The sequence below is a fragment of the Aegilops tauschii genome, chromosome 2 (assembly GCF_002575655.3).
Source record: "Aegilops tauschii subsp. strangulata cultivar AL8/78 chromosome 2, Aet v6.0, whole genome shotgun sequence".
Lineage (NCBI taxonomy): Eukaryota > Viridiplantae > Streptophyta > Magnoliopsida > Poales > Poaceae > Aegilops > Aegilops tauschii.
The window spans coordinates 252,992,342-253,136,520 of NC_053036.3; positions in this window are offsets into that span (position 1 = coordinate 252,992,342).

The following is a 144,179-nucleotide window of genomic DNA, read 5'->3' on the forward strand; positions in this document are numbered from 1 at the left end:
ATGTAGTCTGGTGCTTCCACTGAGCCATGGTACCGGAGTCCTGTTAGGCCAGTTGCTACTGCTCCGGAACACTTAGACTGGTCGGCATGTGTCCTTCTTCGATCCTGTGTCTGTCCCTTCGGGGAAATGTCACGCGGTGTCTTTCGGAGTCCTGTTAGCCTGCTACATCCCGGATTCCCGGAGTCCTGCTAGCCTAGTTGCTACAGCCCGAATTCACTCGTTGATGACCGACACGTTCATTGCTAGGTCATGTATGCCTGTCCCTGTAAGTTAGTGCCACTTTGCATTCACGACTAGTCATGTCGGCCCTGGTTCTCTGTCATACGGATGCTAGCAACACTATCATATACGTGACCCAAAAGGCGTAAACGGTCCCAGGCCAGGTAAGGTGGCACCCGTGGGAATACCGTGCGTGAGGCCGCAAAGTGATATGAAGTGTTACTTGCTAGATCGGTGTGACTTAGGATCGGGGTCCTGATAGCACACGTCACCTCATCAGATCCTCGGTGCCTTCGTCTTCTTGTGGAACAATCGGTAGCCGGGTAACCAGCATGATCACGGGCTATGCCCTCCCTCCAACTAACTTCCAGGAACCTCCCGAGGATGACAGCGGGCGGTACCGCGGGCTTCTTCTTTTCCCACGTAATTTGCAAGCGCGTTGAAGGGGGCACCTGAGCATCGCGCCTTAGGAGCTCTTACTGGCTCTCCAGCCCTCACCCCCTGGACTTGACCACGGCATCGCGACCAGGCACACCAGCGGCGGCTAAGCTCGCTCGAGGGCCGGGACCCGAGGATGTAGAGCACACAGAAGAGTGTGGTAAAGAAGGGAAAGCTCGCGCGGGCCTAACCCGGCAACACTATGGCCATTGACGCACGAGCCTGGCGCAGCACTAGGAGTCGACTTTGGACCGCTAAGATAAGTTTCGCACTCGTGTCGGCCAAGAGTTGTTGCATAGGATTCCCATCTCTTGCAGCCTTGCTACGGCGACCCCGCTTCCCTTTCCTACGTCCAGGTAGCTGCTTGCACGCTAAAGGGGACCTCTTGATCATCGCGCCTCAGGAGCTCTTACTGGACCTCGGGTCGCTCACGTCCTGGCCTTGACCACGGCATCGCGACCTAGCATACTAGTGACGGCTGCAGCCTGCCTGGGGACCGGGACCTGTCGGCGTAGTGCACCAATCTACCGCGAGATTGGAAAGGGGGGACGGTGCCGAAGCGAGACATGCAGTCGTAAACCTTCATAATAAGGGCAATATTAACAAAAGGCACTACAGATCCTTTACACGCCCCCATGGGGTTCGTCTTGATTCCTCGCAGGGAACAAAAGAAGAAGGTTTCTAGGACCCCTATCTACAGGCATCGACGCCACCGACGCCATCATCAACAGTGGGCCACGGGAGGCCGACGCCAACCACATCCAAATCAACGACGGTGGCGAACAGACGTTGCAGCTGCGCTCGGGGCACGGCGAGAGCTCGGGGGCACGTAGCTGTTGTCGCTCGTCTCCGGAGTCTCATAGGGCTCGGGAGAGTCGCTGGACTCCCAAGCGCCATCGCTGCTGCTGGAGGAACCACTGGTGAGGCCAACAGCTGGCCCGATGATGACCCACAAGTATAGGAGATCTATCGTAGTCCTTTCGATACGTATGAGTGTCGAACCCTACAAGGAGCAGAAGGAAATGATAAGCGGTTTTCAGCAAGGTCTTCTCTACAAGCACTAAAATTATAGATAACAGATAGTTTTGTGATAAGATAATTTGTAACGAGCAACAAGTAACAAAAGTAAATAAAGTGCAGCAAGGTGGCCCAATCCTTTTTGTAGCAAAGGACAAGCCAGGACAATTTCTTATATGGAGAAAAGCACTCCCGAGGACACATGGGAATTATCGTCAAGCTAGTTTTCATCACGTTCGTATGATTCGCGTTCGGTACTTTGATGATTTGATATGTGGGTGGACCGGTGCTTGGGTGCTGTCCTTACTTGGACAAGCATCCCACTTATGATTAACTCCTATTGCAAGCATCTGCAACTACAAAAGAAGTATTAAGGTAAACCTAACCATAGCATGAAACATATGGATCCAAATCAGCCCCTTACGAAGCAACACATAAACTAGGGTTTAAGCTTCTGTCACTCAAGCAACCCATCATCTATTTTACTTCCCAGTGCCTTCCTCTAGGCCCAAGTAATGGTGAAGTGTCATGTAGTCGACGTTCACATAACACCACTAGAGGAAAGACAACATACATCTCATCAAAATATCGAACGAATACCAAATTCACATGACTACTAATAGCAAACTTCTCCCATGTCCTCAGGAAAAAACGTAACTACTCACAAAGCATATTCATGTTCATAATCAGAGGAGTATTAATATGCATATAGGATCTGAACATATGATCTTCCACGAAATAAACCAACTAGCATCAACTACAAGGAGTAATCAACACTACTAGCAACCTACAGGTACCAATCTCAGACTTAGAGACAAGAATTGGATACAAGAGATGAACTAGGGTTTGAGATGAGGTGGTGCTGGTGAAGATGTTGATGGATATTGACCCCCTCATGATGAGAGGATCGTTGGTGATGACGATGGCGATGATTTCCCCCTCCCGGAGGGAAGTGTCCCCAGCAAAACAGCTCTGCCGGAGCCCTAGATTGGTTCCCCCAAGGTTCCGCCTCGTGGCAGCGGAGTCTCGTCCCGAAAGGTTGCTTATGATGTTTTCTCGGACGAAAGACTTCATATAGCAGAAGATGGGCACCGGAGGGCCACCAGGGGGCCCACGAGGCAGGGGGCGCGCCCAGGGGGGTAGGGCGCGCCCCCACCCTCGTGGCCAGGGTGTGGGCCCCCTCTGGTATTTTCTTCGCTCAATATTTTTTATTATTTCCAGAAATAACTTCCGTGGAGTTTCAGGACTTTTGGAGTTGTGGAGAATAGGTCTCTAATATTTGCTCCTTTTCTAGCCCAGAATTCCTGCTGCTGGCATTCTCCCTCTTTATGTAAACCTTGTAAAATAAGAGAGAATAGGCATAAGTATTGTGACATAATGTGTAATAACAGCCCATAATGCAATAAATATCGATATAAAAGCTTGATGCAAAATGGACGTATAAACTCCCCCAAGCTTAGACCTCGCTTGACCTCAAGTGGAAGCCGATAACAATAAATATGTCCACATGTTTAGAGATAGAGGTGTCGATAAAATAAAATACGGACATGAGGGCATCATGATCATTCTTATAACAGCAACATATATGAATATTTCCATATGTTTTCTTATGCTCAAGTAATAATCTATTCACAATGTCAAGTATGAATCAGAAACTTCATTGAGAACCAACAAACTATAATCTTAGTCATTGAAGCAATTGCAATTTATCATAACATCAGAAAGAGTCTATGTCAGAGCTTTTCAGCAAGCCCACATACTCAACTATCATTTAGTCTTTCACAATTGCTAACACTCACGCAATACTTGTGGTTACGGAGTTTCAATCGGACACAGAGGAAGATAGGGGCTTATAGTTTCGCCTCCCAACCTTTTACCTCAAGGGTAATGTCAACAATAATAGTTCATGCTAACTTACATCCAATTAGATATATATATCAGGATCTTTCCAACATACTATGCTTGCCAAAGGATAAAATGTAAAAAGGAAAGGTGAAGATCACCATGACTCTTGCATAAGGTAGAAGATAAAAGTTAAAGATATGCCCTTCGCAGAGGGAAGCAGGTTGTCATGCGCTGTTAGGGTTGGATGCACAAAATCTTAATGCGAAAGAACGTCACTTTATATTGCCACTTGTGATGTGGACCTTTATTATGCAGTCCGTCGCTTTTATTTCTTCCACATCACAAGATCGTATAAAGCTTATTTTCTCCCACACCAATAAGTCATACATATTTAGAGAATTTTTATTGCTTGCACCGATGACAACTTACCTGAAGGATCTTACTCAATCCATAGGTAGATATGGTGGACTCTTATGACAAAACTGGGTTTAAGGGTATTTGGAAGCACAAGTAGTATCTCTACTTGGTACAAAGAATTTGGCTAGCATGAGGGAGAAAGGCAAGCTCAACATGTTGGATGATCCATGACAATATACTTTATCTCAGATATAAGAAAACATAACCCATTACGTTGTCTTCCTTGTCAAACATCAACTCTTTAGCATGTCCTATTTTAATGAGTGCTCACAATCATAAAATATGTCCAAGATAGTATATTTATATGTGAAACCTCTCTTTCTTTATTACTTCCTATTTATTGCAACGATGACAAAGGTTATGTTTGTCCACTCTCAACAACTTTTAATCATCATACTCTTTCTATGTGAAGTCATTGCTCTCCATAAGATCAATATGATCTCTTTTTATTTCTTTTTCTTTTATTCACTCAAGATCATAGCAAGATAATCAAGCCCCTGACTCAACGCTAATCTTTATTATATATAGCTCATGGACTCGATTACATAGAGGGATCATAAAGCAAAACTCAAAACTAAATCATACCAAAACTTTATTCTACTTAGGTCAAGATATTACTAAAAGGATTGAACTAAGAAAAACGGTAAAGATAGGAGTGTGATGGTGATACGATACCGGGGCATCTCGCCCAAGCTTGTCAGTTGCCAAGGGGAGTGCCCATACCCATGTGATTATATATCCTTTGCTGGTGAAGGGGTTGTTGATGATGTAGGCTTGTCGTCCATCTTCCAAGGCATAGGCTCACCATCATAGAAGGATGATCGAGTCTCCGAGATCCTTAAATCTGCAGCCAAACTCATCCTCTTGAATCTATATTCATACTCAAAGTTTTGATTTTGCAGGTCATAGATTTGGGCTTGGAGGTGCTCGATTTTCTCGTGGAGCTTGAAGATGGCCTCCCCAATGTCCTTGGCATCCAGCTTGTGGTTGTTGGTGAACTCCGTGATCATTATGTGATAGGAGTCAAGTCCATGCTCCAGCATCTCCTGGCACTTGAAAACTTGTTGCTCTATTGCCTCGAGCCTTGTCTCCATGCTTCTGGTCCTCCTTGGCCCCTCAACATCGCGGATGTGCAGCAACCCATCATGCATCTCAATGGTTTGAGGGTGTTGCAGCACCTCCGCGAGGTAAGGGTTGATGACCTTCTTGAAGAACTTGTCCTTGGGGGCGCTGGCAGACGTCATGATGATCTAGTCCTGTCAAAAAAACAGTTCGAAACAAAAACATAAGATATTTGCGTGATACAGGAGTCAAAACCTTCAGGAGATTATATAATGAATTTTTACCGACCAAAATACGTATCGTGCAAGAAAACGGAGTCCGGAGAGCGCACGAGGTGCCCACGAGGCAGGGGGGCGCGCCCTCGACCCTCGTGGAGCCCTCGTGTCCTTCCCGGGCTGCTTCTTGTTTTTCTATTTTTCTAAATATTCCAAAACGGAGAAAAATTGCCATTAGAACTTTTTTGGAGTCGGTTTACTTACCGTACCACATACCTATTCCTCTTCGGAGTCTGAAACATTCTGGAAAGTGTCCCTTATGTATTCCTCCGGGGTTACGGTTTCAATAACATTAGTTTCAACATTTATAGGATTACCTGAGATATAATGTTTGATTCTTTGACCGTTCACCACCTTCGGATTTGTGCCCTCGAAGTTGTTGATTTTTATGGCACCGGAACGATAGACCTCCTCGATAATGTAAGGGCCTTCCCATTTAGAGAGAAGTTTTCCTGCAAAAAATCTTAAACGTGAGTTGTATAAAAATACATAATCACCTACATTAAACTCACGCTTTTGTATCCTTTTGCCATGCCATCTTTTAACTTTCTCTTTAAACAGCTTGGCATTTTCACAGGCTTGGGTTCTCCATTCATCAAGTGAGCTAATGTCAAATAACCTCTTCTCACCGGCAAGTTTGAAATCATAGTTGACCTCTTTAATAGCCCAATATGCCTTATGTTCTAGTTCGAGAGGTAAATGACATGCTTTTCCATAAACCATTTTATACGGAGACATACCCATAGGATTTTTATATGCAGTTCTATAGGCCCATCATGCATCATCAAGTTTCTTGGACCAATTCTTTCTAGATCTATTAACAGTCTTTTGCAAAATTAATTTGAGCTCTCTATTACTCAATTCTACTTGACCACTAGACTGTGGGTGGTATGGAGATGCAATTCTATGATTAACGTCATACATAGCAAGCATTTTACGAAAAGCACCATGAACAAAGTGTGAACCATCATCAGTCATTAAATATCTAGGGCCTCCAAACCTCGGAAAAATAACTTCTTTAAGCATCTTAATAGAAGAGTTATGATCAACACTACTAGTTGGAATAGCTTCTACCCACTTAGTAACGTAATCAACAACAACTAAAATATGTGTATATCCATTAGAGGCAGGGAACGGTCCCATATAGTCAAAGCCCCAAACATCAAATGGTTCAATAACAAGTGAATAATTCATAGGCATTTCCTAACGTCTACTAATATTACCAATTCCTTGACATTCATCACAAGATAAGACAAACTTACGGGCATCCTTGAAGAGAGTAGGCCAATAAAAACCGGATTGAAATACCTTATGTGTAGTTCTATCTCCAGCGTGGTGTCCTCCATAAGCTTCGGAGTGACACTTGCGTAGGATCTGTTACTGTTCATTCTCAGGTACACAACGTCTAATGACACCATCTACTCCTTCTTTATAAAGATGTGGGTTGTCGGGGATATACCCCGCGGTATGAACCGACATTACTTGGCGACTCACCAGAGACCTGGCTAGAGCTTGGTGACTCACTGGTGATCCGCCCGAACATGGCGATTCACAGGTAACCCGCCTGGACATTGTGACTCACTAGAGACCCGGCGGGCGGATCAGACGGACGACAAGGCCCAAGGCCCAGCAGGCTGGCTTATACTCTGGTGGGTCGGCTTAAGGAGAAAGGGATGACGAATATTTCCTTTACGAGGGAGCAAGACCCGGACTTGTGTTCAACTTGTAAGAAAAGATAGACTAGTCCTAGTCCTACTAGGACTCCGCATGTAACCCGCCCCTCTAACTTATATAAGGAGGGGCAGGGCACCCCAAAGAGGGACAAGGAACAAGAAACAATCTCTAGGGCTAGACACCGAGAGCCGGTTCCCAGCGACTCTCTCCTGAGCATAATGAGACCTAGCCACAAACAGCATGTAGCGCTATTACCGGATGATGTTTCCCGGGGCCCAAAGCTGTCTAAATCCTTGTCGTGTGTTGCGTCTCTCGATTCCACCCAGCCCCTCTCAAGCTACCACATAGATGCGCTGGCCTCGCGACTAAGTCCTGACACTAAGGACATCTGCCATGGCAATTCCATGACAGTTGGCGCCCACCGTGGGGCCTACGCACGGTGGTGTTGAGTTCTTGGAGGGATCTTCCGCAGGGATTGAGAAGCTCGCAACTGGCTGGCTGAAGAAGAGTCGGCACAAAAATATCTATATCAACTTCAAGTTCCTTGGTCCAGATCGGAAAAAAGTTTCAACGACAGCGCGCACAGCAAACGAGGGTTGATCTATGCTCCTCTATGGCCGTTACTTGGATTCGTCTGCGCAAGGTGAAAACCAGTCGGGAAAAACATATACAAGATTGCGATCATGACATATTAGGGCTACATCGCGAGCGCCGCCGGATGTGACTCGGCGGACCATCAAATCCGAAACAAAATCAGTCTCTGTTGTTGTGCCGTTCTACGTCGCGCCCGCCGAGACCGTCTGGAGTTTCGACAAGAAGTAATCCGTGATCTGCTGATCGGCCACCCTGGCGTAAATACACAGTGTCACGAACACACCGGATGTGCTCCTGCTCCTCTACTCCCATCAAACCGTAGCTGGCAGATCAAGCCCCTAGGCAGCAACCAATAATTTTCCTGTGTGAACTAGCGCACCGCCTCAAGTGCTAATGATGTGCATCGGCTCAGGTGCTAGTACATACGTAAATCAAATCCAAAGGTACTTCCAAAAAGTACTCCAATAGCATGTGATGAAGGCACTCTACTTGAGCATTACTCCGACAACTGCTACAAGCGCTGGTCGTACGTCAGTCCCAGGATCATCAGTCAACAACGAAAAATAAAATAAAAAGCAACAGCACGGAGGAAGATGAAGACGCGGGTACGGACTCGCCTCCGCCGCTACTACTTTTCACCACTCCCCTCCGTTCACGTGCCTCAAGGCACTGCCTCTGCGCTGCCTCAGGTTCGCTTCCGCCTCCAAGTCGCCGCGATCGTCCGCACCGGCTTACAAAGGGCCTCTGTGGTCGCTCCGGGTCAAGCTGGACTCTGCTTTTCTATCCTAGTCATCATCATACCTCGTCTCCTGTCCGAGTGGCTGTCGCGCCTTGTCTCCTATCTGGATTACCGTCACCAACCTGTTTTCGTCGCCGCTTCTACAGCGCTGACCTTGACAAGCCGGCCTCGCCACGCCTCGCCGGGGGGTTGCCGCAGGCCGGCCCTGCCGCCTTAGAGCCGCTTCCGAGCCACTTGAACCCGGCCTCTGCTACCGTTGAGCTGCCGCGGCCGCCCGGTGGCTTTTTCCACTGTGAGCCGGTCCTGCTGGAGTTTGCTTCTGTCTCTACTACATGTTACTACAGACGCCATCCCTACAACAGATGCTGCCATTTTGCGTTCGCCGTCTTAGCAGCCAACAGACCGGTTGGAGCATTATAACCTGGACAAGTCCGACGACGTGCCTATTTTACGCAGTGCTAATCGCCTACGAATCATCTATTGTCTGGACAAATCATGTGATATCCCTCTAACTATATTTTATTAACACATATTGTTTTCGTCAAAGAACGATTACTGGTTCGTGATATTTTTTCGCAGGACCATTATTCCTTACAAAGATGTTGCAAAAGGACGTGCGTCAATATTATTTTTTGCACTAGCACTCGTCCATGTCATGCTGCTCAACGGAAACATGTGCACATCGCCGCCCCTGCTACACGCCACGGATGACTCGCCCATCCGCTCTCGCGGCCGGTTCACGCGTCCACGCCGAGTTACAACGCGGAGGACAACTTGCTCGTCCGCACCGGCTTACAACGCCGCGGCTAGCTCATCTGTCTGCTCCCGCGGCCGACTTGGCCGTGATTGATTTCAGCTTCACCGTGATGATCATCAACTCCACGGTGGATGATTTCTGGCCTGACATATCAGGACAATTGTTCACTACATCAACACGACGTGGTTGACTCGCCCATCCGCGTGGCTTACCACGCCGGCGATTGACTCGCCCGACCACACCGGTTTACAACTACGTGACCAACTCATCTGTCTGTACCGCCTCTGATGCAATGGTCATCTCTACCATCCGTCTCTCGCGGCTTGGTCTATATAAACACACTGGGGCGCACCTATATGCATGAGCTGTTTATTGAATATGAGCGAGTCACTGCTTGGGAAGCCCGGTTTTCTTCCAACAAATTGGAGGCGAATTATCATGTATTATCAGCCGCCGTCTGCACTAGACGGTTCAATGGGCAGGCGCACAAGTCGCCGCCACTACAGTTTGGTTAACTTCAAAACATCCAGTTGGAAGGAACCATTGGCCGAGTTGCTGACACGGCTCATACAGGATCATTTATAACCCGCCGCAGTCACCTCAACCTTCTGTGGATTCACATCGCGCTATCAACACCAATGATATACACCTTATGCTATGGTCAATATGGAGAATCTCAAAGCCAACTCGTCGAGTCGTCTTGAGACTCGGGGGCAATGATATGACTCGGCAGCATTGGTCAGTTTCAATGCATTCAAGAACTCCGGGTCATTGGAGGGAAAAATGATTCGGTCCCGGAGGCTACCGCTATATTGGTGAAAAGTTTAAAGGCCGTCAGAAAATTTCCGGCTTAAAAAGAAGGATTCCGGTTTAGATCCGGCTCAAGAGACTTGACATCTCCCACAAAGCACTAAAGCTCTTAATATCCGGTTTAAAATCCGGTTCAAGGTAAATTTATCTGCCACAAAGTTTTCAAGCTCTCAAATCCGGTTCAAAATCCGGTTCAAGGTAAATTTGTCTATTACAAAGCTTTGAAACTCTCAATATCTGGTTTTTCCGGTTCAAAAAGAATTTATCTCTCGCAAAGTTCGAGTTCTCTGGAAAAATTAAAGGGACCAAAAAGAGTCTGTTACAAAGCACAACCCAAACATAGGTACCCTGCTTTAATGACCATTGGGAGCTGATCGTATTCGAATTTAGCTTAGCCCTTTTGATGTGACCCTGATCGTATTCGAATCAGAGTCGTTAAATATTCTCATGATCACTAGGGGGCTTCCTGTTCAAACATAGGTCATATTCGAACCAAAGAGAACATAGCTGTCGGTACCCTCTTGATCGGCACACTGCCGAGCTCACTAGGGGGCTTCTTGATCGTATTCGAATCATAGCTCAACCCCTTTTGGGAACCGACGTGGATCGTATTCGAATCAGCGTCGTTAAACAACTCTCAAGGTCATTTGGGGGCTTCCTGTTCAAACATAGGTCGTATTCGAACCAAAGAGAACATAGCTGTCGGTACCCTCTTGATCGGCAACGCCAAAGCCACTAGGGGCTATATGATCGTATTCGAATCTTAGCTTAACCGCTTTGGGACGGTTTTCTGATCGTATTCGAATCAGAAGCCTCAAAATTTTTGAAGTCTCTTTTTGCAAACAATTTTTGGATTTTATTTGAAGCTCTTTTTCATATCTAAAGTGTATATGAGTGGTTGCTATTTAACCCGGCTTGATTTTCGATGATAAATCGCCAGCTTATGACAATCATCATCTATTTGGATGTCTTGATTTCTAAAGATTGGGTTATCACCCTTACTGCACAGGTCACATAAACCGGCAGTGGAAATTCAATATCACAGGTATAATATTATTATTATAGTTATGATTCATAACAGGCTTATCTGTGACTCCTTGTTACACATCAATGGTTATATGTGAGATATTATGACCCGCCCTGCGGTAAACCGCCAAGGGATCTTGTGATCTAATTATGTGCAGGATAAGACTACATTTGGGTGGTTACCCGCCCTGGTTTTTGACGTTAAGTCGCCAGGGCATATGTTGTTTAAACTCTACAGGATTTACAGAGCTATGACTTACATAAATGATTAAATTCAAGCCCATCATCAAATATTGAAATTGGTGTCTCAAAAGGGTTATCAATTCTTGATTTCCTCAAAGGCTATAAGCCGTCGGGTTGTACAAATTCCGGCTTACAATGGAGGCGTATTAAATCGCCATCGGCCAAGAGCCGCCGGGTATTTAAACTCCGGATTGACTTATCAACAGATGAGGTATTCAAAGTCGCTTTGGCGCAATGGCTATTATTTTATCAATGGATATGATTTATTCTACAATGGAAAGAATAGTCCCGAGCCGCTGCAGGCTTACGACTCGGCAATTGGGGGCTACATTATTTAAATTGAGATCACATCAAATATGCAAGTCCCATGTCACTGCCAGCAGGCACCATGGCACTTGGGGGCTAATACAAAGTCATTTTTTCTCATCTTATTGAAGACCCGACTCATCACATTATAATGAGCCGGCCCTTGGGGGCTACCAATTGCTCCTGTCAACAATTCAAGGTACACAAGCATTAATCCATTATATTGAACGATCCACTATTCAGTTGGTAGAGTACAAAGCTCTTAACCTTGTGGACGTGGGTTCAAGCCCCATGGTGGAGATTATATTATATGATGTTATTATCAAAGTCCCAGCTCAGTATTATCTTACTAAGCCGGCCCTTGGGGGCTACACGTTGCTGTTCAAGTTTACATGGTTATATCTACAAAGTCCCTACTCATTATTGCATAATGACCCGGCCCTTGGGGGCTACACTGGTTGAAGTTTTCATGAGCATAAGGCAATTACAAGTCCCAGGTTGCTGTAAGCATGACAACTCGGCACATGGGGGCTACAGGTGATATGCATATAAGGGAGAAAAAATCTTCAAATTCTCAGTTGGGAGTAGACCAGATTAACCCGGTGTCTGCAACAGTCATGACCCGGCATCATTTATTTATAACCCGACAATTTTGGCAATCATAAATCGGCAAGATCTACATCTTTAAGCCGGCTGAATATCAGTTGAATATTTCAAGACCAATATTTTTGTCAAGTCAGAGTTTTGGAAACCTACTCAAATGGATTATTTCATATAATATTTCTTTATAAAGAGCCAATGTCAGCAAATGGATTATGAAGCTGGCCTATTGACCCAGATATTCCATGAGAAAATGTCAAGGACTTAAGGATGATTAGGTGCCGGCTTACAAGAATATTTAACCCAGAGCACAACCTGTCAAATTTGTTCTTGAGTTATTTTGCAGGATCAGTTCAACATGGATAAATCCTAATTAAACTGGGGGCTTGTGTCGGGGATATACCCCGTGGTATGACCTGACATTACTTGGCGACTCACCAGAGACCTGGCTAGAGCTTGGTGACTCAGTGGTGATCCACCCGAACATGGCGATTCACAGGTAACCCGCCTGGACATTGTGACTCACTGGAGACCCGGCGGGCGGATCAGACGGACGACAAGGCCCAAGGCCCAGCAGGCTGGCTTATACTTTGGTGGGTCGGCTTAAGGAGAAAGGGATGACGAATATTTCCTTTACGAGGGAGCAAGACCCGGACTTGTATTCAACTTGTAAGAAAAGATAGACTAGTCCTAGTCCTACTAGGACTCCGCATGTAACCCGCCCCTCTAACTTATATAAGGAGGGGCAGGGCCCCCCAAAGAGGGACAAGGAACAAGAAACAATCTCTAGGGCTAGACACCGAGAGCCGGTTCCCAGCGACTCTCTCATGAGCATAATAAGACCTAGCCACAAACAGCTTGTAGGGCTATTACCGGATGATGTTTCCCAGTTCCCGAAGCTGTGTAAATCCTTGTCTTGTGTTGCGTCTCTCGATTCCGCCCAACCCCTCTCTAGCTACCACATAGATGCGCTGGCCTCGCGACTAAGTCCTGACACTAAGGACATCTGCCGTGACAATTCCACGACATGGGTCATCCCAGAAGTAATGTCTTAAATCATAGAAAAACTTTTTCTTTTGCTGGTATGTGAAACTAGGTGGTGTAAATTTAGCAACAATGTAATTAGCATAATCAGCATACCAAGGAGCAGTACGAGAAGCATTTATGACATTTAATTGTTCATCAGGAAAGCTATCATCTTTCTATTAATAATATGCAAATCAAATTCTTGTAGCATGAGAACCCATCTAATAAGTCTAGGTTTAGCATCTTTCTTTTCCATAAGATATTTAATAGCAGCATGATCCATGTGAATAGTTACTTTAGAATCAACAATATAAGGTCTGAACTTATCACAAGCAAATACAACTGCTAAGAATTATTTTTCAGTAGTAGCATAATTCCTCTGAGCATTGTCTATAGTTTTACTAGCATATTGAATGACATTTAATTTCTTATCAACTCTTTGCCCTAGAACAGCACCTACAGCATAATCACTAGCATCACACATAATTTCAAAGGGTAAATTCCAATCAGGTGGCTGAACAATAGGTGTAGAGATCAATGCGTTCTTAAGTATTTCAAATGCTTCTACACAATCATCATCAAAAACAAATGGTATATCTTTTTGTAATAAATTAGTCAGAGGCCGAGAAATTTTTGAGAAGTCCTTAATGAACCTCCTATAAAACCCGGCATGACCAAGGAAACTTCTTATACCTTTGATGTCCTTGGGACATGGCATCTTTTTGATAGCATCAACTTTAGCCTTATCCACTTCAATACCTCTCTCAGAAAGTTTATGCCCCAAGACAATACCTTCATTAACCATAAAGTGGCACTTCTCCCAATTCAAGACAATGTTTGTTTCTTCACATATCTGCAAAACGCGATCAAGGTTGCTCAAGCAATCATCAAAAGAGGATCCATAAACGGAGAAATCGTCCATGAAAACCTCACAAATATTTTCACAAAAGTAAGAGAATATAGCCATCATGCATCTTTGAAAGGTAGTAGGTGCATTACATAAACCAAAAGGCATACGTCTATAAGCAAAAGTACAGAAAGGGCAAGTAAACGTGGTCTTAGCTTGATCATCAGCTAACACAGGTATTTTAGAGAAGCCAGAATAACCATCCAGAAAGCAAAAATGTGTATGTTTGGATAATCTTTCTAGCATTTGATCAATAAAAGGTAAGGGGTAATGATCTTTTTTAGTAGCTTCATTTAATTTGCGAAAATCAATTACCATCCTATAACCTGTAATAATTCTTTGCGGGATTAATTTCTCTTTATCATTAGGAACGACAGTAATACCTCCCTTCTTAGGGACACAGTGTACAGGACTTACCCACTGACTATCAGCAACGGGATAAATTATACCTGCTTCGAGGAGGTTTAATATTTCCTTTCTTACCACTTCTTTCATCTTAGGATTCAGCTGTTGTTGGTGATCAATAACTGGTTTGGCGTCTTTCTCCAAATTTATTTTGTGTTGGCATAGAGTGGGACTAATGCCCTTAAGATCATCAAGAGTATATCCAATAGCAGCACGGTGCTTCTTCAGAGTTTTCAATAATTTTTCTTCCTCCTTCTCTGAAAGGTTAGCACTAATAATAATAGGATATATCTTTTTTTCATCAAGATAAGCATATTTAAGAGTATCAGGTAATGGTTTAAGCTCAAACACGGGATCTCCCTTGGGTGCAGGAGGATCCCCTAGCATTTCAACAGGCAAGTTGTGTTTCAAAATAGGTCCCTGTTTAAAGAACACTTCATCTATTTCCCTTCTTTCATTCATAAACATATCATTTTCATGGTCTAGCAAATATTGTTCTAAAGGATCACTAGGAGGTGTGGCAATAGAAGCAAGACCAATAATTTCATCTTTACTAGGCAATTCCTCTTCATGGTGTTGTCTACAAAATTTAGAAAAATTAAACTCATGAGACATATCACCCAAACCAATAGTAACAACATCCTTTTCGCAGTCTATCTTAGCATTAACAGTGTTTAAGAAGGGTCTACCAAATATAATGGGACAAAAGCTGTCTTGTGGGGAACCAAGAACAAGAAAATCAGCAGGATATTTTGTTTTCCAACATAAGACTTCAACATCTCTAACAATTCCAATTGGTGATGTAGTATCTCTATTGGCAAGCTTAATGGTAACATCAATTTCTTCTAACTCAGCGGGGGCAATATCATGCATAATTTCTTTTTATAAGTCAATAGGTATTGCACTAGCACCCATGTCACATAAGCCATGATAACAATGATCTCCTATTTTAACATAAATAACAGACATGCCTACCACAGGTCTATGTTTATCTTTAGCACAAGGTTTAGCAATTCTAACAGTTTCATCACAGAAATAAATAACATGCCCATAAATATAATCAGCCAAGAGATCTTTAACAATAGCAATATTAGGTTAAACTTTAACTTGCTCGGGAGGTGTATTGGTACTAATATTACTTTTACGAACCATAGTTGAAGCTTTAGCATGATCCTTTATTCTAACAGGGAAATGTGGTTTCTCAACATAAGCAGTAGGAACAATAGGATCATTATAAGTGATAGTCTTTTCTTCAACTTTAATAGGTGCAACTACTTTTACTTATATGGGAGGATGATATTTAAACCACTTCTCCTTAGGGATATCAACGTGAGCAGCAAAAGATTCACAAAAAGAAGCTACTATCTCAGAGTCAAGTCCATATTTAGTGCTAAATTTACGAAAAACATCGGTATCCATAAAAGATTTAACACAATCAAAGTTAGGTGTTATACCTGACTCCTTACCTTCATCGAGGTCCCAATCTTCAGAGTTACGTTTAATTATTTCCAATAAATTCCATTTGAATTCAACATCATAAAACCAGTACAAGAAGTATCGAGCATGGTGCGATTGTTGTCATAAAGCCGAGCATAAATTTTTTGAATAATTGTTTTCTCTCGAGAGCTCATGATTGGGGCATGAATATAACACTGACTTAAGCCTCCCCCAATCTTGAGCGATGCTTTCTCCTTCGCGATGCCAAAAATTATATATATAATTACGATCACGATGAACAAGATGCATAGGATAAAACTTCTGATGAAATTCCAATTTCAATCGCTTATAGTCCCATGATCCCATATCATCACATAGCCTGTACCATGTCAACGCATCTCCCTTCAAAAATAAAGGGAAGACCTTCTTCTTGATAACATCATCGGTCATACCTGCAAGCTTAAATAATCCACAAACTTCATCCACATAGATTAAGTGCTCATCAGGATGTAATGTTCCGTCTCCTACAAAAGGACTAGCTAGCAGTTTTTCTATCATACCCGAAGGAATTTCAAATTAGACATTTTCATTTTAAGTAGGTTCAGTAGGTTGAGGAGCAACTCTTTGCTCTATTGGTCGGGGTGAAGATACCCCGAACAAGCCCCTCAGAGGATTACTTTCCATAGCAACAAGTGACAGTAAATTTCGGCAGACTATATAAATTTTTTCCTTACCAAATTCAACCTACCAAAGGCACTTCACTCCCCGGCAACGGCGCCAGAAAAGAGTCTTGATGACCCACAAGTATAGGGGATCTATCATAGTCCTTTCGATAAGTAAGAGTGTCGAACCCAACGAGGAGCAAAAGGAAATGATAAGCGGTTTTCAGCAAGGTATTCTCTGCAAGCACTGAAATTATAGGTAACAGATAGTTTTGTGATAAGATAATTTGTAACGAGCAACAAGTAACAAAAGTAAATTAAGTGCAGCAAGGTGGCCCAATCCTTTTTGTAGCAAAGGACAAGCCTAGACAATTTCTTATATGGAGAAAAGCACTGCTGAGGACACATGGGAATTATCGTCAAGCTAGTTTTCATCACGTTCGTATGATTGGCGTTTGGTACATTGATAATTTGATATGTGGGTGGACTGGTGCTTGGGTGTTGTCCTTACATGGAAGAGCATCCCACTTATGATTAATTCCTATTTCAAGCATCCGCAACTACAAAAGAAGTATTAAGGTAAACCTAACAATAGCATGAAACATATGGATCGAAATCAGCCCCTTACGAAGCAACGCATAGACTAGGGTTTAAGCTTCTCTCACTCTAGCAACCCATCATCTACTTATTACTTCCCAATGCCTTCCTCTAGGCCCAAGTAATGGTGAAGTGTCATGTAGTCGACGTTCACATAACACCACTAGAGGAAACACAACATACATCTCATCAAAATATCGAACGAATACCGAATTCACATGACTACTAATAGCAAGACTTCTCCCATGTCCTCAGGAACAAACGTAACTACTCACAAAGCATATTCATGTTCATAATCAGAGGAGTATTAATATGCATATAGGATCTGAACATATGATCTTCCACCAAATAAACCAACTAGTATCAACTACAAGGAGTAATCAACACTACTAGCAACCTACAGGGACCAATCTCAGACTTAGAGACAAGAATTGAATACAAGATATGAACTAGGGTTTGAGAGGAGGTGGTGCTGGTGAAGATGTTGATGGAGATTGAACCCCTCCCGATGAGAGGATCGTTTGTGATGACGATGGCGATGATTTCCCCCTCCCGGAGGGAAGTGCCCCCGGGAGAATAGCTCTGCCGGAGCCCTAGATTGGTTCCGCCAAGGTTCCGCCTCGTGGCGGCGGAGTCTCGTCCCGAAAGCTTGCTTATGATTTTTTCTCGGACGAAAGACTTCATATAGCAGAAGATGGGAACCGGAGGTCCCCCAGGGGGCCCAAGAGGCAGGGGCGCACCCAGGGGGTAGGGCGCGCCCCCACCCTCGTGGCCAGGGTGTGGGCCCCCTCTTGTATTTTCTTCGCTCAGTATTTTTTATTATTTCCAAAAATAATTTCCGTGGAGTTTCAGGACTTTTGGAGTTGTGTGGAATAGGTCTCTAATATTTGCTCCTTTTCCTGCCCAGAATTCCAGCTGCTGGCATTCTCCCTCTTTATGTAAGCCTTGTAAAATAAGAGAGAATAGGCATAAGTATTGTGACTTAATGTGTAATAACAGCCCATAATGCAATAAATATCGATATAAAAGCATGATGCAAAATGGACGTATCATCCGGCTCCTGCCGCTGTGTCGTCCCAACGACCCCCTCCAGGGCAGCACTCCAGGCGGCGGCCTTCCCCGTTGAAGACCTTGAAGAACATCGTGGAGGCGCCGTCGTATTCGAAGTGGATGGCGAGGGCCTCCGAACGGCAAACTTGGGCGACCTGACCACATCCGCAAGTCACAAAGATCTTGCCCGGGGAGACGACCTCAACCTCCGCCCCCGTCGCCGGGGCATCGCACTCGACGTGCTGCAGCCGTAGCTCGAGGGGACCCCTCGGCGGCATCTCGGCAGGGAAGAACTGCGGGAAGCGGATCCAAGAGCGCGGAGGCACCGCCGCCCACACCACCAGTTCACGCGAGGAGCCCTCGGTGTGGGTTCCTAGGGTGACGCGCGCGCCACCGCGGCGCGGCGACCACGGCCGCGGTGTGGATGGCGTTAATCGCCACCTCCTCCTCCGGAGCCCTCGGCCAGGGCATACAAAGGCAGAGGATATCCGGGGGGAGGCTGCTCATACCAAGGCCTTGACACCTCCGGCCTCACGACGATGTCGCGGTGGCGGGCCAGCCTCTTCTTCGGTGGAAGTGGCCCCGGCTCGTCGCGGGGGGCTTTTCCCTTCTCAGCGGCCGAGAATCTCCATATCGGCGCCATGGGTGTTGCTGCTAGCAGTGAAGCAAGGAAGAAGAAGCAAGCGGAATGGGAAGAGATGGGCGACGGGCGCTCCGCCCCGCCTCCCCATTTATAGCAGGAGAAGGCCAACCGGCGACCCCCACGATCGCAAGTAATGATGGTTTTTTTCTGCATGCACTAGGTGCTCGTCAAGTCGGGCAGTTGTCGAGGCAGCGTGGGGAAGCGGAGACGCCCACGTCCCGTCAGTCGCCACGCGTCAATCAAGGACGTAGGCGGTTGGGGCCCGCGGCGCTCCGCACTTGCCCCTTGGCTTCGCCTCGAAGCCAAGTCCGAGCGCGCCTTGGGCCCGGGGGCTACTGTCGGCGTCCTGGGAACGGGGGTCCCCAAGTGGATATATGCTCATTGGCATGAAAGTGAGCAGTGACATAGAATTGAGCCACAATCTCTGCATCATAGTCCTTGTTGAATGTGATGATAGCAATAAGGCCCCACTAGTGACAAAGAGCAAGTGCTTCTCCGAAGTAAGCTGGGTCCTTCTCCATGAGAGTGATGTCAATAGACTTGACTACCACAAATAGGTTCTTCTTTGCCTTTAGAATGTCCACATATATTAGAGACTGCTCCTTTGTGCAGAAGGGACGACCAACAAGAGCACCACCCTAAACACCCTGATATGGATTGCGCATATGCCACACGGCAAACTCCTTCCCAATCGTCTCATCCATAGGGGTGTACTTCTCCTTCTCCTTTGGCTTACTGGCATTTTTCTTGACATGTTGTCGTGGAGGACCACTTGAACTGGTGGAGTACCATCTGTTGTACGGTATCGCTTGGACCCCCTAGGATGGTCTGGGTTCTTGCGACGAGAATGATGAATGAAGCTATCATCACCTGGAACCAACAAACATGGAGCAAGGGAAAAGCAGGTGTAAATCCATTGCATAAGCCAAGAGATACAAAATGAGAATAGAAGTAAGTGCAAAAATTCTGAAAAACTAGGTCACAACGGTAGTACCGTGCCCAGCACCGGTAGTAGTGCCGAAGGGTAAGTGGTAGTACTGCTGCAAGCGGTAGCACCGGTCGTGTCCCACTGGTAGTACCGCCCACCCGACGGGATAGCATCCGCGGCATGGATCCGGTAGTACCGGTGACGTAGATGTGCAAAATCTTGGCAAAGACCACTATACTCCATCTACCAGGCATCTCGCATCCTATGAATGCCAAGATTTAGCCAAAAATCCACGAATACCGCATGCATTGCCCTAGAACCAAGATTCAAAATATAGAATAGTAGGAGAGGAAAACAAGGGCAATACCGGTATCCATGGAAAGATGAGAAGGTAGGGATCGATCCGACCAGTCGGAAGCAAAGTAGATGGCACGGATTTGGAGGGCCGGAGTCGGCCTCCAGAGCAGTTCTTGGCCGCCTCGGAGAGAGAACATGGGAGGAGATGAAGTGAATGGGTATGGGAGAGTTAGAACTCCCCGTGCCAAGCACTTAACCCTCTCGCGGGTCCCTGAAGCGGTAGTACCGGTGGGGCCAGTGGTAGTACCGCCCCAGTGAACTGATAGGAGGCCAGTACACTGCACTCAGCGGTAGTACCCTGGAAGGACGATGTAGTACCGCCGAAGCGGTAGTACAGTGCCTATCCGTGGTAGTACCGCTTGCTGCCAGAGAAACTACTATGATCAAATTTTGAGATGAGGGGCTTATGCAAAAATATGAGAGGTTTGAGATAGGGAAGGCTTGGGACAAGAAAACACCACAAATGGAAGTTATACTCCAAGGTCAAAAACCAACTAGATCAAGAGCACACAAGGAGTGAACCAACACCCAAAAAGCATAAGACAAGAAATCACAACTCAAACAAATGGAGCCAAGCCTCTCAACAAGAGGGCGATGACTGAAGTCACCTATGTTTGAGTCAATTGGTATGACACTGCAAAGATTTTAACCTTGGGCCCATGACGAAAACTCATCGTTGAAGCACAAGTACCATCAACAATGGATAACGTGAAAGACTCGATCAATTTATTCATAATGGGGGAGGGAGAGTTCATTGAGAGAACAACACTCCCCCTATGTCCATGCTTGCATCTAGAACTAGATAATATGATGAATGCGGTGGGGCGTGCATAGATTGAAGCCACATTGCTTGAATCAATGATATTTCGCTCATGCCTTAACTCGCAAAATCTTGCTTCATCCATGGGCTTCATGAAAATATCCGCTAGTTGCTCTTGCGTGTTGATGTAGATAATCTCAATCTCCCCACACTTGATATGATCCCAGATGAAATGATGACGAACCTCAATGTGCTTCGTCTTGCTATGTAGCACCGTGTCGGCGACCCCGATTCCAAGTCACACCGATCTAGCCTGTAACATCTCATATCACTTTGTGGCCTCACGCACGGTACTCCCACGGGTGTCGCCTTACCATGGCCCAGAACCGTTTGCGCCTTTTGGCTCACGTATATGACAATGTCGCTAGCATCCATATGACCGAGAACCCAGGCCGACATGGCTAGTCGTGAACCCAAAGCGGTACTAACGTATGGGGACAGGCATACATGAATCAACATCGAACGTGTCGGTCAGCAGCGTGCGAATCCGGGCTGTAGCACTGGGCTAACAGGACTCCGGGAACCCGGGCTGTAGCAGGCTAGGCAGGACACCGGATGTCACCGCGTGACATTTCCCCGAAGGGACAGACACAGGAACGATATGAAACACATGCCGGCCAGTCAAGTGTCCAGAGCAGTAGTGCTGGGCTAGCAGGACTCCGGTGAACCGGGCTGTAGCGGACTACTATGGCTCAAGGAGGCACTAGACTACATTTCCCCATAAGAGAGGTTGCTAAGGATAGACAACTAGATTGTCGGATCCCACACATACCAAGCATTTCCATCATACACACAATATGCTCGATATGTGCAAATACAACATGGCATCACAACAAGACTCTACGACTCAGAGTATTTATTCATTAGGCTCCGCAGAGCCAGATATTACAAACATGGGTGTCATGACCCAACATTCAGAGCATACAAGTCAAAGCACATGCGGAAGCTTAACATGTATGACTACAGACATCTACAAATGAAAAGGACTGAGAAGCCTGACTATCTACCAGATCCTGCCGAGGGCACAAGATCGTAGCTGAGGTATCAAGCTAAATGTCGAAGTCCACACGGAACTACTAGCGAGACTGACGTCTCTCTGCAAAACATAAAATAGGAAAATGTGAGTACAAATGTACCCAGCAAGACTTACATCAGAACTATCTACATATGCATCGGTATCAACAAAGGGGGTGGTGGAGTTTAACTGCAGCAAGCCAGCTTTGACTCGGTGGCTATCCTGAACTACGACTGCAAGTAACTCTTTCGAGGTGGCGCACACGAGTCCACATATTCACCATATCAATACACCACTATGGATCCGCTCCCGTCTCCCTACGAGAACGCCATCCATAGCACTCACGCTTTTCTTGCGCATTTTAGAGTATCCACTTTCACTTGTCTATGAACTGTACAGGCGACCCAGAAGTCCTTTACCGCGGACACGGCTATTCGAATAGATCATATTAACCCTGCTGGGGTGTACTTCGTCACACACGCTCTCGCCACTTACCACCATGTACACGTCGTGTACCTCGGCAACCTTCAAGCGGAAGCCTGGCGAGGGAGTCGGCCACGACCTGACTAACCACACAAGTCTCTAGTCCAGGTTTATCGCCTATTCGGGTTCCATCCGCAAGGAGATCCGGCCGGGGTGTCGCTCACGGCCCAAAACGACGTGAACAGGGTTCCCAAGCCCACCTCGACGGATGGATCTACGCTTGGTACACCGTGCCACGGTGCCTAGTCTGTCCCAAGCCCACCTGTACCGGGTACCACTTGGTAGACTACTAACACATCCTACAAACACCAGAAACTAGTTGCAACTCCTGGACAGAGATCGAGGCGATTAATAAGCCGAGAGGGGTCAAGTTACCGGAACCCAATGTGTGGTAGTAACTGTTCATGGATCACCAACACAGAACTCAGTTCCTGAGGACGGTTTCAATGAGACAACCCACCATGTACTCCTACATGGCCTCTCACCGCTACCTTTACCAAATCGTGTTCACACCCTTAGCTCTCACACAGTAGGACATGTTCACCACTTTCCAATTCATTCCCGATGAATCAGACCTGACACAACTCTAAGCAATAGCAGGCATGAGAAACAAGCATGAATGAGTAGGCACATTAGGGCTCAAACAACTCCTACTCATGCTAGTGGGTTTCATCTATTTACAGTAGGACAGGTCATGCAGAGGATAAAGGGGTTCAGCTACCGCAGCAAGTAACAGATGAATCATTGTTGTCCTAATGCAGTAAAAGAGAGCAGGAGCGAGAGAGTGGGATTGTATCAGAATGAGCAAGGGGGTTTTGCTTGCCTGACACTTCCGAAGATAGTATAGCTCTTCATCGGTGTCATCGATCGCATCGTCGAAGCAACGTCTACTGAGAGGGGACAACACCGGCAAACAGAGAAGAAACACGATCAATGCAATGCACAATATGATGCATGCTATGACATGGCAATATGAATGTGTCTTGAGCTAATGCAACTAGCAACATGTTAAATGGAGTTGGTTTGAACCCTAGGTTCAATTCAAACTCCATATGTGAGGGTTTAAATGCCATTTATATGATTTGGCCTAAACAGCAGCCATAAGTTGTCTAACATGCATGAAAATGGTACAGATGGATAGATTGGATTTTTCTGATCATTTTTCATATATAAATCTTTTCAATCTGAGTTATAGATTATTTTCTATGATTTTTAGAAGTTTATAGGATTTTCTGGAATTTCCTGAATAAGAATAAATCCAGAAAATAATTAACTGCATCAGCACTGCATCACTGTGATGTCAGCAGGTCAACAGGCCGGGTCCAGGTCAAACCTGACCAGTGGGGTCCACTGGTCAGTGAGACAGACACTAATCCCGCGTTGACTCCGGCTTTGACCCGCTGGGGGGCCCGCTGTCAGTGACTCTAGGGGTTAGTTAGGCGCTAATGACGGTGCCACGTCACCAACCACCGGAGTTGGACGCCGGCGACCAAACCCCACGGCGGAGGATCGCCGGAGTTGCTCGGGACGGCACTACAGGGGTCAGCTCGACGCGCTGGAGGCACCAGAGGGATGCCCATCCTCGCGCGCATCCAGGGGATCACGCGGGAGGCTGCGGGGTGGCCGGAGACGATGGCCACGGCAACCATGGCGGTGGCCGGAGCTCGGCTAGATGCGGGCGCGGGGCTGCAGCTCGATTCCAAGCGAACGGAGAGCACAAGCAGAAGCTACGGGGCCCTAGGAGCTCGACCAGGTGCTCAGACGCGTCGTTGGCCCTTCGTGATGACGACGGCGACAAGCGCAGCGGCGGCTAGCTTTGGCCGCAGTGGCCAGGGGGCTAGAGGAGGGATTCGACGGTGGGGTGAGAGGGGTTGGGAGCAGGAGCTCACAGGGAGGCGGCCCAGTAGGTCAGTGGGCTCGGGGACGTCCTTGACGGCGCGAATCGAGGACGAAGAGCTCGGGTGCCCGAGGTTGAAGACGAGGTTGGTGAGGCCGTTGCAGGGCTTCTGGCGACGCGTGGTTCGGTGGGGACGTCGAGGACGAAGCGGCGGAGCTTCTTGTCACAGTGAGAGGGCGAGGGAGGTACGGTGCTCAGGCGGGCGGCAGCGGCGAGCTCGGTGGCTCTCAGGCGGCTGCTGGAGAAGGGGCAGAGGAGAGGGAGAGAGTGCAGCGAGTGAGGGAGAGGAGAGGGGGGCTTCGAGCCGTCACCAGGTGCGGGGTTGGGTTGACGGAGAGCGCGACACGGCGAAGCAGGAGGTGGCGCAGCGCCTGCGTGCGCGCGGCGACCACGCGTCTGTCCTTCTATCCAGGGAGGAAGACGACAGGGAGGCTGCGGTGGTGGGTTGGGCCAGGAAAAGAACTGGGCCGGCTCTGCTGCAGGTAAGCACCAGGTAAGTCTTTCTCTCCTCTGTCTTTTATTCATGTTTTCTATTTTTTGTCTTTATTTTTTGGATTTAGTAAAATACTAAACAACTTTATAAAATCCTGAAATAAATTGTGGGCAGATACTTGATTATTCCCAACAGCCCTCAACTACTTTTCAGAATTATTAGAGCATTTAAAATATTTATAGAATTTAAATGCCCCAATTCAAATACAATTTGTGTTAATTCAAAAATCCATAAATGGACAAGAAATATGCTCATCATTTTTGGCAGAGGTTTTCACCTTTATCAAAAATCATGAACATTTCCAAAGGGCATTTTGGGTTCATTCAAAACATTTGAATTTGACCCTAGTTGAGTTCATTTGGTGCTAGGGTTTGTTCATCCCCATTTCAAATTTCAATAAATTTAGACATGATGCAAGCATATCTAGCTAGCCTAAGTGCATGCCAGACTAGGGATGTGACACACCGGGTTGCGGGGATTGAACTTTCATTGTCATATAGAAGAGACACTTTGTCACAAGTGACACCGTAATACTTTAAAGTTTGCCTCATCCATAGCAATTGTGCACACAATTTGTGGCAACTACATACTCGGCCTCGGTGGATGAGAGGGACACACAATTTTGCTTCTCCGAAGACCAACTCACCAAAGAGTGACCAAGGATTGGCACCCTACGAAAGTTGAATTACTATATCCACAACATATCCCGCCCAATCCGAGTCTGAATAACCAATGAGATCGAAGCTTGCTCCCTTGGGGTACCATAGGCAAAAGTTTGGGGTATGATCCAAATATTGAAAGATTCACTTGACCCCCACATGTCGGTGTCCTGGGAATGGGGGTCCCCAGACTTGCCTGACTGCGGCCAATGGCGTGGCTCCACCAGCGGCCTGGTATGGCCCATCTTCACCAGCAAACACTCAAGACCCTCGCGAGGGGCCAAGCCTCGTGAGGCGGACGACACAAGACCTCTTCAGGGGCGGCCTCACTAGGCTGGCTTGCGAGGAGCAAAGATATCAAGGCAAGGGGCACCTCGTGTGGTTCCCATGACATGAGCCATGACGACCAAGGCTAGGCGGGCGCCAGGCGGGCACCAGCGGGCGCAGAGTACTGGTTTCCTCTTCGGTGCTCAAGGAGCAGGCACAGACCAAGACCAGCAGGACGGCAGGACGGAGGTCATCGCGGAGCCCACGATGGCGTCACCACCAGAGCGTTTGGCAGGCGAATACCACCTTTTGTCAGGATAGCTTGTACTAGTTGTCCCCCTTCAAATTGGCCGTTGTGAGATCCCTTCCCGCCTAACATGTGGGAAGAGGACCGGGGCCTCTATAAATAGGACTATCCACCACCATAGGAGGCAACTGAACTGATCAGGGACGGATCATTCAGATCATCCTCAACCTCACAAGCTCACCGAGCCCAAGAACGCCTCTGCTAAGGAGGTAGTTCTTCCCTTGTACTTGTTCATCCTCAGCCTACAAGGCAATCCACCACACCACACTGGAGTAGGTTATTACACCAGATCGATGGCCCGAAGCAGTATAAACTCTTGTGTCCCTTGTTCTTCGAGTTCGAGCTTTGAGATCGTGGTGAGTGAGTGAGCTAGGGGGAGGGAGAGATCTTTGTGTGCACCCTAGAGTTCGAACCATAAGGGTTTTGCCGGAACCCGAAATCTGACACCACATAGTGACTTTTCTTAGCTCCAGCTTGGAATCTTGCACACATTCCGACACTCAACATAATATCTGGTCTAGATGCACAAAGGTAAAGCAAGGACCCAATCATGGAGCGATATACCTTTTGATCCACCGATTTACCATTGGGAATGTAGAGCTTTCATTTGGTAGGCATAGGAAACTTGACTGGCTTAACATCATCTAGCTTGAATCTATTGAGCATGTCTTGGGTATATTTGGCTTGAGTGATGAAGGTTCCTTCTCTTATTTGTTTGACTTCGAACCCAAGAAAGAACTTCAACTCCCCCATCACATACATCACAAACTTGTTGGTCATTAGTGCGGCAAACTCGTCATTGAAATATTTGTTAGGAGAGCCAAATATAATATCATCAACATGTAGTTGGCACATGAACAAATCCCCTTTGACCCTCTTAGTAGAAAGAGTGGGATCGATTTTCCCAATTTCAAACCCAAAATCTTGCAACAACTCAGTAAGGTGCTCATACCATGCATGTGGGGCTTGTTTAAGGCCATAGAGTGCCTTGTTGAGTTTGTATACATGATTGGGGAGCTTGGGACTCGAGCCCCGGGGTTGTTTGGCATATACCAACTCATTCAAGGGACCATTAAGAAATGCACTCTTTGCATGCATTTGTTGCAATTTAAAATTACGATAAGATGCATATGCAAGCAACATGCGAATAGATTCAAGACGAGCAAAGGGGGCAAAGGTTTCACCGTAGTCTATACCCTCGACTTGGGAGTAGCCTTGTGCCACCAATTGTGTCTTGTTCCGAACAACCACACCGTTCACATCGTGATTTCTCTTGAAGATAAATTTGGTTCCAATGACATTGTGGTCCTCCATTAGCCTTGGCACTAATTCCCAAACTTTGTTGCGCTCCAAGTTGTTGAGTTCATCATGCATGGCCTCAAGTGAGGGTGTCCTGGACTAAGGGGTCCTCGGGCTGCCGTTCTATCTCTCATGGGCCGGACAGGTGGGCCTCTCTAGATCTATTGTTGGAGAGCCGAACTATAGGCGACTCCGTGTTCAGGAAGGAAACCTCCGAAGCCTTGGTGTATCCTCCAAGTCAAGACAATGAAGATGGCATCTTTATCCCCTGACGGCACTTGATCACATGTAACCCTAGGTACCCCTGGTGTCTATATAAACCAGAGGGTTTAGTCCGTAGAGGCTAGAACCATCATCCTACTCATCTAGGGCTCAGTTCATTCGATCTCGAGGTAGATCAACTCTGTAACCATCATATACTGTGGCACCCCGGCTTAGAGAGACCGGAACACCCCGTATTCTAGCCCAGAGACCAAGTCTTCTGGAATACGGCACTGCTTGGCACATGACAAATCATATCTTTATTACAATCGATATGGACACAAGGGTTCCGATATAACAAGAAATTGCGTCGGCACGACGACACTACGCCTACTCAGGTTGCTCTATGCTAGCAGTAGAACAACTCGTAGCAGCGGAACAACGAATGACAATGATGATGGACTCCACTATGCAGGGACTCTGGCTAGAACGCATATGCTAGCTCGCAAACTCGGGATCCACAAACAAGCAAGCAGACAATGCATGACCTGGAAACTGGCATGACACGCTAGGTCAATACATTGAATGTACTTGCAAGCTCACAACAACCAAAGCAATCAAGACAAACAACGACATGGCATTTAAGCAATGATGAACATGATACCACTAGAACATAATAAGTATGGCATGACATGAACATGTTGACCATCACACAACTAGAACCATATGAAATGAACATGGCATATTACTCATGATGCAAACAGGATGATACTAGGATACAGTATGCTTGAACTATCATGATTCAACTTACTCTTCTCGGGGTTACCTCGTAACCACCACATATACCACTTACCATCATGGATATCACACGATCACCTCAGGATCAAATCAAGCTGGGTATTAACAATACCGTAGTAATCATTACATGACCACAAGGAGTTTGATCCTTACCCGTGATTACTGCATAACACCACAAATATCAACCAGCTTCGGTATCCACGATATGTGACACCCCAAAATTTTTGACCTTGTTTTATTAATTAAAATTTTTGCCAGGAAATAAAACTTTTCCATTTGTCTTGATTTACCCTTTTGATATTATGGGTTTTTACCTCAAGTGGAAAACTTTCCTAAAGTATTTTTGGACTTGTATGCTCTCTCTATAAAACAATTCTTTATCAGTGGATTTAATTGCAAGGTTTACTTTTCCTTGAGCTTTACTCTTTTAAAAATGACCTTTCATAAATTTGAAGCCTGTTTTGCACTACAACCATTTGACAAATGCATTTAAAATTTCCACCAAAATTTGGGGATGTCATGTGATGTCTCCACATCACTTTTATGCAAAAAAAATCTTTTGGCCATTGGAGATTTTGAGCTCTACACCAACTTTTCCAATCTGGTCCAGTAGGCATTTTTGCACTGCAACCTATTTAAATATTTCTTTAAAAATTCTTCCAAGTGGTTGGAGATGTCAGCAGATGCATATAATTCAACTTCATGCAAAAACCCAGTGTTGATCTTTGAAAAATTTGAGTAAATCAACCTCTTTTTCATTCTGGTCCAGTTTGATGATTTGTACTGCAACCCTATTTTATGTTGCTCTAGTGACCCTGAGCTTTTTCCTGCTTGAAGCCCTCCCTGCAAAAACCTTAAGTCCAGGAGAGTGGACCCATTGGAGGGTGCATGCAATGAGACCATTTTCCTTCTGTCCAAAACTGGAGTTTTGCAAAACTTGCACTAACAAGTTTCTGGTTTTTCCCAAATAATCTTGCCATCTTCACCCACAACTAGAGAGACCCTGATCTGGAGATTTTGGCCAATCCAAGAGTTGCCTAAGTGCACTTGGCATTCTCTCGAACACTTGGTGTGCAGAGTCAGTTTTGGGCATGTTTCCTAGTTTGCACTGTGATCTTGCTCCAATGACCCAGCAACCTTGTCCACTAATCTCGTAGCTATCTCTATCCTAGTCCTGTTAATTGCCAGCCTCACCCTCGCACTCTAGGCCGCCCTGGCATTTCGTCGAGCATGTCCAGTGCATGCTCTGGGCGCGCGGAGAGCGCACGTTTTGCACGCGCGCGCACTGAGCCGCCGCGTCGCACTGCCACCCTCGTCGCGTCCCATCCCTGGCCCCTGCTCGCCCGCTGAGCCACGCACTACGCTCGCCCACTCTCCACGCCACCCCTGGCGCCCTGCAGCGCCGCTGGCAGAGCTTTTGGCGGCACGCCGGCGTCGGCAGCGAGCCTCTGCCATGGTCGGCGCCGCCGAAACCACACCAGCGCGCCAGCTGCCCCTATGAACAGCTCAAGCTTATCCCGAAGCTCGTCGGCACGCGCTCGTCGCCGCCACGTCGCCCTGTAGGTACAGAGCGCCGGTCGCCGGCGTTCTTATCCACAGCCGCCGTGGTCCAGCCTCGAGCGCCTATTTAAGGGATCCCCGAGCTCGTTCAAGACCTCAGGCGACCTCAGACCTTCCCCCTAGAGCTTCCCTAGCAGTGGATTGGCCGGGAGAGGCCATCTTCCCCAACTCCGGCCGGTTCGGCCGCCGTTGCCCTCCAGTGCCATTCGTCGCAGCCAGCCACTCCCCCGCCCATCCAGCGCCACCACTAGCTTCCTCTTGTCCTTGCAGAGCTGCCCAGCACCTCAGCCTCGATCGGAAGCCACCGGAGCCCAATACTCACTTCGCTCCCGTAGCCCCCTCCGCCGCGGAGCTCGCCGCCGACGACTCCTCCCACCACCGTCGACCCAACGACCACCAAGAGGACCGCCTCGGTCTGGCCGGTCCATCCCTGCCCTCAGGTGCCCTCGAGGAGCCGCTGTTCGTTGCCGGCGATCGCCGGAGCCCCACTCCCGTTCGGGCACAGAAGAGGAGGGAGAGGGTAGAACGGTCAAACCTCACCAGTGGGCCCTCTGGACCCACTGTCAGTGACCCGCGTGCCGTCTTCTCTGTTTAAGCGATAGCACAAAGTCCCGAGTACGTCTCCTCTGCTGCAAAAGCGTATTTCTCCCGAAACGTTTTCTTTTTTGGTTTTATTTAAAAACAGAAGTTTGGCTGATCTTTGACTGGCTATATCTTTTAAAATAAAGCTCCAAATGAGTTGATTCTTTATCCTACCTCTCTCAAATTTCATCTAGTTTATTTTAAGATTTATTTCAAAAATATTTGAGACAACTTTTTGTACTGTGTTTGAAATATTTGTTATTTGAATATTTCTCAAAATAGGATTTTGGAGAGAAGGGAAAGCTTCCAAAAAGTGCACCCTTTGCATACTCTTGAAGGCAAGCATTTCTGAACTCTGGCATAATATTTTGTGTGGTGTTTGATACGGTGACGACACAACTTTGACTTGGAGCATGCATTATTTTCTATGTATCGATTAAGTCACACACATGAGTGCATTTTGGAAATGCTTTACTTTTGGTAATGGATGTGCTGGTGTTATTGATCACCCTCGTGAGCTTCTCATGTATACCGGAAGGAAGCCGGGAGAGTCGTGGTCTTGGGTAGACACGAGCTTGTCCCTAGTCCCTCGTTGAGACGAGTGTGTCCGGTATGGCATGGTAAGACTTGATGAGTGGTGAGTTTATCTGTTGATGGAAATGTTCTGGTTATGCCAATATTTCGGAGAATACTTGGACCACTTGAGTCGGTCGTAGGTCGAGACTTGTTCAGTAACTCCCCCTACTAGTTTTGTACTACCACTTGTCCCTGCCACAGGTAGGGTGCGGTTCAGTAAGTTGTCAACCCCTTACCAAGGCACACACCGTACAGAGAGGCCATGGTGGAAGATACCGGAGGCCTCCGGTAGGCATGCCACCTGGTCCGGGGGCATGGGTGTTTCCGGTTGGAACCGAGAGGGGGGCACCCCTTAGAGCGCGCGTATATAAATTTGATCCCATGCTACGTCGAGGTTGTAGCCTCCCCACTTAGAGTTTGGCTTGACAGGTGTTGTGGGTGATTCCAGACACCGGTAAGTTAAGCTGGTGTGTGCAGGTCAGGCGTGTTTTCAATTAAAAGGCCATAGGCGGAATTAGTCCCGAAGGACTAAATAAATCCGTTACTCGTGGGTAAAGAGTACACCCTCTGCAGAGGACATATTCATTCGGATAGCCATGTTCATGAGTAAGGACTACAGTCTAAGATGGATCATAGTAACTGTATTCGGATGGAGAACGGATTAATTAGAATCATAGTAACGGTATTCGAATGGAGAACGGATTAATTAGAATCATAGTAACGGTATTCGGATGGAGAACGGATTAATTAGAATCTAGTGACGGTCTTTGGATGGAGAAACGGATATACCAGAACTTTGTTTATGACCTATGTCATGTGTGGATTACGATGTGTTATTATTGTGGACTAACCAGTTATTTTATTTGAATTATTGAGTATCCCTGGGACGGTTCTACCTCCTGGATATTCACTGTGATTATTCTTATATAAGCCCTTTATGTGGTGTCGCTCAGACGCCCGACTGCGGCATGCTTGTTGTTTATTTATCTTTTATAAGCCCTTTATGTGGTGTCGCTCAGACGCCCGACTGCGGCATTGTTAATTTATTTGCAACCTTTCGAGGAGTCCTTTCAGACACTCGGTCAGTGCAATCTATTTTTACTCCCGTATTGCATGTTCATATTTTCTCTGCATGCGAGCATCACAGACTTTCGTGGCAGACGTTGTGATCATAAATATTTTGGAGCATGATTGTCTCTTATTATATTATACCCGTGTTCTTAATGTTTGCGAGTACATTCAAACGTACTCACTGGCTTGTCCCTGGCTATTGTCTTGGCCAGATTCCATGCTTGGAGATAAGCATCGCGATGACAGCCCCGGAACCTACACAACGACGATAGCAGCCTCACGAAGATAGGAGTTATCCTGGTCAGCTGTTCTTGTGGGAAATGGAGTCCCATAGACGCAGATGAACCACAAACCGCTTCCGCCATCAACCACTAGAAACCAAGTGTTGTACTCCTAGGCCACAATGGTGTTGTACTACATATTTTGTACTTTGCTTGGAATTCTTGTATCAAGTTGGTGCCGCATCAGCTAATAGTAATCCTGGGGCTGGTGAGCACGAAGGCCGTTTTTCTGGGAAATTATTATCCCAAAAATCCGGTCATGACAGACTTGGTATCAGAGCCAGGCTGACCATTGGCTAATCCTATCTTAGCCAGGTCAATAAACCTAGGTTAACCAAACCACCAGACCTTAGCCTAACCCCGGCCAAGCTTCCCGCGTAAGATAGCCCCACAGTGACCCGACGCCCTTCGGCGGACGGTGCCCAACCTATCAGCCTAGCCCGTCGATCAAGCGCCAGTGACCGACACCCAACCCGTCTCAATCGCAAGCGTGCGGAGGAAGACTCCGTCCCCTTTCCCTATAAAAAGGGCACGCTAGCCTCAACACAGCACAACACAGCCCCTTTCCCCAAACCAAGCCACGATGCCTGGCCCCATTGTTCACAATGAGACCACAGCAACCAACCTTGGAGGTCTTGTGACCGTGCTCGCAAACCTCACCCGCCGTGCCTATGCGTTAGAAGAGCCTCCTGAATATGTTGTGTACCAAGGACCCATGTACGGTGAGAGCCGTCAGTACTGGGCCACTGTGCACATCTATGGTAGAGGTGTGTCGCCGGAACGCCCCTACAGGTTCACTGGAAGGACAACTTCCTTTGAGCCACAAGCCATCCAACTGGCAGCCCGAGAAGCTATAGTTCAACTCCGGCACTTGTCGCCCAGAGTTAACTGTCGCTCGTTCTACTACTACCCCAGTCGTGACGGGTATGGTAGGCCGCCCCAGGTTGCCAACGGAGATCACGAGACGGATCCGGCACTATTGCATCTGGTGCGCTATGTAAGCGCACTAGAGCAACTGTTCGATCAAGTCACCCTTGATCTGATCGCAGCTCGTGGAGAACTGGTTCGCCGAGCCCCGGCGAGAAGAGAAGTGGAGCCCGACGCCGACAACCCAGTCGTGTTGTTCGGACACCCGATCGATCCCTTGAGGTCTGCCCCGGCCATCAACCAGAGTGCGTTGGTGTCCCCAGAAGCGCTTCGTCGCCTTTTGGGAACCCATTCCAACGGGATTGTGGCCAGCAACCCCCGCCATGGTCATCACCACTACCCTGCAGCCCCTCAACCCCAACCAGCAGATCCCGACGGTGATACCCGTGGAGAAACCTCGGCGTCCGCATGGCCAGCCCACTTAGACATTAATGAAGTAGAATAAGTCGCTCGAGTTGTATCGAGCCTTAGTTTTCCTACACTTTGTAATGGTGTGACCTTGTACCGCTTTTATTTAATGCCTGTACGCCCCTGTTTTTGGAGTAGCAGCTATGCATATGTACGTTGGCGTACAGTTGCATTTTTAAATTTCGGGCGCAGCTACCAAGGCCAACCCCGACAGCACCCACAGTAATGCGTCACATTTATGTGATGCGTATATCTGTGGTTTTGACCCAAGTACAGGATCGATAACCAGTTACCCTTCACCCCGGTGGATAACCCAGCCCCGATGCTATATAAAGGCCACCTCGTGACCCTGCCGAGTACCCCTCGCGTTGTGCACAACACTCACAGCCATTCCTTTGCCATGCGGACCCCCAGTATTTATCTGAGAACCCCAGACGCAACCCCGGGTAGTTTTGTCAAATTATTGTGGGACTTTACCCTTTTGATATTATGGGTTTTTACCTCAAGTGGAAAACTTTCCTAAAGTATTTTTGGACTTGTATGCTCTCTCTATAAAACAATTCTTTATCAGTGGATTTAATTGCAAGGTTTACTTTTCCTTGAGCTTTACTCTTTTAAAAATGACCTTTCATAAATTTGAAGCCTGTTTTGCACTACAACCATTTGACAAATGCATTTAAAATTTCCACCAAAATTTGGGGATGTCATGTGATGTCTCCACATCACTTTTATGCAAAAATATCTTTTGGCCATTGGAGCTTTTGAGCTCGACACCAACTTTTCCAATCTGGTCCAGTAGGCATTTTTGCACTGCAACCTATTTAAATATTTCTTTAAAAATTATTCCAAGTGGTTGGAGATGTCAGTAGATGCATATAATTCAACTTCATGCAAAAACCCAGTGTTGATCTTTGAAAAATTTGAGTAAATCAACCTCTTTTTCATTTTGGTCCAGTTTGATGATTTGTACTGCAACCCTATTTTATGTTGCTCTAGTGACCCTGAGCTTTTTCCTGCTTGAAGCCCTCCCTGCAAACACCTTAAGTCCAGGAGAGTGGACCCATTGGAGGATTTTAAGTGCATGCAATGAGACCATTTTCCTTCTGTCCAAAACTGGAGTTTTGCAAAACTTGCACTAACAAGTTTCTGGTTTTGCCCAAATAATCTTGCCATCTTCACCCACAACTAGAGAGACCCTGATCTGGATATTTTGGCCACTCCAAGAGTTTCCTAAGTGCACTTCGCATTCTATCGAACACTTGGTGTGCACAGTCAGTTTTGGGCATGTTTCCTAGTTTGCACTGTGATCTTGCTCCAATGACCCAGCAACCTTGTCCACTAATCTCCGTACGGCCCATCTTCATCGACAAAGCATTCAAGACCCTCGCGAGGGGCCAAGCCTCGCGAGGCGGACGACGCAAGACCCCCTCAGGAGCGGCCAAGCCAGGCAGGCTCACGAGGAGCGGAGATATCAAGGCGGGGCAAACCTCACAAGGACCTCGTGATGTGAGCCATGACGATCAACACCAGGCGGGCGCCAGCGCGCACAACATCCTTGTTTCCTCTTTGGTGCTAAGGAAGCCAGCGCAGGCGAGGAGTACCGAGGCATCAGGCAAAGGTTGCTATATTGGTGCAACGAGACCAAGACCAGGAGGACGGCAAGACGGAGGTCATCGTGGAGCCCAAGACGGCGTCACCACTAGAGCTTTTCGCAGGCGAAGACCACTTTTGTCAGGATAGCTTGTACTAGCTGTCCCCCTTCAAATTTGCCCGCCGTTGTTGGCTCCCTTCCCGCTCATTATTTGGGAAGAGGACCAGGGCCTCTATAAATAGGTCTAGCCACCACAGTAGTAGGCATCGGATCCAAAGTCACGCGCAAGTTCGCTAGCACAAGAACACCTCAACCTCAGGAGGCTGTTCTTCCCTTTGTACTGTTCATCATCAGCCCAAGAGGCAATCCACCACCACCACACTGGAGTAGGGTATTACGCCACAACGGTGGCCCGAACCAGTATAAACCCCGTGTCTTTCTGTGTTGCGAGTTCGTGGAGTTCGTCCGCGAGATCTTAGCGAGCTAGGGCGTAGATCAGTAGGAGGGAAAGACTTCGTGTGCACCCCAGTGTTCGAACCTTAAGGGTTTGCCAGAACCCCACATCCGACATTTGGCGCGCTAGGTAGGGGTGTGCGGGAGCTCCTCTCCACCAACCTGCGCCCCGCGCCGTCGCACTTCGCCCCCATGGCAGGTGCCCCGCCATCCGCCTCTGCGGCGGACGCCAACAGTGGGGCGTCTGGGTACCGAGCCCTGGCCCCCGCCCTACGACGAGTGCGGTGGCCGACCAAGTTCAAGCCAGAGATGCCGGCACATTACGACGGCGTGGCAGACCCGACGCCATTCCTGCTTGCGTTCAAGAAGGCTGTCCTCGAGGCCGGAGGTGACGACAAGATCATGGCTAACTGGTTCCCCATGGCCCTCGCTGGCGCGCCGCGTGCCTGGCTGCTAAACCTCCCGGGATCCACGGTGGCCTCCTGGGGGGAACTCCGCGACCTCTTCACCGCTCGCTACGCGGTGCTGGCGCACCACGCAGTCGCAGCCCTGCTGGGTGGCTCACAAGCACCACCTTCAGACTGCCACGTCAGGCCGTTCCTCCGTCAGATAGGAGCCACATCCAAGCGCCCGGGGGCTCCGCCGGGTTGGGCCGCGCCAGAGGCCGCCTCACCTTCGGGTCAGAAAACCGCCCCGACTCCACCGCCGGCTCCAGAATGCTCCCGATGCTCTACACGCCCACCATCTGCAACGTGGCCATTACCAAGACCCTCATCGACGGCGGCGTGGGCCTCAACTTGCTCTCCGTAGAAGCCTTTAGCCTTCTTCACATGCCGCCTGAGCGGCTCGGCCTCAGCAAGCCCTTCTCGGGAGTGGGTGGTGGAGCCGCTCACTCTCTGGGGAAAATCCGCCTCCCTCTCACCTTCGGCGCACGCGACAACTACCGCACCGAGCTGGTGGACTTCGACATCGCCCGCATCGGTCTCCCATACAACGCCATCCTCGGGTACCCGGATCTCGCTCAGTTCATGGCGGCGACTCACCCGGCCTACAACCTCATGAAGATGCCAGGAAGCAAGGGTGTCCTCACTATCAAGGGGGACACTAAGGAGGCCGTGACGGCGCTCAGGCTCGCCTTCAAGACCGCGGCAGCAGCACAGCCCGCCGGCGCCGGTACCCCCGAGGCCAAGGAGGTCGCGCCTACCAAGAAGAAGCAGCTGTTCACCCAAGACAAGGCGGAAACCAAGCAGGTGCCGGTCAACGAGAACGGGTCTTCAGGAGCCACCTTTACCATAGGAGCCGGCCTGGACCCGGAACAAGAAGCCTTGGTGAGGTTCTTGCGCGCGAACAAGGAGATCTTCGCATGGGAGACTAACCAGCTGGTAGGGGTCCCGAGGGAGGTGATCCAGCATCATCTAAGGGTGTGCCCCAATATACGCCCCGTGGAGCAGCGAGCGAGACAGCAGTCCACTGAAAAGCAAGCCTTCATAGTCCAAGAGACTCGTAAGCTGGAGGCGGCGGGTGCCATCCGAGAAGTTCGATACCCCGAATGGCTGGCGAACCCCGTCGTAGTGCGGAAGAAAGGCGGAAAGGAACAGATGTGCGTCGACTTCACCAACCTCAACAAAGCCTGCCCCCAAGATCCAATCCCACTCCCGCGCATCGACCAGATTGTCGACTCCACCGCCGAGTGCGGCATTGGTGGCAGTTCGGGAGGAGCGCCAAGCCAAGGGTGCGTCGCGCCAAGCTGGAGCTGAAGTGCCGCAGGGTCAGGGAGGTGTAGCAAGGGCGTCAGCGGGGGAAGACCCAGCTCAGCAGGGCAACATCGCAAGAGCTCCGGAGGACAGTCAGGTCTCAGGAACCCCTCCACCTCAGGATCTGCCCCAATCTCCGCATGACCCGAGCCTCGACAGTGTGCCAGCCCTCGTCGAGCACCCGGTGTACTTCGTTAGCACCGTACTACGGGACGCGAGGGCACGTTACCCCATGCCCCAGAAACTCTTGCTCGCACTCCTGGTGGCCTCACGCAAGCTGCGACACTACTTCCAGGGCCACCCCATCAAGGTCATCTCAGCCTACCCATTGGAGAGGGTACTCAGGAGCCCTAACTCAGCCGGAAGGGTCGCCGAGTGGAACATCGAGTTGCAAGCATTCCAGTTGGAGTTCAGTACCACCAGGGTCATCAAGGGGGCTGCACTCGCCGACTTTGTGGCAGAATGGACGGATGCCCCAACACTTGAGGAAGGAGAAGACCGGTCCACCTCCCCAGGAAGCGAGGCTCCAGACGGCTGGGTCATGTATTTCGATGGCGCCTTCGCACACCAGGGCGCGGGGGCTGGAGCAGTGCTCATCTCGCCCACTCAGGACAAGCTCTATTATGCCGTGCAGCTCTGCTTTCAGCACGGCAAGAAGGTCTCCAACAACATCGTAGAATACGAAGGCCTCATAGCTGGACTGAAGGCTGCGGCAACTCTAGGGGTGAAGCGCCTTACCGTCAGAGGCGACTCGCAACTCCTCTTCAACTTCTCCAACAAGGTGTACGAGCCAAAGGACGAGCATATGGAGGCCTACCTCGCAAAGGTGCGCAAGATGGAGAAGCAATTCTCGGGCCTGGAGCTGCAGCACGTGCCCCGAGGCACCAACAAGGAAGCCGACGACATCGCCATGAGAGCATCCAAGTGGCATCCGCAGGAGCCTGGTGTCTTTGAAGAGCAGCTCTTCAGGCCATCAGCTACGCCACCTCTTTCAAGCATGACTCAGCCTCGGGAGGAGCTCCCACAGCCTCTGGCCACGGGAGCCCCAGCCTGTGGCCCGACTTCAGGAACTCGACTGCTCTTGGCGCTCGAGCCCCAGGAGGAATGCCGGACCAAGGAATTCAAGGAGTACCTGATGCACGGGGCACTACCGGAGAAGGAAGAGGATGCGGAGCGCGTGGCCCGGCAAGCCACGGCGTATTGTATCCAAGACGGCGAGTTATACAGGAAACGACCGAACGACGTCACGCCGCGCTGCATCTCCAACGATCAAGGGAGTTGCTGACTGACATACACGGCGGGGACTGCGGACACCATTCGTCATCACGAACCATTGTCGGCAAGGTGTTCCGCAGTGGATTCTACTGGCCTGCAGCACTCAACGACGCAGCTGTGCTGGTGAAGTCCTGTGAAGCTTGCCAATTCAACGCCAAGCAAATCCATCAGCCTGCTCAGGGCCTCCAAACCATCCTGCTCACATGGCCGTTCGCGGTCTGGGGGCTGGACATCCTAGGCCCGTTCCCTCGGGTGCCAGGGGGCTACCGCTATCTCTATGTCGCCATCGACAAGTTTGCCAAGTGGGCGGAAGTGGAAGCCGTCCGTAGCATCCCAGCCGGCTCTGCTGTCAAGTTCATCAAGGGCCTCATGAGCGCTTCGGGGTCCCTAACCGCATCATCACAGATAACGGCTCGCAGTTTACTAGTAACCTTTTCAAAACCTACTGTTCTAACCTTGGAACGCAGATCTGCTACGCTTCGGTAGCGCACCCCAGGAGCAATGGCCAGGCCGAACGCGCCAACGCGAAGGTCCTGAGGGGCCTCAAGACCAGGACCTTCAAGAAGAAGGTGGAGGCCTGTGGCAGGGGCTGGCTCGATGAGCTCCAGTCCATGCTGTGGTCCATCCGCACCACCGCCACCAAGCCAACGGGCGAGACTCCATTCTTCCTCGTCTATGGAGCTGAAGCAGTCCTCCCTCACGAGGTCAAGCATCGCTCCGCATGGGACCTGGCATTCGATGAAATGCAGCAGGACGCCACGCGGGGGATGGACCTCGTGCTGGGGGAGGAACGCCGTCGCGAAGCTGCATTAACGGCGGCAAGGAACCAACAAGCGCTGCGGCGATACCACTGCCGCAACGTCCGCTCCAGGACGTTCGAGGTAGGCGACCTCGTCCTGAGGCGGGTCCTCTCCATGGAAGGGCCGCATAAGCTTTCACCAATGTGGGAGGGCCCGTTCAAGGTCGTGCACATCTCCAGGCCTGGCGCCGTGCACCTAGAGATAAAAGATAGGGTACCTATCCAAAACGCCTGGAACATCCAGCACCTCCAGAAGTTCTACCCATGAAGCAAGGCCTAGAGCCTGTGAAGAAAGGCCCAGAGCCTGTGAAGAAGGCCCGATGCCTGTGAAGAATCGCCGCCCATGACACTCTCACATAATAATGAGTTGGGGCTGTACACGCCTCGGAGTCTCAGGAGCGCCGGCCTCAGGCCCTGGGGCTCCCGCCCATGCCTAGTGGCCGCTGGTGAGAAGACTTGAAGACTGGATTATGTGCCGGACGCGGCTTTTCATTTGCTTTCCGTAGTTGGCTCGCTTTTTCTTAATCAAAGTTTATTTTTTGTGTTCCCTGCTGATTTGATTCCCTCGCCTCTTACTGCATTTTCCGGCTCTGGTTTGCTCGTGTTCTCTCTCTCGCATACCTCGCGAGGGGGCTAGGCAGGTGCCCTTGCCAACATTTTTCTCCTCTCTGCCTTCTCGCGAGCCACCCTCGTTCGAGCCCAAAAGCCGGCGCACCTCTCCTAGTCCGTGCCCCACGGGTACCGCGATACAAAGCGCCAGATCAGGGCCAGGGTGGACGGCACGTCCTTTTTAACGCACTTCCTAAAGAGTTTGTGCAGTTCCTGGGCGAATGCAGGCCACCAAGGCAAGATGTTCACGAGGAAATAAGCACTTCGTAAGGAAGAGGGCATCCTGAATGCACCAGGTTAAGTTATCTTTGCGCAAAATAACAACACGGCATGGGAATAACACGCATAGTACAATAACCAAGGAACCACAGTTCGATACACGCCCCTCTGGGCCCATACTGGTTTCACTTTTTGATGCAGGAAAAAGAGCAAAACAAAGTGGCGTTGCGGCGATCCGCGGAGGCAGGCCCTTAGCGGCGCCCTGAGCCTAGCCAGATCCTTCCTCACGCTTCACGGAGGCGCGACGGCGAGATGACCCGAGGCCGCCTTCGAAGCGGGCGCGGCGGCTGGTCGTAGCCACCACTGCTTGAGCTGTCACCGGAGGAAGAGCGACCGTAGCTGGAGGAGACACGGTCGCCGCCGAGGGCAGGCTCACCCTCGTCCTCGCCGTGACCATCACCAAGGCCGAGCACCTCCTGACCGTCGTTCGTCTCGGGGCAGCACCCGACGCGGCGACCATCTTCCCCAAACACCCTCACGTAGAGGGTCAATCCACCATCGTACTTGAAGTGGAGGGTGCACCGCCTGCCCAGGCCGTGCGCGCGGGCGAACGTCTGCCAGCCGCGGGCCAGGGCTGTTGCCCGCGGCGGAAGTCTCGACCGCGACCCAAGAAGCCTTGCTGTAGCAGCCATCCGCCTCCAGCCAGAGTCCGCCTAGACCAGGGGCCGGCAGTTCTTCGATGAAGAAGCACGGAAGCTGGAGCTAGTTGCCGGCCGGGTTCTCCGACCAGACGACGAACTCCGGTGACACCTCCGCTGAATGGAAGCGCGGACGGGGAGGCCGCGCCGCCATAGCACGCCTCCCCTCGTCAACTGGATCGCCATGGCTAGGACGACCCCCTCTGCGTGCCACAGCGCCACCTCGACAGTGGGCCATGGCGGGGGACGCGGCGTGCTTGCGCGGACGGCCGCGCCGACGCTTGGGCGCCGGGGAGCCGGGCCCCTCGCGAGGAGCCTTTCCCTTCTCGGCGGCGGAGAACTTCCTTCATGGCGCCATTGGTGGCACTGCAAGCAACGGGGCAAGGAAGAAGAAACAAGCAAGCGAGGAAGAGATGGGCAACGGGGGCTCCGCCCCCTCCCCATTTGTAGCAAGATAAGGCCAACCGGCGCCTCCCACGATCGCAGGTAATGATGGTTTTCCTTGCATGTCGCAGGGACTTGTCAAGTCGTGCAGTTGCCGAGGCAGCGTGGGGAAGCGGAGACGCCCACGTCCAATCAACCGCCATGCGTCAACTGAGGCCGCAAGCTTTTGGGGCCCGCGGTGCTTCGAACTTGACCCTTGGCTTCACCGCGAAGCCAAGCCCGAGCGCACCTTGGGCCAGGGGGCTACCGTCGGCGTTCTGGGAACGGGGGTCCCCAGACTTGCCTGCCAGCGGCCCATGGCGTGGCTGAGCTAGCAGGAAGTATGACCCATATTCATCAACAAAGCATTCAAGACCCTCGCAAGGGGCCAAGCCTCGCGAGGCGGACGATGCAAGACCTCCTCAGGAGCGGCCAAGCCAGGCAGGCTCACGAGGAGCGGAGATATCAAGGCGGGGCAAACCTCACGAGGCCCTCATGACGTGAGCCATGATGATCGACACCAGGCGGGCGCCAGCGCGCACAGCGTGCTTGTTTCCTCTTTGGTGCTAAGGAAGCCAGCGCAGGCGAGCAGTACCGAGGCATCTGGCAAAGGTTGCTATATTGGTGCAACGAGACCAAGACGAGGAGGACGGCAAGATGGAGGTCATCGTGGAGCCCAAGACGGCGTCACCACCAGAGCTTTTCGCAGGCGAAGACCACTTTTGTCAAGATAGCTTATACTAGCTGTCCCCCTTCAAATTTGCCCGCCGTTGTCCGCTCCCTTCCCTCTCATTATTTGGGAAGAGTACAAGGGCCTCTATAAATAGGTCTAGCCACCACAGTAGTAGGCATCGGATCCAGAGACACGCGCAAGTTCGCTAGCACAAGAACACCTCAACCTCGGGAGGCTGCTCTTCCCCTTGTACTGTTCATCATCAGCCCAAGAGGCAATCCACCACCACCACACTGGAGTAGGGTATTACACCACAACGGTGGCCCGAACCAGTATAAACCCTGTGTCTTTCTGTGTTACGAGTTCGTGGAGTTCGTCCGCGAGATCTTAGCGAGCTAGTGCGTAGATCGGTAGGAGGGAAAGACTTCGCGCGCACCCTAGTGTTCGAACCTTAAGGGTTTGCCGGAACCCCACATCCGACACCTTCCAATATATCGATCTTTACGTCTCGAACATTTTGAGACTCCTCATCATGTCCCTGATCTCATCCGGGACTCCGAACAACCTTCGGTACATCAAAACACATAAACTCATAATACCGATCGTCACCGAACATTAAGTGTGCGGACCCTATGGGTTCGAGAACTATGTAGACATGAACGAGACTCATCTCCGGTCAATAACCAACAGCGGAACCTGGATGCTCATATTGGCTCCTACATATTCTACGAAGATCTTTATCGATCAAACTGCATAAAAACATACGTTGTTCCCTTTGTCATCGGTATGTTACTTGCCCGAGATTCGATCGTCGCTATCTCAATACCTAGTTCAATCTCGTTACTAGCAAGTCTCTTTACTCGTTCCGTAATGCATCATCCCGCACCTAACTCATTAGTTACATTTCCTGCAAGGCTTATAGTGACGTGCATTACTGAGAGGGCCCAGAGATACCTCTCCGACAATCAGAGTGACAAATCCTAATCTTGATCTATGCCAACTCAACAAGTACCATCGGAGACACTTGTAGAGCACCTTTATAATCACCCAATTACGTTGTGACATTTCGTAGCACACAAAGTGTTCCTCCGGTATTCGGGAGTTGCATAATCTCATAGTCATCGGAACATGTATAAGTCATGAAGAAAGCAATAGCAATATACTAAACGATCAATTGCTAAGCTAATGGAATGGGTCAAGTCAATCACATCATTCTCTAATGATGTGATCCCGTTAATCAAATGACAACTCATGTCTATGGCTAGGAAACTTAACCATCTTTGATTCAACGAGCTAGTCAAGTAGAGGCATAATAGTGACACTCTGTTTGTCTATGTATCCGCACATGTACTAAGTTTCCGGTTAATACAATTCTAGCATGAATAATAAACATTTATCATTATATAAGGAAATATAATAACAACTTTATTATTGCCTCTAGGGCATATTTCCTTCAAGGGGAGGTTCACGGAGCAGAGCAACACCAAGGGGAGGGGAGGAAGAGGCCGCGCCGTGCAACAGAGCCTGTCGGCCAGTGTGCACCTGTGGGTGTGCAGCGGCTAGCACCGACGAGAAAGCTAGCAGAGGGGGGAGGGGTCCAGGGCGAAGGGAGACGATGAGAGGAACCTCCTAGACATTGCTAGGTGTCGAGGGCCTGAGGGAACCAGCAGGGGAGCAGGGGCCTGAAGCAAAGTGCTGCCCATCTCGCGTCCTTGGCATGCCAGGCTACGCGGTCACCGTGGGAACTGGATGATTACCCATGCTAAGATTGGCCAAATCATGTCGGGGAGACATGGTGAGTAGAGGAGAATGGCAAGGAGGAGAGAGCCAAGCATAGTGCCCATAAATGTGATCACAAGGAGCAAGAAACCAAATAATCAGCAAGGTGTTTGTTGTTTGATGTGGCTCACATGCTTGGAGATCAAGGCTGCGCTTTGACTGAGGTTGATCACTTTTAAGGTAAACAATATGGAAAAGTTTCAGCTTAAGAGAAGGGGTTTAGCTAGTACTTGCAGTACAACATGCCATACTATCCAGAAATACAAACATTGATGGGGAACTCACATACTAGCTTGGATTGAGCTGAAAATGGTCATGGCCTGATGATTTGTACATATGATGGTGCCGTAAAAGTTTCATACCATTTGGACAAGCCAAAATGGTACTTGCCTCACAATGCAGCTCTCTGTACAGAATTTAAGAAAAATAGTTGAGGGAAAATGGATAGATGAAATGAGCCAAAACTTTGTCAAGGGTGTTTATATGGGTAGGAGCATGTCCTGATAAATTTTCAACAATAATGAAGCAATATAAAATATAGTTGCTTCACAACCAGAAAATTTGACCAAAAACCAAGATTGGATGGTGTGCTCTCATAGATTATTTGATAGAGCTGAAAATTGGTGGAGAGTCATGATATGATCACATGAAGGACCTTGCAAAATTTCAACTTGTTAGGATATCCCTAGCTGGTCATTCCTTCAACAAGGCTTCCATCTCATAGAAACTTTGGAAATTTTCGGAGGAAGGTTCACTAGAAAAATTGAGTTTAATTTTGGCATGGGGCAATGATATGGACAGGGAAAGGTTTCCAACAAGTTTGGGGTCAATCAAGCAAAGATAGATGACACTTCCTTCTCAAAAAGCCACTTAGGGCAGCATGAGAAAAGGAATATTTTTTAATTATATTTGATGATGCAAAGGAGGGGTTTTGACATATCTGTGGAAGATATGACCCAAACAATTTATGAGAATTATTTGGGAATTTCGGGAGTGACAGAAATATAGGTTGTTTCACAACCTAGGGCAAAAAGGATTATTCCTTTAATAGAAAAGGAATATTCCCAATAAAAAGAATATCGGGATTGGGCTAAGATGAAAATGCCAAGGTCTTGAGATGGTTTTGAGGATGAAAAGCCACTTGGGAGCCTGAGAAGAGATGCTCTTCCCTTGTTTCAGGACTACAGAGTCATAGACAAATCAAAATTTTAAATAAATCCAAAAGAAAAAAAGAAAGGGCCAAAAATCAGGGTGTCACAAACCTTCCCCCCTTAAAGAAATCTCGTCCTAGAGATTTGGTTGCTCACGGAACAAGCATGAGTATACCTGACTTAAGGAAACCATTTCCAACTCTGGTATCCTTTTCCTTATATGATGTTCCCATTGAATTTCATGACTAGATTCTCTTGCTCTCGGGTGGTATGCTTCACTGTATCCATATTCCGACAGGCCTTACCTCATATGTTACTTTGACTCCCATTTCTTTTATAGCTGCCAGCTTAACAGGGTGTGATAGGTTATCATGACTGGCATACGTGCCCTTGTCACAAGTTCGATAGTTGTTTCCCATGGATGTTTCTTTCTTATATCCAACACTGACAACATTCCATGGAGCTGTGCATTGATTTTTCTGGTGGACACTAAATCTTTTACTTCTTGCATCGAGTCGCTCAATAAGATGCATGTCCTCCGGTTTCAAAACAGTGGTGTGAATCATAACTATTCTTCTGACTGATTCTGATTTCTCACAGGGATTCCTGAATCATCTTGGCTAGCTCCACAGTCGTGAGTTTCCAATTTATATCAAAGATTTTGTGTCGTCTGTCGTGACCAGCATAAAGGGGTACAACCTTGTAACGAAGTATCCACTGACTTGACTGACGTGGAGGCCTTCGCCATATATATCTATATATCCTTAATTCTTCATGTGACCACATCTACTGTCAGGGGAAATATTTCGACACACGTACTTTTATCCTCATCTCCTGTCATGGTAACATCGTTTAGTTCGCAGGATCATTGCCTCTCAAGTTTTAGCCGTAGGGAAATGATCATCCGAACCCTTGCAAGAAATAGGCAAATAAATCAGTAGCTACCAGAACGGTCTTTACAACTCAGATCTGGGACATTACTGAAATAACTCAACCACGGCTCAAGACGGCCGAAAAGCAGGTCAGAGCATCAGACCATGTTGATAAGAAGAAAGTGGCAGTTCCCTAAGACGGCTGAAAAGAAGCTTAGAGCATAGGTCCATTGTCACAAAAAGAAAGTCAACAGCTATACGAGACAGCCAGAAAGCAGCTCAGAACTCATAACAGTTGTTGAATAGATAAATATAAAGTCGGCATCCACCCCGGATGGCCAAAAACAGCTCATAACACAGCCATGGTGCCATCACCAGAGAAAAGTAGACAAGGGCTAATCAGGATCATAAACCAGATTCACAAGTACAGAGCTCGCTTTTGTCGTCAATCTTCATAGTCCTTTGTCACACTGAGGTGTATAACTGGCTTCCTTCTTTTAACAATACTCATGTGGTTATCAGATTCTATTTACATCATCGTTCGAGTGCCTTGCAATACCTTGGTTGTATGCTCACAATGAAAGCATGTGTAGAGCTGGGCATTTGGTTTCCGAGGGAAACGCTTGTGTCCAGACTGGCTCGTGTTCTTAACCAAACTGTTGTGGATCTGATTTTTAAGATGCACTCCCATATGTTGTCAACTCGCTCTGTAATACTTTGTACCATAGCGATATTGAGAAAGCTTGTGCTGAAAGCCATCACGCTGAGGAAGACTGAATAGCTTATGGTTGAAGCTTTTGTCAGACAGCTTGCTGAAGAAGGTTGAGTACCGTACTTCAGAAGCTTGCCCCCCTTAGGGGCCTGCTGGGGAAGACTCGATTTCTTATGCCGGAAGCTTTTGCGGTGACTTACTGAAGAAGGCGGAGTACCTTGTGCTGGAAGTCATCCACATATCATACCGAGGAAGACTGAGGAGACTTGCATTGTAAGCTTCTGTGGTAGCTTGTGAGGGAAGACTGAGTTACTTACACCAGAAGCTTCTTACTATGGTATGCTAACTGAATGCCATATATATACCTTTTAATGTTTCTGCTGCCGATTAATCATATGAAAAAGGTTGTTCGACTATCCTTCTTGCTGAGCACTGAATTCATAGTACATTCAGGCTGGTTTCCAGTGTATAGCATGGTTCAAATCTTACTCATAGTAGAATCGACCTTGTATATATATGAACCATACCTTTGACTCGATATATACTGTTGGTCTTGCACACAATCTGTCTTTCGGTTGATTTCATCATTACGGATGTGAAGATTGCACACTGATGTAGTCCTGATGTTGATAATCAAGCCAGGATATCTTCTGCAGTCAGACCAGTTATTCCCAATACAATGCAGTCAGCTAAGAATTCCATACTATTTTGCTGACCTTCCAAATATTGGAACTCCTTACTGATTCTTCAAATCCGGTGTCGGTTGATGAGCAACTTTAATAAGGGGAAAATAAGGCAACACCGAGGGCCCAAATAAATAAGCAAAAGAAACGACAAAACAACAACACACAAGGCATACAAATAACATTATATTCACGCAACAACACATATCACAACAATAATATGCCTACATACCTAACCACACAAATCTCGCGGAAACTCCGGTATTGCGATCTAACATGTTGTGACGGCGTGCACAAAACTGAATCCTTGTGTGGAAGGAGTTGGTGGAAACAAGGCTACAACAAGTGCTGGCTTAACACCGGTTGCATCTGGACGGACAGGGGGGTGAGGACGAACTTGGTGATCATGCAGCAGAATACTGAGGTCACGACCACATCATCATCAAGCGGACGGAAGGGAGTTGTACACGTCCAAAGAATGGGTGACAGAGTAGAATAGAGTTGAAAAGCAAGGCTTGCTGGCATTGCTGTCACATCCCTAGCTTCTCGTATTGCACTAGGCTAGCTTCATGTGTGCATCATGTTTAAATTCTTTTGAACTTGAAATGGGGATGTTCAAACCCTAGCACCAAATGGAACTCAACTAGGTTCAATCCAAAATCTTTTTTCAAAGAACCCAAGATGCCTTTGAAAATGTTCATGATTTCTGATAAAGGTGAAAACCTCTGCCAAAAATGATGAATATATTTCTAGGACATTCTGGATCTTTGAATTAACTCATATCGCATTTGAATTGGAGCATTTAAATCCTATAAATATTTTTAAATGCTCTAATAATTCTGAAACTAGTTTTGGGTTGTTGGAAATAATCCAAACACCGCCCACAATTATTTTCAGGATTTTACAAAATGGATTAGTATTTTTACTAATTCAAAACAGAATAAAAGAAATAGAAAACTAAAACAAAAGGAAAAGAGAGCTTACCTGCAACTTACCTGGACCTACTACCTATGCAGCCCACCTGGCAGGCCAGCCACCTGGCCCAGCCCACCAGAAGCCCCACCGTCTTCAACCTCTGCCAGTAGGCAGAGGCGTGTCGACGCGCACGCGCCCGAGCTCCACCTCCTGCTTCCACCTCCTGCTTCCCCCTCGCGCTGTCTCCGCGTCACAGGAACGGCCTTGACCCCCTTTGCCTCTCCCCTCACTCTGGAGCACTCTCCCTCTCCTGCCCTCTCTCCCGAGCACCACCGAGCGGAGCCCGTTGCCGCCGATCGCTGTACCCATAGCCAGAGCATCCCCCTTGCCTCTCCGACGCACCCCCAAGCTCCGCCTCATTGCCATCGCCATCTCCGTCGATGCACGCGACGCCGAACGCCCCAAGCGACGACCCGAGCTCTTCTTTAACCTCTGGCCGCCGGAGATCGCCTTCGCCGCACCGCCCGCTCCGGACCGTCTCCGAGCTCGCTGACCTGCTCGTCCGACTCGCCGTGAGCCACTAACCCGAACCCCCCTCCTCTGCGCTCCATTTGCACGCTGTAACCGTCGCTCCGCCGGAGACCGAACCCCGCCGTCGCCCGCGCTCGTCGCTGGTGCTGCTCTGGTGACCATTTGGTCCCGGGCATGCGTCCATCGTACTCACCGCACCACATAGACGCCGTAGGTGCTAAACGCACATCGCCACAGCCACCGCAACCGCGTCCCCGCTCTCTACCGACTCCGGCCGCCGCAAACCTCGTCGCCGCCGCTGCTCCCGGCCACCCCATCGCCCGCAACCGCCACCGTTGGATGCGCCACTCCGCCCTCATCCCGTAGCTGTGCTCCGCGCGCCAAACGGCGCCCCGTAGGGCAAACCCGTGGCTCACCGCCGCGTCTGGCCTCGCCGGCGGCTAAACGCCGGCGAGTTGACCCCGTTTGACCAGGCTGACCCCCTCCCCTGAGGCAATAACAAGTGGGGCCCGCCTGCTAATTAACCTGGGTTAACTTTAATTAACTCTAAATTAGTTAGTTAACTAACAGTGACACTGACGTGTGGACCCCACACATCAGGTTTGACCTGGATGACCCCGCTGACCAGCTGACGTCACAGTGATGCAGTGCTGACGCAATAACTCATTTCTGGATTTATTCTTATATAGGAAATTCCAGAAAATGCACAAAACTTCTAAAAATCATAGAAAATAATCTATAACTCAGATGGAAAACATTTATATATGAAAAATGATCAGAAAAATCCAATCTATCCATCTGTACCATTTTCATGCATGTTAGAACAACTTATGGCTGCTGTTTAGGCCAAATCATATAAATGGCATTTAAACCCTCACATATGGAGTTTGAATTTGAACCTAGGGTTCAAACCAACTCCATTTAACATGTTGCTAGCTGCATTAGCTCAATTCACAGCATATTGCCATGTAACATTCATGCATCATATTGTTGCATTGCATTGATTGTGTTTCCTCTCTGTTGCCAGTATTTGTCCCCTCTCGTTAGATGATGTTCCCGTGTTGTGATCGTTGACACTAATGAAGACTCAATGCTATCTTCAGAAGTGCCAGGCAAGCAAAACCCCCTTGTTCATCCCGATACAAACCCACTCTCTCGCTCTGCTCTATTTTACTGCACTAGGACAACAATGATGCAACTGTTTCATGTTGCGGTAGTTGAACCCCTTATCCTCTGCATGACCTGTCATTGTCACAGTAAATAGATGAAACCCACTAGCATGAGTAGGAGTTGTTTGAGCCCTGATGTGCCTACTCATTCATGCTTGTTTGTCATGCCTACTATTTCTTAGAGTTGTGTCAGGTCTGATTCATCGGGAATGAATTGGAAACTTATGAACATGTCCTACTGTGTGAGAGCTAAGTGTGTGAACACGATTTGGTAAAGGTAGCGGTGAGAGGCCATGTAGGAGTACATGGTGGGTTGTCTCATTGAAGCCGTCCTCAGGAACTGAGTTCTGTGTTTGTGATCCATGAACAGTTACTACCACACATTGGGTTCTGGTAACTCGACCCCTCTCGACTTATTAATCAACTTGATCTTTGTCCAGGAGTTGCAGCTAGTTTCTGGTGTTTGTAGGTAGTGTTAGTAGTCTACCAAGTGGCACCCGGTACAGGTGGGCTTGGGACAGACTAGGCACACGTGGCCTGGTGTACCAAGTGGCACCCGGATGGTGGGCTCGGGAACCCTGCACACATCGTTTGGGGCCGTGAGCGACACCCCGGCCGGATCTCCTTGCGGATGGAACCCGAATAGGCGATAAACCTGGACGAGAGACTTGTGTGGTTAGTCAGGTAGTGGCCGACTACCTCGCCAGGCTATTCCGACAAGATTTGCGGAAAGCAACCAACATTGCATCGAATGATTTGTTGGTCATCCGCTCAGATGTCTGCACCTGAAGAAAGGTGACCATAGCAAAGAATACTGACAGCTTATTTCCTGGGGTGACAGCCATGTTGCATTGTGCAACACGCGGACCCACCATTTTTCTGCTGCAGGTGAAAGTTCACGAAAGGCACGAGCATTTCGTTGCATTGTTTCAATTTTGGTCAAACTCACTGGCTCCGCCACCACCACCTCCTCCTCCTCTTCCACCTGAGCATCAGGCAGATCAAGATGGTGATCTGGTGCTTCCACGTTGTTAGTAACATTGAAGTTCACAACTTCACCATGATGAACCCACATAGTATATGTGACTGACATCCCATACAAGTGTAGATGATTTTGCACAGTTGACTGGGGTCTTGTAACTGAATTCATACAACTGCTACACGGGCAGAGCCCATATGATTTCGGACCACCGTACTCAGCTCTGATAAATTTCATGAAGTTTTCAACCCCCTCGACATATGTAGCGAATCTTCGAGCAGAAGTTATCCAAGTCATGTCCATCTGTTAGACATACAAATTAGTTCTTCTACTAGATATTGCAGGAAAAACATATATGCTTTTTATGAAGTCCAGAAAAAATACCTAGGTCGATGTCTAAAGCTATGGCAAGATATTTGGACGAGCAGATCTAAGTACCGAGATATTTGTAAAGCTAATTCAGCAAATAGATTTGAGTGATAAATTATGGCAGGCCGTTTCAGCAGTCAATGAGGCCGAGAACACAGCCATCGAACTATCGAAGGCCATTGCAGCAACAAAGATCGAGTATAAAACGGTGTAGAGCTATTTCACCTAACAGATTGGCTACTAGACCATGGAAATCTACGTCACAATAAATATATGGAAGGATATTTTAGCAACTAATCGGGCTTGGCATGCCATCTCAGCTAAGCAAATTGAGTGCAGAACAGGGCAAGGAAGCTTCTTAAGGAGAGCATATTGACCATAAACTACTTCGGCAAACAGTGAGGTTAACAGCGTCTATCAGCTAACATTCAGCGCTACACCGACATGCACGGGGCCTCAGTCTAGAATGCGCGTACCGTGGGAGAAGCTGACTGTTGTGCGTCTCCACACGAACATCGCCAGCGGTGGCGATGCTGACTGCCGTGCGCCTCCACAAGAACGTCGCCAGCGTTGGCGGCGCGGCTAGAGGACGGCAGTCTACGAGAGCGTACTGTGGGAGCGAGAGGATCGCCGTGCGTCCCCTTGATGAACCGCCGCGCCGACGTATCGGCGCGGTAGGGAGGGCGGCTTTCGCGGAGTGAATGGAGTGGAGGGGGACAGGGGTTTGGGGAATATTATTGGCTAGTTGGCCGAAGGAAGGTTGAATTTGGGATTTGGGGGGATTTTCGCGCGGTGGGCGGGGGGAGTTTGGCACATGGTCAGTTTCTCCAAGTGTAGTCCCACGTGTCAGTGAAGAGGCAAGCCGAAGCACGTTCTCTTTGCGTGAGCCGTATGCAGGACCGAACGTGTGTGGGGTGCAATGCGACCGCGAAAGGGGTGTTGTGAGTGTACCGCCTTTTTTTCCTTTTAAACTAGGTGCTTCGCCCCCTAAAGAAAAAAACTTGGTGCTTCGCGCGATCCATCGATACTACTACTAGTAATCCGGTAATCCCGACTAAAACGGCACGGCCGGGTCTTTTCCCGCGCGATATACTGGGAGGTTGGCTTAGTTGGGTTTTTTAGGACGAGTAATGCTACACCTACGTAATCCCAGTTACGTAATTAACGTAATGTGAAACGTGTGAGCCGTTGATTGTAGATTGGGGGAGAGGGCCCACCACCATGACAACCCTAAACCCTAAACCCTAACCCTAAACCCTAAACCCTATACACCAGCCGAGATTAATGCAAACATGACAGATTTTCATTACATTTTGAACTTTTATAGGACAGAAAAATAAAAGAAACCCGACCATAAACCTATTCTACGGCGGCGACCGACGTCCTCCATCTACGATCTCCATGTCCGGGGGCGGGGTTCAAGACCCGTGAAGTGAAGGTTCGGTCTCCGGTGAGGAAGATTAGAACACGGGAAACAGACCGGCCAGTTGGCACACCATGCCCTACTCATCCTCGGAGGGGTCCCCGACCTTGGCGGTGCCGGACGTTGGATGGCGGCAAGTACGACACATGGCTGACGGTGCTCCCGTCGTCGGCCGCAAGCGTGGCCACTGCTTGTGCGGCCGCTTCCACGTCGGGCTACGCCGCTATTGCGTCGCGAGCGGCGACTTGAGCGAGGACAGCGACCTTGAGCTTCATCCTCGAAGACAAGCTCTCCCGCAGAGCGTTCGCGCTCGCGGTCATGGCGGATGTAGTGCCAGGGAGTAGGATGATGCACTATGATGTGGATGTTAGCGGGGCGTTGCCACTTTAAGTAGCGCATTCAAGTGAGGCCAAGCATCCGGGTGCGTCATTAAGTCGCCGGAGATGGTTCCTCAGGCACTGAGCATCTTAACGACGGCATACGGACGCGTCATGAATGCAGGCAGCTAGCGCCGGCTGGGAACGCACCACCCAATGGTGCGAGGGACGAGGGGTTTTGGTGTGCCAGGGTAGTCAGCTGAGGTCGTGGCAACATTGGAGATGACCTTTTCTCACATGTGACCCCACATGTCATTGAGAAAGCAAGACGACCCGGCATGGTCTCAGGTCCTGGGGATGCAGTTGGCCACGCTACACCACTCCACGGACGCGTAGCCGCGCGCGCGCACTTCGGCGCCCCGTGCAAACTCGACGAGTCGGGTGTTGATCTGCGGGTCATGCCACAGCGTTAACGCCACCCTCGGCACACTGAAACCGACCATGTAAAGCGATGATGACCGTGTCGCTCCCACATGCCTCATTTGAACATTCCGCCGAGTATAATTCGCATGTGGGCCTAGACCGTTCTCGTATTTCCAATGTTGTAATTTTTTCGACATGCATACAAACAAACAGTTCGTTTAAAGATTCACTTTGCCTCCACTACGTGTCGCTTCCCGTCTTAGTTTTGACATCCCATTCGGTTCATGCCCCGACACATCTTGACGAGATCGATTGATGTTGATAGATCAATTGCATGTCGTGCAAGGAGATAAAGGTTTGCTCCGTTTCTATGATAGACTAGTAAATTGTACGTGCTTTGCACACCATTTAAATATATATAAAAAGCATGGGAAAATACATTTGAATATGCATTATCTTTCCTAGAATCGTATCAAACAAGATCCAACTTGGTTCTTACCTCTATAGAATCCAGATTGTTCTAGTCTCTTTTTATTAGAGTATCAGATAAGCATGTGAATAGATGCTTCTAGAACACATGAGATGGTTGAGTTGGGGGTTCAATTAGAAGGCTACGTGGCAGAATCCTATGAGTTGAAAACTATATCCAACGGATGATAATGCTCGGATTTGCCTTCTCTTGACCGTTGGATAGGCATATCCAACGACCAATATTTGAAGCTATTAGCACACTATATATTGGTATAGAAATGACCGGCGGGGGGGGGGGGGGTCTGTGGGGATCAGAGGGAGTATATTGTATGTTCATAAGCGAAACGAACGTATTATACCCACCCTAGTCCTCTTTCAATCGATCTCCGGACCCGGAGATGAAATCGAGAGAGAACAAGTGGGTGCATGTGTGATACCTATGGAGGATTCAAAATTTTGAGCCGGTGATCATAGCATCCACAAATCATATATAAAGGGTATTCAATGTTTGTTTCACTCTTGAACGTACATTATACTCCCTCCGATTCTTTCTATTTTACATATAAGTTTTATGTGTAGTCAAAGTATCTCTACTTTGATCAAACTTACAGAAAAAAGTATCAACATTGAACAACGCCCAATCAATATTGTTATATTCGTACGTACTCCTAGATTTGTATTCAAACTGACATGGTTTCCAATTTGTTTTCAACCACGTGAATGTGCTTGTTCTCGCGCATGCTCTTCCTACTAGGATTTCGCCACGTATAGCCAGTCCAATAGTAACTTTTTTTAAGCTCCCTGTCCAATAGTACTAGTGGAGTACTGACAACATCTGTAGTAGAGTATGCAGTGCTCATAGTACTCCCTCCTTCCATTTACATAGGGCCTATGTGGAGGAGAGAGATGTGAAAAAGTAAGGGGAGTGAGCTCTCATGCAAGAGCCTAGCTATATACGCATTCCTAGTTAAATACAATAAATATGAAGATAGAGATAGAGAGGAGATGGAAAAAGTACTAGCCAACCTTATATTTTTTTGCGGGAAATAGCCAACCTTATAGCCCACACTATTGTATGAGTGCATATAGATGATTGCTATAGATGACATGGCAGTTCCTTATAGCCATCGGCTGGCTATATTATTAAACATGCTCTAATGCGTTTTTCAAAACCGCCATTGACTATTGACAAGATTAATAGTACATGAGATGTATAATGTGAAAATTATATCATTGGAAGCTCTTTTCATATACGAATTTGACCGTATGATTTGTGTAAGTTGCATGTCATATATTATTACTCTAACATGTGGTCAAAGTTAGCCTCGAAAAACGCATTAGGCCCTGTATATGGAAGGAGGGAGTAGTAGTGGCCGTGATCCTTATCCAGGGGATGTTTTTTATTTGCATTCATGCCTTTTAGAAAGAGCCGCTGACGTAGGTATCCCTGCCTTACCCTCCCTTTCGTTCACTTACTGGCAGACCCCATGCTTGCTAGGCCCCGCATGTCAGTTACTCAATGGGTTCGGCCACGTCAGGGGATCCTCATCTGTAGTATACTCCCTCTGTTTTTATTTACTCCGCATAAAACGGAGGGAGTGGTAGTATAAATGATGCCGGGGGGGGAAGGGGGAGGGACGTCGGTTTGCTCTCAACTAGGTCCCACAAGCGAGCGAAAACGCAAGAAAAAGCGCGTTCCATTCAGTGAGCGACGTGGAGGGTCCAGCGTGCCGGGGTGCAATGCGAACGCGACAAGAGCGATGTACAGTCAAAATGGATTGGCCGGTCTTCACCGGAACCACTAGTCACACCAGAACCTTCACTGCTCGGCCTACGCTAGCCACTGCCCCAAAACCACACCTCCTCTCCAGCCCATTCCCCCACCTTTCGATCCCCTAGCCCACATCAAGCGCCCCCTAGTTCGTCGGAAAGCCATATGCGCTGCAAGATCACGTACTACAAGATGCTAACGCCGGAGCGCCGTGCAGAAATCACGGCGGCGGTCGGCGCCACAGACCTTCGTTCCCAAGCTACGAGGAGGAGGAAGCCGATCCAATGTTCATGGCGGAGGTCGCGGCGCAGAAGGCCCCCGATGGATATGAGACGGTGGACGTCGACTTCGTGCCAGCGTTCAGGTCCCCCTGGTGCAGGCGGACCAACGGTTCAACTTGGCGATACTAAAGGAGGACTGGGAGGTAGAGGCTCAACTCAACTTGGCGGATGGCGGGGGAGATTTCTTATTTTTAGAGGACGTTGCCCTGGCGGTTTGCTAACATGCGGTCCCACGTGTCAGTGCTTTACCAAGCCTATTCGTGTCCCACATGAGGCAGAACAACGGCAGAAGCAACACGTCGTTAACTTGAAGAAGATGAGGGAGAAGCGGATACAGCAACGAGTGAAATGTTGGTTGCTTCGTCCCTCCAACTTCTTTTTTAGCATTATTACTTCATCCCTCCAACTTAACTGTGGGAAAGGTGCAACTTTGTGATTTGACGCCTCATTGCCCATTACTACGCAGGCGCCATGACTGGGGTGCTTCACCCCTGCTGCTCTGCACTGTATTTCGGTATGGCACGTGGACCGGGTAGCATGATGTCCCACATGTTGGCGAACGGGACTAGAACATTTATGAAAGCAAGCGCTCCACTCTTACGACGGAGGAGTACACGACACGACGTCCCCGTGAACTATCACTTGTACTGTAAAGGAGTACTATAGTTTTGCTGTTTCGCACGATCCATCGATACAAACCCTATTAAACAGGAAAGGGCGGGATTTTTCCTGCGCAGTAGATGATACTGGCCATACATTTCAAAGGAAATTTTAATGTATGCAAACTGAATAATTAAGTAACAATATGATATCTAGTAAAACTAAAAACACATATGATTTATTGTGTTAGAGTGTAGTAGTAGTGCTGTATTGCATAGTTGCTAGATGTAACATGCGAGAATGTGTAGAGATGTAGTTTTGGAGGGCCTATAGAGAGAAAAGCGTAATACGGTCACCGAACTTCAGAATACGCTCATTACGGTCACTATATATGTTTTGCAGTGATTATACGGTCACTTGCTCACCGTTTAGTATCGGATTGCACTCTGCTGACCGACCAAATAGTATGCGTGGCACCATGTTGACTAGTTAAATTGACCACGTTCCTTGTGGGTCCCACATGTCAGCTCACATAGGAAAAAGGTCAAATAAACACAAATTTACGTAGGCGTGACAAGACTCCAACCTGTGAGCGGGAATCACCTGGTTGTGTATGTGTCTGTCAGAGCCTGATGTGTGCGCATGCACGTGTAGGTTGAGCACTTGAGCGTGAGAGTGTGTGTTGGTCGTGTGGTGTGCGCATGCATGCGTGCGTGTGTGCATGTGAGTGTTGCATGCGTGCGTGGCTGCGGGTGTACATGTGAGTGTTGCGTGTGTGGCTGCATGTGTTCATGTGAGTGTTGCGTGCATGCAGTTCATGTGCATGCGTGCGTGTGTGTATAATCACCACACCCGCTCATGTGTGTTAAAACAGAAGGCTCAGCATACCAATACAAGGCCACCTTGTCCGCTGTGCCCGCGGTCATGACTTCGAACCACCGTCCAATATTTTTTTGACGTTTGTTTTCATTCTTACTAGCAAGATGCCCATGCGTTGCACGTAACATCAAGATGCCTTTGTATGACTAGTTTATCTTGTGAGAGAAAAGGATGAACGAGGGAAGGCCTTATTTGCAAATGTGGAGAGGTGTGTGGGTACTTTTTTGCAAAATTGCCATAGTTTCCTTCCTATCCGTCAGATATAAATCGGACGGCCTATATGGCAGGATGGCAGGCACACCATCATCACCAACTCTGTTTTTATGAGAGTGTAGAAGAGTAGATACAAGCCGACAGGTGAGCCCAATGGTAGTGAGATAATGTGATGCAACACTAGAGGTGCCACGTGGAGCGTTTAACTGGTCAACTAGTCGTGTCTTGAGCAAATGCAGAGCTGTACGGTGAGCCCGTGACTGTATAATAACCACAAAACATAAATGGTGACCGTAATGAGTGGATTCTGAAGTCCAATGTACGCATCGTGCTTTCGCCCAAATTCAATGATCGTCACTGTATATATCGCGAGAGAAATATGAAACATGCGTGAATGTGCTGGGGGCTTACTTTTAGAGGACCTAGAGATAGTTTGTGTGTATACGTGAAAGGGGCGTTGAGGGGGTGTATGCGATGGGGAGAGAGATGCTCTTTCGCTTCTCTTTATTAAGACTAACTTTATATATAGTATAAAAATATAAAAATTCATAGTGCGGAATAAATATCATTGTGGGCACCATGCAATGCAAATTAACGTTCATAGTCCTCCATATAACTTTGTAATGTTGTATATATGTAGAAATTCTAAAATAATTTGTTGGCCACACTTTATTCAAAAGGAATGTTGTATGCGGAATAAACGTGAAGAGAAGGTTTTTAGATCAATGGGGTATGTGATGTAACATGTGTGAATGTGTAGTTGATGTATTTGGCAGGGCCTAGAGAGGTATGTGTGTGTATTACGTATTCGAGAGAGGCATGGATAGAGGGGCCGGCGGGGGGAGGGGGCGCGGGAGAGATAGCACGAGAAATGAGAGAGGTCTAGAGAGAGAGACTAATATGAGGTCACGGCGAGAGATTCCCTTGAGTGTGTATATGCAAGGGGGGAGGGTATAGAGGCACGAGGAGATTTTTTTGTGTGTGGTGTCTGTGTTGGTATGTGTGGGTGTGACAAGATAACGAGACCTGGGGGCAAAGGGTGTGTCACCGCGTGAGGTCCGGTGGGTCGAGGTGAAGCCCTTGGTTCGGTTCCGTCCTGCGCCACATTGGTCGGCCGGTGACGCATTAAGCGAGACCCATGGATGACATGTCGTACAAGACAACGATAGCAGAACTGTGAAGGACTCGGTGTCCACTGACAAAGCCGGCTAGGATTTGTAACCCTAGGTTCTCAGACTAAGGTAACCCCTTATCTCTGATATTACTGTCCATCCAACCTAACTTTAAGGGGCATCCTACAGAATGCTCTGCTAGAATAATACTCGTCGATTAGGAAGAGATGTGTGAGACAATGCGTGAGAGACAGACTTAAAGATAATGTGCGTACAAGAGACACGTAGGTAGGTCTATGTATATAGAAAGGGTCGATGGGGATTGTGCGTGTGGATGCTTGTGAGAGGAAGAGTGCTTGTGATAAAGGTTAGTGAAAACAGTCGTAAATGGTTACGAGAGGGAGGGAGGGTTATATCCAGAGCATGTCTGCGAGAAAGACACCTCGAGAGAGAGAGAGTGTGTGAGCATGTGTGAGAGACCACCGATGGAGAGTGAAACTACACGTAAAAGAACGATGTACACATTGATTAAAGATATAAATTGTATTCAAATATTAGGATGGGATGATGACATTTGCAATTCGCGCAAGGAACGGTCATTGATCCATCAGACATCTAGATTCTATCGAATTTGAGCATGTCTATGTCGTTATTCGACATAATTGATCCACATAGTTAGTATTTTGAACTCCTTACAATGCATCGCTTTAGCAATCGAATATAAACGTGAGTATAGTTCATGTTGTGTGTGTAAAGCACATTATACATACGAAAGTTACACAATGAATTCAACTCAAGGTGGTTTAAAAAGATCGAATCCAACATGAAGTCCATTCAATTATTTGAATTCGATATCATGGCATTTGTAAATCATACCTAAATTATGGGGGCACCAATCTTTGCTCTGATTTTGTACATAATAGCATAGATAGTTGTGTACAAAATAGATTCAGATTTAGATCCTCCATTCCAAAATAATCGTAGTTATAAGATTTTCAACTGTCAAAATTTCAAAAAGAAGCGGATAATTTAATGAGGTTTTCAAACATACAAGGTCAAATTTAATGTTGTCTATTTAGGTTAATCCTCAAAGTTCAAGAGTACTCTAAACGTATGCTTCTGTTTCAAAATTTCGAACGAAGCGCCAAAAGAGCCTCTACTCGCCCGAAAGCGCGTGAGACCAATGTGTGGTCGTAGAAGGAAATTACTTTTCTAACTCCGACCCGTGAAACCTACCGGCCCGACGTCCAAAGGTCTAAACCGGGGAAGGTTTGTAGCTTCATCTAGATGCCACGCAACCGCCTCCGAAAAACATTCATACACAATGGCCGCCTAAGCACAGATGCGCGCGGCCGAAATCGCTCCCGCCCACTATTTGGGACACCTGGGATACCATCCTACCCCCGATCCGTAGTAGGTCCGAAATTTAAGAGGGGGGTAAAGTTTGTACTTTCTCCAAATTTCAAACAAGCGCGTCCCATCTGTTCAAAAAAGCCAAAAACAAGCGCGTCCCAGACCAAAACATGGATCTCCCTTAGCTCCCCCGCCCCCCCGTCCCAGGCCAAAACTACCTCTCCACCAGCCGCGAAACCCTGGCGTACTCCGTCCGCCACCCCATCCCACCCATCAACCGCCGCCCTCCTCCATCATGCCGGAGCCGATACCCCGACGTTGTCGTCCACCGCAACCTCAACCGCAATGCCCTCCATGGCTAGTAGTTGAAGCCGAGGCTGAGCCATCCGTACCCGAGCCAGTTCAACCACGCCGTCCTGCACCTCACAGCTGCCGCTCCAACTTAGCCACCGTCCACCACACCGGAGTTGTTCCTGCTATGCCGTCCTTCGCCGCCTCGGATCTGCTTCCCCTCTACCGACATACGGCCACGGCAACACAGTTAAAAATTTGGGCATGGGTTCGTCCAGGCCTGCACCCTCCTTCGAAACATCGGTTCCCCTAGCAAAAAGAAGAAGATCGCCGCGACATGTGGAGGAGACCACACCGGCAACCGAAAATGGTACTCCTCTTCCCTTATTCCTGCAAATCTTACGTGTCTGCACTCACGTATTCATCCCACAGAAGACACAAGTTGACCGCTTCTTCTTGATACTAGATGTTCATAGTAACTCGCGATGCACAAGGTTTCTCCTCATATACTATTTCACCTTAGCTAGAGGTCTGTCGCCCCGTGGATTTCAATTCCTGGTCAGTTGATTCCCAATTAACGGAATCATTACCCTGCGTGCCCGATCTGGAGGTCGGCCGGGATTAAAGGGATGGCCTGGGGGCACTGTCAAGCACGGCGGCGGTGTGAGGTGAGGGGAGGGCGGGGCGGCGGAGGCAGGGGTCTGGGCTGGTGGTCGCTGGCGGTTCGAGAAAGATCGTCAGAAGTGACTGGCGGGAGGTAGACGAAGGCCATCTACTCATTCCTTATAGATCGGACGGTTCATAAAAAAATCAACTGACCTATTTATTTTCTGTCGATTGTTATCTTGATAGAACCACATGTGGTGGTGTGCTGGAGGAGTACCTGCATTTCCTGTGCTCATATATTACAAAATCATACGGAGTAGAATCTAATTTTGTTTGCCATGCAATGTTGTAGAGTTATCATATGTCTCCTGTCATTTATTTTTCAGCCACCTGCTATCTGCCACTTTTACAGTGCACTAGTTTTGCACACACTTCACCCATACTCTCACTATTGTGTTTTTATGCAAGGTATTTCATACTCTTTCTTCACAGAAGCAGAAAACAAAAGAGAGAAGGCGCTCCTGCTTGCTTCGCGGGCAGGAAGAACACGTGTTTTTGCTTTAAAGATTGGATGTTTAACAAACGGAGACGGTAAACGTAGCTCTGGAGTTGATGATCTCGCTCGCCGTGAACTACCATCCCAGGTGCTTCCTTTAACTTCACGGTGTCATATGTGGTTGCATGTTGCATATGGTGTCTAGCTTGTATTTGAAAGGCCGAAGTCGGTCTTTATCAAGATAAGGAAAGATATTTTTTACATGAACCACCATCCCAGGAGCACCAGAAGACAAATAGCTAGTCAGGGCACTGGCCGAGCTAGTGACAAGCCCATCACAAACATGCATCACCTGGAAGCCAACTAAAAAGCCACGATGGTGGCGCAGCAGCCCGCCTCCCACCAGGCTCTCAGGTCCTAGATGATCATGCTCACCACTCCAGTCGGATTTCTAGCTTGTATTGCTTCCAATTTGGTTAAATTGCATCTGCTTAGCTTACACACTATACCTTTGAATATGACATGCCTTCCTGTTTTTGGGACATACTAGTACATCTGTCTATTAACCATGTTGTTACATCAAACTAATGTTCTTGTGTATCCCTCATCAATCACTTATGATGAGGCAGTCAGGCCAGTTGAGTACTGTGATAAAAGATCCTCATTTGAAGAATGCACCGTCAGCCTCCCCACATGATTCTCAAGAAACAGCAAGGCTAGATGAAGATAGTGAACGTAGCTCTATAGTTGATTACCGCATTTCCTCTACACTAGCATCGCAGGTGCTTGCTCTAACTTGGCAGCGTGATATGTGGTTGCATGTTGCATATGGTGTCTAGATTGTAATTCTGCCAATCTGGTTAAATTGCATGTGCTATTCTGCTTAGTTTATACATTATACATGTTAATGTGACATGCATTCCTGCTTTTAGTACATAGTACATCTGTCTATTAAGCATGTCCTTACATAAAACTATTGTTTTTTGTATCCCGCATAAATCAATATGACGAGACACCTTTAGTATATGCAGTGTGATATTAGTTGCATCTTTCGTATGGTTTATAGCATGTGCTGTTTCTAATTTGTTGAAATGCCATTTATGATGGGACGCTTTTAACTTGGCAGAGTCATATTGGTTGCATCTTTCATGTGGTGTCTAGCTTGCATTGCTTCTTATTTGTTGAAATGGTTTCTGCTTAGTTTACACAAACAGTTGTGAATATGCCATGCCATCCTGTTTTTCGTATTATTCCATCCTGGAATCATGTGTTTGCCTTACATGTAGTGATTGTCACTATCATGCACGAATGAGTTCTGAAGAGGGAATTTTATTGCTTTTTCTTGTCGGTTTTACTTGACAATTCAAAATCAATAAAGCGGAAGGAAGTTAGCAAGGCAGCGAATGAAGGTGCTCCTTCCAAATGGAGGGCCTCTACAGATTCTACTGCTCCATCCACCCAAGATGATTTCCAAGACAACACATGCATAGACACTCAACGTAGCTGTGTTGGTGATGAGCACGTCTCACCTAGTGCACTATCACATGTGCTCCCTCTAACTTGGCATTGTTATATGTGGTTGCATGTTATGTATGATGTCTAGCTTGTATTACTTCTAATTTTGTTGAATTTCATCTGCTTACTTTGCACATTATACTTATGACTAAGACACGTGTTCCTGTTTCTAGAACATACAATATCTGTCTATCACACCATGTTCTTACATCAAAGTACTACTGTTGTGTAACCTACAACAATCACTTATCATAAGACACGTTTGACTTGGGAGTGTGATATAGGTTACATCTCGCATTTTCTTTTCTAGCTTGTACTACTTCTAATTTGTTGAAATGGCACTTATGACGAGACTGTTTTAACTTGGTCAAGTGATATTTGTTGCATCTTTCATATGGTGTCTTGCTTTCATTGCTTCTAATTTTTTGAAATGCCTTCCCTTAGTTTACACATCATAAGTTGTGAATATGCAATGCTGTGAATATGCAATGGCACTAATGACGAGAGACCTTAAACTTGGTAGTGTGATGTTGTTTGCATCTTGCATATGATTTATTTCTTGTACTGCTTCACATTTGTTTAAACAGCATTTATGATGAGACACTGTTAACTTGGCAGAGCGATATTTGTAGCATCTTTCATATGGTGTCTACCTTCCATTGCATTGCTTCTAATTTAGTGAAATGTCTTCTGCATAGATTACACATCATAGTTCTTGTTATCTCATGCCATCCTGTTTTTCATACATATTACATCCTCCTATCATGTGGTTGTCTAACATCAAAGTTCAGTTCATCTGTATCATGCATCAATTTGGTTTGAAGAACAAAATTGTTATTCGTTTTTCTTGTCGGCTTGATTTAACACGACACAGAGAAAGAGGAAGCAACATAGAACGACAGGGAGAGGGAAGCGGAAGAACCCTGCGGATTCTGCTGGTACTGATAGTGCAATAGAATGTCAAAGTCCAGCGAAAAATTGTACAGACAGGGTATCCCGTGCTACACGAGCTGCAGAACAAGCCAAACAGAAACAAATAGCTGCCACCAAACAAGCAGAGACAGCCCTAGTTGTTGCAACACCTTCCACAGTACCACCAGCTGGACGATTTACTCGTTGGTCAACTCAGCTAGCAGCACGTTCCCAAGCTCCATTGCCACCTGACACTACTTCCGAAGCACTCTTGACACAAGATGAGTTGGCAAGATCAGATGAACTTTGTGAGCTTCAACAGCAAGAAGGTAGTTGCTGGAGTCAAGTTACAGTTGCATGCTTCTTTATATGTAGTCTCACAGTTTGATGTACACTAACACTGCCTATGTTCATTGTTGGACTAGCACCTAGGCGCAAGAGGAAACAAACATCAGGGATAATGCTCGATAGGTTAACTAAATCTAGAGGAGGAAGAATGGAGATCTGTTTAGAGGCAGGTTTAAAAAGGCCACGTGATGCTACAGAGTCAGCCAAGTTAGTATCAGAGGCAGAGGTTGCTGTTAGGTGTCATGTACGTATCCTCCCAACATGGATTCAGTACAGGAATGACAAAGACGAAACCCAGTTCAACACCTTCCTCGACCATTTATCTGTAAGTATGGTTATGTATGGAAACTAGTAATATCGTCTTGCTCTGTCCAATACTTTCTAGGTTGCTGATAATGAGACTCCCATAATTTTCAACAGATGAGGTTCAAGTTGGATAGCCAAGAGGATGCAACCAGACAAGCTTGCACCCATGTTTTCAAGTCTGCTCTGCGAGAGTATCGGTATAACTTGAGGAAAACTCACTTTGAAGGCAAGGCTAACAGTGAACTTGCCCAAACATCTCCAGTGGAAAATATATCGGATGAAGACTGGAGAGGCCTCGTTAAACACTGGTCTGATCCGAAGTATCAGGTACATTATATATAAGTGATCAGATCACATGTTCAAGTCCTATTTACGCATGTGCCACACAAATCTATCTTCTTGTAGGTGAACTGTTCAAAGAACAAGGCCAACCGTACGAAAGTGAAATTCCAACAGACGACAGGATCTCGTACCTATATTGCACACTGCGAGGCTCTTGTAGTTAGCTACTGTTTCACTCTTTTCGCTGTACCATATTATCATATCTATATTGACTTGTTCCAAATGCAGAGGAAACCCCGCAAGGACCAAAAAGTACCTGAACCAAATGTTGTGGAAAGCTTCAAGGACTGTCACACCAGCGAGATGAAGGGCATGACTACACCAGTCAAAGCCGCTGTTGTAAGTCCTTAATCGTCATGCCTTTTAACTACTACTTACTCTGACTTGTGCCTTGAACTACATGGTTTGCAGCCAATGTCTATTACTCTTTTCAATTTTATACACAATTGTGTTAGCGTATCATTGCACCTTACAAGGTTTAAAAGAGAGGAGTGATGTTCCTTTTATCTTGACCTGTAATCTAGTTCCGTGCTGGACTTGCCCACACAACGTTACAATTGCCTGTTTGTCTGTCCTCAGTTGTTTTGTGATATGAATGATGTCATACTATGCTTACCGTATTATAAACTTTGTCTCTTTATCCTTAGCTGTCAATACAATGTGAAGAAATAGACAATACATTACCCTTGGTACATGGTCATATGTTTGGAACCTGGTTTTATTATGTACTTTGCAGTAAAATACAACTAATATTTTACATGGGTTCAGAAGAATAAGTTCTGTATATAGACCAAAGCTATTTGTTTGGTTTTGCTGCCTCCTTAATATCTTCTGTTCTGGTACTACTAATGTAAAAACTCAACTTTTCAGCAAGCTGTGGAAAAAATTGTGGAACCACTGGTGGCGAGGCAACTATTACCGCAATGTCAGCTCTTGCTGCAGCGGGTCAGTACCTGTCCACTAACAGTGCCAAAAGCACGTTCCTGCGTAATACTGGGTTGGTTGTTAAGGCAATCTCGTCCAAACTACGTCATGATCAAGATATGCAAGCTCAAAACAATGTTATATTTGCGCTCCAGACACAAGTCCGTTCCCTAACAGTGACCCTTTGTGAAACAAGGATAGACATTGTTCGATGTCGTCAAGATATACATGGTTTTGAAACTAGACTATCAGACATTTGCTATGGTGTTCAGGAGCCTAGGAGAAATGAAGGCGAAGGTTATGATGCTCCATCGGACAATAAAGCATGAAAACATAAGAGTCGGGTCAAATGAACTGGGCTTCTGAACTTCTGGTGGTGCATTTATCTGCCGAACTGTTAACTTTTATGCCAACCTTCCTTTTGTTTTATAGTTGTAATTTGTTTTGTTGTGATACAAAATTTGTTCTTAACGTGCAGCCACTGGCTGAAGAAAATAGCAAGCCATTTTTGTATAGTGTAGGGTGTTCCCTATATTTGCACTGGTGGCGATCTTTGATGCCTAGTGGATGTAATCTGAGCAATCGCCTTAATAGCCTAGCATTAGTTTCGGGCTTATTTATTTCCTAGTCTTATTTTTCCCTGGTTTGCTAGTGGTTGCAACAAACATGGGCCATATACGAACCGTGGTAACCTTGACCCTGCTACTGGTCGTAGGATCCATGGGCCTCCTACGGGCCATCTTTAAATGGGCCTCCAACATGGTCGTAGAATCGGTGGGCCTCGGGCCGTCGAATAAATGGGTCTACATGGGCCGTAAACGGGCGTAATTGGTATTGGCCCAGCACGGTAACGGGCCATTAACAGGCCGGAGGTCAGCAAAGGCTTAATTCTCACAGGTATAACGGGTCGTTAATGGGCCAGAATATAGGACGGGCTGGAAACGGCGCAATGGGTTAACAGGCCAGAAATGGGCAGACTCTTGCCACGGGCCGAATTTGGCCCATTGGGGGAACATGCCAGTAACGGGCCGGAAAGGAGCCCAAGAACGTATGGGCCGTCAGTAGGCCGAAAGCTAACACAGGGTGGAAACAGCCCATGTGAATCATGGGCCGTAAACGGGTACAAAGAAATTTACTCTTCATTATGGGCTAGAATCACCGTGGGCCTCTAAAGGGCCTAAAGATACGAAGGACTCATATGAGCCGAAAGACGTCGTGGGCAATACATGGGCCGAAAGTGAAACGGGCTGGTGTTATATTCGACGGCCCACATCACGTTGTTGGGCCGATTTCGGGTAGGCCCTAATGGGTCGTGAGTTACCGGGCCGTAAAATGGGCTATTTGCGAAGAGACCGTTAGCAGGCTTTTCATGTGCCAGCCCGCTAACTTTTGACCAAGTCAAACATGCCGGCCTTTGTAAGCTAAATGGGCAGGTGGTGGGCCGTCGCACGTGTCGATATATCATAGGCGCCTATCTGACCCACTGACGAGCTGACACGTGTTTCCTCCGGCCAATTAGAATTTTACACGTGGAAATTTCCCATTGGTCCGGGCTGTTAACGGGTTATCGGATCCAAAACCGAACCTGATAGCTTAATGGCGACCCGTTACGGTGGATGCCACGGGTCGGTCACCCTTGACGAAAGAACTTCTATGACACACGATTTATCGTCATGGAAGTGGACACTTCCATGATGATAATTTTGGAAATGTCATGGAACACTTCTACGACATCACAGGTATGACTATCTTGATTCTGTCATAAAATTGTCATGGATGTACATGCATTACAGAAAACGTGACCTACTGTGACAAACACGTATCATCACGGAAGTGTCTTTTTTTGTAGTGCTAGTATCAACAATAAATACCAGAATTGAGCATGAGAATATTAGCAAGTACTCATTTAACCCAATAGATGAAAATGATTATGGCATAAAGACTCACAAAATATTAGCATGCGCAAAGTATTTTATTGTTCAAGTAGAAAACCAATACTACTGCAAGGCTCTCATGCAAGTGGCTGTCGTGGCTTGCCTGGGGTGACGGAGACTCTGGGGAGAAGTGCGCAAGAATCGCGGAAAGATTCGTCGGAAATAGTTCTCTCCCAGAGAGGCTATTTACGGGCATGGAAAAATGGTCATTTTCACTGTGTGAAAACATTATGAAAGTGGAACCAATAGAACAGGCTCGATGAGACGAAAATGTGGGCTTTGGAATCACCTCAATCGGAGTCACGATCGCGGAGTTACGAGTGTTTGAAGAACAGGGACCAATCTGTAACAATTATATTCGCAGACAAGCCCTTGGATGTGAAAATAGAAAGCGCCTTCGGCCGAAAACGTTTACTGCAAAAGAAAGCGCATTTTAAGCCGGAGTTGATTCAAAGTACGTTTTCATCAAACGGAAACGCGTTTTGAGCCGAAGGGAAAAGAAAATACGCTTTCAGTAGTGGAAAACGTATTCTGATAATACGCCTCCACTTAATGACGTGGCCTGGGCAGGGTCAGCGCCTGTGTCTCTTATAGGTGGGGTCCGCGGGGGAGGTGGGGCCCTCCTAGCCTTCATCATCTTCTTCTCTATTGATTCCGGGCGGGACAGAGGCACCGCCGGCCCCGACGAGGTTTGCCGGCGACTCCGGCCACCACTTGGGCCGTGCCACCTACCGGCGTGATCAGGGGCCCGAGCCGCACCCTCCTGGACTACTCACACTTACTGGGAAGGTCTGAAGCGATGACGACTCCAATGCCAGCGGATGGGATCAACGGGCGGCGGCGGTCTAGGTGCATTGGTGCTACGCAACGAATGGAAAGGGGTGGGGAAGGCTCGCCGGGCTCGAGGAGTTTCACTAGTGGTGGAGAGAAAGAGAGAGGGGCTCTGGCTCGAGCTGATTTAGCCAGGTATGGCCGATGGCCATGGCGGCAATGGCGAGCAAGGAGGGGCTCTGGGGACGAATGGACAGGTCGGGCTGGCTTCTGGGAGGATGGAGAAGGGGCTGGTGTGGTCGGGAGGACTCGGGGTGGGCTTGTATAGCTGAGGCGTGGGTGCTGTGGCCGAGTGCCGCCGCTCGGGTCCGGCCAGAGTTTCTGGCGAGCACAGGGTCACAGGGAAGGCTCGGAGATGACGGGCGAGCATAGGGTCACGGGAGGGGCCTGGAGACGACTGGCGAGCACAGTGGATGTTCATAGAGCAGAGCAACGCCAAGGGGAGGGGAGGAAGAGGTCGCAGCATGCAACAAAGCCTGTCGGTCACTGTGCACCCGTGGGTGTGCAGCGGCTAGCGCCGATGAGGAAGCTGCCGGAAGGGGGAGGGGTCCAGGGCGAAGGGCAACGACGAGAGGAACCTCCTAGACATAGCTAGGTGTCGAGGGCGTGAGGGAACCGGCCAGGGAGGAGGGGCCCGAAGCAAAGTGACGCCCAGCTCACGTCCATGGTATGCCAGGCTACACGGTCACCGCATGAACTGGACGATTACCCATACTAAGATCGGCCAAATTATGTTGGGGAGACAAGGTGAGCAGAGGAGAATGCCAAGGAGGAGAGAGCCAAGCATAGTTCCCATAGATATGATCACAAGGAGCAAGAAACCAAATGAACAACAAGGTGTTTGTTGTTTGTTGGCGCTCACATGCTTGGAGATCAAGGATGCGCTTTGACTGAGGTTGATCACTTACTAAGCTAAGCAATATGGAAAATTTTCAGCTTAAGAGAAGGGATTTAGCCAGTAGTTACAGTACAACGTGCCATACAGTCTAGAAATGCAAACATTGATGGGGCACTCACATAATATCTTGGATTGAGCTGAAAATGGTCATCGCCGGATGATTTGTTCATATTATGGGCCATAAAAGTTTCAGCTTAAGAGAAGGGGTTTAGCTAGTACTTACAGTACAACGTGCCATACTGTCTAGAAATGCAAACATTGATGGGGCACTCACATACTAGCTTGGATTGAGCTGAAAATGGTCATGGTCGGATGATTTGTTCATATGATGGGCCATAAAAGTTTCATATAATTTGGACAAGCCAAAATGGTACTTGCCTCACAATGCAACTCTCTGGACAGAATTTAAGAAAAAAAGTTGAGGGAAAATGGATAGATGAAATGAGCCAAAACGTTGTGAAGGGAGTTTATATGTGTAGGAGCATGTCCTCGTAAATTTTCAACAATAATGAAGCAATATAAAATATAGTTGCTTCAGAACCTGAAAACCTGACCAGAAACCAAGATTGGATGGTGTGCTCTCATACATTATTGGATACAGCTAAAAATTGGTGGAGAGTCATGATATGATCACAAGAAGGATCTTGCAAAATTTCAACTCATTAGGATATCCCTAGCTAGTACTTCCTTCAACAAGGCTTGCATCCGACAGAAACTTTGGAAATTTTCTGAGGAAGGTTCACTAGAAAAATTGAGTTGAATTTTGGCATGGGGCAATGATATGGACAGCAAAAGGTGTCCAACAAGTTTGGGGTCAATCAAGCAAAGATAAATGACACTTCCTTCTAAAAAAGCCACTTAGGGAAGAATGAGAAAAGGAATATTTGTAAATTATCTTTGATGATGCAAGGAGGGGTTTTGACATATCTGTGGAAGATATGACCCAAACAATTTATGAGAATTATTTGGGAATTTTGGGAGTGACAGAAATATAGGTTGTTTCACAACCTAGGGCAAAAAAGAGAATTCTTTTAATAGTAAAAGGAATATTCCCAATAAAATGAATATTGGGATTGGGCTAAGATGAAAATGACAAGGTCTTGTGATGGTTTTGAGGATGACAAGCCACTTGGGAGCCTGAGAAGAGATGCTCTTCCCTGGTTTCAGGACCACAAATTCACAGAAAAGTAATTCAAATAAATTCAAAATAAAAAAGAAAGGGCCAAAAATCAGGGTGTCAAATATACACACATCAATATAATCAAGCAGGAAGTAGGCTTTTACCTCTTTGAAAGGGAGCGAACCTGGGTAAATACCGTCTCTGTGTTCATTGTTACCCACTGATCCAAGATCCACATCTCGGGACCCCCTACTCGAGATCCGCCAGTTTTGACACCAACATTTGTGCTTTGATTGAGTGTTCCACTATGGGATCATCAAAGGATTCATGGCTCTCTTAGTCATCAGCGATGGCATCCGCAGCGGGACATCTTCGGCCCGGCCAGCTCGTCGCGTTCGACTGCGTCGGTCTACACGCCAATTCGACCGGTCACGTTGACTAGATCGAAAGCTTCGTCCCTGAGCAGGAAATCAGGTTCGGCAACCTCGAGTTCGTCGCTGATGCCCGAGGCGATATGATCTTTAGTGGGTTCTCAGCTTCACATGAGGAACCTGCAAATCTCAAAGCTTCAACTTTGTACTTTCTTCTCCACCCCACCTCTGGGTCGATCTTTACCTAGGATCCGACTTTGAGCTCGGGTGCGACCTCAGAGTCCAAGAACCAAGAGTCAGCGCTGGCCGAGAGCGCCCTCTGTGCGGCCGCACCGGATGTTAACTCCGAAAGATGCCGCAAGATTAATCCGGTCGACCTCTCGATGTTAAACTAGACATTAGATCGGATCCAGCCAATAAACATCACAGATGGGCCGTGTTTGGTATATGATCAGATTAGACTGGAGGCAGGCCACAGGGAATTTTACGTCGCACGCACCACCCACTTAGTAGCCACTATCAGAGACTTAACCAATATGCCGGACTACGCCTCCAAGGAGGCTGACGACATGGACGAGGATGTTGACGCCATGTCCTATACGGAAAACTCCCCAACCACTCCCAGCATGGGAAAGTGGACTACCACTACTACCTATGACGTCTACATGGTCGACAACCCCTAGGAGGGCGGTGAGGATCCCTCAAGGGAGTCATCCAAACACTAACGCCAGTGAAAGCGATCTAGGGGACGCAGAAAGGGCAGGGAAGACAACTTAAACACAGACACAAACGACACCGGGGACGACACTGCTCCAGACAATATGGAGGAGCTTGGCGATAATGCCACCCCGAGCAGCACCTAGTAGCTCCCGAAGGCCACGACGACCCCGAGGACCAGGTGATCCCGAGGAACCCAACAACTCCGAAGATAGCAAGCACCTCCCTCTTTACGAAGATGACGAGAGCCTCGGAGGCAAGGATTTCATCGTCCCTGAAGACCTGCTAAACCAAGAACGGTTCAAGCGGCAACTCATAGCCACTGCCTGAAGCCTTAAGAGGAAGCAGAAGCAATTGAAAGCTGAACGTGATACCCTCAACGGCAGATGGACGAAAGTCCTAGCAGCCAAAGAGGGCTACGGCAATGAGCGCCACCAAAACAAGAGCTCCCCACGACGACGCTTGCTCCCGTAATTCGACGATGAGGCCCTTGAGCCCACACCCCCTAGATGCAATTAGGTCAACTAGCCAGACCGCCTCCCTCGAGGACGGGACATGATTGATGGAGAACCCGAAAATACTCCCTTGCAGGAGGTGTAAGGAGCCAATGCAGCCAGAAGATCTATATGATATGCGACATGACCTAACCGCTAGAGCAGGCCAAACCAGATCCATTTATAGATCTATAGGGCACACTCCCACTGGACAGGACAGATACAAAGATTGGTGCGACCGAAATGTGAGAGCCCGGGATCAGCGCCGCGCTCGCTGAGAACCGATCTCCGGCACGACATGGCCCGGGTCAGGGGCACTGCACACCTAATGTGTTTCACAAACGAGGTGATGCAACACTAGTTTCCCGAAGGGTTTAAATTTGTAAACACCAAATAGTACGATGGGACAACAGATCCTGCCATGTGGATTGAAGACTTCCTTCTCCACATTCATATGGCCCGAGGGGACAACCTCCACGCCATCAAATATTTACCACTGGTTGTAGCCTCCCCAAAAACTCCATGGGGAGCTGGGAAGAGCTCGAGGATGCCTTCCGAGCTACCTTTCAAGGCACTTATGTTCAGCCTCTGGATAACAATGACTTGAGCTACATTGTTCAAAAACCCGGAGACTTAGCCCGACAATTTTGGAACTGGTTCTTGACCAAGAAAAACCAAATCGTCTACTATCCGGATGTTGAGGCAATAGCCACTTTCAGGCACAGCATCTAGGACGAATGGCTCGCTTGCCAGCTCAGCCAAGATAGACCAAAAACAATGTCGGTCCTCACCTCACTAGTGACCATCTTTTGCGCGGGTGAAGGTAGTTGGTTAGCTCATAGAAGCAACCACCCGGTCGAACCCGTCACGTCCGAAGTCTGGGATGAGAACAGGAAACCACGGCACAACAAGAACGAGAGCCGACACAATGGCAGTGAAGCCAGCCATACGACAATGAATGCCAGATTCAGCAACTCCAAATGAGGACCATGGAAGAAGCCTTCTAAAGGGAAACAGGACGGCCCGACCGCGTTGGACAAAATCCTGGATAGACCTTGCCAGATCCACGGCACCTTACACAAGCCCGCCAACCACACCAACTGTAACTGTTGGGTGATTGTACAGGCCGGCAAGCTCACAGCTGTGGAGCTAGGCAAGGGACCCCGCAGTGAGGACGATGATGAACCTCGCAGGCCGAACAATGGAGGCGGGAAGCAATTCCCTCCTGAGGTAAAAACTGTGAACATGATCTACGTCGCGCATATACCTAAAAAGGAGCGGAAGTGTTGCTACTTCTTGAGCTTGCGTTGGTTTTTCCCTTGAAGAGGAAAGGGTGATGCAGCAAAGTAGACATAAGTATTTCCCTCAGTTAGGAACCAAGGTATCAATCCAGTAGGAGAAACATGCAAGTCCCCAATATATGCACCTACACAAACAATCAAACACTTGCACCCAACGCGATAAAGGGGTTGTCAGTCCCTTCATGGTCACTTGCAAAGGTGAGATGTGATAGAGATAGATATAAAAGATTACTAAAACGTAAAACAAAATAAAAATAAATTGCAGCAAGGTATTTTTGGTATATAGATCTGAAAATATATGAAGGAAAATAGACCCGGGGGCCATAGGTTTCACTCTTGAAGGCAAATAATACGGTGGGTGAATAAATTACTGTCGAGTAATTGGTAGAAAAGCGCAAAGTTATGAAGATATCCAAGGCAATGATTATGAATATAGGCATCACGTCCGTGTCTAGTAGACCGACTCCTGCCTATATCTACTACTATTACTCCACACATCGACCGCTATCCAGCAAGCATCCAGAGTATTAAGTTCATAAGAACGGAGTAACGCCTTAAGCAAGATGACGTGGTGTAGAGGGATAAACTCAAGCAATATGACGAAAACTACATCTTCTACCCTTGATGGCAAAAATATTAATACGTGTCTCGTACCCCTACTTTGTCACTGGGTGAGGACACCGTAAGATTGAACCCAAAACTAAGCACCTATCCTATTGCAAGAAAAACCAATCTAGTTGGCCAAACCAAACCGGTAATTTGAAGAGAAATACAAAGATATCAATTCATGCATATAAGAATTCAGAGAAGATTCAAATAATATTCATAGATAAGCTGATCATAAATCCACAATTCATCAATCTCGACAAAGACACCGCAAAAGAAGATTACATCGGATAGATCTCCAAGAACATCGAGGAGAACATGGTATTGAGAATCAAACAGAGAGAAGAAGCCATCTAGCTACTAGCTATGGACCCGTAGGTCCATGGTAAACTACTCCCGCTTCATCGAGGGGCAATAGGGTTGACGTAGATGCACTCCGTAATCGAATCCCCCTCTGTCAGGATGCCGAAAAAGGCCCCAAGATGGGATCTCACGGGAAGAGAATGTTACGGCGGCAGAAAAGTATTTTGGTGGATGTCTCAGGTCATCTGGGAGTATTTGGGAATTTATAGGCCAATAATTAGGGTTAGAAGAGCTCTGAGGGGCCCATGAGCAAGGGGCGCCCCCACGTGTGCCTTCTGGTCCAAGAAAATCATCGCGAAAGTTTTACTCCATTTGGACTCCGTTTGATATTCCTTTTCTGTAAAACTCAAAAACAAGGAAAAAAATAGAAACTGGCACTGGGCTCTTGGTTAATAAGTTAGTCCCAGAAATAATATAAATAGCATATTAATGCATATAAAACATCCAAAACAGATAATATAATAGCATGGAACAATCAAAAATTGTAGATATGTTGGAGAAGTATCAAGCATCCCAAACTTAATTCCTACTTGTCCTCGAGTAGGTACATGATAAAGATAGAATTTTTTATGTGGAATGCATCCTAACATCTTTATCCTTGTAATTTTCTTTATTGTGGTATGAATGTTCAGGTCCATAAGATTCAAAACAAAAGTTTAATATTGAAATAAAAACAATAAAACTTCAAGCATACTAATATTGCAATCATGTCTTCTTAAAATAACATGGCCAAAGAAAGTTATCACTACAAAATCATATAGTCTGGCTATGCTCCATCTTCATCACACAAAGTATTAAATCATGCACAACCCTGATGACAAGCCAAGCAATTGTTTCATACTTTTGATGTTCTCAAACTTTTTCAACTTTCACGCAATACATGAGCGTGAGCCATGGATATAGCACTATATGTGGAATAGAATATGGTGGTTGTGTAGAAGACAAAAAGAAGGAGAGAGTCTCACATCAACTAGGCTTATCAACGGGCTATGGAGATGCCCATCAATAGATATCAAGGTGAGTGTGTAGGGATTGCCATGCAACGGATGCACTAGAGTTATAAGTTTATGAAAGCTCAAAAAGAAACTAAGTGGGTGTGCATCCAAGTCGCTTGCTCACGAAGTCCAAGGGCAATTTGAGGAAGCCCTTCATTGGAATATGCAAGCGAAGTTATAGAATGAAAAATTCCCACTATTATATGAGAGACCCGGAATGTCTATTTCAGGAAGGAGGGAGAGAGCAACAGGAACAAGTTCCATGAGATGAGGATCACTCTTCATCTTAGCTAGTTAGCGTGCGGATAACAAGTTTCGTGAGATCGATGACGTACGATACTTTTGCTTTTGTATAGAGCTAGCCACCGGATAACTTTTGCTTGTAGGTAGTAGCAAGCTAGTTAGAGAAAATTGTAGTAATAGCTGGGTATATTTTGTGGATTTGAGACTTACCACTAGAAGTTTAAATGGCTGCACACATACTAATCGCTGGGTATATATTTTTTTTACGGAAAAAAACAAATTGGTAGCGTTGCCTCACAATAAACGCCATAGATAAAATAATATATTTCCGGTGTTAGCCAGGTGGACGCCATAAGTACTATAATACTGCTGACGTGTCTGCCAACGCCACCACTAAACTGTTTTCACTGGCGCCATATTGGTGGCGTTGGGTCTCTACGCCAGCAAGGCACTTTTTGCCACGCCATAGCTAGGCTTTTTTCCACTAGTGAAATAATATGGTGGGTGAACAAATTACTGTCGAGCAATTGATAGAAAAGTGCAAAGTTATGACGATATCCAAGGCAATGATTATGAATATAGGCATCACGTCCGTGTCAAGTAGACCGACTGCTGCCTGCACCTACTACTATTACTCCACACATCGACCGCTATCTAGCATGCATCTAGAGTATTATGTTCATAAGAATGGAGTAACGCCTTAAGCAAGATGACATGATGTAGAGGCATAAAATCCAGCAATATGATGAAAACCCCATCTTTTTACCCTTGATGGCAACAATACAAATACATGCCTCGCTACCCCTACTTTGTCACTGGGTGAGGACACTGCAAGATTGAACCCAAAACTAAGCACCTCTCCCATTGCAAGAAAAACCAATCTAGTTGGCCAAACCAAACCGATAATTCGAAGAGAAATACAAAGATATCAAATCATGCATATAAGAATTCAGAGAAGATTCATAGATAAGCTGATCATAAATACACAATTCATCGATCTCGACAAACACACCGCAAAAGAAGATTACATCGGATAGATCTCCAAGAACATCGAGGAGAACATGGTATTGAGAATCAAAGAGAGAGAAGAAGCCATCTAGCTACTAGCTATGGACCAGTAGGTCCATGGTAAACTACTCCCGCTTCATCGGAGGGGCAATAGGGTTGATGTAGATGCCCTCCGTGATCGAATCCCCCTCTGTCAGGATGCCGAAAAAGGCCCCAAGATGGGATCTCACGGGAAGAGAATGTTACGGCGGCAGAAAAGTATTTTGGTGGATGTCTCAGGTCATCTAGGAGTATTTGGGAATTTATAGGCCAATAATTAGGGTTAGAAGAGCTCTGAGGGGCCCATGAGCAAGGGGCGCCCCCACGTGTGCCTTGTGGTCCAAGAAAATCATCGCGAAAGTTTTACTCCGTTTGGACTCCGTTTGATATTCCTTTTCTGTAAAACTCAAAAACAAGGAAAAAAATAGAAACTGGCACTGGGCTCTTGGTTAATAAGTTAGTCCCAGAAATAATATAAATAGCATATTAATGCATATAAAACATCCAAAACAGATAATATAATAGCATGGAACAATCAAAAATTGTAGATATGTTGGAGAAGTATCAAGCATCCCAAACTTAATTCCTACTTGTCCTCGAGTAGGTACATGATAAAGATAGAATTTTTTATGTGGAATGCATCCTAACATCTTTATCCTTGTAATTTTCTTTATTGTGGTATGAATGTTCAGGTCCATAAGATTCAAAACAAAAGTTTAATATTGAAATAAAAACAATAAAACTTCAAGCATACTAATATTGCAATCATGTCTTCTTAAAATAACATGGCCAAAGAAAGTTATCACTACAAAATCATATAGTCTGGCTATGCTCCATCTTCATCACACAAAGTATTAAATCATGCACAACCCTGATGACAAGCCAAGCAATTGTTTCATACTTTTGATGTTCTCAAACTTTTTCAACTTTCACGCAATACATGAGCGTGAGCCATGGATATAGCACTATATGTGGAATAGAATATGGTGGTTGTGTAGAAGACAAAAAGAAGGAGAGAGTCTCACATCAACTAGGCTTATCAACGGGCTATGGAGATGCCCATCAATAGATATCAAGGTGAGTGTGTAGGGATTGCCATGCAACGGATGCACTAGAGTTATAAGTTTATGAAAGCTCAAAAAGAAACTAAGTGGGTGTGCATCCAAGTCGCTTGCTCACGAAGTCCAAGGACAATTTGAGGAAGCCCTTCATTGGAATATGCAAGCGAAGTTATAGAATGAAAAATTCCCACTATTATATGAGAGACCCGGAATGTCTATTTCAGGAAGGAGGGAGAGAGCAACAGGAACAAGTTCCATGAGATGAGGATCACTCTTCATCTTAGCTAGTTAGCGTGCGGATAACAAGTTTCGTGAGATCGATGACGTACGATACTTTTGCTTTTGTATAGAGCTAGCCACCGGATAACTTTTGCTTGTAGGTAGTAGCAAGCTAGTTAGAGAAAATTGTAGTAATAGCTGGGTATATTTTGTGGATTTGAGACTTACCACTAGAAGTTTAAATGGCTGCACACATACTAATCGCTGGGTATATATTTTTTTTACGGAAAAATACAAATTGGTAGCGTTGCCTCACAATAAACGCCATAGATAAAATAATATTTTTCCGGTGTTAGCCAGGTGGACGCCATAAGTACTATAATACTGCTGACGTGTCTGCCAACGCCACCACTAAACTGTTTTCACTGGCGCCATATTGGTGGCGTTGGGTCTCTACGCCAGCAAGGCACTTTTTGCCACGCCATAGCTAGGCTTTTTTCCACTAGTGAAATAATATGGTGGGTGAACAAATTACTGTCGAGCAATTGATAGAAAAGTGCAAAGTTATGACGATATCCAAGGTAATGATTATGAATATAGGCATCACGTCCGTGTCAAGTAGACCGACTGCTGCCTGCACCTACTACTATTACTCCACACATCGACCGCTATCTAGCATGCATCTAGAGTATTAAGTTCATAAGAATGGAGTAACGCCTTAAGCAAGATGACATGATGTAGAGGCATAAAATCCAGCAATATGATGAAAACCCCATCTTTTTACCCTTGATGGCAACAATACAAATACGTGCCTCGCTACCCCTACTTTGTCACTGGGTGAGGACACTGCAAGATTGAACCCAAAACTAAGCACCTCTCCCATTGCAAGAAAAACCAATCTAGTTGGCCAAACCAAACCGATAATTCGAAGAGAAATACAAAGATATCAAATCATGCATATAAGAATTCAGAGAAGATTCATAGATAAGCTGATCATAAATACACAATTCATCGATCTCGACAAACACACCACAAAATAAGATTACATTGGATAGATCTCCAGGAACATTGACGAGAACATGGTATTGAGAATCAAAGAGAGAGAAGAAGCCATCTAGCTACTAGCTATGGACCAGTAGATCTATGATAAACTACTCACGCTTCATCGGAGGGGCAATAGGGTTGATGTAGATGCCCTCCGTGATCGAATCCCCCTCCGGCAGGATGCCGAAAAAGGCCCCAAGATGGGATCTCACGGGAACAGAAGGTTACTGCGGCGGAAAAGTATTTTAGTGGATGCCTCTGGTCGTTTTGGAATATTTGGGAATTTATAGGCCAAGAATTAGTGTTAGAAGAGCTTCGAGGGGGCCATAACCCAGGCAGCGCGCCCTGGAGGCTTGTGGCCTCCTTGGGACTCCTCTAACTTCATCTCCAAGTCCTTTTTGTGTCTTCTGGTCCAAGAAAAATCATCCCAAAAGTTTTATTCCGTTTGGACTCCGTTTGATATTCCTTTTCTGTAAAACTCAAAAACAAGGAAAAACAGAAACTAGCACTAGGCTCTGGGTTAATAAGTTAGTCCCAAAATAATATAAAATAGCATATTAATGCATATTAAACAGCCAAAAAGGTAATATAATACCATGGAACAAGCAAAAATTATAGATATGTTGGAGACGTATCAAGCGTGCACTTCGGGATGTCTACGCCATAGAGCCATTGGCCCCGAAATACAACTCATGGTTGGCTTGCCTGATCACTTTCGACCGAAGAGACCATCCCACCAGTATCCTTCATGGAGGAATGGCGGCTCTGGTACTCGACCCCATCGTGGACGGATACCACCTCACGAGAGTCCTTATGGACGGAGGCAACAGCCTCAATCGGATTTATTCAGATACGATGAGGTAGACAGGAATTGATCCGTCAAGAATAAAATCCAGTAACACCATCTTTAATGGGGAATCCCAAGTGTCAAGGAATGCTGCACGGGAACTGTTACCTTGGAAGTTGTCCCCGACTCGCCGGACAACTTCCGCAATGAAGGCTTGATCTTCGACATTGTCCCTTTCCGCAATGGATATCTCACACTCCTTAGCCAAACAGCGTTCGCTCGCTTCGACGCCGTCCCCCACTATGCATATCTGAAGCTTAAGACGCCCAAACCCAAGGGTGTCATCATCGTTAAGGGTAGCACTAAGCACTCCCTCCGAACCGAGGAGCACATAGTAGCTCTGGCAGCTGAAGTCCAGAATGGCAACAAGGCATGAAAGACCTAGTCCGCCTCGAAGACACTGGTTGCACACAAATGAGCCCGAGCTGCATCACAACTTCTGGAGTCTCTTCGTGCTCACCCCAAATAGGGACAGGCCCCCATAGCTCGTTCCGCCCAGAAGTGAAGTATGTGCTGCAGATGCACAATTTCGCACTTAAAATACCTTGGGCAACTCTGGGACAAATTATCAAAGGGCCAAGTGTTCGGCTTAATCAAGCTCTGGTCAAATATGTCTTCGGACCACAAACAGTTACCATCTAGGACCTATCCAGCATAAAGCAGAGATACCGCAGCGGATTCTCAAGACCCTCTCTCAAGGGCCCGTCCAACCGGTCTCCATTTCTCCTGTATACGGAACCCTCCCACAGAGCGTAGGCGCAGACATGCAGCAGGGCGTAGTAGGGACATCAAACCACTCATACAGGCCATTTGTAAACCTTTATATTTATACAAAGTATCTATAACAGTTGCTTCGACAGTTTGAATTGTACGGTTGGACATCACACATTCATCGGGAATAAAGACCATCATTACGGTCCCATTGCAGACGTTTATGTTTCTTATCCCTTTTCGATTTTGCACGCAAGAAACGAACTCGATCAATACATGTTTGCTTTATATGCGATCGGCTAATAAACCGGGGGCTCGACTATAAAACTTGCCACAAGGAGAGAGCAGCTACACACACAAGTTGCACCAGCGTTCGATCATCGATCGTGCGATGCGTTGTAAAGGTTGCCCTGGCCCTTCTTTTATAGCTAAAGGGGTTAGCACAGTGGCAAAACAGTAATTATATATTGATTGGATATCAAACAATGCTATCATACCTAACTCTGTCGGCTTAGGACAAAAGCAATAAATGCTCCGTTAGGTGTCATGTGGAGGAGGAATCCCGACAAGGCTTCTGCACCGCTCACCCAGCTATGTCCTACTTCATTGACACGCCTTCTAGAAGGATGTCATTAAAGGTAATTATCCTTCCATCATGACAAAACGTGCCTGACAAACCTCACCTAACTACCTGCAGGCTCAACACCTCATCGATTAGCGACTAGCTGCTCAATGAGGTGGAGCGTTGGTAGCCAGTGAGAGCTTGCGGCCACCGAGCATGTTGGGCCTTCAACTTGCCGGGCCGGTCTTGCCGGCAAGGGTAGTCTTTGGTGTTAATCTTGGTGTTTTGTTTTGGTCTTTTCTCGGTAGTCTTTTGCAACTAGGCCCTGAACCTTGGTCTTGGCAATCTCTGACAAGCTCTGGCCGGCAAGGAAGCTGCCACCATCTGTGCACAAGTCAGGGTATAAAATACCCATGTTTTATACACCAACAGGATCCCCCGGGCTGGGCTATACACGTTGCCAAAGCATCGTAGGGCTAGGCCCAAACAATGCACAGACTTGGGGTGGGAGACTGATGCTGTAATTTTTAATCATGATGATTTTTCCCTTGAGATCTTCTTTGCTTCTTCATTAATCTCTATTTGTGTTTGCCTTTGGTCATCCTTCGGCAAGCTCTGCATTCGGGTAAATAGTTACTATTCTTGAATGAATTTGGAGTATGCACGCATGCGATGCGTCATTGGGTCGGGCCCAAACTGGTGCACAGCCACGCATGGCGAAGAATAACTGCCACATTTGTCTTAATTTTGTCTTTTACCGTGCCCTCTCGCCACATGTGCTGCATGAAGAGCGCAGGGTTGATAAAAAGCTGGCGATTGTTGGAGTAGTGTGCCCGACCAAGAATGCAAGGCATCGAATTGGTGGAACTGGGCAGTCGCCGGTGTAGTGAGCCTGGCTAGGGACACAGGGCACGGGATTGGTGAGACTGTGCGGTCGCCCAAAAACAGTGAAGAGCCACCCCTCGTGCCTCCCCTATAAGAGAAGGTCGCGGAGAACGATGCTCATCCACCTCTCTCCATTCCAATATCCCAGCCGTCATCGCCTTCTTTTCTCCTTCTTTCACCCTCGAATCTTCTACCACCATGGCTAGGGGAAAGGGTCGAGCACGTGCATCTGTCATTGCGGTGAGGGCTTCTCCTCGTCATCACACCCATGCCCCGGCCACTGCTGTGGAGGCCGGCTCCAGTACTCGAGGAAGGTGTGCAGCCCGTGGTCGTGGAAAATGCGGCGCTCGGGGACAGTGCGGCCATGGTGGAGCGCTCGTCGTTTCATCACCAGCCAGTCTGCCACCGACAGAGGGCCTTATGGAGGACACAAGGCATGAGTTCGTCATGGAACTGCGCCACCGGCTGCGAAGCTGGCCGCGGCTTCCCCATCCCTATGCCAAGGTGATGGAAGACAACAACATGTGCGGTCTGTGGCTGTGCGTGGGTGGCTGATGCAACAGCCCTGTCTGGGTGACCGTCGAGACCTCCATCAATGGCATCATGTACTTCACGCGTGTATGGAAATCCTTCATCCGTGCTCGCTGCTTGGGGGCAGGGACACCTCCTTCACTTCAGGCTGGTCAGATCTGACATGCTCTTTGTGAAGTTCTTCGGGACTTCAGGAGCTAGGTTGGAGTGTTGTGGAGAAAGCTCGAGCAGCAGCGACATTGCTTCCTCCAGCGAATGCGACGAGGAGGACAAGGACGATGGCTCCCCAAGCATCAAGATCGAGGATGACAACTCTGACTGGAGCTAAACACCGGTAGCACCATCATCTACCTTACCGGGAGTAAGTCGAGCTTCGCCTAGGCACTCCTTTTTCCCTGATTTGCACTCGATGTAAACCCTGTGGGGAAGGTCCAATAAAATATTATCAAGCACTCCTTAATGAATATCCATTGTTTATTACGCTCAAATGAATGTGTGTTGTCTCCCTTATTTCTCTTCGTATTTGTATGATTTGATTTTGCACCCTACGCATACCAGACGCTTGCCGGGGTATGCACTTAAGGGACGGGCCCTTAGCAGCCTGCCGGTAATGTTGCCGCCGACAAGCTTTCGCTTGTCATTTTCAATGCAGCTACTTAAATTGTTGAGCGGGCTCGAAACAAAGTAAGAGCACAAATGATCACGGCAAGGTTCCTTCGCATGCATGTTTCTCATACAAACATAGAATCGTTCATGAGGAATTGCAAAATGAAGCAAGGAAATCATTTCAAAGTTTTTCAATTTAGCTTTTCCTTGTGTTGTTTCCCTTGTCGTACTAAATGGTCACTTGAAACGCCAATGCCATTTAAATGGTATCCTCATCGTCACTCCCCTAGGGAAACTTGTACGCGAGGGATCCTTCCGTCCTTTGAGAAAAATAAAGAAGAGAAAAGAGTGGTTTGGAAACCTCGGTGGTTCATTGGCCATCTCATACAAATCTAAGTGTAATCACAACATCACATGCATTTATACATAAATAAATATGTGCACAAAAGGTTGAGAAACACTTAGCTTTATTAACATATGCACAGGATCTGCACCTGGCTTTGTACAAAGGGTTACAAGTCTTGCCAACAAAGCTTGTACAAAAGGTGTTGCCGGGAACAAGGCCCCGCAACCGCGCCCCATGGGTAGAACTTGCGAAGATGCTCAATATTCCATGAGTTTTGCACCTTAATGACATCCTCGGTCTCCAGACGGACTGTGCCAGGTCTGGTGACTCGCACTACCCGATAAGGGCCTTCCCAATTTGGTGTCAACTTGTTTGATCTCTTGGCCGACTGAATGCACCGAAGGACAAAGTCGCCTTCCTCAAAGCTTCAGGCATGAACCTTGAGGCTATGGTAGCGGCGCAAAGCTTGCTGGAAGCGTGCAGCTCCCACAGCCGCCCAGAGAAGATCTTCCTCAAGGAGCATTGCATCATATTGCCGCAACTGCTCTTGCTTTGCCTCATCATAGGCGAGCACTTGAGGTGATTTGTATATGAGTTCCGTGGGGAGCACCGTTTCTTCCCCATAGACCAGGGAGAAGGGTGTATGGCCGGTAGCTTGATTTGGTGTCGTCCTGAGTGACCAAAGAACCATCGGCAACTCATCAATCCAGCATCTTCCACACTTATGCATCCAGTCAAAAGTTTCTATTTTGAGCCCACGCAACACTTCAACATTCATGCGCTCTGCTTGTCCATTGCTTCTCGGTGAGCAACAGAGGCAAAGCAAATCTTGCTCCTAAGGCTTTGGATGTACTGCATGAAGGTGCAGCTCGTGAACTATGTGCCCTTGTCAGTGATGATTCTATTAGGGACCCCATGGCAAACCGATCCTTGAAGAACTTGGTGGCTGACTGTGATGTCACCTTCCTCACTGGCTCTACTTCAGGCCACTTTGTGAACTTGTTGGTGGAAACGTACAGGAACTCAAAGCCCCCGGTATTACGGGGAAAAGGGCCCAAAATATCAATCCCCTATCGGATTACGGGTTCCGGCAAACCCTTGAGGTTCGAACTCTGGGGTGCGCACGAAGATCTCTCTCTCCCTAGCTCGCTCTCGCAACGATCTCAAGGCCTAGCTCGCCGAACCCAAGGAACAAGAGAACGAGAGTTTATACTGGTTCGGGCCACCGTTGTGGTGTAATAGCCTACTCCAGTGTGGTGTGGTGGATTGCCTCGTGGGCTAAGGATGAACTAGTACAATGGATGAACAACCTCCTGAGGGGAGGTGTTCTTGACCTCGTTGAGCTGGTGAGATGACCTTGGTGGAGTGGATCCAATCCAAGATGAGCCGATCCTGACTACGGTGGTGGCTAGTCCTATTTATAGAGGCCCTGGTCCTCTTCCCAATTGTTAGGCGGGAAGGGATCCCACAACAGCCAATTTTGAAGGGAGACAACTAGTACAAGTTATCCTGACAAAAGGTGGTCTTGGCCTGCCAAAGGCTCTGGTGGTGATGCTGCCGTGGGCTCCGCGGTGACCTCCGTCCTGCCGTCCTGCTGGTCTTGGTCTTGTTGCACCGATATGGAAACCTTTGCCTGACGCCTCTCCGCCCGCGTTTGCCCCTTTAGCAGCAAAGAGGAAACTGGTACTCTACGCCCGCTGGCGCCCGACTGGCCTTGGTCTTCATGGCTCACGTCATGTGAACCTCGTGAGGTGCCCTTTGCATAGATATCTCCGCTCCTCGGGAGCCAGCCTAGCGAGGCCGCCCCTGAGGAGGTCTTGGTGTCGTCCACCTCGCGAGGCTTGGCCCCTAGCGAGGGTCTTGAGTGGTTGCTGCTGAAGGTGGGCCGTACCAAGCCGTTGGTGGAGCCACGACCTGGGCCGCAGGCAGGCAAGTCTGGGTACCCCCGTTCCCAGGACGCCGACAGTAGCCCCCGGGCCCAAGGCACGCTCGGACATGGCTTCGAGGCGAAGCCAAAGGGCAAGTGCGGGGCGCCGCGGGCCCGAACCGCCTGCGGCCTTGATTGCCGCGTGGAGATTGACGGGACGTGGGCATCTCCGCTTCCCCATGCTGCCTTGATATCTGACTGGCTAGACGGCCATCGTTGTCTACACCACCCCACCTTCATTGCTGGCAGCGCACTTCACCACTCCTCCGTCTTCCCGAAACCTACGGTCTCCTCCTCCAACCCGACCAGGACCCAATCCTCTCCACAGCCATGGCGCCGAGCCAGAAGAAGAAGGAAAAGAAGAAGCCCCAGGCTTCAGCCGAAGCACCGCCGGCCTTCGAGCCCGTCGTCGAGCGGTCAGTGGTGCTCAACCAGGAGGCGATGGACAAGGTTCGCCCGGCAATCGCCGCCGACTTCAATGAGTGGGTGGAGACAGTGGCCTGGCCCGCATCCCGCGCTGTGGTCGACAGGACAGCCACCGAGATCCCCTTTCATCTTCACGCCCTCTGGGCTGGCCTGATTCCCCCTTTCTCTGCCTTCTTCAACGCCGTGCTTTCTCACTACCAAATCAATATCCTACACCTGGATTCTCAGTCCATCATCCTTCTTTCCGTCTTCGCCTTTGTCTGCGAGGCCATGGTGGGCATTGCTCCCTCCGCGGCCTTACTTCGCCACTTCTTCTAGTTGCATCTGACTGACCCCCGACAGCGCTCTGGATGCTTCAGCTTCCAAGCCGTGGCCGCGACGGCCGGCGCGGGGATTGACTTCGAGCTTTAGCCGTCTGTGAGCGGGTTCCGGAGGCGGTGGGTGTTCGTGGACGCCGGTGTGCTCAGCCCCCTGCTCTTGCTTCCGATGGCACCAGCTGCTCCCAGCTCTGGCTTGGGGCACGAGAAGTTCACTGACCCGCGTCTTGCCCGTGTCTGGCGCCGGCTGACTAGGCTAAAGGATCTCGGCGTGACGGCGCCCATGGTGGTGAAGGAGTTCATCCAGCGCCGCATTGGTCCGCTCCAGCGCCATTCTCATCCAATTTGGACCTTCTCCGGCAGCAAGGACCGCATGAGGCTTCATGAGCCCGGGCTTCCTCTTGAGGCGCAACAAACTGTGCTTGAGCTCCTGATGGGTGACCCGTCGCCAGCCAATATGCCGGAGGAGGGCTACCTCTTGTACTGCTGCTCGAACAAGGTGGAATTCGCGAGGCAGATGCCCTCCTTCGAGAAATGGGGACTATGCCTATTTAGCCTTGAAGGGCCTCGTGAGAGCCCCGTCTTCGTGGCCCCCTTGCCCGCCGCCAGCGCGGTGCTCGCCCCAGAAGTGAGTGTAGGGGCGGTCGCTGTCGAGCGCTAGTGCCGTGGCTTCTGAGGAAGCGGCGTTGCTCGGGGCTCCTGAAGTGTCGTCCCCTGGGGCTCGAGAGAGCCGTCTCGAGGAAGCGGCCGGGGGGACGACGCAGCCCGATACTCCTGAGGCTGAAGCCCCCGAGGCCCTGGCGAGTCGCCACGAGGCGGGGACCGAGGACTCCACGCAGCCCAGCATCCCTGAGGTCGCCTCCCCATCGGCCACACCAGCCGCGCCCAGCATTGGTGACCGCACCCAGGGCTTCGGTCGGCTCCGACCGAACTTCGAAGTGCTCCGCAAGAGGTAGGGGTCTCCAAGCTGCATCAGCGACGCCTTCCGTCCATTGAAGCAGAGGAAGTACATTGCCATAGACGAGTGAGTACCTTATCTTTGTAATTTCTTGAGCGCTGCTTCTCCTCCTGAACGCAGTTCCTTAGGGTCCCTTCTACTAAGGCGACCAAATCTCCCGAGAAGTGACCTCCGCCTGCTTCGGGCCCTCCGCTGACCTTGAGCGCCTCAAGTCGGCCTGCCGCGCGTGGCGCGAAGCCTGCTGGGGAGGTGGACATGCCGGCCTGGTGCCTTGACCCAGTGCTCTTGTCGTTCCTCCTTCATAGTCCTTCCTGGAGCGCGGAGAGTGTGCCGAGGGCCCCACCACTGGTCATTGCCCGCGGTCGGGCGACCTCGGCGCTGGCCTCACCTTCGAGCAATGAGGCCCCGCCCCGGCGGGCCTCCGCCGAGGCCCGAAGGGTGGCCGGAAAGGCGCTGGCCTCCAGCCCCCTGCTAGGGGCAAGTGAGCCACTTCGAGCTTCCCCAATGACCCCTCGTGCGGAGGACGGACCTGGCCGCGTGTTTGAGCTTGCGCGCGAGAGCGGCGCCGTCCGTCATGAGCTCTTCCAGGAGGCAATGGGCGTGCTGAGCCGGCTCGGGGAAGAGCTCGTGGATGTTGACGCCCGTCTTGAAACCGATATCTTCAGTTGGCGGACGAATGGCATCAGCTGAAGGTGGCCATCGACTTCGGGCGTCTCCAGCGTGAACACGCCAACGCGAAGGCCGAGGCATCCCTTGCCACCTCACGCGAGGCCATCGCCCGAGCCTTGGAGGAGGCCAGGGAGGCTGACAACTGCCGCGAGGTTGCAGAGAAGCGTGAAGGGGAGCTCCAGGCTCTGAACGCCTCCCTAGAGCAGCAGGTTGAGGCACGCAGGGCACCATTGGCATCGATGAAGGGGGCGCCTTCCGAAGACGAGGAGATCTTGAAGCGCGAGGAGGCGCTCATGCTGGAGGCCACAGAGCGCAGCCTCGAGCTTGAACGGCTCGAAACGAGGGAGCGCCAGGTTGCCCAGGCGGAGGATGCCGCCAGCGCGCGCAAGGCCAGGATCAAGGAGGAAGTTGACCGTAGGGTGGCGGAGGCTCGTGCAGATCTTGCCAACAGACATGACCTGAAACTGAAGCTCGTGGAAGCCAAAGCTGAGGGCAGAACCACCGCCCTCAGGTCAAGGCTGGATGAAGCGGAGCAGCGCGAGAAGTCCGCTGTGGCGGCCCTGATCTCCGTTCAGGCCGACTTGGCCTCCACCCACGCCGAACTGCTACCGCTTCAGCGGTGCGTTACTGATGCTGAGTCCCTCGTGTAGTAGAGCAGGGAGGAAGTGCTCCGCCGGCAGACATTACAGCGCGAGCACACTCCCATGCTCCGGGCCCTCAGGGTGAGGGCCAACCAGGCGCTGGGCGCCATCTGTGACGAACACGCCTCTCATCCCCACGCAGAAGACTATGCCAGCCATCTCCGCTTCTTTACTGACGTTGTGACACGCCTGGAGGAGCGAGCCGAGAGGGCTCGTGAGCTTGTTTAAGAAAAGAGTCGAGGCCTCCTCGGGCGCGCGTTTTCCCGCGTTTTCAGTCATCTCCAGAACATCGATCCCCACTTCGACTTCAACGCCGCCATTGCTCCAGTGCCCAGAGCCATCCGGGACTACCTGGGGCGCTAGGTGGATGATAATGTGGATGCTATGGTCAGGGCTTTCGCTTTCGAGGACGATGCGGTGATGGTTGTGGCGGATGAAGGTAGCGCGGTTGATGATGGTGAAGACGATGCCATCAATAGCGCCAGCAGCGTGTCTGGGAGTGATTCGGAAGATGCTGCGAGCGACATGTCCGATTGAGCCCGCGCTCCTTTGCTTTGAACCTGCACGCAAAATCTTGGGCACGGCCCCTCAAGGTGTAAGAGCATTTTGGGGAGGGGAGCCCCTCCTGTAATCAGACTACTATTTTATTCCTTAAGCCAGACTTGAGACGTGCTTTTGTGAGCCCATGAGCTACTCCGCGGGCTTGCCGTTGTAACTTACCTCTGTCCAGGCAAGTTTCGAACTGGTCTTGTAGTCACCGGTGTGCATTTCTCCCTAGGGGAGTCTTCCGCGGCCTCCCAAGGGGAGTCCTTCGCGGGCTCGCGAGCTTTTGGGCTTCTGAGGAGCCTGCTAGTCCGTCCGAGAGGGCCTCACGAGAAGCGAGCGCGAAACCATGGCAGGGTGTGCGCGTAGCATGCGCATACCACGCCCAGCCCCCGTAGCAGGCACGAGCCTTGAAACAAGGCACTGAACAAGAAAACTCAGAAAATCAACACAAACGAGAAAATACGGCCCTCGTACTTGCCAACGAAAATACGATGGCAAGTTCAAATCCAAAAGGCGGCAAATTGAGCTATAGAAAAGGGGTTGAAAGCAAATGGCCGCGTTCGGCAACCTAGCTAGTCTTGTTGTGTTCCCACCAGCGCGGAGCTAAGTGCTTTCACTGGTTTTGAGCATAGTCATTGGGGGACAGTGTTGACGGCCAGCACGGAGCATGGTGCTTCCACTAGGACATGGGTGGGAGCCCCCGAGGCCCGAGGGGGGCAGTCCGGAGACTCCGGGGCATGTAGAGCCCCACTCATTATTACGTGAGTGTCACAAGCGGAGACCTTCACATGCGTGAGCCTTACTTCATATCGCCAGGCGAGGGCCCCGCCCTGCGCCACCCTCGACCACCATTGGGGCGTCCGGAAACCAGGACGCTGGCGGCGCCCTCGGCGACCACGGGTCCTCTGCCGGGGGGGGGGGAAGGTCGCCGGCGCTTCCCCTGGCAAAGGGCCTACCTCCGTGCAGCACCTTGCTCCGTGTGACGCGGGGGAGGGCCTGGCTCCGGGCCTCTCCCGCCAGCCTCCAGAGCACCACTCCTGCCGCTGGCTGGGGCACTGCCCTGAGGTCTCTAACTACTACTGTAGCCTGGTTCTCGTGCAGTTCGGGGTTAGCGTAAGCTTGCTCCTGGGATATTGACCGTACCCCGCAATCGTCATTGCTGAAGGGGTCGGCGAAGCCTCCGGGCAGCTCATGGAAGACCTTCCCTTCGGGCTCTCTAGCCTCCCATCCCGGTCCGGGGAACGGATTGGGGACTTCCCCTGACAAGTATTCCGGGTTCACCATGCGGGGCACGTAGGTGTCTGGAACCACCTCACCAGAACCGCCGCCAAGGTGCCCCGCGCCTTGAGCCACCAGTCGCGGCGCTTGGCCCTAGTGGCCGCTGTGTGGTATCCTGGCGCATCCACGCGGCGGGCTGTCGGTGCTTGTCCCTCCTAGCGATGGCATGGTCGCAGTAGGACGTCCCGCGCCAGGACCCGCTCCGGCATCGTCGGATCCCCCTGATGCCCCAGGTGGTGCGCGGGCTCGCCCGGGCCTCGGGCGCGCTTTCGCCATGACATGGGGCGTGGTCAAGGAGCAGAAAGGCGGCGTACCCCTGCAAGAGGCGTCCAGTAGTTCGGCGACTCGCTCCAGTAGTGCATCGCGGCCGCTCTCCGCCAGCCTGCACCACAGCAGCTCCCGTGCCACGATGAGTGCAGCTCGCATGTTCTCCTGCTCCCGTCGGGTGTGTGGTGCCCTTGCTGCAGCGTAACCTGAGGATCGCGCGGCTGCGCGCGTGCGCCGCGACGCGAGGGTGGCGGGCGCCGGCCCGCGCTGCCCGCGCCCGCAGGTGTTGGGCGGCGCGCGGGCCACCTGGAGCGCGGAGTTGAGGTCTTCTGGAGCGGATGGCAGCGCCCGGGCAGGCCAGGCCGCCCAGTTGTCGGCTTGGGTCCTCGGACCGCCAGACATTGGGGTCGAGGGGCAGCGACGGGTCGGACGACAAAGAAGAAAGCTTCGGCGCACCCCTACCTGGCGCGCCAAATGTCGGATTACGGGTTTCGGCAACCCCTTGTGGTCCGAACTCTGGGGTGCGCACGAAGATCTCTCTCTCCCTAGCTTGCTCTCGCAACGATCTCAAGGCCTTGCTCGCTGGACCCAAGGAACAAGAGACACGAGAGTTAAACTGGTTCGGGCCACCGTTGTGGTGTAATACCCTACTCTAGTGTGGTGTGGTGGATTGCCTAGTGGGCTAAGGATGAACTAGTACAGTGGATGAACAGCATCCTAAGGGAAGGTGTTCTTGAGCTCGATGAGCTGGTGAGATGGCCTTGCTGGAGTGGATCCAATCCAAGATGAGCCAATCCTGACTACGATGGTGGCTAGTCCTATTTATAGAGGCCCTGGTCCTCTTCCCAAATGTTAGGCAGGAAGGGATCCCACAACGGCCAATTTTGAAGGGAGACAACTAGTACAAGTTATCCTGACAAAAGGTGGTCTTCTCCTACCAAAGGCTCTGGTTGTGATGCAGCCGTGGGCTCCACGGTGACCTCCATCCTACCGTCCTGCTGGTCTTGGTCTTGTTGCACCGATATGGAAACCTTTGCCTGACGCCTCGGGACTCCCCGCCCGCGCTTGCCCCTTTAGCACCAAAGAGGAAACTGGTACTCTGCGCCCGCTGGCGCCCGCCTGGCCTTCATTGTCACTGCTCAGGTCACGTGAACCTCGCGAGGTGCCCTTTGCATAGATATCTCCGCTCCTCGGGAGCCGGCCTAGCGAGGACGCACCTGAGGAGGTCTTGGTGTCGTCTGCCTAGCGAGGCTTTGCCCCTGGTGGGGGTCTTGAGTGGTTGCTGCTGAAGGTGGGCCATACTAGGCCGTTGGTGGAGCCACGCCGTTAGCCGCAGGCAGGCAAGTCTGGGTACCCTCATTCCCAGGACGCCGACAACCCCTAGACCAAAAAGGGCCCAAAATCTTGTTTGAAGAGCTTGAGCTGGCTGATGGATGTTCTTTGAATGAAACTGGCATGCTTCGTACTTGGTTACTATCTCAGTTGCATCCTGGATGGCAGTGGGCCAATCAAAACCTTACCGGAAAGCCTTGCTGACGAGGGCTCTTGATCCTATGTGTTATCCACATATGCCTCCATGTATTTCTACCAACAACTTTAGTCCATCTTCCCGGCAAATTCTCATCAATTTCACACCCTTTTGTCTTTTTCTATGTAGACTGTTATCCACAAACTGATACATAGTTGACTGGGGGTTACTTTCTTAGCTTCTTCGTGCTCATTAGGAAGTTCTCATGTTTGAAGATATGAACTATAGGTTGTGCCCATGCCGGAGCTCATGGCTCAACGACAAGGATTAAAGGCATCTCTTCGGCTGTGGGAGCATTGGTCTCAGCGGCAAGAACCCGAGGTTCTGAACGAAGCCATTGCTCACCGACAGCCTCGCTGTTGTTCCCGGCAACATTCTTGCTGGTGGCTCTTGGGAGCTCTACTGGAAAATACATGCCGGTGCTCAACTTTCTTCTTTTACTGGCATGCGTTGACGGAGTGACTAATGGTTGATTCAAGTGGAGTACAAAAGTTCCTGGTTCCACAGGTAGCTTTTGGGCAGCGCCCTTTGACAGATGACCACCAATGTTGTTTTCCGCATGGGGGACATGCTCTATTTGCAATCCGTCAAAGTGTTCCTCAAATTTCCTCACTTCTTCCACATATGCTTCCATCAATGAGTTTCTTTACAACAAGTTGTGAGTCTCCGCGGATGATCAACTTCCTGATTCCTAAACCACCGCGATCCTAAGACCGGTGAGGAGCCCTTCGTACTTTGCAGTGTTGTTGGTTGCTCTCTCTCTCTAGAAATTGCATTTGGATTACATACTTGAGTGCTCTCTGGTGGGTGCGACAAGCAGCACTCCAGCACCGGCTCCTTGCTGCAAAAAGGCACCATCAAAGTACATGATCCATTCCTTCGTTGTTTTTTGCCGGGGAGAGTTGATTCTTGAACTTCTTCATACTGCGTTGGTGTCCATTCTGCAATGAACTCTGCCAAGGCTCTGCTTTGAATGGTTGAAGTGCTCTCAAAACTGAGTGCAAACCTTGACAATTAAAACACCCACTCTACTATCCTTCCAGTTGCATCTGCATTTCTTAAATGCGCTGCAACGGAAAGCGAGTGATGACCGTAATATCATGTGGTTGGAAGTAATGGTGCAACTTTCTCAAGGCCATGAGAAGGCCAAAAAGCAACTTCTGGACCCCAGAATATCTTGATCTAGACCCCTTCAAGAGGGAAGTAACAAAATATACTAGCTATTGCACCACTTTATTCTTTTGCACCACTTGCTGATCAACTTCATTTGCTTGCATTGCTTTTGTTTTATTGGCATCAGAGTTTGCCGAAGAAGATTTTAGCTCTTCGCTGGACGGGCTTGCCACTGTTATTTCTTCATCATCAGCTTCTCTCTGCACCACAAGTACAACACTAACCACTTGATTCGTTGCCGCAAGATACAACATCAATGGTTCTTGTGGTTTAGGCGCAACTAGTGTTGGCGACTTGGCGGGGAGGACAGGTATCTTTTTAAATCCTGCAGCACGGCCTCCGCCTCCGGAGTCCATTTTCATTAGACCTGCCTTTTTCAGTGTCTTGAAAAATGGCAGGGCACCCTCAGTGGATCTTGAAATTAACCTATTTATGGCAGCAACACAGCCAGCAAGACGCCGCACATCCTTCATGATTTCCTATACTTGAATTTTCTCTATTCCTTTGATCTTGTCGGGATTCGCTTCAATTGCATGTTGAGATACAAAGAACCCAAGAAGCTTGTCGGATGGAACGCCAAACACACAGTTCTCGGGGTTGAGCTTCAAATTGATCTTGCACAAATTTACAAATGTTTCATCCAGATCTTGAATGAGGGTTGATTTGTCCTTGGTTTTGACCACTATATTATCCATATATGCCTCCACATTTCCTTGCAGCTGGGCCTCAAAACCAATTTGGACTACTCTCGCAAATGTTGAACCAACACTCAATAAACCAAAATGCATACGCACAAAGCAGTACGTGCCACATATGGTGATGAAGCCGATTTTCTCCTCATCCTCTGTGGCCATGAATAACTAATGGTATCTAGAAAATGCATCAAGAAAGGAGAGTAAATCACAGCCGGCAGTAGCGTGTACAATTTGATCAATGTGCGGCAAAGGGAAAGGATCCTTCGGGCATGCTTTATTGAGATTAGTGTAAGCGATGCAAAGTCTCCACTTTCCGTTTGCCTTATGCACTACAACTGGGTTTGCTAACCAAGTTGGATGTAGTACACCTCTAACTAAGCATGATGCTTTAAGTTTCTAGATTTCCTCGGCAATGAATTATTGCCGCTCCAAAGCTTGCTTCCCGACCCTCAACTTGACGGGCCGAGCGTGGGGACAGACAGCAAGGTGGTCCTCAATTACCTCCCTGGGAACGCCGGGATGTCAGATGGTTGTCATGCAAACACATCGACATTCGCCCGCAGGAAGGCAACAAGCGTGCCTTCCTATTTGCTGTCAAGGATGGAATTGACGGTCAAGGTATCGCTGGTGCCATCCTCCCTCGCCAGCACCTTCTTCGTTGGTCGTGGAGTGGCTTTGGATTTCTTGCCGGTAGAGCTCTCCGGCAAGTCTTCAACATGTGCGTGCTACTTGTGAACTGCGTTGGGATTTCTCCGAAGAGGAGAGTGTCAGTGTATTAAACATGGGTGTGTAATACCCTGACTCGTGCATAGACAAGTAGCAGCTCCCCCTCCAGGATAAAGTCTCAGCAAAGGTTTCCAAATCAAAAGAAGCGGCTCTTTGAGAGATCAAGTAGCGCATTAAGAAGACCAAGACAAGCCTCGAGATGAAGCACTAGAAGCAGCCCTTGCCGGCAAGGCCAAGCTGGCAAGGTGAAGTCCTGGCAAGCGCCAGACCCGGCAAGACCTCGCCAAGCACCACCGTTCCACGCCATCCAGCAAGTAGTCACCCATCGACGAGGTGTCGAGCACGCAAGTGGATATGTGGAGTTATCAGTCATGTGGCAGCTTACTGGAGGAAAGATTACCTTTACCGACACCCGTCCAAATGGCGTGTCAAGATAATAGAGAGGCGGTTCACTATAAAAAAAATACACTTCCGTGATGATATGTCTTTGTCACAGTAGGTCAAGTTTTCTGCCATGCATGTACATCCATGACAATTTTATGACAGAATCAAGATAGTCATACCTGTGCTGTCGTAGAAGTGTTCCATGACAATACCAAAATTATCATCACGGAAGTGTCCACTTCCATGACAATAAATGGCGCGTCATGGAAGTGTTGTCGTCAAGGGTAACCTACATGTGCCACCCACCGTAATGGGTCGCCATTAAGCTATCGGGTTCCGGTTTGGATCCGAACCCGTTAACAGCCCCGACCAATGGGGATTTTCCACTTGTAAAATTCTCATTCGCCAGATGATCCACGTGTTAGCTCATCGTTGGGACATGTGGCACAGTGGATGGAAGATGCCTATGATATGTCGACACGTGGCAGAGCCCAACAGTGGCCCATTTAAGGTAAAAAGGTCGGCCCAGCCAAAGGCCCACTGTCAGCGTCCTGGCAACGGGGGTCCCCAGACTTGCCTGCATGCGGCCCACGGCGTGGCTCCGCCAGCGGCCCTGTACGGCCCATCTTCACCAACAAACAGTCAAGACCCTCGCGAGGGGCCAACCTCACGAGGCGGACAACACAAGACCTCCTCGGGAGCGGCCTGACCAGGCTGGCTCGCGAGGGGCGTAGAGATCAAGGTAAGGGACACCTTGCAAGGTTCCTGTGATGCAAGGCATGACGACTGGAGCCAAGCGGGCGCCAGCGCGCAGTGTCCTCGTTTCCTATTTGGTGCTAAAGGGGCAAGCGCAGGCGAGGAGTCCCGAGGCATCAGGCAAAAGTTTCCATATCGGTGCAATGAGACAAAGACCAGTAGGACAACAGGATGGAGGTCACCTTGGAGCCCAAGACCGCATCACCACCAGAGCCTTTGGCAGCCGAAGACCACCTTTAGTCAGGATAGCTTGTACTACTTGTCTCCCTTCAAATTTGGCCGTTGTTGGCTCCCTTCCTGCTCAATATTTCGGGAGAGGACCAGGGCCTCTATAAATAGGTCTAGCCACCACCATAGGAGGCAACTCAGCTTGGAGGGATTCAGATCATCCTCGCCCACACAAGTTCACCAAGCACAAGAACACCTCTCCTCAGGAGGTTGTTCTTCCCCTTGTACTATTCATCCTCAGCCCAAGAGGCAATCCACCACACCACACTTGAGTAGGGTATTACACCACAATGGTGGCCTGAACCAGTATAAATCTCGTGCCTCTTTTGTTGCGGGGTCGTTGAGCTAGGCCTTGAGATCGCGGTGAGGCTGAGGGCGTGATTAGGTAGGGGGAGATCCACGTGCGCACCCAAGTGTTCGAACCTCAAGGGTTTTGCCGGAACCCGAAATCCGACACCCACCATATTTTTCAGACATGGTGGGCTGGCCCGTTAACAGCCTGCCATGTTTTGGTGAAATTGAGGCCCATATCAGATCAGGCCTGTTCATCGCTTGTCCTGTTTTGGGCTAAATTACAACCCATATCAGATCTGGCCCATTAACAGACCGCTGTTCTTTTGGGCCCATTCTAAGCCGGTGTTGGCGTCCTGTGAACGGGGGTCCCCAGACTTGCCTGCCTGTGGTGCACGGCGTGGCTTAGCCAGCAGGCCGTACGACCCATCTTCATCAACAAGGCATCCAAGACCCTCGCGAGGGGCCGAGCCTCGCGAGGCGGACGATGCAAGACCTCCTCGGGAGTCGCCTAGTCAGGCAGGCTCACGAGGAGCGGAGATATCAAGGCGGGGCCACCCTCACGAGGCTCTCGTGACATGAGCAATGACGATCGACACCAGGTGGGTGCCAGGCGGGCGCCAGCGCACGCAGCGTCCTTGTTTCCTCTTTGGTGCTAAGGAGGCTAGGGCAAGCGAGGAGTACCGAGCCATCAGGCAAAGGTTGCTATATCGGTGCAACGAGACCAAGACCAGGAGAACGGCAAGACGGAGGTCATCGGGGAGCCCAAAACGGCGTCACCACCAGATCCTTTTGCATGCGAAGACCACTTTTGTCAGGATAGCTTGTACTAGCTGTCCCCCTTTGAATTTGCCCGCCGTTGTTGGCTCCCTTCCTGCTCAATATTTGGGAAGAGGACCAGGGCGTATATAAGTAGAGCTAGCCGCCACAGTAGGGGCATCTGATCACATCTCATCTCGGCTGGTTCCCATCTGATCCGATCGAGCAGTTCATCCAGCTCTCACCCGCCAAGTCACCAAGCACAAGAACACCTCAACCTCAGGAGGCTGTTCTTCCATCTGTATTGTTCATCATCAGCCCAAGAGGCAATCCACCACCACCACACTTGAGTAGGGTATTACACCACAACGGTGGCCCGAACCAGTATAAATCCCATGTCTCCTTGTGTCGTGAGTCCGTCGAGTTCGTCCGCGAGATCTTAGCGAGCTAGGGCGTAGATCGGTAGGAGGGAAAGACTTCGCGCGCACCCCAGTGTTCGAACCTTAAGGGTTTGCCGGAACCCCACATCCGACATTTGGCGCGCCAGGTATGGGTGCGCCGTAGCTTCCCTTCCATCGCTCCGTCGCTCCGTCGTCTCCATGGCGGACGCTCGCCGTGCTCGAGCTGAGCGTCGGGCTGCCTTCACCGCCCGCGTTGCTCAGACGGCTCCCGTAAGCGGGCCACCTCGTCGGTCTCCGTCTCCCGCCGCCAACGCTGCCACCGGCCGCGCGGGGAACGAGCAGCAGGCGTCCTAGCTGCATCCTTCGGTGCGGCAGGACGGCCGCACCGCCACTCCATCGCTGACCCCGGCCGGTTCCTCGTCTCACGCATGCCGCGCTCTGATGGAGGCGCCGGCTGCACTCCTCACCGCGAACGAACTCCTGCGCTACCGCCTAGTCGACAACCTCTATGAGGGAGGCTCGACCGCGTCGCCGAGCTCGTCCGCGCCGCATGGGGCTCCCCGGCGTCGTCCCTCTCTCTACCTCATCCTCAGCCAGCCACGGGCGATGAGGCTCATGGCGCGCCTCCACCACCTCTGCCCCAAGACGGTGCCTTGGCACCAAGGCGCGCGGCCCCACGGCGTGCCCGCGCGCAAAGAGAGAAGCTACCAAGAAATCCCTCGGCCGGGAGAAGCTCCGCCCGCGCTTCCCGCACCGCCTTGTCAAGACCGCGCACCGCCCCCGGCGGCGCCACGCGGACCTCATCAAGACCAAGCTCCACCTCCGGAGCGGGCACCGGCAACCACGGCCGGCTACCGCGCCTTCACCCCTGAGCTGCGCAGTGTCGCCTGGCCAGGCAAGTTCAAGCCGGATCTGCCTCCTCGCTACGATGGCACCGCCGACCCCGTGGAGTTTCTGCAGCTCTATGACCTGAGCATCAAAGCGGCCAACAGCGACGAGAAAGTCATGGCGAACTGCTTTCCCATGGCTCTCAAGGATGGAGGCCGCTCCTGGCTCCTGAACCTGCAGCACGGCTCGATCTCCTCCTGGGATGAGATGCGCGACCGTTTCGTCCCCAACTTCCAGGGCACTCGCGACCACCCTCCGGCCGCGGGTGACCTGAGCCGCATCAAGCAACAACTAGGAGAGACCCTCCAGCAGTACATCCAGCGCTTCAACAACACCCACCTCAAGATCCCCAAGGTCACGGATGAGGCCATCATCTCTGCGTTCTTAGATGGTATCCATGACGTGAAGATGAAGGAAGAGTTCGCTATCCACGAGGAGCTGTTCAACCTGGCGACCAAGTGTGCAAGAGCTGAGGAGGGGCACCTCTCCCTTCTCGAGCTGCCAGCTGCAGGAGCGGAGGACAAGAAGGCCAAGGCCAAGGACGTGAAGCGCAAGGAAGCAGCAGTGCTAGCAGCAGAGCCCGACACCAAGCGGGGTAGAGATCAGCCCGAGTCATCCAAGAACAGCCGACCGTTCTGCGCCTTCCACAACTTGAACACCCACAACACCAGCGACTGTCAGGAGCTCAGAGCCATACGAGAAGGATGCTTCGGTCGACGCCCCGAGCGCAGCGACCGGGGCTACGGCCGTGGAGGAGGACGTGGAGGCGGACGCTGGGACGACCGTGGCCCGTGCCAGGAATGGCGCGACAGGCCTCGTGAGGACCGCTGGCAGGATCATCCTCGTGAGGGCGCCTGGAGGGACCAGCCTCATGAGGATCGCCTCCAAGCCAACGCCGGTCTTCCCCCGCTGCCGCCGCCAAGAAGGAACGACGACCACCATCAGGACGAGGGGGCTGGGGGCTTCCAGGAGCCGCATGCAATCGCATGCATCTTGGGCGGCGCCTAGGCCCCAGCCTCTCAGCGCATCTTCAAATAGTTCGCTCGCGAGGTGAACGCGGTGCTCCCCGAGCTTGAGGTGACGCGCCCGCTCAAGTGGTCCCAATGCACCATCACCTTCAACTCGGCAGATCAGTTCAAGTGCGTGGCCACCGCCGGCGCCCTCCCGATGTTGTGTTCCCCAGTCATCAGCAATGTGCAGGTTACCAAGACCACTCAGGAACGCAAGACGCAAGAGCCATGCGCAGCGACAGCCGCTCACGAGGCACAGCTCCCCATCCTGGCGAGGATGCTGGGCTGCGTGTCTGCATCGACGTCCCCGGGCTCAACAGGGCCGCAACTCACGAGCGCTTCTGGCCTTCGCGTGTGAGCCGCTGCGAGGGCCCGCCACACAGCTACGTTCGCATGCCCTTCGGTTTGCCGAGCGTAGCGTCAGCCTATCACCGCAACATGCGCCGTGTCCTGGCGGCTCAGGAGGCCTGGTACCACGCTGTCCTGGAGGAAATGGACACAGTCTTCAGGGAACCTCCCGAGCCCCCAGAGCCTCCCGAGGCTTAGGGCTCCGATGGCTCATGAAGAGTCACCCCTTCGGCGCACGCCTTCAGCTGCACCAGCTCTACTTCGTCTACAGAACCAGGTGACATCTTCCAAGCTCGTTTAGCTGGGAGCGGCCCTCGGGTTGCATCATTCCCAGGCCACATGGGTCCATCCCTGTGGCATGTATCCCTTTGTTTATGTCTTTAGCTTACCTTGCTGGGGGCACCTCTCGGGCTGCATCATCCCCAAGCCGCTCGGGCTGGACCCAGTGGCATGTATCTTCTTGCATTTACCTAAGCTGATCTGCTTAACCTGCCCACGGCTATCACCTGCTCGATCATCGCCTCCCACGGGGCCTTCTCACAGGCACGATGCTGGTGCATGGGTCCGCCCCTGCCACGTCGACAAATCTGAGCGGCTGAGCTCTGGCTCGGGGCACGCCCCGCACACGCCACCTCACCAGGCCCTCAGTGCCTTCACTTCATCCAGAGCAACAAGCGGCAGGCTGATAGCTGTAACGGCAAACCGTGTTTCTTCTTGTGCCTGTTCACAGGAACCCCGTGGGGAGGGTACCAGGCGGCACTGCGAGTTTCCTTCTCTCCCGTGCAATTCTCTTGCGCGTTAAAAGGGGGGCTCCTGAGCATCGCGACTCAGGAGCTCTTACTGGCTCTCCAGCCCTCACCCCCTGGCCTTGACCACGGCATCGCGACCTGGCATACCAGCGGCAGCTGAGCTCGCTCGAGGGCCGGGACCTGAGGACGCAGAGCACTAGGGAGAGCATGGGGGAGGGAAACTCGTATGGGCTAGCCTAGCTATGCCGCACCAGTTGGCGCGCAGCCCTAGCGCAACGTCACGAATCGCCACGAAGTCAACAAGATAAGTCCCGCCCTCGGATCGGCTAAATGTTTGGGCCTGATGGTCACTCGCGCCTTGCCGCAACCCCGTTGCGGCCACGTCAACTCCCTTTCTCGCCTTACCATGGCTGCTTGAGCGCTAAGGGGGACCTCCTGAGCATCGCGCCTCAGGGGCTCTTACTGGACCTCGGGCTGCACACCTCCTGGCCTTGACCACGGCACGCGACCTGGCATACCAGCGAGGAAAGAAAGGGAGGACCGAGCCTTAACAGGACATGCGTCCACCAAATTCTCGTAACCAGGAAGATCAGCACAAAAGACATTACAGACCCTTACATGCCCCCACGGGGTAATTCATGATTCTTCGCAGGGAATAAAAGCTAAAACTAAGGGGAATCCTATCTACACCCTCCCATGGTGGACACCATCATCAACAGTGGACCAGGGGAGGCCGGTGCCAACCCCGTCCAGATCAGCGGCGGCGACGGCCGGACGCTGCGGCTCTGCTCTGAGCGCGGCGAGAACTCGTGGGCACGTAGTTGTCATCGCTCGTCTCCGGAGTCTCATAGAGCTCAGGAGAGCTGCTAGACTCCCAAGGGCTGCTGCTGGAGTGGCCGCGAGCAGAACGCGCGTCAGCTTCATGCTCCTCTCTGGGGCAGCACTCCAGGCGGCGGCCCTCAGCATCGAAGACCTTGAAGAAGAGTGTGGAGATGCCATCGAACTCAAAATGGATCGCGAGGGCACCCCTCTTACGGTAGACCCGCGCAATCTCACCCCAGCCACGAGTCATGAAGATCTTGCCGGTGGGGACCGCCTCGATCTCTGCTCCGGTTTCCGGGGCGCTGTAGTCGGCGTGCTGCAACCAAAGCTCGAGAGGCCCCTTCGGCGGCATCACGTCGGAGAAAAACCGCGGGAAGTGGATCCAGGAGCTTGGAGGCATCGGCGCCCACAGCACCAACTCGTGCGAGGAGTCCGTGGCGTGGATTCCGGGTGCGACGGCACGCGTCGCCGTGGCGCGGCGTGGGCGGCGCTGCTCGTCGATCCGTCCTCCTGAGCCCTCGGCCCGGGCGTACAATGGTAGCTGGTACCCCGGAGGAGGCCGCTCGCACCAAGGCCTCGTCACCACCTGCATCGCCGCTTCATCACGACGGTGGACCGACCTCTTCCTCGGCGGAAGTGGCCCCGGGTCGTCCCGGGGAGCCTTTCCCTTCTCTTCGGCAGAAAACCTTGTGATAGGCGCCATTGTTGTTAGCAGTGGAGCAAGGAGGAAGAAGCAAGCAAGCGAGGAAGAGATGGGTGATGGGGGCTCCGCCCCCTCCCCATTTATAGCGGAAGAAGGCCAACCGGCGCCTCCCACGATCGCAGGTAATGATGGTTTTCCTTGCATGTCGCAGGGACTTGTCAAGTCGAGCAGTTGCCGAGGCAGCATGGGGAAGCGGAGACGCCCACGTCCAATCAACCGCCATGCGTCAACCGAGGCCGCAGGCTTTTGGGGCCCGCGGTGCTCCGTACTTGACCCTTGGCTTCGCCCCGAAGCGAAGCCCGAGCGCACCTTGGGCACGGGGGCTACTGTCGGCGTCCTTGGAACGGGGGTCCCCAGACTTGCCTGCCTGCGGCCCACGGCGTGGCTAAGCCAGCAGGCCGTACGACCCATCTTCATCAACAAGGCATCCAAGACCCTCGCGAGGGGCCGAGCCACGCGAGGCGAATGATGCAAGACCGTCTCAGGAGTGGCCTAGTCAGGAGGCTCACGAGGAGCGGAGATATCAAAGCGGGGCAACCCTCACGAGGCTCTCGTGACGTGAGCCATGACGATCGACACCAGGCGGGCGCCAGCACGCGCAACGTCCTTGTTTCCTCTTTGGTGCTAAGGAGGCCAGTGCAGGCTAGGAGTACCGAGGCATCAGGCAAAGGTTGCTATATCGGTGCAACGAGACCAAGACCAGGAGGACGGCAAGATGGAGGTCATCGTGGAGCCCAAGAGGGCGTCACCACTAGATCCTTTTGCAGGCGAAGACCACTTTTGTCAGGATAGCTTGTACTAGCTGTCCCCCTTCGAATTTGCCCGCCGTTGTTGGCTCCCTTCCCGCTCAATATTTGGGAAGAGGACCAGGGCCTATATAAGTAGAGCTAGCCGCCATAGTAGGGGCATCTGATCACATCTCATCTCGGTTGGATCCCATCTGATCCGATCGAGCAGTTCATCCAGCTCTCACCTGCTAAGTCGCCAAGCACAAGAACACCTCAACCTCAGGAGGCTGTTCTTCCCTCTGTACTGTTGATCATCAGCCCAAGAGGCAATCCACCACCACCACACTGGAGTAGGGTATTACACCACAACGGTGGCCCGAACCAGTATAAATCCCAGGTCTCCTTGTGTTGTGAGTCCGTCGAGTTCGTCCGCGAGATCTTAGCGAGCTAGGGCGTAGATCGGTAGGAGGGAAAGACTTCGTGCGCACCCCAGTGTTCGGACCTTAAGGGTTCGCCAGAACCCCACATCCGACAGCCAGGTTTGTATTTCAGCCTGTTGAATGCCCATCTACCAGTTCGGCCTGATAATAGTTTCGGCCTGTTAGTGGCCCGTGGTGCATCTGGGCCCTTATCGGCCCAGTTGCACTTTAGGACATTTAATGACCCATGTAGAAACTGGGTTATTTTTTGTCCGAAGTAACTTTAGGCCTCTTAACGGCCCATAGTCTTCGTGGATAAATTTTAGCCCAACTGGCCTCTCAGTCTGTTAATGGACCGTATAATAGTTGGCCCTAATTACAACCCACGTTGAATCGGGCCTGCTTACAGCACATCTGTTAATGCCCCGTGACACTGTTGGGCCCACAGCCCGCGTTGATACCGGCCTGCTTAAAGCCCATATTTTATTGGGCCAAATAGGGCCCGAGATATATTTTGGCATGTTAACGGCGCGTTCTATTTGGGCCAATCACGGGCCTCAGGCAGTTTCGGAAAAATACTATACGTTTAGACCTGCTAATGGCCCATGATGATTATAGACCAGCCTAAATTACAGCATACTGACCAAGAATTAATTTAGATTGTACAATAAAGAAATTACGACATATTACATCAACTGGGCATCAAAGTTCGCCACCGGTGATAATAAAGCGCAACGTGACCACATATTACATACACAGGGCATCAAAGGTTGCCACCAGTGCATATAAACGCGTCGACAACAGAATATACAAAACTGAGCGCACTTTCAAAGGCATTAGGCCTGGCCTGGATGTGCACCGCAAGCAGCCGAACAAGCTGATGGGACCTTAGTTTTGTCAATGATAGATGCTCTATCCCTAGCTGTATAGCACCAAAGCCCGCAAGGCAGTCCTCTGAGATCTTCTTTGCATCATTGACATCAAGTTAGAGCTGAGCTGAAGCAAGCCTTTCCGCTTTAAGTTGAGACTAGATTGAGGCAGCAACTGCACAGAGGTTGTCTCACAGCTTCTGGTGAGTAGCTTCAACTCACTGTCGTCATCAAGACATGAGCTTGGGGTCATCTCGCTCCCTTCAAGATGGTTTGGCTCACTATCTTCCCTAAAGTTCTGCCTGTTATAAGAGATACGACTCTGAAAGACAAACAAGGAGACACGTAACAGGTTTCACAATTATATAAGCAAATAAATGGATCTGTTCTGCATAAGGAACATGTTTTTACAACTACAATTCAAAACTGGTAGTTGTTGCAAACATCCAATCAGATGTAAACACCAAAGTAAACAACAGTGGAGGACATGATGCCTATCCAAATCTATAGTAGAACAAAGTTTGAAGGCTTGAGAAGGATGAACTTACATTACATGTTAACACAGGCTAGACAAAGCCCTTCTCCATGTCGATGGCAGGATAATTCAATAAATTCCCCAACGAAACTTCTTTATAACCGTTGCCATTATTCTACATTTTGTAAAGAGTAATTATAGATCAAATAATATTGGAAGAAATAGAGGATAACGAAGCTCAGGTGCAGAGTGATGATACATAATCAAATAGCAATTAATTACGTACAGCATTACAAGGCAAAAGGTATTGACAAGAGGAATGCAGACATCAACGTGTGTAGTGGCATTGGCTTTTTATTCAACATTTTGGTAAGAGTAAATGTAGATCTGATAATTTGGACAAAATGGAGGGCAGGGCAGATAAGATGCAGAGTAATGCTAGACAATCAACTATCTCACAATGCAAGTACAGTAATACTACCACCGACCGTTATTACTTGTCGCCCAAATGGATGTATCTAGCACTATTAAGTTCTAAATACATCCAATTGAGCAACAATTAATTCGATACATAGGGAGTACATGACAAGAGGTACTTACATGAGCAATCCAAAACTTCAAAACCATTGTGTTAATTCTACATTTATCTAAGAGTAAATATAGATCTTATAATTTCGAGCAAAGGGAGGATAAAGAAGCACTGGTGCGCGTCGGTCCTAAACAAACGGTTTTTAACCCCTTTCCGGGACGACATTTGGAACCGTCGCCAAGTGAGTGTGGGCAATAGGGGGGTCCTTCCCACACGACCCAGAAACCGTCGGGGATATGCCCTCCTGGCACACACGTTCAGCAAAATGAGGTCGTGTGCGACCGGCGAGCACTCAAATACGAAAATACGTACAGTAGAGCTAAAAAAAATACAATTATATGGCGAAATTGTTTCCCGTCGCAAGTATATCCCACACAGTCAGTCCCCGCTAAACGTTTCTGTTCTATGCACATCCCACAGAGATGCTCCAAGGAAAACGTTTCCGTTCACAGGTACATCACACACAATTTTTCCCATTAAATCGTTTGTGTTATTGAATGTATCACACACGGTCCATAGAAGAAACTATGTGGCAAAGGCTGTCCATCACACATAGTTTTTATGTGGTAAACGTTTCCACAAGGTGGCCTAATGCAAACAGTTTTCAAGAGAAAGTCGTGTGTGATTGTTCATTGATTCAACACGGTTTATTCCTAGAAACTGTGTGCGTTGCCTGAGGTCATCACCCACGGTATTTTTTCAACAACCCAATTAGCAGGCAAATTTGCCATTAGCAGGCTAATTATCTGATTATTCATAATCCATTTATTAATCTAATTGACATTTGATATTAAGCACACAATATATTTCATTTCCATATTAAGGAATCAGAATTTCGTAATTGAAATACATCAGAGTACAACATGTTATAGCTTCAGCACTCAGCTACCCCATTACACAACTACACTAGCAGCAAGTTCCACATGCAACATGTAGAACCTTTCGAAATTAGCATCATAGACGGTATATAGACAGATGCATCTCATCTGGAAAACTGCTGAAGCGGAAGGCGAATATTGAGCCTTCATTCATGTTGAAGGTCTTTGCAACTTTAGGCCAGTGCCTGTGGATGATTGACCATCCGTCCTTCATCCTCTTCATGAACACTTCACTATTGAACCGTGGCTGTTGTATGAAAACCTACCTTGCCTCCTGACCATAGAGGTGGTTTGAGAGGTAATCATCAGTGAACTACTTTGGAAAGGCCTGAAAACAAGGATGTGCATAAATATCTTCTCTATGTTGGAAATGGGGCAAAGGAATAAAAAAAGGCAAGGTATAATAGTTAGTAGCATCTTGTAGTGAACTGATGTCTTCTTTATTGTGTAGATAAAGATCTTGTTGTTTTTTGTCGCTAATTCTTTATCCTAACAATCTTTCTGAGTTTCTTAATTTGATTGATATTCATGGACAACTTATTTCCCCATATGCAAAAAGGGTCGAATAGTGAGTCAAAACCTCTGACTGCAGGACCTACATGTGCAAGACCAAATTGTTAAAAACCTAAATATTAGGATGGTTCCTGCAATTGCACAGTAATGTGCTATTAGACAATGGACCATGCACATGCTAACCTCAATTGTAAACCTTAGTGCTTCCCATTGTTTCCCTGCAACACATATAAAGTAGTTAGTCATCAGGTTAAGTAAGGGTTCGCATGCTATCAGTAAAATATGTTGATGAAAAATAATCACATTGCAGATTCATCAGATTAATTCAAGCAACACGGAAAACCCATTTATCCAAACCAAGCATGATTAAGAACTAGGAAATATAGCACTTGTATAGGTTTCTCATGTATTAAGTGCAGCCAAATTCAATTGATTCCTCACATGCACAACAATACAAAATTCTACCCACGACAATTGGACATCGCATTGCAGAATTGAACCAAGCAGTTAACTAAACACCACAACAAATGAACCAAACATTAACTGAGCACCACATTGCACAATATAACATACTCCAAAGATGATACAGTTAACCAAACAGTTAACTACATCCAATTGTAGCAATTGTATTTGTTTCTCATGTATTTACTACAGGCAAGTTCAATTTATTCCTCACATGGCATACAATAACAAAATGCACCCACAATTTTGTAAATATAAATTTGATTTATTTCTCACATGGAAGATAATACAAAATTGCAGCCTGAAGAATTGAACATCACATTTGCAGAATTGAACCAAACAGTTAACTGAAGATGACAACTAATTAACAAAACAGTCAATAAGTGAGCACCACACTGCACGATAAATAGAACATATACACTAGAGCAACAGATTGCATGGTAAAAGTAGATACCACAATTTACTAGAATTTGTGAAGGAAAGGCAGGAGCAGCACATGCAATGGGTAAACTGAGCGTGCTTAATCGGCGTAGCTAGCAAATAGCAAGGTGCTCCTTCAAGATCTGGGGGTCGGCATGAACGGCAGCCATCGTGACCTCATCCGCGCGTGCGGCCGCAATTTGCTTCTTCGCTGCAAAATGCTCCTTGAGGTCCTGGCTATACCGCGTGCACCATGGCTTAGGCCGGCGCTCATTTGGTGGAGGGGTTGGTGATTTGGGTGGAAGGTGTCGCGCTTGCGCCGGCGGTCGGGGCATGTGGGATGTGGAAGGAGGAGGAGGATGGGGGTCGGGTGTGGATTACCTGCCTGGATAGAGGAGGCCGAGCAGCGTGAAGGAGGGTCGTCGACGAGGAGGCGGTGCTGCAAGCAAGGAGTGAAGGTTTCAACTTGGAAAGGAAGGCGGAAAGAGGGGAAATGTGGACTTTGGTAAGGGGGAGGGGGCGGGGAGGTAGTAATTTCCGCGGAAGCCGAAAATTTGGAATCGCTTCAGTGAAAAATCTGGCGCACAAAGTGTCATCAGACACGGTCCCTTATTCAGAACTGTGTACGATATGTGGACATCACAAATGATTCAGATAGCTTAAACCATGTGTGATGAGTTTGAACGTCAAAATTTTTGGTTCGAATTTCCATGGTTACAGTGGTCATCCACGTCATTGCATAATTTGGGTACACAAAGGAGACTACAGCACACCCACACTTCTTAATCGAGCAAGTTCAGCAATTAAATAGAGCTAGCTGACCTAAACATTACTTTAACAACTTAAAGACTGACGCTCTTAATTAAACAAAACAAAGAGTACTACTACGGCTGGTGCTTGTCGATCTCTGCTGCCGCCTCCATGTCCAGCTCACGCCCGACGGTCTCCTGGGGAAGGGGCTCCATGGCATCCATTGTACCATACTCGGCAAGCATCTCGCCATCCTTGTCTGCCATCTGTTTGGAAAAGGCCGCCACGAGCTAGGCGTGGGCGGACGCGATCTAGGCTTGGACGGGCTCCGTCGTCGCAAGGTATGCGACGGAGGATCGGACGGCTGCTCGAACGCTCTCGGTGATTGGCAGCTCTTCGGCCGTGGGTTGCCGACCACTGTCGGAGAAGCTTCATTCAATTTGTGCGGTGACCGCCAGGAGCTGGGTGTGGGCGGCCTCGACATGGTCGTGGGTGGCCTCGACATGGTCGTGGGCGGCCTCGACATGGTCGTGGGCGGCCTCGACATGGTCGTGGGTAGCCTCCATCAGGGCTAAGACCACCGCTGCGGAACGGACAGCTTGTTAGGTTCTACCGTAGGGTGCGTCGACTGCAAATTAAAAAATCCTACACGCAGAACAACCAAGAACATGCTACGGGAGATAGATCACAGTTCGTTACCACTAGACGCGCAGTGCCGTGCAGCGGAAGAAAAAGTTGGGGCAGCGCGTCCGCGTGGTTCGTCTCCTCCTCGTTCGATCTCCCTCGAACAGCTGGTAGTCCGATCCCACTTACAAGTTCGCCGGAGCGGCGTAAGTGCACCACCTCTAATGGTATCCGCGCGTGCTGGAGGAACACCGTGCGGCGGACTGCTAGGTCCGATCACACAGTCGGCGCCGAGTGGAGGTGTCTATTCGCCATACATGCAACCCTAGTGACAGCGCCGAAGCGATCACCCGCTTGAGTGTGCTGCACCTCCACTTTATATAGGCATCCGTCGCGGGCTCAACACTTGGGCCTCGCACGGACCCTAAAGCCCATAAGTCTACTCGGCCACAATACGAATACAGCTCGGATCACATCCGACCAGTGCCCTCGGATCCGACCTCGCAGGTTCCTTCCCTTAAGCGCGCGACCCCTTAGGTTCAAGTCGGCTTGGTCGCAGTTCGGATCACCTCCGAACTGCACGGTTGGTAGCGGCCTCTAGCAAGGCATGCCGAACACCAAGCAGACTATGAAGCTGGTTAGCGAACCTGTACATCACACTTCCATTCCTTTTGCCACACGATATACGTTGTCGAGCTCAAGGCGAGCCTGTCATCCTTGTGCTAGCCCTACCTCTTTCTCGTTCTAGTGATGCCGAGCACTATCCAGATTATCTCATAATCCTTGTCGCATGGCCATGCTTATCCTGGTCGGATCACATGAGGGGCCCAGAGTATATCTCTCCTAGTCGGAGGGGCAAATCCCATCTTGCTCGACCATGTCTCGCAGCATGGGTCTGGACAAGCCTGAAACCTACCTTTGTAACTACCCAGTCACGGAGTAGCGTTTGGTCCGCCCAAAGCAAGTCTCTCATCATCCCGAGTACATGTGCCAGCTCAGGTCTTAGTACATAGAACGTATGTTGTACTAGAGACTCACAGATGACATATCGCTGCGTCTCATAGTTGGGTCTGTCCGACTAGGACCTTATCTTGACTCGGATCCGACTACGTTGAATCCGACCAGACCTTTCCAAGTCCATATTATCCTGTTAGCATCCAATGGTCCATGGCTAGTGAGACCAAGCCATCGACCGTGTCATATGCTAGTCTAGTCAGCTGCGCGTCCACACAGCCCTTTCGACTAGGGACCTTTTAGGACAGTCATCATACAATGCATAGTCCCACAAACAAGTCACGTACTTGCTGATACACATCATTGATAATGTCCAAGGACTATCTTTATTCATAAACACATAGGAAATATCAGCATACATGATTGCCTCTAGGGCATATCTCCAACAGTCTCCCACTTGCACTAGAGTCAATCAAATAGACATCGAATGCCCATAGCTCTAATGTGCCCCTCATGCTTGGGTTGTGGAAGCGACTTAGTCAACGGATCTGCAACATTTGCATCCGTGTGAATTTTGCATGACTCTACATCACCATTCTTTACGATCTTTCATATCAGGTGATATTTCCGATCTATGTGTCTGACCTTGTGGTGATTCCTCGGCTCCTGTGGTAGAATCGGCCACCGTATCTTGCTTGGAACTCATCCAGCTCACTGCTCCTCCGTTCATGACGTACACGAATCCAGACTGTGATCAACAATCATCTTTGTCGGTTTGGAAACTAGCGTCGGTGTAACCCCTTACGACGAGCTCTTCCTCACCTCCATAAACTAGGAACATCTCTTTAGTCCTTTTCAGGTACTTCAAAATAGTCTTTACCGCTGCCCAGTGGCTCTCAACTGGGTTGGCCTGGTATCTGCTTGTTAGGCTTATTGCAAAAGGAACATCAGGCCTTGTACATATCATGGCATACATGATGGATCCGATTGCCGAGGCATACGGAATCCTACTCATCCTGCTTCGCTCATCAGATGTCGAAGGACTCTGAGTCTCGCTTAGCCTTATACTATGACGCCCCAAGACCGACGATCCAGATGCCTTTCATGTTTTGCGTGTCAGCTGTGTTATTTAATTCTTTGTTGCATTCATCATGTCATCATCTGCATTGCATCGGCACTCCGTTGCCGTCATTGTTTTCAAAATTTGCATCTGCTCATAGCTGCCGCTCTCTTCTCTGAGCCCATCAAACCCCTTGCCTCCATGGCCTTTTATCGAGCCCTCGCACGTGTCCGAAAACTTACCCGAACCCGACCCGCTCAATCATCACTGTTGGATTCGGATCATCCCAAAAATATCATTGTTTTATTTATTAGACTCCCTAATCTATTTATTCTCATCCGTCGGATTTCGATCAGAAGATCAAAACTTCCTTCCTTTTTCATATATATATATAGGTCCAACCCTAGATCCTAGGGGCCTTGTCCCATCGATCCTACTAGCCGCCGCCACCCCTGTCCATTCCCTCCTCCTCCCTCGGGATCTCACCCGCCTACCCATCCACCAACCGCCACTCTCTCCATCGGGATCCCTCTCGATCCACCATCTCCCCTTGTTTTCAGCCCCGAGCCAACCAGCAGCCCCTTCTCGCCCCGTGCAGCAGCGAGCAATGCCTGACCCCGCCTCGTCTCCGCGCCGCCGACGAGCTTTGTTCAAGATGAGCCCCGCGCCCCCTTCTTTTCCTTTCTCTCCCTTCCCCTGGTTCTTCTCTCCCCTGACAGCACTGTCTTCCTCTTCTCTGGTTCACAGGAAGGCCATGGCTTTGGAGCTTCACCCACGTCCATCTCCCTCAGCGTGTCCGAGATCCATCCTCCCGATGCAACCAACCACCTTGACCTCCACCTTCGTGCGCCCCTGTGCCCGCGAGCGCCGGGACGCCAGCCTCCTCTCGCGCCCGAGGGGCTCCCCAGTCTTCCTCGTCCCCGCCTGGCGAACTACCTCGAGCCACCACAGCTCGCCGGTGAGCACCTCTAGTCGCGCCCGCTCTTCCCTGCTTTCTTTCTTTTCCTGTTTCTTCTCTGTATCTCTCCTCTCTGAAACTCTCCCGCAACTTGTACATGTTCACAGGAGTACATCCCCGTTGCCGGTCTTCTTCCGCAGCACGCCGGCGCCGCCACGCCTCGTTTTGACCCGATCCGGCCGAGATCGACCCCGCCGCCTCAGATCCCTGCGACCCTAGTTCGCCGTCGTGCCGCCATGCCCGCTGACCCCAGTCGACCTGTGCTGCTTCGCCCGCTCATCCCCATTGACCCGTTCAAGCACCAGTGTGGCCAGCCTCCTGGGCCGCAAGCGTGCATCAGGTCAGCGCCTCCTCACCTCGCGGCTGGCCCGCAGCCAGCGCCAGGCCTCCTCTGCTTCCAGTCGGGCCTCAGCCCATGGGCGAGCAGCCCCCCTCCAGTCCCTCTCCTGTACACTATCGGTCCAGCTAGATTCGGCCCAGTGTGTTTTTTTCCTTGCCTGCGAATTTGTCCAATAATCCAGAGAAACTGCATGTTTACAGATTGCACCCTCATGTTCATGCATTTAATAACTCCTCAACCGTGCATCGGTTTAAAATGGTTTAAATATGTAAAATGCTTAGAATTCTGTCTAGTTTCATATTATGTTGCTTTCATCCATGTTTAAAATGTTGTTTGATTAAATTTGCTTATATGACTTGCTAAAATGATTTATTACATAACTAATTAACCGTAGCTCCGAATTTAATAAACTTTATATGTAAATGGGGTGGAAAAATGCATAGATTAACATGGTAGCATTACTTTGCATGTTTAACAACTCTAAAGTATGATTTAGGGTAGAACAGTACCATAACCAATATATGCACATGGGGATTTTCCTGAATTGTTGTTTGTTGTTCCAGCCTCATTTAAACTTGCCTAGATAGGTAGTTTTATTATGTTTCACCCCATGTTTAACAAAATTTAATATTGTTGGGTACATAAACGAGAGAGAACTAAATAAACGAATGTGGTGTTTCATCAATGTGCAACTCGTTTCATATTGAGCTCCACTTAAGTTGTAGAATTGTTTGTTGTACTTTGTCATGCCATGAATCATTAAACCGGACATTCATCATACTTGATTGTGCATCATGCCATGTTTATGTGATTGTTGTTTACCATGTCGTTTGCTTCTTTCTGGTTGCGCTTCTCCTTGATAGTTCCGGTTACGTTGCGTTTGTGAGGATCCGTTCGACTACGCTGCTTCGTCTATTTCTTGGACTCGTTCTTCTTCCTTGCGGGACTTCAGGCAAGATGACCATACCCTCGAAATCAATCCTATCTTTGCTTGCTAGTTGTTCGCTCTATTGCTATTCCGCGCTACCTACCACTTGCTTTATCATGCCTCCCATATTGCCATGTCAAGCCTCTAACCATCCTTTCCTAGTAAACCATTGTTTGGCTAAGTTACCGCTTTTACTCAGCCCTTCTTATAGCGTTGCTAGTTGCAGGTGAAGCTGAAGTTTGTTCCATGTTGGAACATGGATATGTTGGGATATCACAATATCTCTTATTTTAATTAATTCACCTATATACTTGGTAAAGGGTGGAAGGCTCGGCCTTATGCCTGGTGTTTTGTTCCACTCTTGCCGCCCTAGTTTCTGTCATACCGGTGTTATGTTCCTTGATTTTGCGTTCCTTACGTGGTTGGGTGTTATGGGAACCCCTTGATAGTTCGCTTTGAATAAAACTCCTCCAGCAAGGCCAAACCTTGCTTTCAACATTTGCCACCTAAGACTTTTTCCCTTGGGAGTCGCGCTCCCGAGGGTCATCTTTATTTTAACCCCCCCGGGCCAGTGCTCCTCTGAGTGTTGGTCCAAACTAGAGCACCGTGCAGGACCGTCCCTTGGCAACTTGGGTTACGTTGGTACATGTACACTTCGCTCATCCGGTGTGCCCTGAGAACAAGATATGTGCAGCTCCTATCGGGATTTGTCGGCACATTCGGGTGGTCTTGCTGGTCTTGTTTTACCATTGTCGAAACGTCTTGTAACCGGGATTCCGAGCCTGATCGGGTCTTCCCGGGAGAAGGAATATCCTTCGTTGACCGTGAGAGCTTGTGATGGGCTAAGTTGGGACACCCCTGCAGGGTATAAGCTTTCAAGAGCCGTGCCCGCGGTTATGTGGCAGATGGGAATTTGTTAATGTCCGGTTGTAGAGAACTTGTCACTTGACTTAATTAAAATACATCAACCGCGTGTGTAGCCGTGATGGTGTCTTTTCGGCGGAGTCCGGGAAGTGAACACAGTTTGGGTTATGTATGAACGTAAGTAGCTTCGGGATCACTTCTTGATCACTTCTAGCTTCTCGACCGTTGCGTTGCTTCTCTTCTCGCTCTTATTTCCGTATGTTAGGCACCATATTTGCTTAGTGCTTGCTGCAGCTCCACCTCATTACCCCTTTCCTGCCCAAAAGCATAAATAGTCTTGATCTCGCGGGAGTGAGATTGCTGAGTCTCCTGACTCACAGATTCTACCAAAACAGTTGCAGGTGCCGACAATACCAGTGCAGGCGACGCAACCGACCTCAAGTGGGAGTTCGATGAGGAACTTGGTCATTACTATGTTTCATTTCCTGATGATCAGTAGTGCAGCCCAGTTGGGACGATCGGGGATCTAGCATTTGGGGTTATCTTCTTTTCATTTGGATTTGACCCTAGTCGGTCTATGTGTGTATCTTTCATGATGTATGAATTTATTTATGAATAGTGTGAAGTGGCGATTGTAAGCCAACTCTCTTTATCCCGTTCTTGTTCATTACATGGGATTGTGTGAAGATGACCCTTCTGGCGACAAAACCTACAATGCGGTTATGCCTCCAAGTTGTGCCTCGACACGTGAGAGATATAGCCGCATCGTGGGCGTTACATATACCATGTGAGAGTGGCAAGAACCCTTTTTTTTGCCTCACTCATGTTGAACCGCTTCAACACTTTATCTATGTACGTGCTCTGGCTTAAGCCGAGCAGCCTCCTTGATCTATCTCTATAGATCTTAATGCCTAAAATGTACATTGCCTCACCAAGGTCCTTCATCAAAAACTTGCCATTCAATGACTCCTTGACCGAGTTTAGCGTCGAAACATCATTTCCGATCAGTAGTATGTCATCCACATACAAGATCAAAAACACTATCGAGCTCCCACTTAACTTCTTGTATAAACAAGAGTCCTCTTCGCTTTTGATCAAACCAAAACCAGTGACGACCTCATCAAAACGAATGTTCCAACTCCGAGATGCTTGCCTCAACCCATAAATGGATCTCTTGAGCTTGCAAACCTTACTAGTGCTAGTCGGATCGACAAAACCCTCAGGCTGTATCATGTACACGTCTTCGGTTAAATTTCCGTGAAGGAAAGCCGTCTTGACATCCATCTGCCATATCTCGTAATCAAAATATGCAGCTATAGCTGGTACGATCCTCACCGACTTTAGCATCGCTACCGGTGAGTAAGTCTCGTCGGATTAAATTCCTTGTACTTGTCCATAACCCTTAGGGACGAGCCGAGCTTTGTGGATCTGAACATTTCCATCCACATCGGTTTTCTTCTTAAAGACCCATTTGCAACCAATGGCCTTTACGCCAGGCGGCGGATCAACCAAGTCCCAGACTTGATTCTCATCCATGGACTTTAACTCAGATCTCGTGGCCTCCAGCCATGCATCGGAATCTGGGCTCACCATCGCTTCCGCATACGTGGCTGGCTCGTCGCTTTCTAGCAACAATACCTCACGCACTCTGCACAATCTTTCCGACCTCCGTGGTTCCGGTGCCGCTTCCACTACGGGTTCCCTGACTGACTCCTGTATGATCTCATCATCAGTTGAGCCGTCCCCGAGTGGTCCTCGAATTTCTTCGAGTCGGACCGTCCTTCCACTGGCCTCCCTATTGAGAAACACTTTCTCAAGGAAAACCCCGTTCCGAGCAACGAACACTTTGTTCTCTTCCCAGTTGTAGAAGCTATATCCCAAGGTTTCCCCTGGATATCCCACAAATATGCACTTATCCGATTTGGGTGTAAGCTTGTCTGACATAAGTCGCTTGACAAATGCTTCACAACCCCAAATCTATAGAAAAGACAAACTGGGAGTCTTCCCGGTCCACATCTCATTTGGTGTCTTATCTACGGATTTTGATGGTACCCTGTTAAGTGTGAAAGCTACAGTTTCTAGAGCGTATCCCCAGAATGACAAGGGCAAATCCGATTTGCTCATCATAGACCGGACCATGTCCAACAAGGTACGATTCCTCCGTTCCGACACGCCGTTTCTCTGTGGCGTACCCGGAGGTGTGAGCTGAGGTACTATACCTCGGCTTTTCAGATGGTCATCAAACTCTTGGCTCATGTATTCACCTCCACGATCAGATCGTAGAAGCTTTATAGTCTTGCCGAGCTGATTCTCAACCTCGTTCTGAAACTCTTTGAACTTTTCAAAAGTTTCCGACTTGTGCCTCATCAAGTAGATATATCCATATCTACTCAAGTCATCGGTGAAAGTCACGAAGTACTGATAGCCACCTCTGGCAGTTGTGCTCATTGGACCACACACATCACTATGTATAAGTTCCAATAGCTCGGACGCCTTCTCGCAACTCTTTGCGAAAGCAGACTTAGTCATCTTGCCTAGCAAGCATGATTCACATGTATCGAATGACCCGAAGTCGGACGAAGTTAGGAGCCCATCATCATGGAGCTTCTTCATGCGTTTCAGACTAATGTGTCCAAGCCGGCAATGCCAGAAGTATGTCGGATTTATCTCATTAGGCTTATGCCTCTTGACATTCACGTTATAGACCGGTTCCTATTCCAGATTCAATATAATTAGCCCATCAACAATGGGTGCATAGCCATGGAACATACCATTCAAATAAAACGAACAACCATTGTCCTTTAAATTGAATTCATAACCCTGACTCATCAAACATGAGGCAGAAATAATGTTCCGACTAAGTGCAGGAATGTAATAACAATTATTCAATTCCAAAATAAATCCGGAAGGAAGCTGGAGCTGCATCATGCCGACCTCCAACGCAGCAACTCTTGCTTTGTTGCCGACCCTGATGTCAATCCCCCCTTGTGCCACACGCCTAGTTCTTACCAGCCCCTGCATCAAGTTGCAAATATGAACAACCGATCCGGTATCAAATACCCAAGAGCTACTAGGTATGTCAGCAAGGTAAATGTCTATAACATATGCAACAAGTGTACCTTTGCCTGAAGAAGCATTTCCGGCCTTCTTGCCATGCTCTGCAAGCCACTTGCTACAGTTCCTCTTCCAGTGACCGGTCTCCTTGCAATCATAGCAAATGGTCTTCGAGTCCGGTCCAGACTTCGGCGCAGCGGCGGAGGTTACCATCTCCGTGCCCTTTGCCTTAGCCTTCTTCTTAGACCAACTCTTCTTGAACTTAGCCGATTTCTGCACCATCAACACTTGATGTGTGCCTTTCCGAATATCCTGCTCTGCCACTTTGAGTATCCCATGCAATTCAGTGAGCTTCTTATCCATGCCATGCATATGATAGTTTGAGATGAACATCCCATAGCTGGGTGGAGGAGAACCCAGAACTGCATCAGTAGCCAGCTCATCCAAGAGCGGGAAGCCCAACCGATCCAAAGCTTGCACATATCCGATCATCTTGATCTCATGTGGGCTCAGCGGATCACCTTCCTTCAGCTTGCAATCCATCAAGGATCGCCAGACATTGAACCTTTCGGTCCTAGCCTGTGTCTGAAACATGCTGTTGAGACTCTCGATCATATCGTAAGCCTCAACATTTTCAAAATGCTGTTGCAAATCGGGCTCCATACAAGCCAACATCAGACTGCTGATCTCCGTTGATTCATCAACGAGTTTCTGGTAGGCATTCTTAGCAGTGGCACTAGCATTATCGGCAGGTTCCTCTGGAAGTGGATCCTCTAGAACATGTTCCTTTTTATCATGCTTGAGAACAATTCTCAGATTTCTATACCAGGTGGTAAAGTTTGTTCCATTCAGTTTATCCTTTTCCAGAATTGATTTCAATGCAAAGTTGGGTTGAGCACGTGGTGCCATTGATCTACAACAGAAAATATGCAATCACTGAGCAATGTGTTTATATAGAGTAAGTCTAGCCTTAAACGAAAAAACTCCCACTGAAGTTGGCATCCCTCCGCAAACTTTCAGTGATTCAGGATCCGACTAGCGCATTCGACTAGTGAGCTTTAGCATCACTGCTAGACAACATGCCTATCTGGTAAGCAACTCCTTGCTAATCGTATCTCTATACGACTCCTGTCGGTCGGGAAGGTATCTCATACCCCGGCCTCCAACCTTCTTTGCCACAAGGCCCAAAACCGTTTTGATAGCCTTGTCAAGTTAACCTAATGCAGTGCATGCCAGTGTCCGACACGAACCCTTCAGTTCAAGGACACCCAGCAGCACCTCAATTTTATGAGCCCACTACTAGACGTACTTGACGTGCGATGGTGCAACATCGGGGATGGCAATTCGCTTGATATTCATAAGGGATCTTTCTACCATTCTAACATGCATAGAAAACAAGAAGCATAACAATCACAAATAAACATATATTATGAAATAGTATGGCTCCTTCATGGATGTTCTTCTAGGTCGGCTCCGACTCCGATGACCATCTAAGAACTCCATCTTGTTTGTCACTGTCGGTGTCAAAACCGGCGGATCTCGGGTAGGGGGTCCCGAACTGTGCGTCTAAGGCGGATGGTAACAGGAGGTGGGGGACACAATGTTTACCCAGGTTCGGGCCCTCTCGATGGAGGTAATACCCTACTTCCTGCTTGATTGATCTTGATGATATGAGTATTACAAGAGTTGATCTACCACGAGATCGTAGAGGCTAAACCCTAGAAGCTAGCCTATGATATGATTGTTGTCCTCCTACGGACTAAACCCTCTGGTTTATATAGACACCGGAGGGGGCAAGGGTTACACAGAGTCGGTTACAAGGGAGGAGATCTACATATCCGAATTGCCAAGCTTGCCTTCCATGCAAAGGAGAGTCCCATCCGGACACGGGACGAAGTCTTCAATCTTGTATCTTCATAGTCCAACAGTCCGGCCAAAGTATATAGTCCGGCAGTCCGAGGACCCCCTAATCCAGGACTCCCTCAGTAGCCCCTGAGCCAGGCTTCAATGACGATAAGTCCAGCGCGCAGATTGTCTTCGGCATTGCAAGGCGGGTTCTTCCTCCGAATACTCCGTTGAAAATTTTGAACACAAGGATCGTGTCCGGCTCTGCAAAACAAATTCCACATACCACCGTAGAGAGTACAATATTTCCACAAATCCAATATGCTGACAACTTTTCATAGCGTGACGTTCTGCCGTGGCCTGGTCATGACGAACCGCTTTTCCCAGCCTGCCACTGCACATATTGCGAGGCGGTTTTATTGGCACGTCTTGTCGAAGCAGAGATCATGTTCCCCTTATCACGGGATTCTCATAAATATGGGTGTGGGTAACCCAATTGTGCCCGTTGGTATGACTCCTCAATTTTGGGCAAGTTCCAGACGGCCACGCGGAGGATGCTCGATATTCCCCCTTTTTATAAAGGGGCCAAGGCCTATCCTTTTCTTCTCGCGCTCGATCCTTCCCTTCCCCCACCTCGAATTCCAACACCCAAGGCGGAGGCTAAGTGCTTCGGACCTTCAATCATGTCCGGATCCAACCTTCAAGGGCGGTGGATGGCCTCCTCCGTCACGGAGGAGGACATCAAGAAGCTAAGAGAGCCAGGTATATGACCGCCGAAATCTCGCACAGGCTACCTACTCAAGGGCAGGTCATCCCCACTCCCGAACCCAACGAGAGTGTCGTATTTGTTTCCCACTTTCTCCGAGGGCTAGGTTTTAGTCTTGATCCCTTTGTTAGAGGGATTATGTTCTACTACGGGCTCGATTTCCATGATTTGGCTCCGGATTCCATCCTCCACATCTCGTCGTTCATCGTCGTGTGTGAGGCCTTCCTCCGAAGCACCCCACACTTCGGCTTATGGCTCAAGACCTTCAATGTGAAGCCGAGGGTGATCGATGGGTGACACGCAGAGTGCGGAGGTGCCATAATAAGCAAAGGCGCCGATGCTCCATGACTAGAGGCTTCCTTCCCGGAGATGTTCAACTCATGGCAGCGGGCGTGGTTTTACATCACGGCTCCCCGAAGTACTAAGTTGACAGCTGCCCCCGCCTTCCGTTCGGGCCCCCCGCCACAACTGGCGTCGTGGGTCAACAAGGGGCTGGACTGGGGGCCGGTTAATGACGTCCCGACACTGGAGGGTCACATCCGAGATCTCCTCGAGAGAGATGTCAGCCTCGTCAAAGTAATGCAGGTCATGCTAGTTCGTCGGGTCCTGCCATGCCAACGTCGACCTCTCCGTATGTGGGAGTTCAACCCAGAAGGACCGCGAACTATTCAGCAATTCTTCGGCGTGACGCTCGAAGGGATGTATGGATTGTTCTTTGGACCACGAATAAAGTGTCCGGACACCACCGAGGATGCGGGTCTAAACTGCAATCGTCCAGATACCCAGGTAAGTAATTCTGCGGCCGAACATGATGTCTTTTAATTTGTTACAACATCATTCTGAAAAATCGCTCTCTGACCAGGACTGGACAAAAAAGGCAAAGATGATCAGGTGTTCGGCCCCCCTTCCTGAAGGCTCACCGGATCCTGTACTAACCAGAATGCTTGAGCTTGCGCCTTATCAAGCGCCATCAGGGGAAGATAAAGGGGGAATAAAGAAGCCGAAAGCGGGCCTCACTCGTTATTCATCCAAACCGGGGGAATTAGTGCCTCCGCGAAGGAGTATAACCGGGGAGAAGAATCTAAAATTCCCTCTCCCCAAGGAAGGAAAAGGACCACCTCTAAAGACTTGGAAACAATGGTTTCCAAACGAGGGAAGAAACCTTCACCAGAGGGCCCTGCCCCGGAGGGCATCCTTACCGCACAGTTCCCGCAAGGGGATCAGCCCTCCACCGAGCTGTAAGTAAACAAAAGTACTTTATAGTAAATATATCCAGCTTCATCTCTGAGGACAATAACCGAGACATATGTCTTGCGGTTTGGATTGTAGCCCTTCTCGACAGAGTTCGTCTTTGGGGGATCTTCTTCCGGAGATGATGGAGAGTGAAACGCCTCCCCATGCCTCCCCACCTGATGAGGCGGACGACCCTGAGGTGTCGTCACGGAGGATTTCTCCAGATCCACCAAGGCCAGAAGGTAACCCTTCGGCCACCCAAAGTCCGGAGTATTCGGCTCCTAAGGAGAACAGCAGAAAGAGTCCGGGACTGTCCGGTGCACGACCGGACGCGCTGATGAGTCTTCTGGAGCAGGCGGCTATCTCAGAGGCGCATCGTACTTTAATGGTATAGTGGGTTGCATGAAGCTTTTATGAGCCTGCTGAGAGGCTTTGAGGTACGCAAAGTAATATAAATATTTTTTGGGGGCCCCGCACACGCTAGGTGTGCCCTATGCAGATAGTAACCCCTGAGACTCTGGTTGCTGTCGAAAGGCGGCAAACAGAGGATCATAGTCCCAGATAATGATAATGCTGCTTTCATGTGCAGGCGGCTGGGGGTCCGGTGGCTAGCCGGACTTGTGAATTTGCCGAACTGAGGCGGCAACTTGATGCAGCAGATGCTGACATCGTGCTTGTAAACAAGCGGCTTGACGAGGCACATGGTATGTATTCTCCGGTGGTCAACATATATTAAGAGGAGCATAATGCTAGTATCTATAATATGCTGTTACTGCAGATGGAGCTGCCGCCATGGAGACCCTTCGGGCGGAACTTTCCCGAGCCAAGTAACAAGCCAGGAGAAGTGATGCGGCCGCGCTAAAGGCGGCCGAAAAGATAAGAGCCGAACAGGCTGCTCATCGCCAGAGCGAAGAAAAAATAGCCAAGATGGCTGTTGAGCTGAAGGATGCCGCCGACCGATATGAGCTTCTTGAAAAGGAAAGCCAAGCGCAAGCGGTGGACCTGAAGAAAGCCAAGGAAGCCGCCAGGGAAACCCGCTCTAAAATTAGAGCGGCGAAGGAGGAGCTACATCAAGCCAGAGGTATCACGGCTGGGAAGCCCTTTTTGTTGCGGACGAAGTTCGGAGATCCTATGTATGCCCGTCTGGATCAATTATGGAGCTCTGCAGACGCGTACTTGGATTTGGCAGCGATTGCTGCTGATGCGACCGAATTTTTCAAAGATCGCGAAGTGGAAAAGTTGTTCTGGTCGTAGTTCAGTGCTCCAACGCGTCCGTTGTTGTTAAATGAGCAAATGGCCGAGTGGGCTGAGCTCCATAAGTTGTCCAGGCTTGCCATGAGGTCTGTTGTGGATCGTCTTTGGCCGGAAGGACCAAGGCCGAATAGTTATTTTGGTTTAGTGCAACGATTTCTTGGTGTTGTGCTGCATATCGACGCTGTAAGGAGGTCGGCGTGTGTCAGAGTAAATGGCCACGGGTAGCCTAACCGACTCCCCTTGGCTCTTTGAAAAATTATCAGGCTGATCGAGCCTTCAAGCATCCAAAACACAGGGCTGCCTTCCCCTGGTCGGCTATCTCATAGGCCGACTACAGGAAGGCAACCCGACCTCAAAAACCTTCCCGAAGATAACCATAAGATGGCCGACTCCCAGAAGCCGGCCACAAGAAGACCGACTCCCAGAAGCCGGCCACAAGAAGACCGACTCCCAGAAGCCGGCCGCAAGAAGACCGACTCCCGGAAGCCGGCCAAGACTGGACCCTCAAGGGCTGCACCCACATAACGGTGATGAGACGGGGCGTGGCCACAGTACAGCCTGCCACCCCCGAATCCCGGAGCACGCATGGCCACAGTGCGCCGTACGGGTCAGCCATCCCCCGTCTGGCGCGGCACTGTTGCCATGTTGACCATGACGCCACCCACGACAGGCGCCAGTATGGCCCGCGGGCGGCGGGCCCCTTCAGCCAGAGAGACGCTCGAAGGTGGCCAGGCCTCCCCTAGTCGGCCTGGGGCGTAGCCGGCTCCCAATAGCCGGCTACCTCCCTCCCTCGAAGTATGTGCATCATTAAGGAGACAAGACGAGGTAAGGCTACAATGAGAGCCCGCCAGGCGGCGGCACTGTAGCCATGCTTACCTCGACAAAGCCCTCGTCATTAGGGGCTAGGCAACGGTAACTAGCCACCGACCTGTCGGCCAGGAGGCCAGCAGCCGGCGAGACCCACCTGTCGGCGGGCCCCAACGGCCGGCGGAGAAGCCGGCGAACACAAACACTGATGGCTGGGACCTGTGCCCAACCGGATTACCATTTTCTCCCAGGGGGGTAGGCCTATATAAACCCCAGGGCACCCATGCAAAGGGTTGATCTCTGAGAAAGTTTTACACACCACATAGAGGGAAGAGGAGAGCAAGCCTTGCCCTTCTTCCTCCTCTAGCCAAACAGCTCAAGGAGCACTTGTAGCTACTTGTGTTGATCTAGTGATCATGCGGAGACCCCGCAGAGCAGGACTAGGGGTGTTATCTCCACGGAGAGCCCCGAACCTGGGTAAGATTCGCCAGCGTGCATGTCTTCGCCTTATCCAGTTTCCAGGCACCGGCGATGTCTTACTAGCTCCCACAATGATAAGCCACCCGTTGGCATATGTTGCACCTACCACCCGACATTTGGCGCCCACCGTAGGGCAAGGTGCACCGTCATCCGTAGACCTGTTCTGGATAGGAACCCTTTTCCTCCCCCGCGAGCGTAGCCAGCCCGCCACGCCCATGGCGCTTGCCCCGACGCGCTGCAAGGCGTCGACGACGCCTGCGCGGCGAGCTGCCTCGCCGATCTTCTTGGCGAGGCTCGCATCTCCGACGAGCCTGCGTCCAATGTGGGCATAGACAGCCCCGAGAGCCACCTCATCAGCCTCCTCGACCAGCTTCACGTCTCCAGCAAGCTTGCTGTGGACTTGGAGTCTGTCGGCTCCATCGACCCGATGCTGGTCGACTCCGACACGGCATCGCTTGACGCCTTCCCCACCAACGTGGTGATCATCGACGACCCTCCCCCTTGAGTCGACAGTGGCAGCAGTGCTATCACTGAGGTGCTGGTCATCAGCCACGGCGCCGTCTCAGGCGAGAACGCCCACGACGCCCTACAAGCGGCGCTGCACGACTTGTCGGCCCCATCCTGGCCGACACCGACGCCGACACACTGGAGGCACGCCGCCTCGCCCTCATCGCGGAAGGCCAGAAGATAACATCCATGAGACGCCTCACTGAGGCTCACCAGCGCGAAGTCGACCGAGCCAAGCCGACATCGTCAAGAAGCGCGGCGCGGCCATCGCCAGCATGCTGGGAGCAGACCGCCCAGTCTACGCCACGCCACTCGAGAACCTGCGTGCCGCTCAGGCGGCCGTAGACGAGCTGAACGGGTTGGGGCCGACGAGCTCCCCTACATGACTAGACGCATGCAGCAGCTGATCGACGCGGCCGCAAAGCGGCATGAAGCCGGCGCCCGCGCTGAAAGTCCTCCCCCACGACGAGAGCATGGCGCGACATCCCGGACGCTGACTGCAAGCGGCGCCCGTGCAAGAAAAGACAAGGAGCCGGCTGCTAGCCGCAGTCGAACTCGGCTCACCATTGAGCGCGATGCAGAAGGCCGTCCCCGAGCTATGGAACGACAAGGCAATCCGCCTCCTCCCCCGCCTCGTGGGGAGAGATATCCCACCCCGCCGCCTGTCACGCATCCGACTCTCGGCGACCGACTAGGCCACCGCAAAGGAGTCGGCGAGAATGACGCCCGCCACCGGATCCACCGCCTAGCGCGATCCCTGGCACTAGAGGAAGAAGATGATGTCGGCCCGCCTTGCTTTGGCCCCCGCATCTGCGACAAGCCCTTCCCCAAAGGGTTCTCACTCCCAAGAGACACGCCAAAATACAACGGCTCCGTGAAGCTGGAAGACTGGTTGATCGACTACTCCACTGCAGCCAGCATAGCAAACGGAAACAGGCGCGTTGCCGTGAAGTACGTCCCGCTCATGCTTCAAGGCACGGCACGCACCTAGTTGAACAGCCTCAAGCCCTACAGCGTCAACAGCTGGCTAGACTTCATGGAAGTCTTCATCCGCAACTTCACCAGCACATACAAGCGGCCTCCCAAGCCCCGCCAGCTTTCCTTGTGCGTCCAAGGGCCCAGCAAATCAACTCGCGACTACCTCGTGCGTTGGGCCGAGCTCCGAAACTCCTGCGAGGGGTTGCACAAGGTTCAAGCCATAGAGTACTTCACCGCCGGGTGCCGAGAGGGCACCCTCCTCAAGCACCGACTCCTCTGCGACGAGCCGACTACCCTCGACGAGCTGCTGATCATAGCAGACAAGTACGCCACGGCCGACTCTTCGATGAAGATCAAGCTTCGAGTGGACGCCTCTGGAAAGGTGCTCGCTCCAGCTCCCAAGACGCCGGCTGGTGACTCCAACCGACGCCCTTACCAAACGACAACAAGCGCAAGGCCCCTATGCCCCCTTCCACCAGTCGGCAAGTAGCCACCGTCGAAGATGAATAGCCCGAAGAGCGGCCCGCGCCCAAGAAGCAGAAGGGTGGCAGGCCGGCTTAGGAGCCGGCTTTCTCCTACGAGCAAACCCTTGATGCCCCCTGCAAGTTCCACAGCGGCGCGAAGACGTCCAACCACACGAACCGGAAGTACCATTGGCTCACGCGGATCTCCAAGGGCGAGGGGCTGCTGCCGCCTCCACCTACTGGCCCGCCGCCTCCAGCCCCTCAGCAGCTGGCTGTTCGACCAGCAGTCGGAGCCATTCAAGATGAGTTCCCAGATGAGCACGCTGCCTACGTCATCTTCACAAGCCAAATTGAACACAGGCGCAGTCGGCGCCGACAGCACCAAGAAGTCAACGCGGTCGCCTCCAACAACCCCGAGTTTATGCATTGGTCTAAGAAGCCTATCAGCTGGAGCCGGGCCGATCACCCAGAGGTGATGCCGTCTCCCGGCTCTTATGCATTGGTGTTGGACGCCACCCTCGCAACGGAAAGGCGAGCTGCCCGTTTCTCCCGTGTGCTGATTGACGGTGGAACCAGCATCAACATACTGTATAGCGACACCATGGAGAAGTTGAACGTCAAGACAAAGCAACTCATGCCAAGCCGGACTATGTTCCATGGCAGCGTACCCGGCCTGTCCTGTTCCCCAATCGGCAAGATCAAGATGGATGTTCTCATCGGAGATAAGGATCACTTCCACTGAGAAGCGATCTGGTTTCAAGTAGTGGATCTAGAGAGCCCTTACCACGCATTGCTTGGCCGACTTGCCCTGGCCAAGTTCATGGCTGTGCCCCACTACGCCTACCTCAAGATGAAGATGCCGAGTTCAAAGGGGATCATCACCATAGCCGGAGACTACAAGAAATCCTCCGAGTGTGCTGCAGCCAGCAGCCGGCTGGCCGAGTCCCTCGTGATTGCTGAAGAGAAGAAGATGCTGGACCGAGTCGTGGCCATGGCCGGCAAGCAGCCGGCCCTGTCCCCTGACCCCAAGGAATATGATGCTCAAGGCTCCTTCCAGCCGGCCAAGGAAACAAAAAAGATACCTCTGGACCCGGAGAACCCGGAGAGGTTTGCTGTCATTGGTGCAAACCTGGATAGCAAATAGGAAGGCGAGCTCGTCGACTTCCTCCGTGAGAGTCGGGACATCTTTGCATGGTCCCCAAATGACATGCCGGGTGTTCCGAAGGATTTCGCCGAGCACAAGCTACACGTCCGAGCGGACGCAAAACCAGTCAAGCAACCTCTCCGCTGACTGTCGGAGGAGAAGAGAAGGATCGTAGGAGAAGAGATAGCCCGGCTCCTGGCAGCCGGCTTCATTATGGAGGTGTTTTTTCCAGAATGGCTTGCCAACCCGGTCCTGGTGTTGAAGAAAAACAATAAATGGCGTATCTGTATAGATTACACCAGCCTCAACAAAGCCTGCCCCAAAGATCCGTTTGCCTTACCACGAATCGATCAAGTGATAGACTCCACAGCCGGATGCGAGCTGTTGAGTTTCTTGGATGCTTACTCAGGCTACCACCAGATCAAGTTGGATCCAGCCGACCGCCTGAAGACCGCCTTCATCACACCATTCGGAGCTTTCTGCTACCTGACTATGACATTCGGCTTGAGAAATGCCGATGCCACTTTTTAGCGTTGGATGCAGAAATGCCTCCTCAAGCAACTCGGCAGAAATGCCCATGTCTATGTAGACGATATTGTGGTGAAGACGGAGAAGCGCGGCACCCTGCCGGAACACCTCAGATAAACATTTGCCAACTTGCGCCGGTTTCAGATCAAGCTCAACCCTGAGAAATGCGTGTTCAGAGTACCAGTCGGCCAGCTTCTAGGCTTTTTGGTCTCCGAGCGCAGCATCGAGTGCAACCCAGTGAAGATCAAGGCCATAGAAAGAATGGAGATTCCTACCAAGCTGCGAGACGTTCAAAAGTTTACCGGGTGCCTGGCCTCCCTAAACCGCTTTATCAGCCGGCTAGGAGAGAAGGATCTCCCCCAGTACCGACTCGTGAAGAAGTCCACCCACTTCGAGTGGAACGGCCAAGCAGACCAAGCTTTCCACGAGTTGAAGAAGATGCTGACCACACCGCCTGTCCTGGCAGCGCCGACTGAGAAAGAGCCCATGCTCCTTTACATTGCCGCAACCAGTCGAGTGGTCAGTACAGTTATCGTGGTCCAACGCCCAGCTGAAGGCCGGGCTTAGTTAGTCCAGAGGCCGGTATATTATTTGAGCGAAGTACTGTCCACCTCGAAGCAAAACTACCCGCACTACCAGAAGATGTGCTAAGGAGTGTACTTTGCCGCCAAGAAGCTGAAGCCCTACTTTCAAGAGCATCCCATCACGGTCGTATGCACTGCCCCGCTTGCCGAGGTCATAGGCAGCCGGGATGCATCCGGCCGGGTGGCTAAGTGGGCCATTGCGCTGGCTCCTTACACGATCTTCTACCAGCCCCGCCCCGCCATCATGTCCCAAGCATTGGCCGACTTCCTTGTCGACTGGGCCGAGACCCAGTACCTACCGCCGGCTCCCAACTCCACTCATTGGCGGATGCACTTCGATGGATCCGAGATGCGCACCGGCTTGGGAGCCGGCATCGTCCTCACCACTCCCAAGGGCGACAAAATCAGATACACACTGCAAATTCATTTTGCCGCCTCCAACAATGTGGCCGAGTACGAGGCGCTCATACACGGGCTCCGGCTAGCCGAAGAGCTCGGCATACGCCGGATCCTGTGCTATGGCGACTCGGATTGGGTAGTCCAGTAGTCATCCGGCGACTGGGACGCCAAGGACGCAAACATGGCGAGCTATCGATTCCTCATCCAGCAAATCAGTCGATACTTTGAAGGATGCGAGTTCCTCCACGTGCCACGGGCCGACAACGAGCAAGCAGATGCCCTGGCACAGATCGGCTCCACCCGACAAGCCATACCAACCGGCGTCTCTCTCCAACGCCTCCTCAAACCGTCTGTCAAGCCGTCTCCAGAATCAGACTCCATCTTCATACCGCCTGCCCCTGATGCAGTCGGATCCGACTTGGGGAACCCAGCAGGCGGCTCGGGAACTTCGACAGGCGGCCCGGGGACTGCCGTAGTCGCACCCGGCTCGGGGACTTCAGAACCCGGCCCGGGGACTGCAACGACACAACAGGCGGTGGCCGACTCCAACTCTTCACCACCCAACCCACCCACCCGGGTCACGGTAGCCGTATTGATAATAGAAGAAATCACAGCTCCATTATGGGCCCAACCCATCCTCAACTTCCTAGTAAACAGAGAGCTGCCGACTGATGAGATCTCGGCAAGACAAGTTCAACGCCGAGCCGGAGCATACACAATAATAAACAGAGAACTTGTTAAGCGTAGCATCACTGGAGTCTTCCAGTGCTGCGTCGAGCCAGAGAGAGGGCATAGAAATCCTCAAGGATATCCACCAAGGCAAATGCGGCCACCACGCGGCCTCAAGATCACTTGTCGCCAAAGCTTTCCGCCATGGTTTCTTCTGGCCGACTGCTTTGGAAGTCGCCAAGTAATTAGTCAAATGCTGCAAAGGGTGCCAAGTCTTCAGCTCCAAGCAACACCTGCCGGCTTCTGCACTCAAGACCATCCCCCTCACCTGGTCCTTTGCCGTCTGGGGGCTGGACATGGTGGGCCCATTCAAGACGGCGCGCGGCGGCATGACACATCTGCTTGTCGCCGTGGACAAATTCACCAATTGGATTGAAGCGAAGCTAATCAAGAAGCTGAACGGGCCGACTGCCATGACATTCATCACAGATATCACCACCCGGTATGGTATACCCCACAGCATCATCACCGACAACGGCACGAATTTTTCCAAGGGAGCACTGGCACGTTTTTGCGTAGCACAGAGCATCCGACTGGTAGCGTCCGTTGCCCACCCGCAGTCAAACGGCCAAGTCGAGTGAGCAAACGACCTCATCCTCTCCGGCATCAAGCCCCGACTGGTCGTACCACTGGAGCGTTTGGCCGGTTGCTGGCTCGATGAGCTGCCGGCTGTCCTCTGGAGTCTGCGTACTACCCTGAACAAGTCAACCGGCTTCACTCCTTTCTTCCTTGTATATGGTGCCGAGGCTGTCATCCCAACTAACATCGAGTTCGACTCACCTCGGGTTACCATGTACATGGAGGCGGAGGCCAAGGAAGCGCGAGAAGACGGTGTCGACCTGCTGGAAGAGGGCCGCTGTTAGCACTCAGCCGGTCCGCCATCTACCAGCAGGGTTTGCGCCGTTACCACATCCGGAAGGTCAAGCCAAGATCCTTCCAAGAAGGCGATCTTGTGCTCCGGCTGATCCAGCGAACAGCCGGCCAGCACAAGCTCTCGGCCCCTGGGGAAGGCCCATTCATCATCAGCAAGGCCCTAGGCAACGACTCCTACTACCTGATCGATGCACAGAAGCCAAAGGCACGCAAGAGGGATGATTCCGGCAAGGAGTCGGAACGACCATGGAATGCCAATCTCCTGAGAAGATTTTACAGTTAAAAGCAGTATGTACCACGCTACCTTTTGTATTAAGTATAAGACAATGGGCCCCCCGAGGCGCACTCGGGGACTAACCTCTTTTATCTATGAATGACGAGTGTCATACCTATGAATGTACTATTACATTTGATTTTCTGTCCGGCACCGCCTTGAGTTATATTAAAGTTCTACCTGCAGTCAGACAAGTAGTGTGCCGGCACCTGAGCCCTCTCTTATTGAAAGTCGCAGCTCGAAGAACCGACTGTCCGACTGGCAAGAGCCAAAGGCAGGAAAAGATGCCCACGCGAAAAACGGCTAAGGACTAACGAACCTATATAACACAATCCGACCTCCCACCACGCCTACCGGCTGACAGAACAGCCGGCTGGCCGGCTTCCCATTCACTTTGCTACAGTCCAAGAAAGCTAGAGTACTTGCCCTCCCAACCGGCCAAGCACTTCTCCAGCCACAGACCGCAGAGCAGCTGTCCGGCTGGGAAGGCGGCGACCAAGGGAGGGCGGCAAAGGAAACAGCCAAAGGATGAAAAGCAAGAACAATGCGAAGCTAAACACATGCATGATTATATTTACACAAAGGCCTTCAATAGGCCGACAGTCAACATAGTTTGAATACACCCCCAGTGGGTGGAACTGCACAAACTTAACAAAATATTGTTCGAAGAGCAATAAACAGTAAAGCAAAGGCTGTGGATCAGACTAAGGGCGCAACAGGCGAGCCGGGCTGGTCGGTGGAGACGGCAGTACCGGCTGGAGGAGTGGCCGGCTGGCGAGTCTCGGCTTGATCATCACCGGCTGCAGGCGGCATGCTCGCACGCGTCTCGTTGCTGGAGGCACGATCAAGTTGAGGCTGGCCGGTTGCTCCACCGTCTGGCACGGCGTCCTCACCATCCTCTCCCTCCTCCTCTTCGCCCTCGTCGCTGGAGTCGATCTCCTCCGCCGAGTCCTCACCATCCGCCAGGTTCAGCCCGAACCACTCCTCCGGCAAAGCAATGCCGTTATCATCCACCTCAGGAGCAAAGGCGCTGGTGTCGGTGTAGTTGGCGATTGCCGAGGCGCGCTGGATGATATCCGGCCGCACCGCCTCCAACTCCTCGTCAGCCTTCTGCCGCCAGGTGGCCAGCTGGTCCAAGCTCAACTCAGGATACCAGGCTTTGACGAACTCCAGCGCCCGCCTGGCGCCTGACCGAGCTGCAGAAGCCTTCCAAGCCTCGAAGCGGCCAACCGCTACCTCCAGCCAGTCGGCAGTCTGACTGGGGGTACGGGGAATCGCCTCGCCGGGCCAGAGGGCGGCCAGCACTTGCGCCCCAACGCGCTGAAGACGGCGGAGCATGCGGTGAGCCGGCTGGAGGCGGGCTTGGATCGCCAGAAGCTGCTCCTCAAGTGACCGACGAGCATTTGGCGCGATCTCCACACCAGCTTGCCTTCGTGCCTCACGGTGGGCCTCGACGACCTGGTTGGCGGCGGTAGAGTAACCAGGGAAGTACTCTGCACAAGAAAGAAAGGAAGAGAAAAAACACAAAGTCAGAGAATGGACCAAATGGTAAGCGGCAAGCATGAAACGAAGAAGAAGGCGGCCTACCATCAACCAAGTCCTCGATCTGGCCGTAGCCGCTGATCAGCGACTGCCTTGCCTCAGCCCAGCTCGCCGCCTCGGTCTCGTACTCGGCCTGGAGGGTGGCCTCGCTGTCCTGCACCGCCTTCAGGGCCGCCTTGTGGCTCTCCTCCTGGTCGACCAGCCTCTTGACCAAGCGGTCACCCTCCTGAACCAAGGCATCGAACTCGGTTTCCTTGGGGCGAAGGGCGGTCTGGGTCCCACCCAGCTGTTCCCTCAGGTTGGCATTGGCCTCTGCAGATATGGCAAAGAAGAAAAAAGCAATAAGAAAGAAGTCGCCAGGAAAGATCCGACCCGACTGCTCAGCAGTCGGCCCAAATCTCGGGGACTACACCCAGTGGGTGCACTGACGCGCCCCCACATGAGATAAAAGATGAAGCACATACTCCGGCTCTCAGTTAGATCAGCAGTCTTCTGGGTCAGCTCCCGAGCCTGGGAGTTGAAGGCAGCCGCGTGGAGGTTATGGTAGTCCTGCAAGTCGGACAGAGAAGCAAACAAGAGCAAGATAAGCAATCAAAGTCTACTAAGAAGTTCCAAGCCGCCTGCTCAGCAGCCGACTTGGAACTCGGGGACTACACCAAGTGGGTGCATTGACGCGCCCCCACAGACGAAATCAAGATCAAGAAACAGAAAAGCGGGAAGACTCACCCAATGGCCGCCCGTGTCACGAGGAACTCTTCATTGTACTGCCTCAACACGGCGGCCTGGGACTGAAGCCGGTTCCGGACTTCTTGCGCCGCCATGTTCACCACCGCCATCCCACCACGCGGCGACCACCCCTAGTTGGCGCTGGCTGTCTCCAGATCCTGGGTCGACGAGCTAGAGCCCGCGGCCTTCTGCGGGTCCGGCGCTGAAGTCGCCTTCCCCGCGCGCTGGCGTGATGGCGACCGGACCACCAGGTTCGTCCTTACAGCCGGCTCACCTCCAGCCGGCCGCATGGGCGGCGCGTCAAGCCGGCTGCCTCGGTCCGCCCAGTCGGTGATGGCGGTGCCGCCTCCCTCTCCCGGACGACAACGTCGTCCTCCTCCCTCTCCATCCCTGCCAGGTCGCCACCGGCTTCCTCCGGCGGATCCTCCGGGATCTCGGGCGCCACGGTGCGCAGGGGGTGACAAGCAAGGCCCCCGCCGCTACCGCTGCGGCTGCAGCCTCCGCCTGAGCCTTGGCCGCCGTGTCGGCTTGTTCCTTCGCCGACTCCTCCGCCATCTCCTGCGCCGCCTTGGCAGCGGCCGCCCTCAGCTCCTCCGCCTCCCGCTCCTCCCGCGCCTCCCGCGTGTTCCGCTCCGTTGCCGCTTGAAGCTCGGTACGGGGGTCCACGCGGCGGGTGCTTGCGGATCCTCCCGCCGATCCAACCATGGAGGCGGCAGCGATCCGCTCAAGAGAGAGCGGAGCCCTGTTTGATAAGTCAAGACAAGGATTCAGAAATCGACAAGAAAAGAAGAAGGAATACGCAAGAGAATCGACACTTACGCCGAAACCTTTTGCGGCTGCTTGACCACCTTGCAGAAGCGGGCCGCCTTCGCGGCCGCCTCATCTCGCCTGGTCGCCGCCGCCCCGCTCTTGGGCTTCTTCGGCTGACTGCCGAACAAGCCCGACGTGGCCCGGCGCTTCTGCGCGCCGCCTTGAGCAGGCGGCGCGACGGATGAACCCGCGCCATGGTCGGACGCCGGCTGGCAGCGCGGGACGATTTCCGCCTCGTCATCATCAGGCCAGTCGTCGAAGCTAGCTCCAAGCCCGGAGCCGCCTGCTTCACCGCCTGCTTCGCCGCCTCCTGCCTCGGTGTTGTCGTCCATATCGGCCGCCCCCAAGTCGGGGTCCTCCAAGTCATGCTCCGCCCGGTCGGGGAGAAATTGGCGATCCGCCCCCGCTGACCCGGCCGCAGGTCGAAGGAGAGGGCTCTGCCAAGACAAGCCGACTGGTCAGAGTTGGCCAAGAAACCTTGGTGACAGAACTAAAGAAGAGAAGATAAAGAAAGCATACCATAGGCAGGGGATTGGCATGGGAGTACGGCTCCTTGCCAAACTGCCACACTTCGTAGAGCTTGCAGTTCGCGAGATAGTTCACCATGTGAGCCACCTCGTTATGAGGCATCTCCTTGGTGCACATCCGACTCGGATCGAGTTGGTCACTCATTTGACAGATCAAATGAGGGCGGCCTTGAAGCGGGAGCACCCAGCGCACCACGAAGGCGGCCAGCAGGTCGGACCCAGTCAGGCCCTCCGACTGGATCATTACCCGGAGTCGGGCGACGGCGGTGGTCCAGCCAGCGACAGCGTCCTGGCCCGATAGGACCACTGGGGCCACCTCCCAGCCGGCGGGCCGGTTACGTAAGCCGGGAAATTGACGTAGTCGCCTTGCGGGGCAACGTTCTTCATGTAGAAGTACGATTTCTGCCAAAACTTCACCGACTGGATCAGCGTGATGCCAGGGAAGGGGTTGTCGGCTGCCAGCCTCCGCACCGCGATGAAGGTGCCGCTCTAAGCCGGCACGCCCTGCATGCGGGTGCCGAGCTTGGATTGGAAGAATTCCCCCCAGAGATCGAGGGTGGGAAGGACGCCGAGGAAGCCCTCGCACAGAGTGACGAAGGCGGACAGCAGCACCATCGTGTTTGGAGTGAGGTGGTGCGGCTGGAGCTGGTAGCATTCGAGGAAGGAGCGGAAGAAGGCACTCGCGGGCAGGCCGAGGCCGCGCAGGAAGTGCAAGCGGAAGATTACCCGCTCGCCTTCCTCCGGCGCCGGCGATATCTCCTTCTTCGGCGCAAGACGGACCCGCACCTGGTCCTCGCCGGGCAGCCGCCGTGTCTTGCGGAGGAAGTCGATGTGGTCTGCATGGACGTTGGAGCTGTCCCAGTCTCCGCGGTGCTGCATGACGGCAGGAAGCTTACGAGAAAGGGCACGGCGACGGCGAAACCATGGCCCCGCGGCGGCGAAGCTGCGGGGTGGTGCGAAGACTAGAGGGACGGCGCGGCGGCGAAGGGCTGCTGCGGCGGAGAAGGAAAGGAAGAAAATGGCGGAGCGAGGGTGAGCGTGTGAGCGCCTGCCGCTCCTCCTCCTCCCCCTACTTATAGGCTTGTGCGGCAAAGCCGAGGATGCGAGGAGGGGGGGAACGTGGGATTAACTACGCCGACTCCCCCACGTCCCGCGATTATTGCGCCCTAACGACATGCAGAAACTGCCGTCGGAAGGCGCGCGGGCCGCTTTGGGCCACAGAGAATCCGCGCCTGGGCCTAGACGTGGGAGTGGTGGGCCCCAGCCTGCGGCGGCATCCCGTGGCGCGCGGGCGGCGAGCGGCCGACCCCCAACCCGGCGTGCGCACCAACCAACTCCCGCCTTCAGACTTCAAAATCTCGCCAAAACAGCGCACCCAACCGAAGCCGTCTCCTAGCTGCTGGCTCTTCAAGATAGGAAGCTGACCGAGCTTCTCGTCCTCCTCTCAGCCTCAAAGCCCAACCAGCTTCGGGGACTACTGTCGGAGTAAATGGCCACGGGTAGCCTAACCGACTCCCCCTGGCTCTTTGAAAAATTATCAGGCCGATCGAGCCTTCAAGCATCCAAAACACAGGGCCGCCTTCCCCTGGTTGGCTATCTCACAGGCCGACTACCGGAAGGCGACCCGACCTCAAAAACCTTCCCGAAGATAACCATAAGATGGTCGACTCCCAGAAGTCGGCCACAAGAAGACCGACTCTCAGAAGCCGGCCACAAGAAGACCGACTCCCAGGAACCGGCCGCAAGAAGACCGACTCCCGGAAGCCGTCCAAGACTGCACCCTCAAGGGCTGCACCCACATAACGGTGATGAGATGGGGCGTGGCCACAGTACAGCCTGCCACCCCCGAATCCGGGAGCACGCATGGCCACAGTGCGCCGTACGGGTCAGCCATCCCCCGTCCGGCGCGGCACTGTTGCCATGTTGACCGTGACGCCACCCACGACAGGCGCTAGTACGGCACGCGGGCTGCGGGCCCCTTCCGCCAGAGAGACGCTCGAAGGCGGCCAAGCCTCCTCTAGTTGGCCTAGGGCGTAGCCGGCTCCCAATAGCCGGCTACCCCCTCCCTCGAAGTATGTGCATCATTAAGGAGACAAGACGAGGTAAGGCTACAGTGAGAGCCTGCCAGGCGGCGGCACTATAGCCATGCTTACCTCGACAAAGCCCTCGGCATCAGAGGCGAGGCAACAGTAACCAGCCAACGACAAGACCCCCAGGCGGTAGGGCCGGCCTGTCGGCCAAGAGGCCGGCAGCTGGCGGGACCCACCTGTCGGCGGGCCCCAACGGCTGGCAGAGAAGCCGGCGAACACAGACACTGATGGCTGGGACCCGCGCCCAGCCAGATTACCATTGTATCCCTGCGGGTAGGCCTATATAAAACCCCCATGGCACCTATGCAAAGGGTTGATCTCTGAGAAAGTTTTACAGACCACATAGAGGGAAGAGGAGAGCTAGCCTTACCATTCTTCCTCCTCTAGCCAAACAGCTCAAGGAGCACTTGTAGCTACTTGTGTTGATCTAGTGATCATGCAGAGACCCCGCAGAGCAGGACTAGGGGTGTTATCTCCACGGAGAGCCCTGAACCTGGGTAAGATTCGCCGGCGTGCATGTCTTCGCCTTATCCCGTTTCCAGGCACCGGCGATGTCTTACTGGCTCCCACAATGATAACCCACCCATTGGAATATGTCGCACCTACCACCCGACAGCGTGCATAGAGGGTGCGTGGATGGCTCTTGCCCATGTCAAGACATACTGGACAAAGATGGAGGCCGCCGCTATTGCAACCCTGAATCTGGCCGTAGGCCAGCTTTAGGCCGAGCACTATTTTGAAGAAGTCCTAGAAGGTGCTGGTTTAATAGAGACTCAGTGCTCGAAGAGTATCATCTTTGAGTGACATGTATCACAATTGTAATAACAATGCTATTTGGATTATAAAGGCTATATTTATACAATTCCCTGAAAGTATTATGATGCCTCTGGTGCAGCCTTTTATGTATGTATAGAACCTGGAAGTTTGCAATCGTCGGCTTCAGCCCCCATGCATATAATGCGGGGGTGTTCGGAAAAGCGCGTGTTCACACTTGATCCAACGTCTTGGTCCATTAAGGAGGTGATAGCGCGGCGAACAAGGCAATCAGACTATATTGCTTTAACACTTTCACTTAGCCATAGGAGTTTGACTGTGGGGCTACTATATAGCCCCTGGTACTTCCATGCTCGTCCGAGTACGGGGCGCATACATACATGACCGGGAAAACTGGCCCTTCGTTAATGCGGAGGAATCGCGAAGATTCCGCTGAGTCATCGACTGATTGGCCAGTCTCGCGCTTTATCATGACAGTCAGTTTTCGGCTTTCTCTACTAAGGTGCTCATTCGGATGAACCAGGGCACAGTCGCAGTAGTTCTCCCCATGCCACCTTAGCCAATAGAGCGGAACATAAGGTAGAAAAACACGGGAGCCGGGCAAACCCAACTATTAACCAAAGACATGATTCGGAGCTGATGCATATAAGGCCAAACTCGCGACGCCGAACACTCCCTAAGGTATTCAGACTTTACCAAGTATACTGTGCGGAGTAACGCCCTTGATAATGAACCCTGAAGTTCCAGGTACGTGCATGAGCCTAACGTGGCGAAATGCCAATAACGCCAGCATCCCTCTCGGTTGTGGTGAGTATCTGGAGGGTGTAAAGCAAAAAGAGACAGTAAGAAAGGTTTACACAGGGTCTTAATCTAAAAAGAAACCTTTTGAGCGGGGCCCTGCTGCACGTCTGTGCCCGTGTCTCCGTTGTGCCGTATCCTGGAAGGGTGTAGCACGATTGTCATCTGTAAAAGAGAAAAACTTAGGTGAAAGTCTTCGTGCAAAAAATTAATTATTCTTAATAGACCATTAAAATTCAATCTAAATAAGGCCAAGCCGAACTGTAGCCTTTTTTACATGCGGGAAGCCCCTAGCACCATATATGGGGGTATATTATCAACCCAATCTCAGGTTTATCTAAGCGTTACAGCTAGTGGTGCGCCGGACTCATCTAGCCGTCTTGACGACCGTTCGTTTATTCTAGTTGGAGAGGCCGTTTAGTGTTCCGCTGCTAAAGCCGCCACACATTCTTCCGCGCGTAAGGAATGCTCAGTGTTCCCGCTAACTATGATGATGCCGCGTGGCCGTTCTTCCGAGTAGTGCTTGATAGCCGCTTCTGAATGGAGCGATGTCGAAGGTTAACTTTTCACTTCGGAAGTTGTCGGGAGAACCGAATAAACCCTCTAGTACGAGAGAGCCCATGCAGCGGGCCTTTGGGCCTTGTATTACTCCTTTAAAGGTAGTATTGCTTTGGCTAATTCTCGTTGGGTCTATCCCCATTTTGCGGACTGTGTCATGATATATCAGATTAAGACTACTGACGCCGTCCATAAGGACTCGGGTGAGATGGTATCCATTGATTATTGGGTCTAGTACCAAGGCAGCCGATCCTCCTTGCCGGATACTGGTCGGGTTATCCCTGCGATCAAAAGTGATCGGGCAGGCCGACCAAGGGTTGAACTTGGGGGTGACGGGCTCTACGGCGCATACGTATCGGAGTGCGTGTTTGCTCCTCCTCTTTGTTACGTGAATCATGTTCACTGTTTTGACCTCTGGTGGGAATTTTTTCTGTTCCCCAGTGTTTTGCTGGTGAGGCTCATCCTCGTCTTCACTTGGCGTCTCCCTCCCCTTGCGTTCGGAGTTTAGCTTACCGGCCTGCTTGAAAACCCAACATTCTCTGTTGGTGTGATTTGCAGGTTTGTCGGAGGTGCCCTGAATCTGACATAATCTGCCTAGAATCTTGTTTAGGTTGGATGGTCCATCTCTGCTGCCTTTAAATTGCCTTTTCCGTTGACCGGGTCGAGAGCCCCTGAATCCGGCGTTTACTGCCGTGTTATCTGGGCTGTCTTCATTGTTTCGACGCTTACTTTTATTGCGTCGTGGTTTTCCATTGCCATCCCTAACTTCGGATGTGCCTGGGTCGCTGGTGCGCTACGGGCCAGCCAACTGTCTTCCCCCGCGCAAAGCGGGTCATAAGGATTGCGCCTGCCATTGTCCTTGGTTTTTCCTGGCCAAGGTGTCTGGCGAGCCATTCGTCCCAGACACTGTGTTTGAAAGCCGCTAAGGCTTCGGTGTTCGGGTAGTCGACAATTTGATTCTTCTTAGTGAGGAATCAGTTCCAAATCTTTCGGGATGACTCTCCGAGCTGTTGAATTATATGTCTTAAATCGTCTGCATCCGGAGGTCAGACATAGGTCCCTTGAAAATTAGCCCTGAAAGCATCCTCGAGCTCCTCCCAACTTCCAATTGAGATTTCGGGGAGGCTCTTCAGCCAGTGCCGAGCTGGTCCCTTCAACTCGAGGGGCAAGTATTTGATGGCATGGAGATCATCTCCGCGAGCCATATGGATATGAAGGATAAAGTCCTCAATCCAGACCCCAGGGTCTGTCGTTCTGTCGTATGCCTCTATGTTCACGGGTTTGAATCCCTCTGGAAATTCATGATCCAGCACCTCATCGGTGAAGCATCGGGGGTGCGCGGCACCCCTGTATTTGGATGTGTCATGGCATTCTGACTGTTGTAGTGTTTGGCTTTGCTTCTGCGCCGGAGCTCACTTCCTAGATCCGTAGAAGGACCTGGTCATACCGGATTTTTTATGCAAGTCCTCACGTAGATCGTGAGTTGACTTATGCGCGACATCGGTAGCCACCCTATCGCGGCCACGGGGTGCACGATCCGGCTGATCGGCCATTTTATTTTTCGGATGTATGGGCTCTATAGCCTCGTCATCGAATTCAGGCAGCAGCTTGCGCTTTGGATAGCTCTTTGTGTGGCGACTGCCACCGTACTTTTCTGCGGTGTCGAGCACTTTGTTCCATCTACTGTTGAGTGTATTTTGCGCGGCCTTAAGCCTTTGCTTCTGCTTCTTCAGACTCCATGCAGTGGCAATAAGCCTTCTATTGAGGTCCTCTTGTTCCAAGTGCCTTTCTGGGATGATGTGTGCTTCATCCTCTGGACTGTTCTCCTCTCCGGAGACAGGTTGGTTAGCTTTCCCCTCGGCGTCGTCGTGATCGGACGGCGGCTCCATACTATGTTCGCCATCTGCTGGTTCATCCTGCTCTATCGCTGGATCTATGTGGTCGTCGTTTCCTTTGGAGTCGACCGGGGTATTATTTTTCCCTGCGCTGTTCTCGCTGTTTTTGCCGAGGCGGGATTTGGAGCGGCATCTACGTCGCCGCTTTGGTTGCTTCTCGAGGGAACTATGCTTCGATGCATCCTTCCGTACCTCGTCATTGTTTTCTTTGGGTGTATCCACCATATATATATATATATATATATATATATATATATATCGTGTGATGAAGTGGCTGTCTAGCGCCCTGTGGGAGGTGGTTCCTGTTCCTCTCCTGCATCGTCGTCCATACCGTCGATGTCTTCGGAGTCGAAATCGAGCATGTCGGTTAGATCGTCGACAGTGGCTATTAAGTGGGTGGTGGGTGGGGAACGAAATTCTTCGTCTTCCGCTTCCCACTCGAGCCGAACATAGTTCGGCAGGGGTCTCCTGACGAGGAGAGAGACCTTAATGAATCAAGCATGTCGCCCAAGGGCAAGTGCTGGAAAATATCCATGGAGGTGAACTCCATGATCAGTGCCAAATCAGATTCGATAGGCACGGATGCGGGCGGTGCGGTGCCCGTGGCCGGGGACGAATCCCAGTGTCCGGCAACACAGGTCTCATAGGGGGTGAAATCAGTATTTGGCTCTATCGCCACCGAGTGTGCGACCTCCGTGGCGCGGTCCATCCACCCGTCCTCGGACGGCGCACTCTGCTCCGGATTTAGGGCCGGAGCAGCCACAGGTGTGATCTCCTGAACACCGTCCGATGGTAGAGTTAGGTCATGCTCGTCGTGACTATGCGGCGCACCTGACATAGGCTCAAATCCGTCAAAGATCAAGTCTCCACGGATATCGACCGTATAGTTTAAATTTCCAAACCTGATCTCACGGCCAGGGGCGCAGCTCTCGATCTGCTCTAGATAGCCAAGCGAGTTGGCCCACAGTACGAAGCCGCCGAATACGAAGATCTGTCCGGCGAGAAAAACCTCACCTGGATCACATCGTTGTTGATGATCGAAGGAACCATCAAGCCTTATGGTGATGGCACAGTGGAACTCACAATGAAAGCAACAATGTTGGTGTCAAAACCGGCGGATCTCGGGTAGGGGGTCCCGAACTATGCATCTAAGGCGGATGGTAATAGGAGGCGGGGGACACAAAATGTTTACCCAGGTTCGGGCCCTCTCGATGGAGGTAATACTCTACCTGCTTGATTGATCTTGATGATATGAGTATTACAAGAGTTGATCTACCATGAGATCGTAGAGGCTAAACCCTAGAAGCTAGCCTATGATTATGATTGTTGTCCTCCTACGGACTAAACCCTCCGGTTTATATAGACACCGGAGGGGGCTAGGGTTACACAGAGTCGGTTACAAGGGAGGAGATCTACATATCCGAATTGTCAAGCTTGCCTTCCACGCAAAGGATAGTCCCATCCGGACACGGGACGAAGTCTTCAATCTTCTATCTTCATAGTGCAACAGTCCGGCCAAAGTATATAGTCCGGCAGTCTGAGGACCCCCCAATCTAGGACTCCCTCAGTCACGCCGGGATGCCAAGCCACCAACCTGATCTCTATTATCCAACTACTACAACTAGTAATGAATTTTACATAGAGTCACAAGTCGACATGCAGGTCATTATACAATATAATGACAACACTTTGGCTCCTGCCGGCTGACAAACATGACGCGCAGGCCATGTATAAATTACACACATGCATCACATACACATGAGCCATACTATTCACATCAAACCTGCAAAACTAAGTTATGCATAGAATCGCATTCTACCAGTTTGTGTGTTCGATACGAAATACAAGGCGCTACGCACACGGTGGTCCCATCTGAACTCCGATCACGCCGAATTCTCTGATCTGACCGATCTCATTGGTCATCGCGAATCCGATTCGGATTTACGTTTCACTGTTAACCCCGATGGCGGATAACCGACCGATAGGGGTAGATCGTGACACGACCTCATCGATCCTGATTGATTGAAAACATAGCCTCAACGATCCCCATGTGCAGTTGATCACATCAACCGTGCACATAGCCGATCTCTTCAACGACAACAGATCTCATCTGCCGCCTCCACATATCTAATATGCATACGATCTGAAACCAAATCCTATAGCAGAGGCTCTGATACCACTGTTAGGTTCTACGGTAGGGTGCGTCGACTGGAAATCAAAAAATCCTACACTCAGAACAACCAAGAACATGCTACGGGAGATGGATCACAGTTCGTTACCACTAGACACGCGGTGTCGTGCAACGGAAGAAGAGTTGGGGCAGCGCGTCCGCGTGGTTTGTCTCCTCCTCGTCCGATCTCCCTCGAATAGCTGGTAGTCCGATCCCACGTACAAGTTCGCCAGAGCGGTGCAAGTGCACCGTGTCAGGACCCCGATTCTAAGTCACACCGATCTAGCCTGTAACACCTCATATCACTTTGCGGCCTCACGCACGGTACTCCCACGGGTGTCGCCTTACCATGGCCCGGGACCGTTTGCGCCTTTTGGCTCACGTATATGACAATGTCGCTAGCATCCATATGACAGAGAACCCGGGCCGACATGGCTAGTTGTGGACCCAAAGCAGCACTAACGTATGGGGACAGGCATTCATGAATCAACATCGAATGTGTCGGTCAGCAGTGTGTGAATCCGGGCTGTAGCACTGGGCTAACAGGACTCCGGGAACCCGGGCTGTAGTAGGCTAGGCAGGACTCCGGATGTCACCGCGTGACATTTCCCCGAAGGGACAGACACAGGAACGATGTGAAGCACATGCCGGCCAGTCAAGTGTCCAGAGCAGTAGTGCTGGGCTAGCAGGACTCCGGTGAATCGGGCTGTAGCGGACTACTATGGTTCATGGAGGCAATAGACTACATTTCCCCATAAGAGAGGCTGCCAAGGATAAACAACTAGATTGTCGGATCCCACACATACCAAGCATTTCAATCATCCACACAATATGCTCGATATGTGTAAATACAACATGGCATCACAACAAAACTCTACAACTCAAGTACTTTATTTAAAGGGCTCCAGAGAGCCATACATAACATGTTCATACAGATAGGGGTCACATGACCCGACACTCAAGTCATACAAACATACAAGCACATGCGGAAGCAAACTTGTCTGGGTACAGACACTAGAAAGAAAGAAGGCTTGACGAAGCCTGTCTATCTACATAGGCCCTTCACAAGCTCAGATCACCACCTGGGTGGCAAGTCACTCGTCAACGTCAAGATCTACATAGAACCCATCGGAAGGGGCAGTGTTGTCGTCTGAAAACAGTAATTGAAGCAACACGAGTACAAAGTGTGACACCCAAAATTTTATTTGGCTTTTTCAAAACTTTTTCTTGTTTTGAGGGAAGTGATTTGAATTTTTCTTCTAAAAGAACTTTCCCTCTCAACATATTTTTTTTATGACTAGTACTTCATTTTTGGTTTCACTCAAAACTTGATTTTGGTCTTGGAGGTTTTCCTCTTTATTTTGGACTCAAACCAAAATGTTTTTCTCTTGGAAAAATGCCTTTTGAAAAGATCCTTTGCCACTTTCAAAAATTCCTCTTGCCATGGCCCAAGGATAAATTCCCTGCCTTAAACCTCTCCTCACCTTTGGATCATAATTTACTTCAAATCCAGCAAGTTGAACCTCCCCATATGATTATTTTCCATTTAAATCTTATCAAAACAATTTCTGTCTCCTATTCTAGCCCTTGGAGATTTACAAAGGAGCTACCTTTTCTGTTTTGATTTTTGCCCCCAAACCTTTTTCCCTTCCTAGTCCTTTGAACCCTCAACCAAGATCCATGAAGATCCACTGGTCTTCAGTTCATATTTTTCAAACTATACTTGCTGCAAGTTTGGACCAGATTTGTCAAATTTGGTGAAATTCATTCAAATCCTTCTCCATAAATTCTGAGAAAAATCAGGCAGCCTCTGGGTGCATTGAGAGGTCACCTCACCAAGTCCCAGCTCCAGGAAAAATTTTCTGCTTGCCAAATCATTCTGTCGAACACCTGCAGGGCATTGTCAATGTCAAGTTCAGTAAATTCAGAGTGCAGTTCAGAAGCTGCTGTCGTTTTCTTCAGAACATCTCCTCGACCTCGCCAGTAACCGCGTTGGCACCTTGCTCCCCGTCCCCTCCCCCTTGTCCCTGCACCGCACGAACGCCTGGACGCTTGCGGGCGTCGGCGACGAGCTGGAGGAGGTGCGCCGCCCCGTGACCGACGCCAGCGGCGGCTTTGCGGCCGCCAGAGAGAGGCGCGGTGCAGACGGCGCCACCCAGCGCCGCCCAAGCCACCGAAGATCGCCGCGTGGCCGCCCACTCCCCAGAACGCGTTGCCACTCTCGTCGCGAACCGCTGGGCGCGGAGCGCGCTCTCTGCCGCCGTCGAGCCCGTGCGGCCACCCCACCGTGGACCAGCGCCATTACGCCAAGACCGACCAGGATTAGCGGGGGAACGGCACCAGTACACCTCACTGATGCTGCCTGGCCACTCAAACCCCCCCTGCTCAACCACTGCCTCGCC